Genomic DNA, 144,179 nt, shown 5'->3' on the forward strand with positions numbered 1-144,179 from the left:
TTCAAGGCATACAGGCGCCTCATAGAGGAAGCCCTAGCCTGAGTGTTTGTGTCTAAGCTATGGGCGAGGGGGACCAAGGGAACAATTGCGTCGGACGTACCAGCAGGTGGGGCCTCGCAGCGGGGCGGGGGGCCCCAAACTCGTGGCCGTGCTGAGTCTGGGGACATCGAAGCACTTACCTGGCTCCGTACACCCACCATAGGACCAGTCCGGAATGGGGGAGGAGGGAAATCGTCCTCGCGGCCTGTCGCAACCGTCCTGGCGTGGGTGCAATTGTGCCACAGCTGGGCACACGGGGGTGGGGGGCCTGCCCCTGGAGCGCCATTCCTACCATAAAGATGCGGTGCTCGGTGGTCATGATAACGATGGCTGTGGACACCGAATGTGTGACCCAGGAAGTGAGGAAACTGCTCTTTTCTTGAAAATGTGGGTACCGCAGCCCTTTGGGCATGTGGCAAAATCATAAGAAAAGGAAAACAAGGATTCTCCTCCCGGCCCTCCACCGGGGGATGGAGTGGTCTGTTTACCAGCTCCAGGTCTGTAGCGGGTCTCCGTCTCCCTGGGTTGCCCATCTCAGGGGCGCTTAGAAGCCTTCCTCGGGTTCTTAGCAGTGGTCCGTGAGACGGGTGGCATCTACTTCCTGCGGCTGGCTCCACACTGGTGTTGCTGCCGCAGGGGGACACCCTTGGCGACGAGCAGACGAGGTGCGGGATCTTGATCTGTGCCACGGCAGGACTTGCTGGATAGCCTCTGTCTGCTTCTTAACCGTTGAGAACTGCTGGGAAAAGTCCTCGACGGTGTCGCCGAATAGGCTGTACCTTGTCAGCCTCCATCATCTTGACCAGGTTGAGCCAAAGGTGGCACTTCTGGACCACCAGGGTGGACATTGCCTGCCCAAGAGACTGCGCCATGACATTTGTCTCCCGAAGGGCGAGATGGGTCGCCGAGTGCAGCTCCTGCATCAATCCCAGGTCAGAACTACCCTTGTGCAGTTCTCTCAGCGCCTTGGCTTGGTGCACTTGCAGGAGAACCATGGCATGCAGGGTGGAGGTGGCCTGTCCAGCGGCACCATAAGCCTTAGTCGCCAGTGACGACGTAAGCCTACAGGCCCTGGATGGGAGTCTCGGACGGTTCCGCCAGGTGGCGGCGTTTTGCGGGCACAAGTGCACCGCAACCGCCTTATCCACCTGGGGAATCGCCAAGTACCCCCTTGCAGCCCCACCGTCGAGGGTAGTGAGAGTGGAGGAGTCCATAAATCGGGTCCGGGCAGTGAAAGGTGCCCGCCACAATCTCATGAGCTCATCATGCACCTCCGGGAAAAAAGGAACCAGGGCGGGGAGCGGTGCAGCCTTGAGCGGCGCTCTGAGCCCAGGAACCAATCGTCGAGCCGTGAGGGTTCAGGGGGGAGTGGAGGGTTCCACTACAGCCTGACGCTCACAGCCGCCCGAGCAAGCATGGCCACCAGCTCCGCGTCAGCCTGTGACTGGGTGACCGCATCTGAGGGTGGGAGTCCAGTCGAGTCCTCAGCATCAGACTGGACGAGCCCGCTCTCCGATGCTGCGATCGAGAGCTCATCCACTTCGTGAGCGCCGAATGAGATCGCGAAATTGCCATGAGACGAGCCGGCGGTCTCATCCCAGAACTCGACCGGGGCAAACGAGCGTGCTGGGGAATGGGAGGTCCGTTGGGGGTTTCCCGGCGGAGAAGCTCCCATTGAGGTCTCCAAATCGCCCCCAGTGCTAACCGACATGGCCTCAAACCCGTAGGTAGAAGGACCACGGTGGGGAGCCGCTGGGGTGGCTTTCCCTCTGAGGGAGGAAAGCCGCGACCGCAACGTTGCCATGGTCACGTTCTCGCAGTGAGGACATGACCCGTCCATGAACTCCGTCTCCGCGTGGGCAGCGCCCAAGCTCGTGGCCTTCGGAAGCGGAGAGATAATGACCGCAACCAGGAATTAAACACAAACGGAAAGGCATCTTTAAAAAGACTCTCTCCGTGAGTGCCATTCTTTTAGAAGGGAAATATACTCTTTTAGAGGAAGAATATACTCTTTTAGGCTGCTGAAGCGCCCAGGGGCATTCTCTGCACTCCACCGGTGCAAGAGGGGGAGAAGCCGCTGTAATGCGCCGTAAATCCAAAAGCTTTATAGAGGTGAATGGATCAGCAGAGTAATTCAGCTCGCTGAACACAACCGCTCAGCTCCGAAGAGAAAATCTGAATGAGTGGTTGCAAGCCAGCTCCTTTTATACCCGTATGTCCGGGGGAGTGGCATGCAAATTCCACTCGCCAACTCCCATTGGCCATTTCTCAAAAATCAGAGGTGTTTGGGGCTCCCAAGGGCGACTCCAAGTGTCACTACACCAACACAACGTCAAGTGAGTGACAGATAGGGAACTATTGTCAAAGCTTTTTGTCTGTTCCCCCCTTTAATTAATTTTACATGTAAACACAAAAGGAGAGTCTGAGTCACCATTCACTTTCATTATATATTTTTTCCATACAATGAATGTGAATGGTGGCTGTGGCAGTCACCTAACTTATGCTTTTGTTTTCTGTTGAAGAACTAAAGTCATATGGGTTTGGAGCAACATTAGGATGAATTTTTATTTATTTTGGGGTAAATTATTCCTTTAACCAGATGCTATTGAAGTCTGTTTTGTGTTCTGTGTATTCAGTGTTTGAAACAAAGGCTGTAGAATGTAAAGTGGCAGTAGAGGAAAAAATCCAAGAAGAATTCAAGGAATCCATCAAAACTTGACACAAACTACTCCTGGAGTTCGCTAGCTCGCTAGTTCAAATCCCAGGGCGTGCTGAGTGACTCCAGCCAGGTCTCCTAAGCAACCAAATTGGCCCGGTTGCTAGGGAGGGTAGAGTCACATGGGGTAAACTCCTCGTGGTCACTATAATGTGGTTCGTTCTCGGTGGGGTGCGTGGTGAGTTGAGCGTGGTTGCCGCGGTGGATGGCGTGAAGCCTCCACATGCGCTATGTTTCCGTGGCAACACGCTCAACAAGCTATGTGATAAGATGTGCGGGTTGATGGTCTCAGATGCGGAGGCAACTGGGATTCATCCTCCGCCACCCGGACTGAGGCGAATCACTACGTGACCACGAGGATTAAAAGCACATTGGGAATTGGGCATTCCGAATTGGGAGAAAAAAGAAAATAAATAAATAAATAAAAAACTTGACACAAACTAATAAAGTATGTCCTGCATAGCAAGTTATTTGTATTTTTTCATAAGGCAATCATTCCAACATTTCCAATTAAAAGAACATGATGATATGATATCATTTAATAGTTGCATGATTGTTTGTGATGAGCATGTTATTTATTATGAAGACGAATTTCAGCCATAGGTTATAAATTATATGGTAAAACACAATTGATCTTTTCCTCAATCGCTGTCTAAAAGGGAAAATAATTAGCCCAGTCTTCCTCAGCCCAGGAATGGCAATAATTTTTGAGCAAATACAAATTTTGATTATCACTTGATTGCTTTAATTGGGTGTGAATCAAACACCGACTAGAAAGGCTTGGGGAAAAGAGCTGGCAATTAGGCTACAGACTCATGATGAGGAAGAGGGCACAATTGTCGGAAACTGTCAGAGCGTAAAATGGTGTAGAATTTCTAGGGACAGTAACAGGCCAGGCATTATGTTTCCTGCTAGCCGCTTATTGCCACGTTCTGTGGTAGTGTGAAGGCTATAGAATGCCCACCATGTGCATGGCTTTTGTTCAGTGTCAGGTCTAATGTTACACCTATGAGTGATGTGGCCTTTTCCTGGAAGACAGCCACAAACTCAGCTAGCAAGATTCACTCTCCCCTTCCATTACATGCATTCTTATCCAAATATAATATGCTTCTGCACACCGCATCTGAAATATTACCATTCGTTTGTTTGTATTCAGAGATCTTGCATAAGGATGATGCGTATTGTATTGTGCTACTTATCAGAAAGCCAGTCAACACAAATGAGCGTATGCACCCTGACTGTTCCAGGCAATGGTAACAAACATGCATGGACACAGCTAATGTGAATGTGACAGCTGACATTCCATGTTGGAAATGTTATGTAAGTGTGCTGATGCAGACACAGCGAGTGTTTATGCATTTGCACGTGTGGGTATGCATGTTGCCTTGAGTTGAGTGGTGTGGAAGTGAAGACAGGAAGCTCGCAGATTGTTCCGGATCCTCTGGCAAGTTCACCCCATTTTACAGACAGCCATGATGGGTGCCCGTCTATAAATATCAGCACCCTTGTACTTATTAACACCCTGTGGCTGTCCACAGAGTCCACAGACACTGACCTTCAAGGCACAATGCAAACTCACAAAGACAAATCTGTCTCTTCCCATATCAGTTTCTGCAGTTTACAGTAAATAAAGTAGCCCACAGAGAAAAGGGTGATCTATAATTAAAGTAGTATGGTCACCTGTGCCCTACTACTGTACTTGTTGACTCTTGTCCTCTAGCCACTGGTGCCTCCTTCCCTGAAGTCAAACAATGGCTGAAGATAAGACTGGGACTAATTAACACCTAGTTTATTTTGGTGCACTGGTGTGGACAAGTGAATTAGTGTAACGAAGAAGGACTGCATCTGCATTCAAGTGTTATCGTGGATGTGAGGGTGTTTACATTAGCGCATGTGAGTGTATGTGTGTGACCCCTGGATAGTGTGCAGGGTAGCGCAGAGCTATTTTGTGTGCAGGGTGTGAGCTCAGGCACATTGTCTTCCTTCAGTGGGAGTTTGGCTACTGTGTCTGGAGCATATCCAAGGGTCTAGTAATTGTTCCATGCAGCATCCATTTTAAATATTTAAAGAGTGCCTTACATGAATGACTGGTGGATCAGGTGTCAAAAACAAGTTCATAGGCCCTTGCTGCAGAAAATGTCCCATAATGCAAAACCCTTTGTCCTTGGACTCAGGCCTCAGACAGGGACTGAACAGACACATGGTGAGGGAGTTGTTAGACACATGCTACATCAACTTTCAGGATTCTCTCACACACACAGATGGAGATGAGAGTCTCAGAAGTGAAGCAGGATGAGAGCTAATATAATAAAGATGTGTCAAGACAGCTCAGTTGAAGGGGAGTTAGCAGACGGGTGATCAGATTACTAAAATGATTCATTGAAGAATACACACACACAGAAGAAACATAAAAATGGACTTCTTTGTTTTTTATTTAATATATTATGTTTTGCTTTTTTAATTTTCAACATTGCACATAAGTTCATTTCCATCACATCTCATATTGCTGCCTACAAAATGATATGCATGTAGAAAAATCCAGAAGATTGATGAATTTACCCCCAAACAAAAAGAAAATGAAAGAAATTATATAGGGTTTCCAATATACAAAAAAAAAATTAAAAAAAAGTAAATAAATAAATAACACAAATACATCTTTAATCAGGATGCAAGTTTAAAGAAAAACAAAGCATCATGCAGAAAGAAAGGGCAAGCACATCCAAAACTCACAACATCGGGTTATTTATTTACTTCTTTCAGGGGGATGATTCTATACACTTTCCTGCAGTCTGGATTGTTCATTGTAAGAATACAGACTCACCAAGAGCTCACCAATCTCCCTCTGCATGTTTGTTAGGAGGCACAACAGATGACCCAACACACACCAACACACCTCTCATCGATGGGACTTCTGAACTGGATATATATATTAGCGGATATATTCGATACTTATTTCTGATTTATCTTTTTATGGATTTGTAGAAAACTTTGTCCTTGCGTGTGATTGTTCCTTTAGCCACCTGTAGCGTACGGCAGTGTATGACTGACGCAATAAGTAATCTGATCTGGTAACTGAAAGAGATCTTTTCCAGTCAGCAATGTTCTCCCGCGGTTTCATTACTATATGGGTAAGTAGCCAAGCGTTACACGGGTAACTCTGTCCATTACGACACTTTACAAAAGTGAAAAATGCCTAATTATGCTTCAAAAGAATTTATCTAAGCTCACTGAAATCCATTAACAATGTGCAGACAACTGCGGTCACATTATAGTCCATGCTATAATTAAAGCCACGACAAAACTGTGTTTATACGTTACATCAAATATCACATTGGTGAACTAAGTTTATTTTTATTTTTTTCAGGTACTCTATGATTGCTATTTTTTAAGATGCATTTCAATGGCTCCTTTTAGTTTTGACTGAATGTCTCTCACACAGTGGCTTTATCTGACTGTTTTCCAATCAGACAGCAGAATTCTTAATAGTAATGTGGTATGTTGTATCGAATAAGTAAGCTTTTAGAGATCTCTAATTTGCATTATGTTCTCCTGTGTACATTAAACAGCAACAGTTAGCAAACTATTTGAACGAGTATACTTAGATGTGAACAAGATAAACATTACATCAAATCATTGAGAGGATGTGCTGATATGGTTCATCTCATTTAGCAGGTAATTCTCCTTTTTCACAGGCTAAAGCTCCCTCTTTCTCCAAACTCAGCTGACCAGTCAGCACTGGAAGAGCATCTCCATGGAAACAAAGTCTCCTCACGTTTGGCTGATAATTCTTGGCTGTTGACTCAGTGTATAAAGAAAGAGAACTGCGCATCACACCGTGGATGTTAAGGAATGCTTGTTCTTCAGTGTAAACCATTCCGATTGCACAGAGCAACGTGTCATATTGACATCATAATATTACTTGTTATATACATATTAAAGCCATATGCAGATCTACAACATGTGACGTGAAGCAATGCTCCATGTTCAGATGCTTCATGGTGCTGATTTGCCTGATGATCTTATGTTCAGTTTATGAAAAGTACTTAGCAAGTGGTCCTCTGCTAAAGAGACCAGTCAACTAACACACACGCTAAAAAGAGAGAGAGAGCTGAGGAGAGAGTCTGCGACTGGCAGGATCGGCTTCCACGATTTTCACAAAAACCATTACGAATCAGAAGAACAAGAGAAAACAGGGCCTGGGACTCAGAAGGCTAACAGTCAAAAAAGTAGATCTGCCTAAAATGACGCGTGACCTTGAGGACACAATAAAATAGACATCTGCTTATGTACATACATCGTGTTTCATGTGCATCTAGTTTTACTAGGTCTAATTCTCTTCAAAAAATAAAGGTCCAAACATAGAACATAGATTTTTAGGGTTCGACTTTGGTTATATATTATTCAAGGCTAGATTTAAAAAAATAGATAGTACACTTCCATAGAACTTTGCATACAGATTACTTGAATGTATATCCATGACAACAGAGCAGCTGGTTCGTTCTATACATTGTTCATGTTTATATTCTATAAGTTCATATAGACCACAAATCTTTTATCCTTTATTAAAATTCTGGCATGTCTATTCAGACTATATTCCAACAGGTAAAGATACAGGAGAAAGATAGAGACAGACAGAGAGAGAAAGAGAAGAAAACAGTGTGCATAAGCCCCGGTCTGCATGCTTGGTTGCATGTCAGATAGGCAGGGAAGGGGAAAAAAAGACAGAGGCAGAGTGTTAGTGAAAGAAAAAGGGAGTACAGTGGGGCAGTCATTTCAGAGAGAGTATCGAATCTTTCAGTTGTGTCTCCTTGTGTTTTTTTCACCACCATTGTCTCACAGAAAGACTATTAGTTAACTGGGAATATGACTTGCAGATCTGTTTATATGTGGCTTTATTGTCATGCTGTCGGTGTGTGGCACTATAATTTGCAGTCTTCTGTTGGGGGGCACCATTTACAGAGAGTTTTGCGGAAGGGGGAATTGAACTGCATTACCAAAATTCCCAGTTCACAACAGCTTAGTACTGTGATACACTTTCGGAGTGCTGCAGTGCTCACTGTTATTCCTATTGCAATTAACTGACTTTTAATCTTTATAAACCAAACTCTGTAGAGGTTGGCCAAATCTGGGCATCGCCGATATTTAATGTGGATACACCAGGCGCACACAACTGCAGAGAGCAGCAGACCCATTTCGTCATCTGAGCATCGGGCATCAGTCCAGTACTGCACCGAATTACATGAACATCAACCAGCTGTCCAGCGAGTCTGATGGTACCCATAATTCACCCCCCTCTGCTCTGTCATTAATCTGCACCTTGAAGACCAACAAAAAAGCAAACATATACTGTAGGTCCATTTTACATGACTATTACTAATGTTTAACTCCTCTGGGTGTTACAAAACTTTCAGGATTTTGATGACAAGGATACAGCTAACGATTCTTAATTATTCAGCCTGATCTCATGAAAATTACGTGCCCGTGTCTACGTACACTATATTGCCAAAAGTATTCGCTCATCTGCCTTTAGACGCGTATGAATTTAAGTGACATCCCATTCTTAATCCATAGGGTTTAATATGACGTCGGCCCACCCTTTGCAGCTATAACAGCTTCAACTCTTCTGGGAAGGCTTTCCACAAGGTTTAGGAGTGTGTTTATGGGAATTTTTGACCATTCTTCCAGAAGCGCATTTGTGAGGTCAGACACTGATGTTGGACGAGAAGGCCTGGCTCGCAGTCTTCGCTCTAATTCATCCCAAAGGTGCTCTATCAGGTTGAGGTCAGGACTCTGTGCAGGCCAGTCAAGTTCTTCCACACCAAACTCGCTCATCCATGTCTTTATGGACCTTGCTTTGTGCACTGGTGCGCAGTCATGTTGGAACAGGAAGGGGCCATCCCCAAACTGTTCCCACTAAGTTGGGAGCATGGAATTGTCCAAAATCTCTTGGTATGCTGAAGCATTCAGAGTTCCTTTCACTGGAACTAAGGGGCCAAGCCCAGCTCCTGAAAAACAACCCCACACCATAATCCCCCCTCCACCAAACTTCACAGTTGGCACAATGCAGTCAGACAAGTACCGTTCTCCTGGCAACCGCCAAACCCAGACTCGTCCATCAGATTGCCAGATGGAGAAGCGTGATTCATCACTCCAGAGAACGCGTCTCCACTGCTCTAGAGTCCACTGGCGGCGTGCTTTACACCACTGCATCCGACGCTTTGCATTGCACTTGGTGATGTATGGCTTGGATGCAGCTGCTCGGCCATGGAAACCCATTCCATGAGGCTCTCTACACACTGTTCTTGAGCTAATCTGAAGGCCACATGAACTTTGGAGGTCTGTAGCGATTGACTCTGCAGAAAGTTGGCGACCTCTGCGAGCTATGCGCCTCAGCATCTGCTGACCCCGCTCTGTCATTTTACGTGGCCTACCACTTTGTGGCTGAGTTGCTGTCATTCCCAATCGCTTCCACTTTGTTATAATACCACTGACAGTTGACTGTGGAATATTTAGTAGCGAGGAAATTTCACGACTGGACTTGTTGCACAGGTGGCATCCTATCACAGCACCACGCTGGAATTCACTGAGCTCCTGAGAGCGGCCCATTCTTTCACAAATGTTTGTAGAAGCAGTCTGCATGCCTAGGTGCTTCATTTTATACACCTGTGGCCATGGAAGTGATTGGAACATCTGAATTCAATTATTTGGATGGGTGAGCGAATACTTTTGGCAATATAGTGTATTTGCAAAATGACATTAATGTGATAAAAACAAATGTGATACGAAAAAAGCAATTCCTGAAGCAACCATGGCGCGTTTCTCAAAATTGCACCGGTGGTTTCTACAATCTATTAGGCATACGATGCTTTTGGAAAACAGTGCCCAGTTAATTTTTTATGGCGCTGCTATGATACTTTTGTCTCATGTGTCGACTCCCATGCTTTTCTGGACTTGCACCCAGAAGAGCGAATGCAACACTCTATCAGTTGAGATACCGTGCAACTTGAGTGTGTTTGAAAAGACTTGTAAATGTAGTTGTTTATTTAATGCAAAAGTTAAAATGTATCACCTTACAAATCTTTGATCTATAGACCTTATTCATAGAAGCGCATATTTGATTTCTGACGTGAATGAAAACGAGGCTGTGAGGGAAAGACCTACAGTCTCTTCAATGCATTGCGTAAAGTTGTATGCAGCTCCTAAATCACTAATTTTCCAACTTTAGAGTTTTTCATCTACCAAAATTTCTTAGAATTAAGTTTTTTTTCTTTTCAATGTTTTGTCAGTGGAACGATCCAAAACACTAAACAACACTATAACCCATTAAAGAGTCTATCCCTCACAGCCTCGTTGTCATTCCCGTAAAAATTAAAGATGGCGCTACTGTGAATAAGGTCATTGTTATAGCGCTTGTAGTGTTCATTTCATCAGGAAATTGGTTGTACTGGTGAAACTGGAATAGGTACAATAAGCAACATAAAAATAAATTTGCAAAAATGTAGGAATAGTAACGTGATTGTATGAGACCAGGTTTTGAATAGTATAGATTTGAGGTCTTGCAAAAAAAATGAGTTTGGCGATGAGGGGGATGTGATTTTGACCCTGCATTCGTACTGTAAATGTGTGACCACAGAAGGGCGTCCAAACTGACATCATTAAACACTGCAGCTGAATTTCTCAGTTCCAGCTGGCAGTCTTTTGGTTTAGGAAATAAAAAAGGACAAAACTAAATGGAAGAGGCTGCCACAGACAGACAGTAGACTTTCCCTTTACTTATATTTAACACCTTTCACCAGGCCTACCGAACAAAAACAAGTGGCAATTTTACACCCAAACAAATATTTCTCTATTATAAGAAAATATTCACATCTGTTTCTTGCAAGACACTGATTCACTCGTAAAGAGGAAAATTAAAACATGTCAAGCTTTTTTTAAGAGGTCTCCTGCTGCAGGTTCCTCTACATAGAGATGTAGTGTACTGTGTCTTTAAGGCATTTATTAGGGCGGGTCTAAAACAGTTATTGACACCTGGCTTGACGATGGACTTCCTGTCTTACGGCTCGTTGAAGAGGCTGCAGTGTCCATTTTCATCTGATGTCCAGCCGTAACTTCAATGACACCTGTGGCAACAGGTCCGTCCCATCCACTGACTGTCAGTTGTGGCTATTCCTCTTTGTAGGAGTCCAAAGGCTGATGGGAAAGTCTCTCATAGACAAGACTCACAACACTGCAAGCAAACAGAGAAGGAAACAACAGTTTTAGATTACTGACATAAAAACACTTTTTATGATATAAATTGTCTGTCATCAGATTTTATTTGGTTTCTAATTCAACAACTCTACGCCCACCATCTCTCCACCCCCAAGAATCATCCGCCTGGCATGGTATCAAATTAAAGTAAGCTATGTAATTACAGAGTAACTATCGGGTAGTTGACTTTACATTTACAATGAGGTGCAGTGCCAAGTGGCACACATGGTTGCAGAAGCTTCCTCTGTCTTGCACATGAAACCAGATGGTTTTCAACTATCAAGAACAATAAGATACAGCTAATAACAGTTGGTTTTTGCTCATATCATGCAATAGATTTTCCCTTAAACACATAAGCAAACTTGTATATTAACACATTTAAACAGTACAAGAAAAACACCTTCTGGAATGAGAGCACAGTAGCCAGCTTTTTTTTTTTTTGTTGACAAAAACAATTGTTAAACCTTGTTTGGTTCCACTTTATATTAGGTGTCTTTAACTACTATGTACTAACATTCAAATACATCCAATTCAATGTACTTATCGTGTAACTACACACTGTTCTGCAAAATTCTCACAAGATTCACATTTGCTGCTACTGAGGTTGAGGTATGGGTAGGGTTAAGGTTGGGGGTTTAGGATAAGGGATGTGGTAGTGTTAGGTTTAGTATTAGGGGTAAGGTTAACACAGATGTACTTAAATGCAGCTACTTTAAATGTTAGTACAATGCAACAACACATATGTACATAATAAGTACATTGTATCAAATGCTTAAGTACATAGTAATTAAAGACACCTAATATAAAGTGGGTCCCATTGGTTTTAAGCCAACTGAGTATGAGTAGAGCTTGAGCAGTAAGAAATTGCAGTGCACCTTTAACTGAAGGGATCCAGTAGAACATCTTCAATCACCTTTAAAACAGCCTTATTTCAAAGCTTATGTCACTGCAAGAATGGCCACAATCAGCAACAGTTAGATTTCAGTGCATACTATAATGCCTGTTATGTCAGAAGACACAAGAGAAAGGGTCATTGTCATGCTGCTGGTGGCCATGCCATGTACCAATTTGCCAAACATTTTGGAGTAAGCTGCTGTACTATGAACATTCAAAATGACTACAGAGAAGATTTGTGCAGGCCAGCAGACAAGAATAGCGGCAGAAGCCTCTGCCTGCCAACGGCCTGCATCTTTGTCAGGAAGAAACAGGAAAACATCCCACAAATTATGTTTCTCATTGGCATTAAGCAGTCACACAAGACACTGAAGAACTCTAAAATTACTATTAATAATGTTCACAGTCACTAATGTTAATCTGTTTCAATTATTCTATTTTTTTATTCCTGCAAATATTTAAAATTCGTTTAGACAAATGTTGTCTTTCATTTTTCCATCTTTATATAAACAGTGAAGACTTTTGTTAAATACAGCTGAAATGAAGCAGCTAAAATGATGTAAATTGTCTTTGATCGATTTATTTAGTTAATCAAAATCTTAAGAAAAGTAAAGTGTTCTCATTTTCATAACATAAATTCTATGTAAGCAGAGGGAATGAGAAAATCAACAGAAGGAATGAGAAAATCGACAAATATTTGTTGTCAGATGACTCCCTGGGTGCGTCCCAAACCTCACACTTCTGCACTATTCTACGGCATTTTGTAGTGTAAGTAGTGCGAGTGGTATGTTTACTCTGAAAATGCAGCAAAAAGAAGTGTACTTTAAGTACCCGGATGATGCACTTTTTTAACCGTCAAAACAGAGTGTGGAATGTTCGACACTTAATGCACACAGCGCACACGGCTTGCCGTACATAGCGGAAGGGGCTGCGCTGCTGGTCTGACAAAACAGTTGTAAATAATGAAGAATGTAGCAGCTGGCGAAGCTTCAGTGGAGACAGCACCTTACAAATGTGAGCTGAATGCTTTACCATCACCTCAAGCTGTGTGAATATGTGCGTTGTTTAAGATACAAGTTGAACTGAGGTTGGCTAAGATGCTAAAGCTAGCGGCAATACATCACGTGCATTTGAACCGTCACTTCTGTCAGATGTTAAATGGCAATGCTTCTGTGTTGTAAAAACTTGTTAAATGTTCCATTTGGGACGATACTACACTTTGAAAATTCATACACTACATGGCTGAGTGCATAGTATATTTTGTAAGTTCATAATGTATGGTGTGTCGTTTGGGACAAGGTCTACCCTTGAAAAAAATGTAATTAAAATAATTTCTGGTTGTATTCAAGTCAAAAATATTATTTAACATCACTAATCAGATAGATCAGGTAAAAGAAATAGCTTCTTAAAGTAGTATAATACTTGCCATTTTTTACAGTGTAATGTGATAGTCAGCTCACATTTTACGACCCGGTATTCACAAGCTATTGCAATTAAGTTAAAAAGAAGTGACTTTTTACACAAATTATTTTGATAATAAAATATTTCAATAACCTTAATGGATTTTAAGACACAAAAAAAATAAAAAAATAATAATAATTCAGAAGCCACAAAAATTAGATTGGTAATAACATTTAGCATGAGGCTTTGCTTAGTACCTTCCCTTACATTTCAGTTGTTGCTTGAAAGAGCTATTTCTACCTGATTGAAACTATAAAAACTAATTTTGTCAGTGTAAACTAATGTAGTCAGGTTTAAATAACCTAAAACAAGAAATTGTTGCATTAACTTTACTGAGTTACTTTGAACTAAAATACAATTTCCAATACAGCTCAATAGAGCTAGGTATAGATGCATTCGACGCATGCGCACTACGACTTTCATACTCCACCAGACCTGTAGAGGGCAGTGCAGAGTCGTGTCATCTATAGGAGCTCTGCTCTGAAGTAAACACAAAGAAAAATGTTGCGATGGAAGGCATACTGGGATAGCAACTTCGCATTTTAACCTTAGGAGAGAGCTTAACGGTCAAGTAGAGTGTTGCGACAGTAGTGATAGCAGAAACTAAGTTTTCTTAAACTTCGAGTCAATTGAACCAATTGCTTTGGAAAATTATTTGTTGTTTCGAAGCGCTCAACACCGCACGCTGAGGACATCTGCTGGTCACAGGCATGTAAATGCAATCAGAAGACTTGAGTCAAAAGCAGATACAATGATACAATGTATTGGAAATTATTTACTGCCTTGTATTTGTCAAATATTTTTCATGGTTGTCTACAATATCCTGGAATAAACAGATCTGAATATTTGTAGAATATGTAGACCTTCATATATAAGTTTTTATAATTACTGTTTTATAATTATTTTAAATACCAAACTATTTATTTTATACTGTAAAACAAAAGTTTGTTGTATAAAGTAATTTTACAAATATTTATGCTTTGTCAGATTGTGCAATAAACATTTGAAAGTGAAACGGTATGGTAATAAGTTACACTCAGACAACGTGGGACTCAAACTCACGCATCGAGTGCCTTAGACTAATTGACAAACATGTTACGTAACAGTTTTAGAATGATTTTGGGTGTACTAAATAAAAAATAAGAAAGTGAAAGCGCATTATCATGTACAATAGTAGAAAACTGTTTCGAAACAGTATGACGTAACAAAGTCTCGTTTGCTGAATTCACGTGACTTTTTGATACGTGCTCTGAAGCATTGGTTTGAAACAAATGTTTCGTAAGGTTTCGAAGCTTCCTGAAGCTTGTTTTGAAAGTGCCCATCACTACATGACAGTAAGGGCACTTACACACTAGAGAAAGCCCCAAAGGAGCGTTGAATGCATGGGACTGTGAAAGGTCCATTTGAAATAGCGTGCACAATATAGGGTAGAGGTAGTCACGGATGGAGGTGGCTATTTAAAATATATCTTTTTGACAATGTACCAGTAAACACTGAAACTCTTCTCCAGGCACTCTCTCCACAACTACTATCTTTTTAGCCTGACAGAGAAAGATAATAGAGGACAGGGAATTAATACACCATATGTTTGTGTTTGTCCGCTATGTTTTTTGATTTCACAGTGCAGCTAGTCCCGCCTCTCCGAGATTCTCATTGGTCAACGAATGCCTATACCAGAGTGTGTTGCAGCAAAAGTTGAAATGTTCACAACTTTTAGTAACATGACGGAGTATCACTATCAGAAACCCTTGCGTTTTCCCTGTCCTGTCAGGATCCTGCCACTTCTGTTGACTTTGTTTATAGTTTTTGTGGCTGGATCCTGACACTCATTTGTGTCTCCCTTGTTGAGTGCACATGGATTTGTTGGTTTTTCTTTGCCATGTGCACTTGTGTCAATTCAGTCTAGAGAGAAACCCCACCCCCTCATTTGTCTTGCTATCAGTTTATCAGTTACACCTGCCTTCCCTTGTTACCCTCCTTATTTGCTTCCCTATTTATTTCCCCTGTTGTGCTCTGTCCTGTGCTGGTTTATTCCTCTTGTCTTGTTTCCTGGTTGGTGGTACTAGTTTGGTTTCTTCTCTCAGTGTTTCCCTCTTAAGGGTAATTTCATTCCTCTGCTGTGTTTGGTTAAGACTAGGCCTTTTGTGTTAGATACCCAGTTTTTGTGTTTTATTTTCTCCCTTGTAAAGGTTTTTTTGTTTATATGACTGTCTGCATCTGGGTTCATTCACATATCGTGACATGTCTGTCCTTCTGATGCACCATCCCCTTTGAAATCAATGCATTCGTAGCTTTCTCTGATGCAGCATTCACTCTAGTGTGTAGGCACCCTTAGTCCCATTTGCAGATACCATACAAATGAATGGGGAGAGCTTGTTTTCAACCTTCCTGTTGCAGCCTACAGAAGAAAAGTGTTCAATGGGTGCATGAACTTACATTAAAGTGAAAATGTGATTTGACCTGAATAAATAAATTAACTTACATTCAGGTCAAATCACATTTTCACCTTAAGAAATTAACTTACATTAAAGTGAAAATGTGATTCGAGCTTCGAAGACATATCAGGTTATACATCAAATTTCAAATGTGATTTTACAGGGCAAATCAAGTTATATCTACTGAAAGTTATACCTTAGTTAAATTCAGTTATATTCAGTATCTGAAACACTGTCTTTAATTCCACAAAACCAGTTAATTTAGATGTTACCACATGAAGTACATTTTCTAAGGTGAACTGACAAAATGTTTTTTGTTTTTTTTTTCAGTGTAGATTTTTTGGAGTAGTGTTCTTTTGAGTATTGTAATTTTGGGTGTGATGGGTTAATTTCCACCAAAGACAGTCTAAATGTTTAATCTTCTTGAAGTGCCTGGGTTGTTTTTTTCTCTCCTCATAATTCTCTTGCCGTTGGATTTCTAATAAACACTAAAGTAATAAACAAACACTGATAAACACTGGCACGCTGTTGAGCTGGCAAGACTTCAAATGCGTCAGATCTGTTTCTATGCTGAAAAAAGCCAAACACATAAAAACAGCCAATCATTTGGTCTAATCAAACCAGAATATTATGCGTCGACTTGTGCCCCTGGAAACAAGCTTACCATTCACAACCCCTGACTAACATACACATTCTGCTCCCTTTCTTTCTCTCTTTCTCTTTGCTGCTTTCCTTTTTCCTCTCTCTTGGCTACCAAACGACATTCATATTTTCCTGGCACAGGAGAGGTCAAAACATGACTGAATAAGGAATTCTCCAGTAATTGAGGCCAATTTTCCTTTTTCTGAGACATTTCATTCCGTAGCTAATTCTAGCCTACCTGAATAAAGTGTTTTTTTATGTTGTTAACAGTGATCCAAAAGCAACCCCAAATCATATGAACTCTGGCAAATTTGAAGTAGTACTACTCAGATGTGCTGTACAGTCAGGAAGATGGTTATCAATGACATTAAAGGTCACGGTAAGAGAGAGAACAAATAATGATTTGAAAAGAATAATGATTAGGGTACAACTTGTCTAAAGGTAAAAGGCACTTTTGATTTTATTTTCTCTCAAAACATTAAATATCAACAAAAACTACCAAAGCACTTTCCTATAGTCACTACACAAAATATGTATTGTTTAAAAGCTTAGAAGCTGTACTTTACAATGCATGTAGGCACTATGACCAAAACTGAAAAGTGAGTAATAGCTAAGTACATGCCTTTTTACATACATGTTACATGTATGTTTGTATGTGTTGCTTATAAGCCGCATTTTCATACATAAATTCATGAAAAATAAACAGAACATAAAACATCACATCCCATTACTTAGAGGAGGGGATTTCCATTAAAAAATCCCACACACAAAGTAATCGGATGTATAGATCATTAGATAATACACACGAAGCTCAATGTGCACACAGCACATGTGATATCTGGCAAAAACACGTTAGCTTTCTTGGATCAGATGACATCATTGGAAATAATGTAGTATGTTGTCCAGCATCATGGAATGCTAAACCAAATGTATTAAGATTCAGTTCGCTGCAACCAGAGGTGGAAGTCATCCAAATATGGGCAGAGATTATTGTTCCCTCTAATTAAATATGGTCACAAGGAGATGGCGCCAAGTACATGACACAGACTCAACAATGGCTCAAATGACACAGAATGGAACTGAATGAGATCTTAAATTAGTTTTTATGTACAATTATTATGTTTTATTTGTTTGGAGTGGCTTTTGGACAATTGCAGACATTTTTGGACACTAGGATAAATAATTTTTGTAATGCTATACCTTTGATTGCTTTGTCATATCAACACACAATTTTTCTCAGTTACAGCTGACATGATTGAGAACAAAACAAAAACGTTTTTGGAGTTTTGGTGCTACCTTATTTACACCCTGAGATATATAATGTCAGATAATAAAAATAAGAAAAAAAGCAAATTTTTGGCTCCAGTTTTATTGTGATTTTTCAGCAGTTTCTTAGGTTGAGAGTCTCATAATTTATCATAATATATATTATTAAAAAATTTGAAAAGTTTCTTTGAAATGATACCAAACAATTGACCCTCTTTGTTGTTGTTGTTGTTTTTGTAGAGTTATAAGCCTTTAAATTTGGTCATGCCAGTGAAACAGGAAATCTTTAAAAATACCTTCAGAGCTTCAATAACTGTCAAATAAGTGAAAGGATAGTATTTGAGGTAAAAAGTCCCATTTGTGCAGAGGTTAAAGGCCCCCATAAAACAAACTGTTTTTTTTTTAAGTGGGGGGAATAGATTTGTTATGAATAGTTTTCAAAGTGAGCTCACATTAACCAATCCAATCACAATGTAGATACATTTGCTTATAGAATACTTGATGTTATGAAATGCCAAATGTAATTGAAATTAACATGATAAGCAACAATAAGCATTATTTTAAGTTGCTACTCAAAAAAGGCTTTTTATTGTCTCAAAAGTATTTGCAAATCTCCTATAACTATTACCCCTATATCTACACTAAAGTATATCACTATAACCCTCATGTGCCCTCTCCCCATCACCTTTTTTAAACTGAATTTTACTCAAAACAAATTTTGTTATTATTTCTTTTCACATAAATAATTTTGCTCCATCAATATTTAATAAAAATAATCTTGATACACTGTGCGACCAGAAACAGCAAATTAGCTTTTTTACAATAATGACTTTTCACACATCACATCCTTCACTAAAATGAAATAAATTTATCTAATTTTTATCTAGAACATTGTAACAATAACTATTATTAACACAAATTAGTAAAAGAAAGGAGTATCACATTTCTAGAGAGACCTGTAGCTAAGAGCTGCATGTAGAATGAGGTTTTTCCACCAAAAATACTTTATTCCAAATATTCACAACAAGAGCATCATACAGAGCCAGACAATACAAAATGCCCACAGCAAACATCCATATCATTTATCATTGCTGATCTATCCTGAGCAATATATCTCTCTTTGGCTTGTTCGAATGCCTACGGTACATAGATGCTGCTGCTGCTGCTGTTGTTTTTTTCTGTCTTTCTCTCTCTTCTTATCCCTCTTTCCCTGTCTCTTGGCTGCCGTCCCTGTAGCCGGCAGAGCATGTTAGTATGTGACAGAGTGTAGCGCTGGCACCCTCGGCATGCTGATTTAAGGGGGGGTTGCACAATAGAGGCACATGTGCCTGATGTGCCTCTGAGTCATCTGACTCTATGACAGACCGTCAGTGTGAATTAGCAGCATCGCGCTCGAGGGGGCGGGGGCTATGAAACATCATTAAAGCAAAGACGTCCTCCGCCCCCTCAAAACAAGGCACAAATACAACCACACGCAACTGACGCATCTACACAGAATGTTTCTTCTATACAGAATGCTTCTTAACAAGAGCACAGGAGTGAGAATCCATCACTGATGACGTCAGTGGTACATCAGGGTTTTTTTTTTTTTTTTGAGACACTAAGACTGCAACACAAGATGCTATGCTCTGTCAAACAATTATTGATTTTTAATCAGAGGAAGTTTCATGTCTTCTTTATGGACAGTATTTACAATTACAGATCATTTTCTTGACTTATATCCATCCCAGGTATCACTTATTCTTGCTAATTTTGAATGAAGAAGCTTGACTTGACAACAGATAATACATTGGTTCACACTGTCACGTAAAATACGACATGTAAGGTTGTTCCCCTATGAACTTACACTGTAGAACCAGTGATGCGACACAGGACTTTGTGTTAAGCTCTTAAAACCTTTCCACTAATTCAGTTGCCCAGTGAAGCATGACCTTGAATATTAGTGTGCATTTTACAGGCTAAAAATGAGACTGAAGTACACATACACCTGTCATGTCAAACACACACTGACTTGCTGCTTTACATTTAAAAATAGGCAAAACAATAATTTAGTTGAACAATCAAAGACATCAGAAAAGAGGTAATGGATACATTATTATGAAAGGTTAATCAGAGTCAGGACCACAAACACAAATAGCTCTCAATTCAAGAATGCCATATTGTATGACAACTAAAGCACAAACCAAAGTGAATAAATGTAGCTGTTATAACTGGTTATCTGATACTGTTCCCTTCTGCCAGCCATGTTATTTCAGGGAAAAAAAACAGCACATTACCCAAATGGATGGGCAACCAATTTTGTGACACTGCATGGACGTTTTGGCTTACACAGGGTACAGGGTTTTTAAACTCCATTTTTAGGCGATGCTTCTGGCAGTGTTAACAAACACATTCTTGTAGCAGCATGGTGACTAAAAAGGGCAACGTTTGAAATGACATTAGAAAAGCCTTAGTGGTGTTGCTCTGAGGCAGTGTTATTAATAGATTTAAATTAGGAGACTAATAAAAATGGATAAAGTCTAACTGATTTAATTGTACACTCTCCCTCAAGCATTGAAATGATAAAATGTACAAACAGATGTGTGCATGAAATTAACATAAACACTTGAGAGTTATGTGTCCAAATAAGGACATCACTGTCTGACTAGTTTCTCCGTAAAATTATGTTTCAATTGAAACATCAAGCTTCAGTTATTTCAGTACTCTCTCTTGGCACTGGACTCAAGTTATATTACCTGAATATAAATTTCAAAACAGAATTAGACTGTTTTAATTTAGTATACATACTTGTAACCTGCTATGTGGTTTGCATTCACCTTAATGTTGTTGTTTTTGTGGGTTGGGAATATTCTATTTGGAAACATCTTATGTAGCCATCTGTGAATGAGAATAGCACATGAGAGCTTTTTTTATTTTTATTTTTATGCTTAAAAACTGTTCAATGTCCAAGTAAATTTTCCATATTCCAAGTGAAAACTAATTTGCCCAGATCAAAGTACATATATTTTGCCAACACATTTTTGTCAAAAACATGTCAATTGTTTAGATAAAATATAAGTCTACTTGTTGAGACTTTTTTTTTCTCAAAATAATGATTGTGGGGTAAACTGAGCCAGGTGCTTGTAAGTATGGCCACTTACCTCCTACATTATTTTAATCCTCTGTTTATATACAACAGTCAGCCATAATCGCAAAATAAATTCCGACAGGAAGACTGTAGATAAACCCCAGATGATACCGCTTATTACATGGCTGCTTACCAAACAAATGATTAAATAGACATTAAATAATGATCTGAGTTGAAATGACATTTATATTTGATAAGAAAGATACTGCCGAGTCCACGGAGTCTCCAGAAACAGCTGAATGTTTGTCGGAATTCTGTTAGTGTTCTGCTCATTACTGCTCATTATCCCGCTTATTCCGCAACTTCTTGCCAAATAAGTAAATAAATGGACATTAAATATTGAAATTCTTGTTATTAGCTTATGTGTAGAGATCAGGGAGTGATCCGATAAATAGGAAAGATGACTTGCAATGCCCGGATGACCGAAGAAATATCACTTTATCCTCGGATGTATGGTCATTATTCAGAAACATCAGACAGCTAGATGGCGCAATTGGACAGAATTAAGTATTCCAGAGAGCCATGTAATAAAAATATATATTTGATGTATTTGTTTTATCTGTCTTATTACTCCTTGCGTAGAGGACAACTTGATGGGTACATATGATGAGGAATCAAATTTTCCTTGCTCTTTTGAGGTAAAAGAGCTTGATATACTACGAAAACATACCTTGACTTATAAAACTTAAAACCCCAGTACAAAAAATGCATTTATTAAAGCTAAGCTGCAAAAACGACTTGCTCTGTACATCAGCAGTTTTGTTACACCACAGATAAAAACGGCAACACATGACCGGCCAAATTAACACTCAATGACACCGATTAGGAGATCAGAAACTTGACCCGTCCAGTCACTGTGAGGTAATATGGAGAAAGCAGAATAGACACCATTATTCCTACAAACCAGAAGAACTCAACTGTGCTGTTCCTGGATGTGTGTAGCACCTGTTGCTCTGTGTATCTTTCTGAAGAGTCCAAACATTTAGACAAATCAGCTGAACCTTACTTTAAACAAGGTCTCAATTTGTTTCAGTCTACAGTATGTTAGCAGTGGCATGGATTTTTAGTGATCCAGTAACAATGTAATGGAGACTTTACAAAGAGGCTGCCATTAAAGGATAGGAGATTTAAACATTTTATTAGACATAAGAGCAAACCTGCAGCCAGTGAATGAGCACTGTGATTGATGCTGTTGTTCATTTCACATGCAAAATGGGTGGACATTTAATCCTAAATGCCAGAGCGAGGGTGGAAAATGGTCATCAAAAACTAAAAGATGACTCGTTTCACCTAAAAAAAAAAAAGAAAAAAAGACTGTACTAGCATTGCAAGTGGACCTCAGTGTCGTGTATTTTGTTGATTCATGTCTTTTATTTTGAAAAGTTTAGTTCCTGTTCCCTTGTCATGTGATTTCATTGGTTTATGTTCCCCCATGTCCATGTATTTAAGCCCTCATGTTCACCATTGTCCATTGTCAAGTATTGAATGTGAATGTTGATGTAAGGTTGGTTCAAGTCAAGTCTCACTTATAGTCAAGTCATGTTATGTCAAGTCCATGTTTTGTTCACGTTTTTTAGTTAGGGTTTTTGGATTACTGCACTTTGTAAATAAACTGCACTTGGGTTCTCTCAACACTTCGTTATTGTCATCATCATTGCCAGCAGACAGCGTTACAGAATACTTGACCGAACTATGAACTCAGCAGTTCGACTCATACAGCTACATCAGGGGAATCGTCCCCTGGAGGAGTACGTAGAGGACTTTTGCGCTCTGGCAAGCCAGGTGGATTTTAATGTGGTCGCCCTCAAGGACATTTTTAGGGTGGGGTTAAGTGAGCTGATCTCCTCCTTGATGCCTGGTGGTCGTAGTTCCCTCAGCCTGGCTCAATATATCGACCTCGCCCTACAGATCATTGGTTCCACGTTCACTGTGGGGGAGGCGGATGCCGAGCCAGAGTTCCACGATATGGCCACCACCGAGCCAGAGTTCCACGACATGGCCGCCGCTGAGCCAGAGTTCCACGACATGGCCACCGCCGAGCCAGAGTTCCACGTCATGGCCGCCAAACCAGAGTTCCTAGTCATGGTCGCTGAGCTAGCGCCATCTTTTGCCCCGAATCATCACCTCGACGCCGACATCATGTCACGTCACCGCAACGCCTCAGCCTGCTCCATGCCACATCACCGCAACGCCTCAGCCTGCTCCATGCCACGTCACCGCAATGCCTCAGCCTGCTCCATGCCACGTCACAGCAACGCCTCAGCCTGCTCCACGCCACGTCACAGCAACACCTCAGCCTGCTCCACGCTTCGTCACAGCCACACCTGAGCAGTTGGACCTGGAGATGGTTCCCACCCTTATTCCCACCCTTAGTTCTCTTGAGCAGGCAAGGGGAACTTTCGGCCCTCCGACACCGCCTGGACCCTCCGAGCCCTGGACTTTGCCTTGGCCTGTCGTTCCCTCGAAATTCTCTTGGCTCCACTGCGGTCCTTCAGACTGTCGGCTTTGCCGGTGTCCCTCGTCCCTCTGGCTCCTCCTTGGTCTGTCGGTCACCTGGCTCCGCTTTGGCTCTCCGATCCTTTGGCTGCGCCTCGTCCCTCCGATCTGTCAGCTCCACTGGGGACCTCCTTCCCTACGGCTCCACCTTGGTCCTCAGTCCCACTGGCTCCACCTCAGTCTTCCGATCCCCCAGCTCCGCCTTGCACCTCTGAGCCTCCAGTACCGCCTTGGTCCTCCCTGCCATCGGCTCCACCCTGGCCCTTCGAGTCTTCGGCTACTCTCCAGGCACCAAATTCCATAGCTTCACCCCTCGAGCCTCTCACGGCTCTGCCTTCCATGGCTCCACCCCTCGAGCCTCTCATGGCTCCACACCCCACGGACTCTGCCCTGGTCACATGCCCCACGCCTCAAGACACCCCCCCCCCAGCTCCATAAAGAACTTTGAATTTATGTCATGTTTTACGTGTTTTGTTTATGTGTTGGGGCGTCGGGAGCCGCCCCTTAGTGGGGGGGATATGTCATGTCTATTTTGTTGATTCATGTCTTTTATTTTGAAAAGTTTAGTTCCTGTTCCCTTGTCATGTGATTTCATGTTTTCCCTCCATGTTCATGTGTCATGTTTTCATTGGTTTATTGTTTAATTAGCTTGTTATCAGTTCTGTTTGTTCACTGGTTTATGTTCCCCCATGTCCATGTATTTAAGTCCTCATGTTCACCATTGTCGTTTGTCAAATATTGAATGTAACTTTGTAGTCAAGCCATAGTCAAGTCCATGTTCATGGTTTATGTTTCACATTAGTAGTTAGGGTTATTGGTTATCACATTTGTAAATAAACTGCACTTGGGTTCTTCATCTTCACGTCATCGTCTTTGTCATCATCATTGCCAGCAGCCAGCACGTTACACTCAGGGACAATACAAATTAAAAAAATGATGTATGATATGAACTGGCACATCTTACCCCACTCTCTCTTACTTGCATTAGAGGTCATGCGATCATATGATTGATATCCACCAAGACAGGGCCAGTAGTGACTGCATTTGTAGACTTGTGTCAGTGGCAACATTCTTTCACAAAGTTTATCGCGTGTCTGAAAGAAAAATCAATGAAAGTCATCGGTCCTGGATGATCTATGACACAGCTATTGCATGGTATATAATAATTACCAGTGAATCCATAACATTATGATACCTCTTTATTTGTGAAAATGTCTATATAACCAAAGTCTTAAATATGAAGTGTTTTGATGTACACCTCTTTATGTCTGTGATTTAGTCGGATGCCAATATGTCTCATAATTCAGAGCCACAAGTGATCAAAGGAGGGACATAAGTGTGCCATTTGCAATGCTGCTTCTCTTCACCTGAGAGGAGATTTATTGTTTGCTTTCAGCCTCATCAATCAAACAGACATATCTGAAACAGAAATGATATCAGCAGTCATCCCTGTGCCAGTTTTCATACGCAAGATTTATGCTGCCAATGACCTTCATCCCTATTAGAGGGAGACAGATCTAATGCCTCAGACGGCCTTTCCCCAATGTCAATTATGTCTTGCTGTACAGCAATGAGAAACTCGTCTGGTCTTCAAGCATGGAGGTACAATGTAAGACTATGGAAGACATACGATGTCACAGACCTTGTACTTCTGCAGACACCTTGAACAGAGCAGTTGAACAGAACAGACAATACCATAGAAGCCCTACTCTGTCTGATATTTTTTAACTGTTTATGTTTTTCCCATATGTAGAGAGATTACATTTTAACTTTAAAAGTCCAATTAATGCTATATATGGGAAATCTTCGATACTTGCCATTTTGTGGATATTTTTCTTAAAATCCTTCAATAGACAAACGGCAAGAACCATCCTCCAACTGCATCCAGAAGTAATTTACTGAGAAGCACGATGGCAATTTAGTCAGATTTAAACTCTCCAGTTCATAGGTCATACTGTCAGGGATCAACCCTGTGGCCTTGTGATAGTGGTGCAGATCCATTACGCTCCCACTGCCTCAAAGTTTGAACAGGAAATTTTGAATATAAAATGTATTATATTTATTAGATATATTCAGTTGCTTCACTTTTTTTACTGGCACAAAAAGCCCACTCGGCTGTGCCCTAGTAAAACTTTTAATGATAAATCCTAATCATGCTTACAGGGATTTAATGTGAAGAAAAAGTTAAAAAATAAAGTTTTAAAGTGTTCTCGAAAACAGACTGAGAAAGAGACATACGTAAGTAAGAATTTGGAGAGATTTCAAGTGTGGTACAGTGAAATAATTCAAATGACATTGTTCATTTGATCCTGTGACTAGATCGCAAGACAACTCTTTTTCATTTTGTGAGAGAAGAATAAAAATAAATAAATAAAAAAAAACCTTAACACAGCTTGGTAAAAGAGCTCTTGGCATAGACATTTTTTTTTATGTCACATTAAAAATGCCAAGCATTACAATATTTTACTGAACAATGGCATGGTAATTTACCCAAAAATGTAAAAAATCTCTCATCATCCCAGATGTGCATGATTTTCTTTCTTCTGCTGAACACAAACAAAGATTTTTAGAAGAATATTTCAGCTCTGTAGGTCCTCACAATGCAAGTGAATGGGTACCAACATTTTGAAGCTCCAAAAGCAGATAAAGGCAGCATAAACGTAATCTATATGACTACAGTGGTTAAATCTATATCTTCAGAAGCGATATGATAGGTGTGGGTTAGAAAAGGATCAATATTTAAGCCCTTTTTTATTATCAGTCTCCACTTTCACTTTCACATTCTTTCACACTTTGAAAGTGAAAGTGGATATTTATGAGCATTTAAAGAGATAGTTCACCCAAAAAATAAATTCAGTAATTATTTGTACTGTACATCATCATGACCGACCGTGCGCATTCATGAGAGTTCAAGAGAGCAGCGGTTCAGACAGCCCCTGCTGGTGAGATGGGGTGTTCAAGCAAGAACTCGCTTTGTTTTGTTATAACCAGAACACCACACAGATATTAACATGAGACAACACAACACAGCTGCACACAAACTGAGAGACGAGTTTGCAAAACATATCTGAAAAGTTTAAAGTCAAATTGGAGACGTATTTCTATGCCCAGCCATATTTGTATGAACCGGAGTGTTCTGAAATCAAATTGAGAGAGATTGAAAACACACACATACACACTCAGAAACTACAGTCAGTCAGAGAGTACAGGAGACCACAGTGTTTTAGAGGTTTCGTTTACCCAAAGTGAACCGAAAGAATCTAGAAAGTCGGAGGAAGCCAGTATGTCTGTCACGTCTTCTTCATTTTGAACTGGTGTGTGTGTGTGTGTGTGTGTGTGTGACAAAACTACTACTGAAGATAGCAAGACCTCAGCAAAACAGTTGGTAGGTGTGGCACCCTGAGCCAAAACCAAGTTGATTTTAACTGGCTAGTGAGATGCTGGCTTCAATAAAGTGGTCGACTGATATATCGCTGAGGCAGATAAATTAACCAATATTCTGAATTTTTTAAATATATGTAGATACATTTTCGATTAGTTTCCCAAGCCTCGAGGGCACCGAGAATCGCCTGCTTACATGTGAAGGAGCCGTCTGAGTCATGTAAATGACCAATCACAGATTTTTTCATGTTACGTGCCATAGTTTTACCATAATAAAAGATCGCTGTACAATAATCGTCTCATTTTCTGTCCTGCGTATCAGACAGATGTGCAGGAGCTCATGACGTTTAAAGTGCTCGAATGTTTCATTCTCTCTCTTTCTGCTCTCGCCCCATCTCTTTCCTCTCAAGAGTTCCCAGTAACTTTTAACTGTCTTGTCTAATCATATAAAGGCAAATATGAATAAAACTTCTATCATATACCATCTGCAAATATGCAGATACCTTGTTTAAACAGATGTATCTCACGTACCTCACAAAACTTGAGTTAATCCAATGTTGTCTTTAAGCATGTTTGCAATGTTCTTCCTCTGAAGTGCGTATTCTAACAGCCTGGATCAAAACTCTGTTCCTCTGACTAACGAATGTTGCATGATGGTCAGTCGTGGCACTCCAAGTAGGCGATCCAGGCTGAGTAAACTGAAAGCTGTCAGGAGATTGCTGCTCTCTGGGTCCGCACTAGCGCATGAGAACAACTTCAAAGTTGTTTCATGTGCGCTAAAAGTAAATGTCAGATTCACTAGGGATAGGCATTTTGTTCATTTTGTCTACTCGAGCAATCGAAGTGTGTGTGTGGGGGGTGGGCACATAGACATGTACATACTGTATATATACAGACAGACATCTTTGTCTGATGCATTGCATCTCACATATTCATTAATATAGGCTATATAGTCCAGTGCTCGAATTGAGGGGGGGCTGGGGGGATCCGGGACCCCCCATAAGAAGTAAAAAATAGACTTAGGGGGGTCCCCAATATATTTACATTTTAGTAAAAATAATAATGACAAATCTGATTAAATTAATGCAGTGGATACGGTAAATTTCGTGAATTAATTATTTACAATAATTTATATTAAGTTTGTTTATAGGCTAGTTGTCATGTCTCTTTAAAATGTAAACACCCCGCCCCACATCTAAAGACCGCTAAGCGCATGACATCGTTGACATGACTGCTTGCTTGGCACCGCTCCAGTGAAGCTAACTTTAGCTAAAAAATGGAGAATAATAAACCGGGAAGAGAAAGCTTCTTACTGACTTTTTTGAGGGGTAATTTTCTCTCTCTCTACATCTTTCTACTACGTCTATCCACTCCATGTCGGGGCTTTTGTATTCCTTGCATAAATTGGAAACATTTAGGCTTACTAATTTTTCATTATTAATAGGCCTGGTTCTACAGGGGTGCTAGAGATCGTGATGAAGATGAGTGACAGCTTTTTAGTGATCATAAAGGGAGCGCTCGTTGTGCACTTTCTATGCTATATATAATCCATTCAGAATTTGTATAAAACCTTTTTGGATGCTGCTAAGAGGAGGACCAACGGCCATGTACATGCTGCAAAGTTTCGGGAATTACATCCGCATGTGGGATTCACTCTTGAAATAGCAATGATTGACATATTGATAACCATAGCATTTGTTTGAGTCTGGAAGCCATCTGATTATTTTCAACTTTTTTTGAGACATTTCAATGTATTTTGAAGTCACATGCTTTTACGGGTCTTCAAGTGCCTTATATGTAGTACCCTGGTATATTTGCCATAGTTGCACTTTTGGGTCTGCTGCTTTGTCACCCTCTAAATCCAGTATTACTTGGAGTAAGCCATTTAAAAGAAGAATATTAGCTTATCTCTCTTTGTTATATAACATTGGACTGAATATTTATATATTTTTTTATTCTTTCTCAACACAAAAGCCTGTTCTTTTATGTAAGTCTGTTTTTAATAAACAGTATATAGTTATGCATATTATGATCAAATAAATATATTGTATATTTTGTATAAATTGTATATTGCGAGGGACCCACCATAAAACTGATGTAGTCTGTTCCAAAAAGTACAAAAAATGGCATAATCAAAATTCAATGCCTCATATTTTGTCTTTATGTAAAGACTCACTGACCAACTCAATGAAAGAATGCTCAGAAAGTGCATCTTTCTTACCGTAATTATCTCAATAAGCACGCACAACTGTTTTTGTCGCAGCTGGCTGAACCGTGTATTTACGAACCGCTCTTGGCTTAACCAGAGATGCTATAACTACAGTGTTTTTAATACACCGTGTTAAGTTGAAAATAGTTTTGAAAACCCTGCGTTCTGTTCTATTCAGCTGCTTCATCTAGCAGTTTGAAGGGAAAAACTCATCCGGTATGTGTGTGGGCAGGTTTAAGTGGTTTAAAAGGACTTTTTTTTTAGATTACAAACTGGTAATTACAAGGGTATTATGCTATAAATGTGGTTTATGAGGACATTTCTAGTGTCCTCATAATTCAAATCGCTTAAAAAAAAACCATACTAAACGATGTTTTATTGAAAATGTAAAAATGCAGAATGTTTTTTGTGAGGGTGAGGTTTAGAGGATAGAATCTATAGTTCATACAGTATAAAAATCATGTCTATGGAGAGTCCTCATAATGATAGCTGCACCAACATGTGTGTGTGTGTGTGTGTGTGTGTATGTGTGTGTGTATGTATGTGTTGAGCGCTGTTTCTGCTCAGGACAGAAGGTCACGGTGCACTGTATTGGAGCTTATTGCTATGATGATTCAGACCACATGGTACCGCCAGAAATCATGACAATCGAATTCAAAATTCAAAATAAGATGCCTCTTTGACACATTTGTGTATAATTGTCACAAAATTTTGGATTTAGTGAAAAGTCACGTCAGGCATGATCATTACCGATCGTCGTTTTTATGATCGATCATTGCTGTCACTTCCGAGTTCTCGAGTACTCAAGTACTCGTTTCCATCCCTAATATTCACTGTGCACTGAACAGTATGTACAAGTTGTTTGATTCGGTCTTTTGTGGGAAAATGAGATTGCTAATGTGCACATGTCATCCGTGGGAGCTGGACTACTGTGTGCACTGTTGTTATTTCCTTCTTCCTAATATATTAACAATATTAACAATTATAACAATATAGTAACAATTTAACACACTTTATGTGCAAATAAATCAATAAAATTGGATGACTAAATAGAAACCAGAAGAAACATCTACCATTTTTAAAACACATTTATTTATTTTTTTTAAGATTTTTTACTTTTTTTTTTACAAAGTTGTGTGAAATTTTTAGAAAATATGCTAAATAAAAGTGAATATATATATATATATACACTACCGGTCAAAAGTTTTGAAACACTTGACTGAAATGTTTCACATGATCTTAAAAATCTTTTGATCTGAAGGTGTATGCTTAAATGTTTGGAGTTAGTTTTGTAGACAAAAATATAATTGTGCCACCATATTAATTTATTTCATTACAAAACTAAAATTTAATTAAAAAAAAAAAGTTTTTGAAATTGATGACTTAATAATAAAGAAAAGCAGCCAATAAGTGCCCAACATAGATGGGAACTCCTTCAATACTGTTTAGAAAGCATTCCAGGGTGATACCTCAAGAAGTTGGTTGAGAAAATGTCAAGAGTACATGTCTGCAAATTCTACGCAAAGGGTGACTCCTTTGAAGATGCTAAAATATAACACAGTTTTGATTTATTTAGGATTTTGTTTAGTCACAACATAATTCCAATAGATCCATTTATGTTATTCCATAGTTTTGATGACTTTACTATTATTCTAAAATGTGAAGGAAAACAATTTATAATAAAGAATAAGTGTTTCAAAACTTTTGGCCGGTAGTGTATATATATATATATTTAGCAATTTTATGTATATGTTTTTTATTATATTAAATTGTGTGATACATCTGTATTTTATTGGCCTATCAGCCACCCTGCTCTCCATATATCACCATCGGAATTAAAAAACTTGTTTGATCGCTACTTCAGTATACTGTTATAAGAAAGATTTTGGATCAGTAAAGTTCACAGCAGATGGGGCTACCCGGCGCAATGCCACAAATAGAAACCAAGCGATCAGCAGAATGTCCTGTCGCTCGTCACGACTAATTAACATAGAAAAGATTCGCAGGTAAAAAATTGCCAGGATTTTACAAGATTTAACAATAATTTCTTTCAATAAAATACTGTTTTCAATGTTTGTACTGTAAAATCAATGCAGGCTAGGTCATTTTCTGTCACAACACAACAAATTCTGTGAAAAAAGACATTTGATAGTGCACTGCATTATGGGAAAATTCTTGAAGTGATAGGACCTTATATTATTTATTTCTAATTAAATTTCTCCCAGTTGGTGAAATTGAGTTTAAGAACACAATTTATTGTACTGTGATGTATGAAGAAAATATTCAATTTAGTGGTTGACTTTATGTCGGCCCATGATGTATATAAACTACATCATATGATACATTTGAAAGTAATGAAATATTATTATTTTAAATGAACAATGAGGAAGGGATGTTTGCAAAGCTAGGTTATAATATTGTTGGTTTTATCACCCATTAACTTTTTATCATGAGTTGTCAATCAAGCACACAAGATATCAACACTCAGCATACAACATACACTTAACAAACAATAACCTAGTTTCCATGCACTTTTCGTGCTGTTTTGTTATCGACAAAGTGAAAATGCGTAAAAAAAAAAATTTGTTGCAAAATTTACCATCTTCTGCTTGTTTCCATTCAAATGGCCTTTTATCGATAAAAATGGTGTGTGTGACGACTTTATGCTTAAAGAAAAACTCTTTGTCGCATAAGTTTTGGTTTATCGCAAAAGAAATCTGCACTTAAGCCGTTTCCATACAGAAATGTGTGTATATTGCTAATTGTGTACCCCTTGCCTTCCAGATGTCCCTAATTTTTTTCCCCCAAAGTCTTTGTGAAATGGGAAGAGTATTAAGACAATTCATTGAAATTAGCCAACTTACTATAATTTTAATTTCACAAATAAATGCAATCAGAAGAGGAGGAATTCCAATCAAACGGGAGCAGTTGCCCTTCTGATAGGACTGTAATATTGGTCCTGATGTTGTGCCTATAGCAGGTTGACACCGGTTCCGACCAGAAAGGGAATCATCATGGCCCTGTTCAAGCTGGCAACCTGCACCAAGTAGTGGGGGAAACTTTCAGTCTTAGTATAAGGACCATCCATTGATGTGTATACACCGATCAGCCACAACATTTAACCACCTGCCTAATATTGTGTACGTCCTCTTGTGCCGCCTAAACAGCGCCAACCCGCATCTCAGAATAGCATTCTGAGATGCTAATCTTCTCATCACAATTGTACAGAGCGGTTATCTGAGTTACCGTAGACTTTGTCAGTTCGAAACAGTCTGGCCATTCTCTGTTGGCCTGTCTCATCAACAAGGCATTTCCGTTCACAGAACTGCCACTGGATGTTTTTTTTGTTTGTTTGTTTTGGCACCATTCGGAGTAAATTCTAGAGACTGTTGTGCATGAAAATCCCAGAAGATCAGCAGTTACAGGAATACTCAAACCAGCCCGTCTGGCACCAACAATCATGCCACAGTCCAAATCACTGAGATCACATTTTTTCCCCATTCTGATGGTTGATGTGAACATTACCTGAAGCTCCTGACCCATATCTGCATGATTTTATGCACTGCACTGCTGACACTCGATTGGCTGATTAGATAATAGCATGGATGATTGTTGGTGCCAGACGGGCTGGTTTGAGTATTTCTGTAACTGCTGATCTCCTGGCATTTTCACACATAATAGTCTCTAAAATTTACGAATGGTGCCAGAAACAAAAAACATTCAGTGAGTGACAGTTCTGCGGATGGAAATGCCTTGTTGATGAGAGAGGTTAACAGAGAAAGGCCAGACTGGTCCGAACTGACAAAGTCTACGGTAACTCAGATAACCACGCTGTACAATTGTGGTGAGAAGAATATAATCTCAGAATGCTTTTCTGAGATGCGGGTTGGTGCTGTTTTGGCGGCACGAGGGGGACCTACACAATATTAGGCAGGTGATTTTAATGTTGTGGCTGATCGGTGAATGCTGTGTGCACAGCTATTAAAGAAAAAATTATGCGGTGTAATATCAGGGTTTAAATATATGATTTCAATAGGCTTTTTAGAACAATCATCTAAAATGAAGCATTGCCATCACAACTGCATTATGTCCTGCATATTTGTCCAGCAACTTTTAATGACCAACTGAAATTGATTGTCATCTAAAATTAATTTTAGCATCATAATGCAATTTACATTTTCTGAAGAAGGTCAGCAAATGTGATCCAAGGTAAAGACGGTTAGATTTAAAATATTTAAAAATTGTACAATGTTCAAAAGCTAGTTTTCTCTACACTCCGCATTGGACAAATATTTCTGATAGTTTATATTCTTGAAAAAAGTATATAGGCCTAACAATATTATTTTTTCGTTTGGCAATACATTTTTTTAATTTAATGCTTTATTTGCTTGGTAATTTATTTAATTTAATACAGGGAATTGTGCTGGCATTTTTTCAAAAGTAAACTAAACAATAATTTAATAGAATTGGGCTATTTGTTAATATTCCAAAAAAGCACACTGATGCTTTTCTCCTAGTATTGTGTATTTATTTTTAATTTAAAACATCTTTGTGAACAGAAATTATATGTTTTTTGTACTGTAGGATAATTCCATGACTGCCGTATATTATTTTGAATGGTATGGAAAAGCAACTTTAATAAATATACGGATGGCTACCGCAACTAAATTAATCGCAAGAGTGGCCATTCATTTGTTCTCCGTGCACTTGTCGATGACAGGTGCATGATACGAGATATTTGTGTTGGCACTCCTGGAAGTGTCATGACACAGATGTGTTTGCAACATTGGTTCTGTGCAGGTATACCGTTAAGACCAATCCAAAACAGTGCGAGTAATGCTTCACATACAATAAACTGGCTTTCAAGGATGTATAACTTGTCGTCATGATTAACACAGGCTAACAATTGGGATAAATTCTGTTATGTGAGACTACATTTTTGTGTTAATGCCAATTTTCTCAACAAAAAGTGTTTCCAAACCAGTTTTTCAGGACATTTGAAGTATCGACACAGAGTTTATGCGGTAGAGTTAAACGGAAAAATATTTTGTTTATTTTATTTTTTTCTTAAATAATACTTGTGAAATTTTAGCGATAATTTGCGTTTCCATCAGCTATATCGGTAAACTTTTTGATGCACTACATCTTTTGTTGCAAAAAACCCTTGGATGGAAAGTTATTGTAGATTAAAAAAAATACAGATGATCACTGTGGTTCTACAACGCAGCATTGCTAAATTACAGTAATTTATTGTCCTTCACTGTGAAGTCACAGTTTACAGTTGTCTTTTATTTATGAGAAATTGTAGAAATACTACTGTAAAATATATTGTGAAAGTCATGCAACTATTAGCCAGGAATTTACTATAAACTCACACAATATGTTTTTACAGTGTACCTTTTATCACGTGTCGTGTCGCATCTGGTTAGGACACTGTGGGGCAGATTCACTAAAGAGTTGCGCCACTTTTGCGCGTGGTATTTCAGCGCAAATACCTGCGTCTTATTCACTAATCACCCGCAATCACGTTTAGTGAGCACAATCAGCGCTGAAATTGCACAAAATGTCATTGTCATTCCTTTCAGCACAAACAGTAAATTAGGCTCATTAAAGATTGTTTCATTCACAAAACTCCTTACAATTTGCCTTGCGCAATTTACATCGCGCTATTACTGCTAAATGAAAGTAGGCGGTAAAATTGATTTTATTTTCAACTGATCAGTCCAGCGGTAATTAATCAAATACTCATCAAGTGATGTTGAACAGCATTATAACCTGGCATATATCCTGATGCACGGTGTCATCAAGCGCACATTCTGCATGTTTAAGAGAAGATCCAGGTGTCTGGATCAAATTGAAGCTGTTCAGGGTGGGTCAAATACAGTGGTTTGCGGCTTCCTTGGCTATACTGTGCTCAGAATTGGACCACAAGATCAGAATTGCGCATGCAAATTGTGTTCAGCAGCGATTTTGTTGGCACGATTGCGCTGTTGCCTAATCTGCATATTTCCTTTAGTGAATTGGGCACTAAACGAGTGCAGCTAGCACGTGCACACAAACGGTGCTTTTAGCGGTGCAATTCATTCTTAGTGACTCTGCCCCTGTGTGACTGTAGCTGCCTCAGCCTCCTCCATCTTTCTCAGTTTGATTTCTGAATACTCAGGTTCAAACAAATAAGACTGGGCATAGAAATGCATCTTCGACTTCAAACTTTTCAGATATGTTTTGTAAGTTCGGTTCTCTGGTTTGTGTGCAGCTGTGTTGTGTTTTCTGTTGTTAATATCTCTGTGGTGGTCCTGTTGTAGTAATCAAAGCGAGTTCTTGCTTAAACGCCCCATCTCGCGAGAAGGGACTGCGTGAACCGCTGCTCTCATGCACTCTCATGAACGTGCACAGGAGATCACAGTTTGTTAAACCTTATGGTATGCCATCAGAACAAGGCATGAGTCGCACAGAATAATTTATTAGACTGAATTATTCTTTTGCTTCCTTTTGAAGCTTGAAGAGTTGGTCACCATCCACTGCAATTGTATGACATTAGTGAAATATTTTTGGTGTGTACCAAAAAAGAAAGTCATATTACTTTAGAACAACTTAAGGGTGAATAAATAATGACTGAATTTTCATTTCTGGGTGAACTATCCCTTTAAGTTTGCCATGAATAGTGTGCCATTAATTTTGGCATTAATATTAATGTTTCTAGAGAAGCCTCTAAGTAATGAAACTTGCAGTATCAATGAATGATGACTGCACCATGTTATTTGGGGTTTAAAATCACTGAAACAATAGACTATTATTGGATGTTGATAAATTGTCAGCTTGGGATTTTAAGCCTGATGGTCACTTTGATCAGAAAGTGAAGGTGAGTTGGAGGTCTTGATGGAGTTTTTATCAGCAACAAGTATCTTCATGGCACTGTTGCCCAATGCATGCTGAAAACACCTTCTCACAACCCTTGATTCCCTTCATCCAGCCTCTGCATAACACCTGCACACAGCCATGTACTTATTTGTGATTCAGCAGTCACTGCCTTTGATATTACCTCACAAAGTGAATTTAAAAGCCATTGATTTTTCTCCTTCTGCCCTAGCAGCCTATGATTCAGCTGTCAGTGTCTAAGCATCACAGTCTTTGGACTTAAAATGCTTTTTCTGCCTACTCCAAACACAAACACAAGAATACAGTATGCATGCACACAAAAATAAACATGCAAACATGTATACACATACACAAATCAATACTACTTTAACTGACCTGATCTGTTGCAAGAATATTCAGTTATGAGGTATGCACTGAGGCATAGCGTAATGCATTTCGTGTTTGGTTATTGCAATTTGTGACAGATGAATGAATACTCTAAGGGCTCATGCTGCCATTTACATCAGCAGTCATGCTAATAAAAATGAATTAAACGACAGTGGTTAGATCACATGTAGCTGCATTCATTGTGGCTACAGAGAAAGGAACATACATAAATTGAATGTTTAAGTCTTTTTTTAAGCTATTTGACTAACTATGCATTAAATGAAAGAAAGATAAATAGACCAAATAAAGAGGTAAAAACTCTTTTATTCTTAGACAACACAGCAATATAGCATGTATATTAGCATTCACAAATGTCCTGGACTCTATTGCCTCCTTGGTGCTCACAATGCCATTTAGCTTATTATCTAGCAGCAATGTCACTTTTACAGAGCATCAACACAATGTAACAAAATGTCTTCCTTAACAATGTTATGTATTCTCCTTACTGACCATAAAATCCACTTTAGGCCACATTATATAAAGCCTGCTTCATCTATACTGGTATTCGAAGCATAAGAGTATTTCTAGAGTGAGCCAATGTCCCTTTCACAAGCTCACAAAAAGCACTTCAGTCTACTGCCATTTTTTAGCTTCATCTAAATAATATCAGAATAGCTGGGTGGTGGGAGACACAAGCAAGATGGAGAGTGCAATGTCACCAATTACAGAGCGAGCATTTGTGAGAAAAATCTACACAAGTATTTACCAGAAAGTCAAGATTTAAGAAAAGACAAACCTAGCGGTGTCTAAGAGTGAATTAGCTTAATTTAGCTTTAAGTGTAAAAGCAGAAACTCATATCAAATGAGTGAAGAATCTAGTCAAAATAGGGCTGTCAAGATCATTAAATTTTATCCGACGATTAATTGTCATACAAACAATAATAAACAATAAAATGTATGGATTCCCTTTAAGCCTTTGTTAACAAATATTGCAGTAGGGTAAAATGACATAAATAGTATTATAAAACAAACAGATAGTTCTGATCCTGGATTTTGATTGGTCAATAACCATGCTTTATTCACAATGAAGCACAACTATGACCTCTTCAAACTTTTTGTGTCACTGCGCAGCACCCATAGCTGACAGTCATTCTTGATGCAAAGTTCTGTTTATTCTTTACTGTCAGGGACTATTTCTCCTACTGGAAGGATGGCATTTAATGATTTTACTTTAAAAAAAAATAGCTTTTAAAGAACATTTGTGTCCTTAATAGTTTTATTAAGTGGTAAACATTTTATAAAAGCAATAAGGCAATTGAGGCTGTGCCCTGAACATGGTCAGATTTGAGGGAGTTGCAGCTGTGACCATGTATATTCACAATAAAGCGCAGCCTCTCATACCTTACTTCTTAAATATTTAAATATTAAAATCCACTTTAAGTTAAGTTCAATTTCCATTCAAGCTGTTGCCAAGCTGAACATTATATTATCTGGAACACTGGAATATTATTATGCAATAGCATTAATTTATCATTTTACGTAAATGAAGACCATTGAGTTTCTCTGTGTTTTAACAATAATTTTGTTTTAGATATTCCTTATTCTGAAAACAACCTCAAAAGAAATGGAGTAAAGGCCCAGGTATACTTCATTCTTCCGGATCGGCTCGCACCTGGTCGACTGCTTTGCCTTTGTGAGTATACTCTTCTCTCAGTGAGCGAATATGAACGCGTTTGAAGCATGCCCACTACAACCTCTTTGAGCAACACGCAATGCCAAGGACCGTGTGCATGGGTCAAGAAAATCTAGGCGGTGCGTGGTCAAGCTGCGTGGCTGTGCTGATGACGCAATTTGCATCACACATACTGTGACACATCACACCATGATGCTCCATAGGCTTTTACACTTCATGCGTCCTTAAGGGTCGTTGAGTCTGAGTTCATTTGTAGTGCTTGCATAACGCACTACTGCACCGGAAAGAGAGACGTAAAAATGTGCATTTCATCACACTTCTAGTATACTGACCTGTTTCAGTGATGCCACTTTTCCTCGCAGCAGCCATATTTGTAACTATCAGCGGGGGATGTCAGTGAATGGAAAAACAGACATGAAACGCTATTAAGAAAGACATTAAAAAAATTGCTTTTGATTCATGCTAAGTCTCAGGAAAAGTAAATAAAGGTCTGAAGTCAGCACAAATATTTCCAAATTTGACTTTCGCTGACATTTAAATATATTATATCCACAGTTCATCTCCGTGTGCTGGAGAGTCTGATGTATGACCAGCGAGTGCACACGCCTACTGGTACACAGGATTAGGAGGGTTACTTTTGAAATGTATTCCACTACAGATTACAGAATACATGCTGTAAAATGTAATTTGTAACATATTCCGTTAGATTACTCAAGGTCTGTAATGTATTCTAAATACTTTGGATTACTTCTTCAGCACTGGTAGATTTTTTCACTTGTTTTGACTATAAAAACTCTGCCAGTACAGTAAGACAAAATACACATGTTAAAAATACATTCTCTGAAAAACCCAAATATCTTATGCAGTGTTGTTTCTAAAACAAGATAAATCAAATTTATTTTTTGATATTTTTACAGGAAAACAAAACAAAAATTACTATCAAGAATACGATTTTTGCCCTAATATCAAAGGTCTTACTAGAAAAAAAGAAATTATGATCCAACGTGAATTTTCTTGATAATAAAATATGATCGTGCCTGGTAACGTGCATGTAAAATGACTAGAAATAGCATTTTAGCTTAGCGTAAAGCTGACAATTTACACAAACTTTATTTATATTTCTTCTGCACCAAACTTACTTCAAACGTACTTCTCTGTCTGCTCGTATGAATGTAACACATCATAAGAAAGTGTTTCACCGCTGTTCAAATGCACTCTGGATTGCATCATTTATATGTATAAATGTTTTCCATCTGAAAGGACTAAATATTAAATGAAACAAATGACAATAAAATGCAAAGTAATCTCTTCAGTAATCAAAATACTTTTTGAATGTAACTGTATTCTAATTACCAATTATTTAAATTGTAACTGTAGTGGAATACAGAATACATTTAAATATGTATTCCCGTTACATGTACTCCGTTACTCCCCAACCCTGCCGGTACATCACCGTAAACATCTCTCATTAAAAATTTACAAATGTTTTCGTGTTGTTTTCTGGTCTGATTTCCTCACAATATCACAAAATGTCTGTGTGAATGTAAGAGCTTTTAGCTAATGAAGAAAACACAGAAAGCAACTGAGGAGAGTTTTACTTTTGGAGCATATGTAATTTAAAAGATATTTTAGTTATAGGTTAATTAAAAATATACCGTATTTTTCATATCAACTTGCTAATGTCTTTACATTTTATTCTGGTGGCGTGAATAAAGTCTGTGCTTCATAATCTTATGTTGTGTTGTTAATTGACTAACATTAGTATATACACATTAAATTTAAACTGTATATTGAAATTATAGTGCTTTTTTATTTAGTGTGTTACAATTATCACACACCTTTATACAGTCAGGGTGTTATGAATTTAGCATCCTCCTATGAGCATTTCCAGTTAAATTGTATCCAACTTGATTATGTTATAAATTTAAGCGACACGTGTATAGATAACTGTCTGAATCATTGAACAAAACCAACAAGTGTTCTATCCCTGCTCTCCCCTTTCATCGCTGCTTCACTTGTGCAATTAAACTGACACTTGAAAGATGTAACTTTACTGAAAGAAAAGTAACATTTTGGCTCTGGTAATTAAACAGCAGTATCACTTTTACAAGATATATTAACAGAAACAAAATTTTCACAGACCTTTTCTGCATTGTGCAGTGCAGAAGGTATTTATAATTTTGGTCACAAACATGGTGGTGAGGCCATACAGTGACGTCACATGAAAGAGGTCAATACTTCAATCTCCCTAATTTGGTTGATCACAAAAAAAATTCCCTAATTTGGATAGTAACATGAAATTGGAATTTAAGGTGCACTATGATCGCAGTTACCCCAAATAGCCTAATCACGACTGGTGAAGTCAGAATATACAGTCACAGTCACACACACACATACACACACACACCGTGTCACTGTGGTTAACTGTGCTAAACTGAGGCGAGAAGGTTTGCATCATTTAAGAAACAGGGAGAAACTTGTCAAAATCCCTGTGGAAAGAGGGCAGCTGCTGCCATGATGAGCTGTGCTTGGGGATCTTGCCTTCTTCTCCAGTAGTAAGGAGCAGGAAAGCACTTATGTGCTCCACATGTTGCATACAACAAAGCCTGGGGGACCGGCAGAGATATCCTCTCTCTCTCTCTCTCTCTCTCTCTCTCTCTCACTCACACACACACACACACACACACACACACACGTTACTCTGGAGCTAGTATACCACAATATAGATAACTAAGGTTTCCATGGCAACATGAACATTTCCACCCCCCACTGAAATATGCCACAGGACAAAGAAAGAAAGTAATCTAAATATACAGAGGCTTGTACAGAGAGAGAGAGAGAGAGAGAGAGAGAGAGAGAGCTGTTCTGTTCCTGCAGACATAACAGCAAGGGGGAAGTCAATCATCTTGCTAGGCCTCATCTGATCTGTCTGCCTCTGTCTAAGAGCAGGGAATTAAGAAGTTTTATTTGAAATAAAATGCAAAGTTTGCAAACACATTTGGCCAGATTGAATACATCTGCTCAGAATAATATATAACACATCCATATTCTAATACATATAATCCAGCAACAATTTAAAAAATGAATTAAAAACTGTCATAATTTACTCACCCACACCCAACATTTAGCATGGAACTCAAAAGGAGTTATTTATAGCAAAATGTCCAAATTAATTATTTCCAAACAATGAAAGCAAATGGTGACCACGTGTGCAAGATTTTCAATGAATAACAACTGAAATTTCATTCTGTTCCCCACACAAAGCTATGATATCGCTTCAGAAGATATGGAATATAGTAAATGAGTTGCTTTTATGGTGTTTGTTTTTTTTTCCACCATCCACTTTTTTTTACTATGGAAGAAAGCAGCGTTAACATTCTTCAAAACTTCTTTTATGTTCCGCAGAACAAAGAAAGTCATACCGGTTTGGAATGAGAGTGAGTACATTTCCATTTTTTGATGAACTGTCATTTTTCACATTTGTTTTAATCGAGAACTATTACTTTGTTCCTGTTGGTGAGAAACACGCCTTTACAGTTGAACTTACAATAGGAAGAATAAAAAAAAAAAAATTCAATATAAAAGTCATGGGAAATGATTGTGTGTCACCTTTTTTTTACAGACACTGTGTATAACTTATCATAACTTATATTCATCACTATCATATATCCATGTCACATTACTTTTCCTGTGCCTCAGCCATTATGTGTGTAAAACCATATATTGTAAGGTAAAATGTGGTTCAAAACTATATTTCTAAATAGTATTTGAGGACAGCATCACCAAAGCAGCAAATACTGTATGTTTTATAATCATTTATTATTGTTATAAGAAAACATTCTATTGCTGCTAAAGCACATTTAGGTCCCTCTATTGGTTCCCTTACAAACAAATCTGCACTAAACGTTTGGTCAACAACAGAATTTGGAAATTAAGAAAATAAAAAAGCTCTCGCGAGGAATGTCACGGATACAGTACCCCTTTCCCCATCACAACAGTACTATATATATAATATTAGTAATTTAAAAAAAAAAAAAAAAAAAAAAACATTAGTTTACCTTTATAATAACAGCAGAGTGGCTATCCCCATAGAAAGACAGGAAGTTCTGGCTAATTCAAGAGCCCTAAACTGCTGTTTCGCAGCCTGCTCTCTGGGGGCAACATGACAAGCCAATTAAAGCAGAGGAAACCCATCAAGATAAACATGCAAACCAGAAGAAATATCACAACAATAAAGATTTCCTTGTTCACCACAGAGGGGAAATGGATATACAGAGCACAAGGATCAATTATTTTTAAGTTTTCCAAAGATACTTCTAAAGTATTTACTCTCAGAATTAATCATCTGAGGTTGATATATCTATATCATAAGAACCATAGAATATATGCAGGAAATGATGACACTTGTTAAAATAATGAATTGGGGTTGTTTGTGCAGCATATTGCATTTACAGCTCAGCAGTTTCCATGCTGTATTTCCAAGTGTGTGAACATCAGAAGGTCACTGACTCCCACTTGGCTTTCTGTCTGCCTATAACCACCAAACAGAGCAGGAATTACATCAGGGCATAGCAAGTCCCGTGTGTAATTAATTTCTCCTGATGAAAGTGTGTACTGTGTGGGATTGGAGACTGGCTATAATGCAGGGCAAGGCCACAGTACCTCCCCAGGACATGACAATGTCACATCTTGACAGATGGTGTCATTTTGAGGGGATGGATGGTGGAATAACTTGACAAGAAAAGTGAAGATTGAAGTATTTTTTTCCAAAATGAATCATTTCAATTTTAGGCAGTTGGGAAATTAGTATTTACATTAAAAACGTAACTGATAACTAGTGGCGTGACGATTCATACACTTTCTTGATGCATCTATTAAAATCTGCATCAATCTCGAAATATGACATCCAAATAAGGAATCGTTTGTGTTATATTCCAAGTAGCCTGTGCATTCAGGAAATGTAAAAAAAAAAAAACAAAAAACATTTCAAGATACTTTTGGTGCAATAAACAGTGTAAAGTAGTTTGTCACTGACCACGTTCACATGCAGAGCAATACACTGATAATGAACAAAAATCAGCTTATTCAAAAAATCTGACAATGTAAGAAAACTGCATTTACATGAGACTTGAATCCATCTCTTTCTGACATCAAAACGTCAGATGAGGAAAGTCGTTTAAGGCGTTTACATGACCACATATGTTGTCAGCTTCTGAAGCATAATCGTTGTAAGCTTGTGCATTTAACACGATCATTTTTCTTTCAAGAATCATAAAATACATCAGGGGCAGCTATAAATGCATTTTAAATAGTTACTGAATCAAATCCAATTAACGATCCATTAAAATATGAGGTACAGAGAAAAAGACACTGAAATCATTCCAGTTCCAGAAATCTTCTCACACATGCCAAGTCCAATTCTTATGATTTTTTAAATAATGTTATGTATGCCAGAAAGTTGTTCATCAGTGATTGCTATCCATTTTTGCTCATTTATTTTCTTGTTTAAAACCGACATTCTGAAACATGTTTTCGAGCTTGTTTCGGTAAAATAAAAGACAACACAAGTAACCATCGATCACTGAGGGCAACACAACATTAAAAGGATAGGTCACCCAAAAATGATCATTTACTCACCCTCGTGCCATCCCAGATGTGTACGACTTTTTTCTTCTGCAGAACACAAACAAAGATTTTTAGAATATTTCAGCTCTGTAGATTCATACAGTGCAAGTAAATGGTGGCCAGACATTTGAAGCTCCATAAATCACATGAAGACAACATAAAAGTACTCCATATGATTCCAGTGGTTTAATCCATATCTTCAGAAGCAATATGATAGTTGTGGTTGAGAAACAAATCAATATTTAAGTCTTTTTTTTACTATTAATCTCCACTTTCACTTTTACATCTGAAAGTGAAAGTGGAGATTTAGAGTAAAAAAGGACTTAAAAATTGATCTGAAGATATGGATTTAACCACTGGATTCATATGGATTACTTTTATGCTGACTTTATGTGCTTTTTGGAGCTTCAAAATGTTGGTAACCATTCACTTGCTTTGTATGGAACTCGGTATGGGCTGAGATATTCTTCTAAAAATCTTTGTTTGTGTTCAGCAGAAGAAAGAAAGTCATACACATCTGGGATGGCATGAGGGTGAGTAAATGATTAGAGAATTTTCATATTTGGGTGAACTATTCCTTTAAGTAACAGTCTGTATAGTAGAAATATCTTTTGAAACAGAAATGCAGCTGTTTCGTATCCAATGAAAATGTTTTGTTTTCACTGCACTAATGAATGAAGTTGTCATAAGAATACACAAACATACTACCAACTCTTTTCCAAATGGCTTCAAGACTTCTTAGGATGAGGGGGCACTTGCTCCACTTCATGTTAGACATAAATTAAAATGACAGTGATGTGCTGACCTCTGCTAAGGTTGTGAAGTTTGCGTGCATCCCATCTTGGGTCTCTCATCATAGGGGTCAGTCCTATTAGTCCAGACAATGCTCCCTGACCCTCTGGGCTTAAGCCATCAGCTAAGAGAAACACAACCCAACAAGACAGGACTGCTCAGCAACACACACATACTGACCTCCACTGCCCTGCCCAGGAGTGTCAGCCCCTAAAGGGAAGTGTTTGTATGTGTGTGTGTGTGTGTGTGTGTGTGTGTGTGTGTCTGTGTGTGTGTGTGTGTGTGTGTGTGTGTGTGTGTGTGTGTGTGTGTGTGTGTGTGTGTGTGTGCAGGGAGGTGCAATGAGATGCTGACACCAAAAGAACAGAGCTTTAATCTTCCTTATGGAATATGAAAGGGAGAACAGGACTGTGAATGGTTGTCTTCCACGCACACAGGTGCAAATTCACCCTGTCTGTAAACCAGGAAAATATGGGTGTATAAAACTTGAGAATGAAATAATCAAGCACTAAATCTTTCCTTGAATCAGCTCTTACTAAATGCTGTCATTTCCTGCAGGACTCTTTGAAAGTGAAACACACTGCATGGACACTGGTCCTAGTAAGCCCTGTGGTCCTAAAGATCCTTCCAGTTTCAACCCCTCTTAGTATGCACATGTACCTTAATGTCATGAAGACGTTACACATTGCTCTACACAGAACAGGAACAAAAAATAATGTTATTTTGAATGCTGCATCTCACCACCTATGCTTAGGGTTGCACAATGCACTTTTGACACCAACAAGATTTAGACCTAGAGGACAACACTTAACAGCAGATGTAGATTGAAAATCAGCCATTTATAGGGTTGCAAACCGAAAACTGTTTCTTATTCAGAACCAGTTCCTTTATATACACTATATTGCCAAAAGTATTCGCTCACCCATCCAAATAATTGAATTCAGGTGTTCCAATCACTTCCATGGCCACAGGTGTATAAAATGAAGCACCTAGGCATGCAGACTGCTTCTACAAACATTTGTGAAAGAATGGGCCGCTCTCAGGAGCTCAGTGAATTCCAGCGTGGTACTGTGATAGGATGCCACCTATGCAACAAGTCCATTCGTGAAATTTCCTCGCTACTAAATATTCCACAGTCAACTGTCAGTGGTATTATAACAAAGTGGAAGCGATTGGGAATGACAGCAACTCAGCCATGAAGTGGTAGGCCACGTAAAATGACAGAGCGGGGTCAGCGAATGCTGAGGCACATAGAGCGCAGAGGTTGCCAACTTTCTGCAGAGTCAATCGCTACAGACCTCCAAAGTTCATGTGGCCTTCAGATTAGCTCAAGAACAGTGCGTAGAGAGCTTCATGGAATGGGTTTCCATGGCCGAGCAGCTGCATCCAAGCCATACATCACCAAGTGCAATGCAAAGCGTCGGATGCAGTGGTGTAAAGCACGCCGCCACTGGACTCTAGAGCAGTGGAGACGCGTTCCCTGGAGTGACGAATCACGCTTCTCCATCTGGCAATCTGATGGACGAGTCTGGGTTTGGCAGTTGCCAGGAGAACGGTACTTGTCTGACTGCATTGTGCCAACTGTGAAGTTTGGTGGAGGGAGGATTATGGTGTGGGGTTGTTTTTCAGGAGCTGGGCTTGGCCCCTTAGTTCCAGTGAAAGGAACTCTGAATGCTTCAGCATACCAAGAGATTTTGAACAATTACATGCTCCCAACTATGTGGGAACAGTTTGGGGATGGCCCCTTCCTGTTCCAACATGACTGCGCACCAGTGCACAAAGCAAGGTCCATAAAGACATGGATGAGCGTTTTTGGTGTGGAAGAACTTGACTGGCCTGCACAGAGTCCTGTCCTCAACCTGACAGAGCACCTTTGGGATGAATTAGAGCGAAGACTGCGAGCCAGGCCTTCTCGTCCAACATCAGTGTCTGACCTCACAAATGCGCTTCTGGAAGAATGGTCAAAAATTCCCATAAACACACTCCTAAACCTTGTGGAAAGCCTTCCCAGAAGAGTTGAAGCTGTTATAGCTGCAAAGGGTGGGCCGACGTCATATTAAACCCTATGGATTAAGAATGGGATGTCACTTAAGTTCATATGCGTCTAAAGGCAGATGAGCGAATACTTTTGGCAATATAGTGTGTATATATATATATATATATATATATATATATATATATATATATATATATATATATATATCGGAACTAAATGATTTTCATGACTTTTGGTTCCATTACGATGCAGATGGGACACCATACTAAAATAGGCCTACATTAACAGTATTGGCTGCACTACCATTCAGTGTCACTGCAACACCGCTAATTAATCAGTAAAACTAAATCATCAGCACAAAACATACAGTGCAATCGCTTTTGCCTGATTCCCGAACTAATGACTCTTAAGACTTACGGTTGAGCGCTCAGCCTTTCAAAGTATACTCTTTTGGCTGCAAGTGCATACGAACACGTTCCACGCATGCACACTACGACAGCTTTATGATACTCATGGGCTGACATGTCGAGAAAAACTGGGCCTCATGCAGACAGTCCGCTCAGACTCTGCTGATGATGAAATTTGTGTCACGCATACTGAGCACGAGCCAATCCGGAACACGGAAAACTGAAGTATACTTTGGCTTTTATAAGTCAGTTCTTTAGAATTTATTTCACAAAATATACAACGATACCTCCTGAATGTAAGACTCATATGAAGGCCCAGACAGAATCTGCAGACTTTTTTTGCATTTTCTGTGCTGATTTTGAGGGAAAATGTACAGAATTCTGGGGAAGGGATTTAAACATAGTAAAATAAACATAGCTGAGAGGACTATACTTTTATTGGTAGCTGAAAGCATAACCGAATTCAAATGTGAAATCAGTCTCTCTCTTTATAATTAATTCTCCAAGCAAGTATGGTTGCAATAGGCTATATTTTATGTAAGAATTGTAGATAACTTTCATAACAGTATAGTTTTACCAAGGCACGGCGGCCCCTTTATGCACACTATAGCAGAAGGGGAAAACCACTGGCTTACCATTTATCAAGCACTGAAACTTTGCTTGATGCAGAACAATCTGGAATCAGGTGTAACAGTATAACAGTCACATAAAGTCCTCTTTGCAGCCTGAACTTCTTCAGAACATCACATTTTTGTGACACCTGTGCTAAAAACAAGCTAGACAAAGTCCAATGAATGAAACAGAATGCAGGGTTATCGAGAAGTTCTTTTTAACTTGACACTGTGTGTAAAAAATGTGGCTGTCCTGTGGGAGACGCTGTTGAAACAGTGAAACACTGTGCAACGCTCAAAGACGTTCGTCCAGCAAGTGTTACATAGGAAAACAATGGAAAAACAGCGCAGATGTGCACGTCTGTGAGTGAGATCATGTGCGTGAAACAAGTAAGGTAGGCCTATTTATTTTTTCATTTATTACAAATATGAACCCGAAGTTATACTTGAAAACCTGACCCAAACCCATTCTGTCGGGCCAGGATCAGGTTGCAGGCCTCTAAACAGCAAGTCATTCATTCTGTCATTTCCAACTCTAAATTAACCAAGAATTGTTACTGTGCTTGTGAGACTTAAATCAGAGTAATTAAAGATACACATTATAAGTTTTGCTGTAATTAGTGATATTTTATAAACATTTATCAGTTCATAAATATCTTAATTCAGAAGTCCTTCTACTCAGAAAATGAGGGGATTATGAGTGAAAAATCTGCCATGAGAACTCTGTTTATAATCTATAGTGCTGTTTATTTTTCTATCATCCAATAAGCCCCATGTATGAGTGGGTATGGCAATCAAGCCAAGCTCAGAGTAGTACATCTATACTTGTGTGTCATACTACACACATCATGCACAGCAGCTAATTAATGCTCTGAGTGGAGTGATGCTGATTGCTTTCAGCTGGACTAATGCCACATTATTCTGGTTCTCCACACAGCTCAAATACCAGTCTCGATATTAACAGAGAGTCAGCATGAAGGGAATGATTGTTGTTACACTGATTTATCAATATGTCAAAATGTCCTTTGTAGTCATGGGTGATTGATATTAGGAAATCTAGTCTAATATCCATTTACTGTGGCATTGAGCCTGATATTTCTGAAGGTAGTGTGGGTAAAGGCTTTTATTGATTTATAGCACATAATAAACACTCTCACAGACACTTGTGTGCACACACATATGGTCCTGCACTGTAAACAAATAGCATGCATTGTGAACTGTACAGTTCAATGATCTCACATGAATTACTTTCTATTTTTTCCATCTCTGACACACATGTGGTTTTATGAGTTCCACTACACAGAAGTGAGGTAGGCTGCCACAAATAGATCGGTAGGGTAAAATTGCACCCTGGAGTACTTTTACAATGACTGCAAGAAATGGAGAAAAAATCATATGAGACAAAGACCTTACCAAAGACAGCAGAGAAAGAAGGCAAGGAACAGATAAGAGCAGAGGAAGACAGGTTGTGCAAAAGATGCCAAAAAATAAAGTGTTAGAGGTAAGCTGTACTTTTCTTTTAGATTGGTAGCCATTTTACAAACACAACTCCTGGGCTACAGAACAACACAGACTGTTTCCTGTTGGCCCATAGACTCAGCTATTGGACTCAAGGAATCATTATCAACAACATTTAGGCCAAGAGCAACTTAAATGTGCTATACACACCAGCAAACAAAACAAAACAAAAAAAAACAAACAAACAAAAAATAAGGTTTATGGCCAGTTCAACGTTTTTATAAATGTTCAGTAAACCAAATAACTAGCTCTGTGATGGATTGCTGCAATCCAATATGACCTACACTAAATTAAAATGAAGACACAGAGTTACAGTAACACCTCTCCATAGGCCATGCAACATTACCGCGTAAATGAATGCTTAATAGCCTGTGTTATCATGTGAATATGAGTGTCTGTGTACGTATATATGCAAAAGTACAACATGACTCAGCAAGCGGGATCCATACATCTTATAGACTATCAATAAAAACAATCTATAATAAAAATGAATATAATTCTACATTCTAACAGAAAAGTTAAGATTAAATACAAACCCTACTCACTCCTTCTCTGTAGTGGAATGGGATGATCAATAGCTACCATAACATTGCAAATAAAGACTGACGAGGCATGTAACAAAAACGATTGTTGTGCAAAAAAATAAATAAATCTAAATCAGATGCACTATCTATAAAAAAAAAATATTATCTTTCTCTAATGTGTACATGTGTACAGGGTTGGGAGGGTTACCTCTGAAATGTATTCCACTACAGATTACAGAATACATGCTGTAAAATGTAATTTGTAATGTATTCTGTTAGATTACTCAAGGTCAGTAATGTATTCTAAATACTTTGGATTTCTTCTTCAGCACTGGTAGATTTTTTCACTTGTTTTGACTATAAAAACTTTGCCAGTACAGTAAGACAAAATACACATGTTAAAAATACATTCTCTGAAAAATCGAAATATCTTATGCAGTGTTGTTTCTAAAACAAGATAAATCTAATTGATCTTGTTTTAAGGATTTTAAGATATTTTTACAGGAAAACAATACAAAAATTATTATCAAGAATACAATTTTTGCCCTAATATCAAAGGTCTTTCTAGAAAAAAAGAATCCAACGTGAATTTTCTTGATAAAAAAATATGATCGTGCCTGGTAACATGTGCATGTAAAATGACTAGAAATAGCATTTTAGCTTAGCGTAAAGCTGACAGTTTACACAAGGTTTATTTCGATTTCATCTGCTCCAAACTTACTTCAAACTTACTTCTCTGTCTGCTCGTATGAATGTAACACATCATAAGTGTTTCACCGCTGTTCAAATGCACTCTGGATTGCATCATTTATATGTATAAATGTTTTCCATCTGAAAGGACTAAATATTAAATTAAACAAATGACAATAAAATGCAAAGTAATCTCTTCAGTAATCAAAATACTTTTTGAATGTAACTGTATTCTAATTACCAATGACTTAAATTGTAACTGTAGTGGAATACAGTTACTTAAATTTTGTATTTTAAAATATGTAATCCCATTACATGTATTCCGTTACTCCCCAACTCTGTGTGTGTATGTTTATGTATGTATAATATGCATTATCCTTTTAATTAAATCTGTTTTGCATTATTCTCACAGTTTACAATAGACTGATAAACAAAAAGATAAACTTATGTTACCCAAATGTAAGGTGCTTTAACATGTTGAATTTCTAGTTTTTTAGTTTTAGATTTAAGCTATAAGCACGCACTAATTAATGAAGAAAGCAATAGTATAGGCTACTTTAAATATTTCTGTTTAATAAAAGGAGAAGCACATTATCTCAGCGATCTAATTTCATTATGTACCTCCTTATCAGTAATGCATCTACTACAAGCTGTAAGAGGATCACTTCAGAAAAGTTACACTGTATTCTGACAGTCAAGTTAGATTTCACATGACTCACATATTTTGTGGTTTTGCTTAAGCCTAGTTTACTGAGGTGACACAACAGACAGCTGATAAATGTTAGTTGTCTATTAGGCTACTTTTTAATCAGCAATTTAAGGATACTTTCTTGTAACAGCCCTAGTCGATACACATTCAGAAACCCAAGGCACTTTTTTCTGGTAATTAAATATTCTATGGTCATATCTTATCCAAGTACTAGTTTGCCAAGTAAAGGTGCTGTGAGAGATGATCATGCTCAGGGAGGTCATAATTATCTGTCTGTAGTGTGTGCTAAGAGTATGTCTTATTAATGACAAAATAACGGTTTACTGGAATGGTAATTATCTTGTCTATGATAAAACGATAACAGCCATATTAAGACATCAGAAAATGAAGCTCTAAACACGTAATGTGCTCTGAGAATTTTTTGGATTCCAAGGGAACACAGCATGGTTGGAGTTCTCTTTGACAATACAACAAAGTCCCTTGTTGCTAAGCAATTTGTGGTATTGCTGATATACCATTATGAGATAAGAAAACGAGAAGTAAGCTTTTGAGATCGAAAACATGGAAAGGTTGTGTGTAGCACCTGTTTCTAGTCCTGACAGACAACAAATGCAGATGTGTATACATCTGGATGCCATGTAAAAATGAACGTGAATAATGATAGCATGATTGCTGTGTAACTAAACAATTTCCTTAAGAACGCTTACCTCTCACAATGAACTGCGCATGCCCAGTGGTCATCGTGCACTCCAGGAGGACTAGAATTCGCTGTGGAACGCAGGTACTCTTGTGCATGAAGTCCACCAAACCAGCGAGTTCATGTTTCCATCAGTGCTGTTTGGCTGTACATTTTATAAAGGGATGCATTGTCATTTTGGTAAAGGGACGAAGAACAATTAATTGCATGAAGCATTCCCTTGAAATATACTCCCATAACAGTAGCAGTGGCCAAACTGATCCTTCAAGCCATGGTGTCATCGATTCTGTTAGACAAGGTGTTTATTTTGTGAGACAGTTGTGAAACCGGTATTTTGGCCACAGCATACCAGAAAGTGACATTTATGCTCAGAGAGAATGAATCCTTGATCGCATGATGAATGAGTTATAGTGTTTGCTAATGAACTAAAGAATGCAGTGTACCGTTTCACAAAAAATAATATCGATATTTTCTTTCTTCTTTAATACTCACAACAGGGACTGACTAAAATTACATTTCATCCACCCTGGACAATGCACAAATAACTAGACAGGAGTGGGCTAAAAGGGTTTTTACCAGAGTGTACTACGTACTAAATACTGGCATGCTGACACATTTGTTTACCATAATGGGATTTTAGATATCATTGCCTTGCGCAACATGCTGCTCTCCAATTAATACAAATGGTACGTTCGAATAATTAGTTAGTATGGGACACATTCGCTTAATTGTTCTTGACAACAAAGGTTTCAGCGTGTATTTGCTATATATAATTTCAAATTAATAACGCAATTTATATTATTATCATTATTATTATTATCTCTCTCTGGCTCAATGTTACATCTATTTCTTTTATCTGGGAGACTATAACAGAACTGATGATAGTGCAAACGATTTAAACGTTATTGCATAATAGCATTAGATAAGAACTCTTCTCTTTTTTCCTACAATTACTGACAAATGTAACTCATAAAGTGCTTATGCAAATTCCTTTTTGTTGCCTTCTTTGTTGTTCAGTTCTGTCAACAGAACAGGTGGGGCGATATAGACACCTCTCCACGTCACGTAAAGCTGGTGATTTTTGTGTCGCCTGTCACTTGATTACAGGATAGCTATGTTTCTCTACAAAAGTAGCCACATTGCAAAAATGCTTCAGCTTAGGTCCGGAACTGCATGAGAGTGAATGCGAGTGTCTCTGTGTGTGTTTGCGCACGCGCGTCTATGTCTTCAAGTTGTGCATGTGTGCTGTTGACTGATTTATTTGTGCAGTCACACGAAAACCTCACGAGAAGGTTACCATTTTCTATAATCATACATCTGTCTGTAGTGTTCGTGAATGTGAACTGTTTTTCCCGCCTATGTCAGTACCGTTCCCTCTATTTGGGCTCTGTGTGTCAGCACCGCATAGAGATTCTGTCACGCCTTCCTCCATCTCCATATACTCGGCCGCCTTGTCACCCAAAGAGGATCCCGATGGGGACCCTTTGCATTTTCTGAGGAAATCCGGAAAATACGGGCAACCCGGCGGGGGTTGCTCGACAACGGGCGTTTGGTCCTCGTTATCAGTCTCCCGGTGGTAGAAGTAGTTAAAGTTGGATACGATGACGGGGACTGGAAGAGCAATGGTCAGGACACCTGCTATTGCGCACAACGAGCCCACTATTTTTCCTCCGACCGTTATGGGCTTCATGTCCCCGTAACCCACCGTGGTCATAGTCACTACAGCCCACCAAAAAGCGTCTGGGATGCTCGTGAACTGTGACGTGGGTTCATCCGCCTCGGCGAAGTACACGGCGCTGGAGAACAGGATGACACCGATGACGAGGAAGAAGATGAGCAGCGCCAGTTCTCGCATGCTCGCGCGCAAAGTGTGTCCGAGGATCTGGAGACCTTTGGAGTGTCGAGACAGTTTGAAGATCCTAAACACTCTGACAAGTCGTATTATTCTCAGGATCGCAAAGCTCATTGCCTGTTGCCCGTTGCCTTGCGGTTGTTGTTGTTGCGCGAGTTCTGTGCCGAGAGTTATGAAATAAGGCAAAATTGAGACAATGTCTATGGTGTTCATGAGGTTTTTGAAGAAAGCAGCTTTGCTGGGGCTCGCGAAAAAACGGACAATGATCTCAAACGAGAACCAAATGATGCACACCGTCTCAACGATGAAAAAGGGGTCGTTGAACGGCGTAAATCCGTTGTCGGCGTGTGTGGAATTTTTACCTGGGCTATGGAATTCTTTGTCGTCCCTGAATTCTGGCAATGTCTCCAAACAAAATATGACGATGGATATGACGATAACCAACACTGACACGACCGCAATCCCTCTGGCTGGACTGGAACTCTCCGGATACTCGAACAAGAGCCAAATTTGACGTTTGAACTCGTCCTCGGGTAGCGGTTTCTCTTCCTCTTTCACAAAGCCCTCATCTTCGCGAAACTTCAGCATTGCCTCTTCCCCAAGTTCATAGAACTTCACTTCCTCGGAAAATATGTCAAACGGCACATTGGCGGGTCTCTTTAACCGGCCCCCTGACTGATAGTAGTATAGAATGGCGTCGAAGCTTGGTCGATTCCTGTCAAAAAAGTATTCGTTGCGCAGCGGGTCGAAGTACCTGATTCGTTTCTCAGGGTCTCCCAGAAGAGTGTCCGGAAACTGCGCGAGAGTCTTCAGCTGAGTTTCAAACTTCAAGCCCGACACGTTGATGACAACTCTCTCGCAGCAGCCGTACTCACTGTAAACATTTTCATATCCTGACTGAGGATGTCGGTCCGTTAAGGAAACTGTCTCTTCATCGTCCACGTTACAGAGAAAACTCGACCTCTTGCTTCCCCTGTCCTCCTCTTCCTCCTCGCCCTCGGCCTCTTCCTCCTCTATCATGATGTCCTCCTCGGATCCTAGGAGCGCCAACTCTGAGTGGCGTAGATCCCCGCCGAGTGCCGCGCGGTTCCGTCTCCAGCGCGCGACGCCTCGTTGCTTTTTTCGCTCTCTGGGAAGGTGCTGTGGTGACTCGTGCTGTTGCTGTTGTTGCTGCTGTTGGGAGGAGGAGGAGGAGGGGCGCGAGGCGGTACCGGCGCTACTGTTGTTGGCATTCGTTGAAGAGGCGTTGCGACTATGATGCGGGAGGTTGTGGGGATTGCCACAGCACCCACCTCCCTCTCCAACCGTTACGGCTTCAGCCGCCGCCGCGCGAGTCTGTCTCTCCCTCTCGCGCTCTCTGGCGCGAGTTTGGGCATATCCGTAGGGCAGGTGGGTGTTGCAACCCCCACTGTCCGCGCCCACCATGGCAAATTCCATCTTCTCAAACTATGATACGTTTCAGAATGATGGAATTGAAAACTATCAGCAATGGGCTGAAGAAGACCGCCTCAGTGCATTAAAGTTCATCAATGCACTTGACTGGCACACTTATTGGCTGTAGATCAAACTCACAACATGCACAAAGTGTTTAGTGTTCAAGCGTATGCTTTTCAGGTCTTTCAGTGCACTTTTAGCCTACTTATTGTAATTGGACTTCATGGCTATGGTGAAACACCGTTTCTGGTGACATCATTGGGTAAATGTGCCCACGAGCTCTAGAATCCATGTGCTCAGCGGGCGCGCATTGTCGTTACGTTATCCATAAGGAAACTGAATACATGGGAACTTAACGGCTCTATCCGTTGTCAGAGGTGCTCCGTCGCCGTAGAGACTTTATTCGCCGATCAAATCACCGGTTCCCATCTTCACTGTGAGGGAGGGAAGGGTGTCGGTTTGTTCCATCCTCTGCCCCTTTAGTGGCTGTGAATGAATCACTAAATCCGTCTGACACCAGCAACAGCTGCAAAGAAAAGGATAAAAGACGGCTTATAAAACAACTGACATCCCCAACCAGACTGTGATTGATATGAATATATCAACATAAAAAACATTTTAAATGCAAAGTAATCAAGAACAAAGACATAAGCCAATACTCTGGTGCTACATAATAATAATAATAATAATAATAATAATAATAATAATAATAATAAATTACATCCTTATTGTTACAGGCCAGCCAAGCAAGAAGCAGGAAACAGCGCGTGATATTACAGATCCAAAATCCCTTGACAATTAATTATAAACATTCGTCGCACGCAATTGATCAGCCCTCTTATGCACTCCACCTTCCACCATTCGAGACACTTACATGGAAAACATAAAGAAATGTCGTCTCAGCTTCCACCCATACAAAGATGGGTGAGGATGTAAATCCCAGGTTTGTCAAAAAATCCCTCTTGCTCTGGGTATCCAGATATTCCTCGACGAAGCCAAACACAAAACATGACACCTCGCCAGTCAGGTGTGATAGCATTCGAGGGATGACAATTTTAGCCACGGCTCGCCGCTGGGTCTTTATTCAACAGGATCTCTTATCACCTGCCCATCTCCCCCTCCCCAAAAAGCATGCACCGCTGCATTAAGCCTAGACTCACACTCACCAAAAAGCAGGTGCTGTTGTCGAAAGCATGCTGTCGCGTGCCTTGATAAATCAAACGAGCAGCGTCACAATCGAAATGTATCAAAGTTTTACAATGTCATGTGAAAATAGCCTTAGGAAAGTATGCGCAGCGCGCATCTGTCTGCCGCTCAGTCTCGCCCGTTGACCATTGTGCTCGTGTTATTGGGGAACTGCGCTCCGCCGCGATAGGCACGTTTGTGCAGCTCGGAAAGACCTTGATCGCCACCCAGTGGCTACAGCAGGTTACTGCGCGCACACACTGGTGTGCTGCAGTTCTCAAACTTCAACAGCTCCTTCTGCATCTGTTGACAGCATGCTCATCGCAACTGTCTAGCTACCCGAGGGACTGCTGCAGATTACGAACGGCTTTTGCTTCCAACCAGTCGGCCATAAAGGAATACACACTGTCAGTCACACTTTGTGTGGGAAACATAAAGAAAAACGCAGAAATATATTATTGTGATATTATTAAGATTTTATTGTTTCATGAGTCTTCTGCATTTCACTCTAAGATCCGTTAGACACTGTTAAAAAGTAAGCATTTTTACAAAGCCTATAAATAAAAGATTAACCTTCTTTTGCTTAACACTCATTCATACAGACAGGTAGCGTTGTAAAACTGCAAAATAAATAAATAAATAAATAAATAAATACGACAATAATCACGTTAATTGCCGCTTCTTTTATGACTTAAAGATTATTTAAACATCGAAATTATTCAAAATATTTAAACATCGAAATTCGTCTTCCGGTTTTGTGCACGCTTTAAACCGATATGATATTTCTATCAAAGCAAAATGCAAATGTTTACGCCCACTACGCCACCTGCCTGCTTCTGCGGCACATCATTTTGTAATGGAGAGCTTTATGAAACCAGATGCATCAGCAGCATGCTGTTTAAGCCATAGAACCTTCGTAATTATCACCTGGGTATGCAAACTCTGTACCTTGCAAGACATAAACCCTTTTAAACAAAAACGTATATAGGCTACTGAGTCTCACATACTCTGTTTTTGGGGAAGATGTATATTATCAGAATGATTGAACTGATTTATCCGTTGGTCTTTCTTGATTAACCCATTAGTCATTAGAGACCCTAGCTATGTCATAAAAGTGTTGGTCTCCTATAACAGGATATCTATTTATTGTTTTATAACAAGACAAAATAGTACTATATTCATAAAGATGGCTACTATATCACATTGATTTTCTGTGACAATGGTGAATTATCAGTATTAAATATGCATGTACACATACATATTATACTATGCTATTTGTTACTCAAGGTGGCGCTGATGTGTCAGTGATTGACTTGATTTACATTTGACATTGTTATTTGATGAAGAAACAACATGGAAGTAAACCATAGCAAGTACAACACATGAACAGTATGATATGACTATTGTCATTTGGGTGTTCTACTGAAATTATGTTAGTTGTGCATTAATATAGACTCAATAAGCGCCTGAGAAAATACTTATTTGTAGCTTATGTGTATCTTATACGTTATGTGTAGTTCAATGTGTGTTTGACAGCCATGAAATTTCAGTGTGATAGTAATGAATCCTATTCTAGATTTGTCCTGTGCATTTTCCCTTTGATATATGAAAAATAAAACATAAAAATGTATAAAAATATATTTTATTCTATTATATTCGAATTGTCTTGAAAATAATTCAAAAATTTTACACTATCTGTGCATTTTGTAGATCAATTTGTGATAGATATATGTGCCGGTTCTCCAAGGGCGTAGCAGCCACGAGGGAAGTGGGGGACACGTCCCCCACACTCTTTAAAAAGGTAATTTGTCCCCTGCACTTTTTCAAGCTAAACCCATACTGAATCCAAATGGTGTATTTGTATACAGCGTTTTGTTACTTTGGCCTTATTGAGTGACCATCCATCCAATCACAGGCGAGTTTCATGAGCCGAAACATCCCTTACGTAATAGGCCGTCAACATGGCTCCGTTCATTTGAGTTGCTTTCAATTATGCACATTCATCCATGTTTTTTATCGGCATTGATGTTGATCTAAATTAATAGAGATGAGGAACACACAAACGAGAGTTATTATCGGCATATCGTTCTTGATTGGCAGCATTACGTGAAATGCACTGCAGAAAAAAGGACAAGCCTTCTTTTAAGCACACATTGTAAGTGTCAGAGTCTTCATTAAGATATTTTTTTACATTATGCCTGTGAGGTAAAAGTTTGATTGGTTCTTTTTGCCAATTTGATCAGATTACTAGATCTGTGTTAAATAAATAAAGCTATTTTTAATATCAGCTCCTGTTTTTTAACTAAAAAAATGACTGCTATGCCCCTGCGGGACTCTAAAGACCTGAATATGTAATGTGAAATGAGTGTTATGTGAAATTCCCATGCATTTAAGGATTAAAGATTAAAGATTGCACTGACCAACATTTACTGTCTTGATTAACATCTTAAATATTTTGTAGACTATTATTATTCCATTACCCTACTTTAAAGAGCTGTAAAATGTGTTAGGTTATTTTGTTCTATGCTTATGTTTTTGTTTATTTTTGCTCATGATAAACCCGCAGGTGAAACATTGGAAAGTACTATACAGAATAAAAGGGGGCAGTACTGCTGAAGAACTCAGTTAGGAGCCATCATATGACAATTCAGACGTTCTGTCTGAAGTTTGTATAGTCATTTGATATTAGAAACTTAACTGCATGAGCCATACATTTATTTATCCATTCGTGTATTCAGTTACCATGCAGCAAAAAGAACAAAACAAAAGCCTATAAAAAGCCAGAAATGAAGTTCCAATAAGAACAAACACCTATAGCACTTAATTAAGAATGTTCTTGTAATATGGAATAGAGAAATTCAGGTTTACATAGTGGGCATATTTGTATATTTTCCTCCATTTAATCAAGGCAGATTTTGAAAAGGTTTGTTTCAAAAGGGTTATTTTACTATTGGATGGCAACTACACAGGAGTATATGGCTGAGTTTTATGTTTAGAGTTCAAATCTGATTGTATTATCAAGGTTGTGGGTGTACAATTGGATAATGCCTCATAGTTGCATTGTAGACCAGTAAGAGGTTTTAAATTTGATTCTGATACCAACGGGAAGCAAATATCGAGACCTGGGTAAATGTTAGAATTACTCATTACTCATAGATAAATCACAAGTCAGGCAGCAGAATTTTAGATGTACTGATGGGAGCGATAAGGCAGATATAAAAAAAGCCTAATGGGGATGGGGCAGCTGTCGCAGCGTGATAAATGAAGGGCAGTGAGACATCTTGGACAACTTCCAAGATTTGTACACATAAGAAGTCAATGACTGCATGACCTTCAAAAGAGATGGAAAGAGACTGGGGGCGGACACGACTGAGAGAAAGAGGAGCTCAGTCTTGTCAAGGTTGAGCTGCAGTGGATAAGCTGAGATGTCGAAGAGCCAGAGAAGGCCCAAAAAGGGGCGGGAGCACCAAACCGCCAGCAAAGACATATACACTTCCACCCTAACCCTAACTGTTGGTAGAAATGCCGCCCCCTTTTGGAGTGTGCTCAACTGGAGTAACTCCGCCCCTTCTGGAGTTTTCCTGTCCTCTTTTGGAGTTTCCGCCCCAGTTTGGAGATCTCCGGGCTGCAGCAATACCTTGGAGAGCCAGGCTAAGATCCATAATGATCCTATATCTTTAGTATCTTTGAAAGAAACTGGACATGGACACCAAGATGAAAATGCAGAACACTGTAGAAACCTTCAAACAGATGCTGAAATTAAAGCTAGAATTATTGTTTTACAGAGGAGAATTTCAGAGACTCATACCAAAAAAGAATTTAGACAGAAATCATTTAGAAGTGTTAAAATGACGGGTATTTTTTCCTCTTCTTGTATGTGTGTGTGTGAGTGTGTGTGTGTGTGTTTAGTTTCAAATTAACATATTCATATGCAAAATGAATTTTAAGGCACCAGTTCAGTATGGCCATTACATTTTGGTATTTTCATGCCTGCAAGTGCTAACTCTCGGAATAACGTGGAAATTGTGTGTGCAAAGCGCTAATGGGCAGGGTCAAGTGCAATTTATTTCTGAGGTTCCATTCCCTGTCAAGCACTAGCGATATAAACAAAGACAGCATATTCATAAGATGTTGGTAGTGTAAAATGGCTGCCTGTACACTGAGAAAAATTATTTTATGGTGAAGTAAATATAGCAGAAATGATTAAGTACTCTCTACATAGAATAAGTTAAAGCATGAACATAAAAATATAAAGTAAATTCTACATTCAAACATATAAAAAGTAATGCTCTACCTTAAAATAAGTAAATATTATTTGACTGATAGATATATTTATCTGAATGTGTCATCATGCATCAGTCCTAAAGTTGAAAACGTTGTCATATGTATTTGCTTATTTGAGTAAATTTCACTGGTAAAAATAAGTAAATTTGACTAAACTTTTTGAAGCTGGTGTTCCCAGCATGCACTTGGCTTGAATAACTTGCTTGGTTTCACTGTTTGCAAGTTTTTTTACACTGTTTTTTATTAACGATTTTGTTGTTAAGTTTGGTAACTTCTTGTTTTGTACAGTCTTAAGTTTATTTTCTACTCAAAATTATCTGTTCATGATGAAAACTATTATCTGTTGATTGTCTCCTTCATCTGTTTTGAGCACCAAGTGGTGAGGTCTGCATGCTCATCTTGTGTTTTTCACTCTAATCAATGTTATGGCTTGAGGTTAAATAGATTTAACACCATTTACTAAGAAAAACTTTGTGCAAAAACTTGCGAAATAAAAATTAAGTAAATCTTACTAGTAATGTTTTTAGTGTATGCAATAAATTAGAAGAATTACGTTCTTTTATGCATAAACTGCATCCTTATTGAATGACAGGTATGTTTCTATGACAATGACATGCTCTTTTTATTCTCCTCAGGACTTGGAGGTATGCTCCATTAAATTATAGAGAATGTAAGTATTATTATATTGATCAATTGACACACAAATAATGGCTAGTATAAACAGTGATTGTATCGACCCTCCAAGTTAGCTTTTTTTTTCTTTTTTTTTTTAAAGCTTTAGCTTTCACGCACTTTTCTTCTACTGGTTGATTTTGCTTTCAGAATTAAATTAATTTATTGAAACATAAAAAAACTTAAATTACACTTAAAATGAAATTAAAATATAGTCAAAATAATGAAGTGGTCAAAATGTTTTATGTAACCACCTCCCCAAATCCAAACATTTTACCCTCTCCAACTTCTTTTACCGGCCCCTTTTGCAGTGACGTAAACATCACTCTATGACAACAGGTGAAAAAATACCAATACAAATTTGATTAAAAAAATGCAATTATAAATATAAACATAATAATAATAATAATAATAATAATAAAATAAATAAAAAAACACCATGACCTCTAGAAAGTTTAGAACAAATCTCATACATTTTTGTTTCATAAAATGGCTACAACAGTGACATAATTTGATGTTCCACTATATTTTAAGAGTTTGGACATGAACTTTATTACTACCTGCTGGTGGAATCTCTAAACTGCAAATGCAGGAACTGAATTTAGACTTCAGCAGAATTTAGTGCTGAGAATAAAGTTGCTTCTGAAATGTCTCTGCACAATGAGCTATTTCTGAGCAAAATAGCAAATTGCATTTTGCACCACTTTATTTACATACAATACAGCCATAGATTGTGCGCATACACCCACAGTAGCACAAACACTCCCACCCACGGCCACTTGCGCTGGCACAAACATTACGCTTAAAATTAGCACTCTCACGAAAATTAGATAAGACGTTATGCACGGTTGTTGTGCACAGTCGTTGCGCATTGAGCTGCGCCTAATGCTGTTATGAAAGTAAAGCCCAATATGTTACCTACTTAATTTTCAGTCTCATTCTGAGTACTTTCTGAAAATTAAAATCATTAAACATTTTAATTCCCATGAGCAATGTTTCTGTAAAGAAGACATTGCTGGTTCAGTGATGTATAGTCATGTCAGGTAGGGGGATGTTGCTAGAATGTCACAATAATGTCTCTTAACTCATCTCAGTCTCAACATCATTTTCAAATATTAATATTAAAATGACAATAGTTCCAGTCCTTTGAGAAAAATATATTACTGCACCATTTAACACATTATTGTCAATTATAAAATGGATAGTTCCGCTCCTGGATTCTGATTGGCCAATAGCTGTGCTTTATTCATGATAATGCACAGTGAAGAATTGTATGTATTTTTAATGATCTGTCATCAGATTTTTTTACATTGTGGCTGTGCCTCAGATATAATCAACTGAATCTTTGTCTGTGATGGTGTGAACAAAAGGGGCCATAAACTCAAACAACAATTGAACAAAGAACCATTTGATGGGTTCCCCCCTAGGAGGAATATATGGGGATATCCTGTGTGTCTTGTGTATTGGAGATATCCTGTATGTCTTGTTTACTGGGGGCCTTCCAAGGAGGTCCTAACATTTTGTTGTAACATTGTGCACATTTGTTTTTCAGGCATAAAGTTCTGCCACACAGACAGAACTTTAGGTTAAGATTCAGAGGAGCTATGCTAAGCTATGTAATTCAGTCTCTGACTATGTAAGTCAATCTTAAATGTGTTTGCTGCTTGTTCTTGATTAACCAACTTTTTATATGTGCAATTCTATCAAGTGTCTGTCTAATCTACATTATGTAAATTATCAATTGCTCTGTCAGAAATGTGAAAAGTGAGCAATGATGTAATATAAATCTGCTGGATCTGTTCTGTTACCCCTGGTAGGGTTTATTTGCTGCTCTTCCTGCTCCATCTCCATGGCTGCATTGGTGGGCGTGGAGTTTCCCCGGAACAGAACCATACCGCCAAACGCGATAAATCTACAAGCCAATAAAGTATGAATGAAAGCCAATGAATGAATTCAATTATTCAAGTTAGTATTCATTTGACGGAAGTGGTCCTGACTGAAGTAATTTTATTATATAGTAACCATTTTATAACAGCATCAAGGCACTCAAGGCTGTGCCATATTGTAAATTACAGCACAACCTCTCGTACCTTATTGCTTAATTAGGATATGGTTTGATGCCTGTTATAACACTTTGCATACAGGAATTACCTCCATCTGTTTCGAGAAAAGTAGGAGATGTTTGTTGTAAGTTTCCAAAAGTAATGCAGGTAAAAAAAAAACTGAACAGATGCAGAGAGTTTAGTTTTAAGAATTTTAAATGAACAGACAAAATTCTTCAATATAACCTGTTTAGCAAATCATTGCATTCAACGGAAAAATGTCCCTTGTTGAATTAATAACCAGACATGTGTGGTTCTTCAAGAGAAGACATCTGGAACTGTTGTATTCATTCTCGAAACCGTGTTCCTGAGACAAGCAAGTTCCAGCATATTTCAATCCAAACAACTGTGCTGCAGATTACTGACCTTGAAAACCAGAGCAGCAGTGATGGCCTTTACATGGATCCTGTTCTGTCTAAGTCTCTCCCAGACTGAATGCCATGGCCACAGGGCTTTAGAGATTTGTGCCACCTCCACAGAAGCAAATGCAGTAGTATGATAAGACATGGCTGCTTTCAACCAGAGGTGGGCGTCAAGTCTGACATGAGGGTATAAGTGCCCTTGTGTATGGAGGAGAAATGATTTTGTCTCAGTAAAACTCCAGCAGGTATGACTGATGTGAACTCCTTTTACAGTTTAGTTTGGCCATTTTGACATAGTTCTGTGTCCAGTAGTTACAGTTGCTATGCCCAAACCTAATCTTTATAGACCAGTTTGTCAGGTTTTATCTTTTCATGTCAAAAGGTCATTCAGGCAATCTGGATTTGGTTATGCTTTCAATTGTGATTTTCTGTTGAAAAACAGTGAAGAATAAGGCATTATCTATCTTTGTTTGTAATCCCAAGAAGAACATGGCATGTGGTCGTAATACTTTTAGTTTTATAATCTCTATTTCAGTACTTGTATTTAATTAGCTGAACACTTTTGCAATGATTCACAGATCAGGATGCGTTTCGTTGTTATGGCGATGCTGTTGCCAGTGCTAATGAGGGCAGGATCAGAATGCAGGTCCAGCTGTCGACTTACCAATATCTCCATTACTGTCGAAAGTGAGGAATGTGGCAGCTGCATCACAATTGACACCACTGCATGTGCTGGGCTCTGCATAACTCAGGTAATCTAATACAATGTTCTTGTAACCTTTGATGTGTATACACTTTTTATATATGTAAATGATTTTAAAGGTGCACTCAGTAACGTTTTTGTTAACTGCTGCTAAACTTTTTAACAGAAATAAATTAATATTATTTGGGGAAAATATATTTAGAATTATGTACACTCACATGAGATCAAGACTGTGGTCATACTGTACCAGTTTTAGATAAAAATCTGCTTTATTTTACATATGGTGCTGAGCTATTACTATCCCTAATTACTAACTATTATTAATTTTAATAATCCCTTGTAATTTGACATTTTCACCTGTGGAAGTCAGTCATGACTGCAAATAGCACAGTTCTACAATAGCATCTTTAAATGAGAACTTCTGTTTTTGCATGATGCTGCATCTACACTGCTAGGTCAGTTTAACACACACACACACATTTTTTTTACTGAATTCACCTTTTAAATTTTTCTATGTACTGAACTGGATTGGAACAGCAGTGCAGAGCTCTACAGTATTTTCTTATTAAGTGGTAAGTTGTAAGACATGTATACCTCCTTTCACACCTCATAAAAGGGATCTTTTTATATTTGGCATGTTGGCAGGAAAGAGTTTACCGTAGCCCATTGTTGCAGCACTACCAGAACACCTGTAACTTCAGAGAATGGACCTACGAGACCTATGAGTTCAAAGGCTGCCCTGTTGGGGTTGACTCAGTTTTCACCTACCCTGTGGCCCTCAGCTGTGAGTGCAGCAAGTGTAACACTGATATCACAGATTGTGGAGTTCTCAGCCAGCAGACAACCAGCTGTAATGCACTTTAAAACCTGAGACCCTGCTCTGTTCGCATGTTAAAACCCTTGGTAAAAATTTTAACAAACAATTTTCAATGACAAGTAATGGCTTTTCATGACAAATAATGTCTTATAAATTGCAGAATGGAATAAAACAACTATATGAAAACTAATGAACAAGTGTATTGATTATTTGTAATATACCACTTTATTTAACATACCATAACACATTACAGCCAATATTTTATTTGTTTCAGATTATGTTGGGGCTCAAAGCTCCCAATAGGTTTTATTCAGTTATCACAGGAATCTTCTGTTGGTCCTGCTCTCAATTATCTAATCAGGTACAAATTGCACCATTAAAATGGCTCATACATAGCATAAGCAGAGTCTATTTCCATTGATAAACCATCTGTTCCCAATTGCTATTCACACAAACTCAAATTAAATTGTTCTACTTGTGAAATTAGTGTATTTTTACTAGAGTTTATAATTGTACTTCGGAGACTAACTGTAAAAAATTCTCTGTGAGGATGCATTGAGTCTGACATGCTGAGCAAATTCACTAAAACAGACTCCATTAACAATCAAATTAGGAGTGAATCAACATGAATATCAAAGAGTTTTCAGGCAAAGGAGCAATTTTCTACATACAAAGAGACATGAATTATAGCACACCACAGAGACCCTTTAATGATGTCTGATAATAAAAATAATTAGCTGATTGAAACTCACCCTCATGTTGTTCCAAACCCGTAAGACATCCGTTCATTGAACACAAAAGATGTTAGCAGAAAGTAGGTCTCAGTCACCATTCACTATCTTTAGCTTGGTTTCCATCCATGTATTTTTATGCGCATTATGGGATTTTGCATAAAAACTGCTGGATGGAAACAAATCTCCAAAATGCGCATCAAAAATGTATATGTTCACTTGAGGTGGATAAATTTTTTATTCGATAAGAAGAAATGCGCATAAACTCCTATTGAATTGATTAGGAATACAAGATGCGCATCAAAAACGCCATGTGACTGAATATTTGGTCCAAAACTGGACTAGCCAGTGCACCAATCCTGGCATCTAAAATGTCACTCTGGTAATTCTGAAATATTGGTGTCCTGAAAATCCAAGAGTTTGCAGACAAAAATAAGTCGAAACACAAACTTGAACTGTACTGAGAGCAGGTTTATTGACACTTTTGAAAAATATAAAATAGATCCACACGGCAAAGTCATAAGGACGGAGAAACGTGCACATATTGCGCTCCCAAAACTGTATGACGCACTGTTGCTCCCAGATAAAGTTATTTACAGTGTTTTGTCCATGTGCTATAAAACGTGAGTATTTAATAAATTAAAAAAAAGTACAATTTCCCCAAATGTGTTGAATGTTTTGTTCTGTTGAACACATGGGATGGAAACGCGGCTTTATTCACACTTTGTTCTTGCGATACTCTGATTTTTCGCATATATTAAAATCAGAAATTGAAACCATTGTATTGAAAAAAGATGCAATGAAAGTGAATGGTGACTGAGGCTAACATTCTGCTTAACATCTCCTTTTGTGTTCAACGGAAAAAGTCTGATGGGTTGGAACAACACGAGGGTAAGTCAATGATAACAGAATTTTCATTTTTCAGTGATGGCTTTAAAGGTGCTGTAAGCGATTTTAGCCATCCAGGAACTTCCACCAGATTTAGACTTTGAATTAAACACGCTCCCTCCTTCCAAAACCCTGCACTCCAAAGACACGCACGAACACAGACAAACCTACCCTGTGTACGAAATCACATACTGTCACAGTATATACTGTATTTGATGAGTGACACTTCTCAGCCACTAAAACAGTACGTTTTTTAAAATAATAATAATCAAGGGACATGATTATTGACCCGAGACCGGAATATATGACCTAATAACAACAGCCATGAAAATAATCAAGAAACAATTTTCTTATATATCACTTACAGTTGAAAAGAGCCATCCAACTCGCAGTTCACCACTGTTCTTTTAAATTCAGTGTTTTGAACGTAACGTCTCCTCAGCTCACAAGGGATTATGGGATTGTAAAGAGTCCAGGCGATGCGCTCTTCAGTATCTCAAAACAGTAGTTCATCCGGGTATTTCTGGTTTACAGTTTTATGAATATGGAGGATTCTGTGATACTACTCCATTGGCATACTCTATAGTAGGAGAGACAGTATAGATTTTCGGACGCAGCTCTGGAGACCATTGTCGATGGAGGGGTGAGCGTTCCCCTGAGTGTTTCATTGTCCGACCTGTGACCATTGGTATCTGCATGTTTCGAAAAATTATCAAAACTGCTACCTTTGAATTATTTTATAATACATTATCACTGCACTAAGGCCACATCCACACTAATCTGTTTATGTTTGAAAACTCAGTTGTCAATTTCCTAATGTCATGGTTTTCGAAAGTATGCGGTTATGGAAACAGTTTTTAGAAAGTCTCGATTTTCAGTGAATTGAACTGCTGTTCCAGTGTGGATGAGAGACATAAACTTAGGAAAGCCAATGCGTTTGGTATTAGTGTGAACATGGCCAAAGCCAACTTTTTTGTTGTTTGTGCATGCTTTTATTGTGCAGCTGCAGGGGCAAACCGGGACTATGACAGACTGTTCTTCATCTTGACATTCCAGGCTCCTAGGGCTGCTACACAAGGTGGAGTGTCCTTAATGCACACACTAAGACAAATGGGCCAGACAGAAAGACATCTTAGAAAATATCTAATAGATGATTTCACCAAACAAACACTAAAATGCCCTGCAACAAACTAAAGAGGTTTCCTGATTTCATCATAGCATGCCTGCACAATGCATGGTTTTCTGAGTAAAACAAAGTGTTTCAAAGGACCAATCTGATTCCTGGATCGTTATCGGCTCTGATACTGACGGTTTTAACCCCGTTGGGTACTGGTCTGACACCGTCAAGCTCCAAAAATGGCATGGAACCATTAAAGCACCATTAAAGTAGTCCATATGACTCATGCATTTTATTTAAAGTCTCTTGTAGACATATGATGGTTTTTGTGAATTACAAAAGACTGTGTTTAATAAATATTGTCTGCATGCGCAGCGCACTTCACTGAATGAGTACTGCTGTGGTCACACACACATAGCACGTGCGAGGCTCATGATATGCTGCTGTTTTCAGTTCTCAGAGCGGCGTGTAATATGAGAGCCCAGATACAAGTAGAAAAAAAAAATGTGGAAAGAGAACTATCTTCTTTTCTAGTGAAGACTTTCACTGGAATTACTGTTAATTTTGCTGCTGCATTATCCAGTAGAGAACAATAAAGATAGGCTGTTATGTAGATGGAGGTTTCTGTTTCTTTTCATATAAAGTACTCCCAATCAGTTATACACAGTGAGGTACAGATATTATAGGGGAATACAGCTTGACCCATTAGTGACCAGAATAAACAAAAGTGTTGCGTTTCAATCAGATGAAAGTTTTCCAAAGACAAAGTTCTCCACATTTCCAAAGGCAAAAGAGAAACAGAAAATGAGCTGAGGATCTAGCCTCTAACTAAATTAGACTACTGAAACAACAGTAATTATAGGCATATGCAAATTAATTGACATAATCTCTTACAAGTACAGAGTTCTGATAGGTGAATAGAACAGATAATTCTAGAAATGTCCAAACATGGTGTTCTGTTCAGCTGTGTGAATGCAATCAAAGTTTATAATTTAAAACACTAAGTCAAGCTGGTCAGCTGATAGGGGTCAGAGGTGAATCATGAATCAAGAGGCTCTTCTCCTTTTAGATACCTTTGGAGCTCAATTCCTTTGGCTCATGCAATCAAACGACTCTTTAAAACTCCAATCCTTGCAATGACATCATTACACCGAACAAAACCGAGGGCTACCTTTCCCTCAAGGTTGAGGCAGACCTCAGTGGAACACAGGCCTTATCCAGCTTGAACAAACATGACAAAAGAACAAGACCAAATGCAACAGAACAAAGTTAGACTAAAATATATTTTAGATTGAATTTGTGTCAGTAAATACATTTGGTACAGTAGTGAGTAGTGACCTAAAACTTACACTAAAACTCTTGCTTAATTTGATCAATTATTGATGGATTAACTACAACTCGCATGCATATTTGTTCTCTAGGAGCCAGGCTAAATGAGAAACCACTGTTACTGCATTCCTGACATTGGTCAGACCCTCAGAGACCAAATACATAAATGACATGTAACATTCATAATCATACACATAACCTGAATAAATGCACATGGATAGAAGACTTTACCTTTTGATTATAACAATTGCTAGTAAATGTATTCAATAAGCCAAAGAGACAGGGGTCACCCACCCCTTCAATATTCTACACAGATTGAAAAAAGAACACTGGTATCTTATCAGCCAATACAGAGTTCAGGTATCAAATTTTCATGAGAAAATATAGCATTGTGTATCCCGAACAACATGTCTATACAGGTTTTGTATGTTATTCAGGCATTTTACAAACATGTAGCTTCCAGTAGCTACATATTCCCAAATATTTACAGCATTCAAAATGGGGTTAAGAGATCATCATTGTAAACCTCTGAATCAGCACTGTGCACCCTGGTTTGATTTATGTTCTGCTTTTATTTTTGTAAGTGTAAAAGCAAATTTCAAACAATGACATTTAGACTACAGCATGACAATTATCCTGGAATAATTAAACAATGAATACAGCTATGTATTAGTGATAGCATGGAAATATAGCAACAAGCATTTCAAAAACATTCGACAACAATAAAAAATAAACAATATACCAATACAACTGTATACTTCTGTGATGTCCATACACAAAGCCAGTGCCAGTCCTCTATTCTCAGTTACAGAAGTAGTGTCGTCTTTTCTGTCTCCCAGCAGGTTAGCTAATTAGCAAACTTGTTGCGAATGATCTCACCGCCCTCTACTTCCACCTGCTCATATAGCCATTTCCGGTCACACCTGCACTCCACACCGCACTTCCGTGAGCCGCACTCGGGACACGGGTAGAAGCAGCCCATACAGTCTACATCCAGACAGTCGCAAAGATCCCTCCCACATGAGATCAGCAGGCCTTTGCTGTCATACACCTTACTCTTGATAGTCAGGGTCTGTCTGTTGAGACACGAATTGTAGTAAATAAATGGGATTACGTTAATTGATAATCTGTTCATTGCAATGCTTAAGAAGCCATATAATAAATGCTTGACTATCTGGGTTTTTCTGCCATTACATAATGCTTTATGCTAGTGCAACTATTAAAACACAATTATTGCAATTTAGAGGCGGAGAAAAAAATCTTTATGTCAGAGTATTTTACCTCACGATACTGTACTGGATTTTCAAATGCCAAGAATCTTAATGGGAATCTACGTAATCAGTAATTTTCTGTTGAACTTTCAGTGGTAAGACAAAAAGTCCCTATGCAAATTTCGTGTTAAGTTTGGTGAACTTTAACACAAATTTGCATCGTTAAACAGATGCAAGTTGCTTGGGTCGGCAATGACCTTTGTGTGGGTAGGTGCTTTGTACATAGCATATTCTCATCCCACCACGCCTTCATCACCTAAGGAATTTCACCATGCATGGGTGACTGTGACCCAAGCCTTTAGGTCAACATCCTTTATTTTCTGGTTTTTTTTTACTAATACATCAGGCTAGCTAGACATTTAAACCTTATGCACTGTTCGTTCAATTTGGACCAAAATTTATATTGTTTCTTCAATAAAAGAAACATTTCCTTTAACTGACGGATACGAGACTTGGTAACTTTTCGCCCATTTGATATCTGAGCATACACAAAGAAATTTGAGTTGATTTGATTTGTCTAAGTGGTAGAAAAAAAAAAAAACTGTTCCCGGTCAAAAGTGACCGCCATAAGAAATTAACGGGAAGCACTAAAAATCACAGAATGTTTTTCATTATTTATTATATAAAATCTAAAAAACAGCCACAATGCAAAAAAAAAAAAAAAAACAGACATACATGAAGGGGTGAGACTACCAAACATCAAGATTGCAAAACACAAACACACAAAACTGAACTGGTCAGACTATAAAACAGAATTAGTGAGACCATAACACATCTACAATGCTGAACGAACGAACGCACACACACGTTACAACCAGGGATAAATTAGGTTATTACTTGTTATTCTACTCATTTCAGGTATGCAAAAATGGACAAAAATAACCTCAAACAAATCAAACAAAATGCTAAACTTTGACAAAGTAGTCTTTGATAATGTTTAAATATATATCTAAATGTAGAACGTGTGACTAAATCTAGAAATCATCTCTTCAAACATGGATGAATAAGTAGATTTCAGTAGCCATCTAGTGTTTATACATGTAATTTCATCTGGTTTGTATTATTATTATTTATTTTTTTTTTTTTAAATGGAGCACACAGTTTGATTCTTGAGACTTTAAGCTTTCAAATGGTATATCATTTATGAGAATTGGTTCAGTATTTGAGAAAATTCCTAAGTAAAAAAACAAAAACAAAAAAAAGTAAATTTTCAAGCTCATATAGCTAATAAATTAGTAAATAAAATAAAAAAGGTCTAAATCCACTTTTGACTGGGAACAACTGGAACGTGATTTATTTATTAACAGCGCATAAGGGTTAAGAATATTAGGGCAGCGACATAAACTGAGGGGGCATATTAAAATGGGGGAGGAGGTCAACTACAAAACGTAGAAGTTTTTAATTAAACCATATAGAATGGTGACAATTAAAATGTGCTGGGTGAGCTACTCAGAAATGTACAGTTGTGCTGAAAAGTTTGCATACCCTTGAAGAATTGGTAATATACAGGTGCATCTCAATAAATTAGAATGTCGTGGAAAAGTTCATTTATTTCAGTAATCCAACTCAAACTGTGAAACTCATGTATTAAATAAATTCAATGCACACACACTGAAGTAGTTTAAGTCTTTGGTTCTTTTAATTGTGATGATTTTGGCTCACATTTAACAAAAACCCACCAATTCACTATCTCAAAAAATTAGAATATGGTGACATGCCAATCAGCTAATCAACTCAAAACACCTGCAAAGGTTTCCTGAGCCTTCAAAATGGTCTCTCAGTTTGGTTCACTAGGCTACACAATCATGGGGAAGACTGCTGATCTGACAGTTGTCCAGAAGACAATCATTGACACCCTTCACAAGGAGGGTAAGCCACAAACATTCATTGCCAAAGAAGCTGGCTGTTCACAGAGTGCTGTATCCAAGCATGTTAACAGAAAGTTGAGTGGAAGGAAAAAGTGTGGAAGAAAAAGATGCACAACCAACCAAGAGAACCGCAGCCTTATGATTGTCAAGCAAAATCGATTCAAGAATTTGGGTGAACTTCACAAGGAATGGACTGAGGCTGGGGTCAAGGCATCAAGAGCCACCACACACAGACACTACAGTTGTCGTATTCCTCTTGTTAAGCCACTCCTGAACCACAGACAACGTCAGAGGCGTCTTACCTGGGCTAAGGAGAAGAAGAACTGGACTGTTGCCCAGTGGTCCAAAGTCCTCTTTTCAGATGAGAGCAAGTTTTGTATTTCATTTGGAAACCAAGGTCCTAGAGTCTGGAGGAAGGGTGGAGAAGCTCATAGCCCAAGTTGCTTGAAGTCCAGTGTTAAGTTTCCACAGTCTGTGATGATTTGAGGTGCAATGTCATCTGCTGGTGTTGGTCCATTGTGTTTTTTGAAAACCAAAGTCACTGCACCCGTTTACCAAGAAATTTTGGAGCACTTCATGCTTCCTTCTGCTGACCAGCTTTTTAAAGATGCTGATTTCATTTTCCAGCAGGATTTGGCACCTGCCCACACTGCCAAAAGCACCAAAAGTTGGTTAAATGACCATGGTGTTGGTGTGCTTGACTAGCCAGCAAACTCACCAGACCTGAACCCCATAGAGAATCTATGGGGTATTGTCAAGAGGAAAATGAGAAACAAGAGACCAAAAAATGCAGATGAGCTGAAGGCCACTGTCAAAGAAACCTGGGCTTCCATACCACCTCAGCAGTGCCACAAACCGATCACCTCCATGCCACGCCGAATTGAGGCAGTAATTAAAGCAAAAGGAGCCCCTACCAAGTATTGAGTACATATACAGTAAATGAACATACTTTCCAGAAGGCCAACAATTCACTAAAAATGTTTTTTTATTGGTCTTATGATGTATTCTAATTTTTTGAGATAGTGAATTGGTGGGTTTTTGTTAAATGTGAGCCAAAATCATCACAATTAAAAGAACCAAAGACTTAAGCTACTTCAGTCTGTGTGCATTGAATTTATTTAATACACGAGTTTCACAATTTGAGTTGAATTACTGAAATAAATGAACTTTTCCACGACATTCTAATTTATTGAGATGCACCTGTATGTACCATTTTTAAAGAAAACATAAGTGAGCAGGCAAAACACATTTCTTTTATTTCTTATGGGATTCATATTCAACTGTAGGTTATAACAGAATGGTACAATCATAAAACAAAACATGGCAACAATGAAAAAAAATGAAATGACCCCTGTTCAAAAGTCTGCATACCCTTAGTTCTTAATACTGTGTATTGCTCCCTTTAGCATCAATGACAGTGTGCAGTCTTTTGTTATAGTTGTCTATGAGGCCCCAAATTCTTGCAGGTGGTGTAACTGCCCATTGTCTTGGCAAAATGCCTCCAGGTCATGCAAAGTCTTTAGTCGTCTTGCATGAACCGCACGTTTGAGATCTCCCCAGAGTGGCTCGATGATATTAAGGTCAGGAGACTGTAATGGCCACTCCAGAACCTCCACCTTTTTCTGCTGTAACCACTGGAAGGTCAACTTGGCCTTGTGCTTAGGGTCATTGTTGTGCTGGAAAGTCCAAGAGCATTCCATGCGCAGCTTTCGTGCAGAAGAATGCAAATTGTCTGCCAGTATTTTCTGATAACGTTGCATTCATCTTGCCATCAATTTTCACGAGATTCCCCGTGCCTTTAGAGCTCACACACCCCCAAAACAGCAGTGAGCCACCACCATGCTTCACAGTGGGGATAGTATTCTTTTCACTATAAGTCTTGTTGACCCCTCTCCAAACATAGCGCTTATGGTTGTGACCATAAAGCTCTATTTTGGTCTTGTCACTCCAAATTACAGTGTGCCAGAAGCTGTGAGGTGTGTCGAGGTGTTGTCAGGCATATTGTAACCGGGCTTTTTTGTGGCATTGGCGCAGTAAAGGCTTCTTTCTGGCAACTCGACCATGCAGCTCATTTTTGTTGAAGTATCGTCGTATTGTGCTCCTTGAAACAACCACACCATCTTTTTCCAGAGCAGCCAGTATTTCTCCTGAGGTTACCTGTGGGTTTTTCTTTGTATGCCAAACAATTCTTCTGGCAGTTGTGGCTGAAATCTTTCTTGGTCTACCTGAACTTGGCTTGGTATCAAGAGATCCCCGAATTTTCCACTTCTTAATAAGTGATTGAACAGTACTGACTGGCATTTTCAAGGCTTTGGATATCTTTTTATATCCTTTTCCATCTTTATAAAGTTCCATTACCTTGTTACGCAGGTCTTTTGACAGTTCTTTTCTGCTCCCCATGGCTCAGTATCTAGCCTGCTCAGTGCATCCAAGTGAGAGCTAACAAACTCATTGACTAATTATACACAAACACTAATTGCAATTTAAAAACCCACAGGTGTGGGAAATTAACCTTTAACCTGTTAATGTGCATGGCCCCCCTCCCAGAATTGATGTCACTTTGCTTAAATTAGTTCACATATACTATATTCTAGTAAAAAAAAAAAAAAAAAAAGTTGACATATTATAAAGATGTATAATTTGTCAACATTACGAACAATTTTGAACAGCACACTATATGGTAAATGTGAACTCATTTAAGCAAAGTAAAGTCAAACCCATGGGTGGAGTCAGAGCATCAACAGGTTAATTGCCATTTAAACCTGTGTGTGTCACCTTGTGTGTCTGTAACAAGCCAAACATTCAAGGGTATGTAAACTTTTGATCAGGGCCATTTGGATGATTTCTGTTATCATTATGATTTAAAAAGGAGCCAAACAACTAGGTGAAATAAATGGCTTCATATGATCACTATCCTTAAATAAAAGATGATCGGTCATATTTTCAAAATCAATGCCAAAATTTCACAATTTCTGCCAGGGTATGCAAACTTTTGAGCACAACTGTATCTGAAGTACCAACTACTCTACAGGAAGAAAATGCGAAGCCAAAACTGATAATCTGAAAGCTACTAGAGAAAACAAAGTCCACTACAAGCTACATTACTAAAGTACTTAGCTTCATTTAATCTTCAAATTATTTATAAATATGAAATACTAAACATTATCAGCTGCAATTTGATCTAATGCTTGTATATTAAAAAAACAAATTAAATCTCAAAAAGAGGTACAATGAGGTGGTACATGATTGTTATATCATGGTAATTTGATAGATAAATACCTTGGTAAAAAGGTACAAAGAATACTTTAGTACTACCACGATACATGTAACTTTGACTACTTGTTCGTATATTGTTTTAGTTTAAATGTCTTTTCCTGCAATACAGAGCTCTTCAAAAGCTGCACATGCAGTGGTTGATCTTAATACAGACTTTCTTCTTCACTGGCAAATGAAAAGATACACTGTTGGTTTCAGTTGTTTGAAGGTAAATATTTCACATCCAGCGCTATTTTTGTTCTCTGAAGTAGCCCATCATTAGTCACTGTTGAAATGATTCAGCACGTGAGTCAGTTGTCCAAATGATTGAAACTGAACCGCGGATGAAAGGCAATTTTGCTCACCCGTTTGAAGAATTCATTGAAAAGAACTAACTGAAATGAGTGATTCAAATGAATAGGACAGCTCTAAACAAATGACAGTATACCGAATAGACCAGTGGTTCTCAACCAGGGGATCGGGACCCACTAGGGGGCCTCAGCACACTTCCAGGGGGGCCTCAACAGCTCTTAAAATTATTTAAAATATGATAGATTATTATAATTTTTATAATTCAACTTACTGAAAATGCTAAAAATGTAATAACTCCCTTCAACAGCTTGCTTTTTATGAAGAATATACAGTTCTAGACATTTCTGGACTCACAAGTTAAGGAAATATCTTATAATAGATATATCTTATAATATAAATATCTAATAGCCTACATGGGGGCCCTTTGAATATTTTCTCAGACAATTGTGGGCCTTGGAGTCAAAAAGGTTGAGAACCACTGGGATAGACTACGTGCTGAACGTTTATTGACTTGCAAGTAATATTTATAAATCCATTTTTGCTATTGGCAAGCTTATCACACTTCTTCTACTGGACTATAGAGCCACAATTATAGCAATCATAATTTTGAATCGCAATACATTAACAAAGAATAACAATATAACCATACAATCCAGACATTGATATAATATCGTATCACCAGGTCCCTGCTGATCCCTACCCCTAATACAACTGCAATTCAATTAAAAACATTAATTTTATCATGACTTAATGAGATAAGAATAAAGTCGGCGTCACACTAGCAGACTCGAAACGACTTGATTTTGGCAGAGAGTGTCATATCTTGTTGTCTTCAGTCGGAGGTATGACACACTTGCCAATTAAGAATGGTGAATGGGAGACAGACATACCTACTCAACCCAACTCTCTTTCTCTGATTCCCCATCACATGGAGCTTGCCGAAATAACAACAGGAGAACCGCGTGAGCATAAACAATGGTAAGAGTGATTTAGGATGCAATTCATGGAGTAACTTTACCTTGTGAAAGTGTGTGATTGTGTACAGTGCATTCAGAATGTATTCAGACCCCTTCGTTTTTCCACAATTTGTTATGTTACCAGGGGGGTAATTGGTATTTTGAAGAAAATAATTTCTTATTATTTAATAAAAAAAAAAAAATAAAAATAAAAAAAGAGATTTGATTCATAACACGGAACTTTTAACTTTAAAGGCTGAAATACACCGGGCACTCTTATTTTGACATGTTTGGCTTCACTTCTTCTAGCTGTTCATTCAAAAAGATAAGGGAAATAAAATGTGCACTCATACAATAATCTACAATGTATTACAATTTAAACAATTAAAAGTAAAAACTTTTATATATTTCATCAACACTATATCATCATCAACAACTGATCATTATTGATCGTTTGTCATAAATTTCCAATATGGCTTAATGATTGCGAACTGCTCTGCAACAGCTGAAAACACTCACAAGCCCCCACGTGCTTGAAGAAAATACAACAGTGCCACAATCTCTCTCTGAAGGACGCAGCGCATGCATTTATTTAAATCGTATTCTTTTGAAGTTTGATAATCACATTAGGTCATATCACGATTCCTGTCTTTCCGCCCCCAAATTTAAGACCTCTTTAAATAATAAGACTTTTGTTGTATCATTTAAGACTTTTTATGACCTTACATTTTGAAAAAATTAATTTAAGACATTTTAAGGATCCACGGGAACCCTGACTTAGTCCCTGCCGCTGAAAAACACCCCCACAGCATGATGGTACCACCACCGTGCTTGGGATGATGTTGCGCAGGTGCTGAGCGGTGCCTGGTTTCCTCCAGTCATGACACTTGGAATTGAGGCCAAACAGTTCAATCTTCATTTCATCAGACCAGAGAATCTTGTTTCTCACAGTCTGAGAGTCCTTTAGGTGCTTTTTTGCTAATTCCAGGCTTTCATGTGTGTTGCACTGAGGAGAGGCTTCTGTCTGGCCTCTCTGCTGTAAAGCCCAGATCGGTGGAGTGTTGCAGTGATGGTTGTCCTTCTGCAAGTTTCTCCCATCTCCACACATGATCTCTGGAGCTCAACCAGAGTGACCATCAGGTTCTTGGTCACCTCTCTTATCAAGGCCTTTCTCCCCCGATTGCCATTTGGCCCAGCGGCCAGCTCTAGGAAGAGTCCAGGTTGTTCCAAACTTCTTCCATTTAAGAATTATGGAGCCCACTGTGCTCTTGAGAACCTTCAATGCAGCCAGAATTTATTTGTAGCCTTCGCCAGATCTGTGCCTCGACACAATCCTGCCTCTGAGCTGTGCAGGCAGTTCCTCTGAACTCATGGCTTGGTCTTTGCTCTGACATGCATTTTCAGCTGTGACACCTTATATAGACAGGTGTATGCCTTTCCAAATCATGGACTCCATGGATTGGACTCCAATCAAAATGTAGAAACATCTCAAAGATGCTAGAGAGAAATGGGATGCAACTGAGCTAAATTTCAAGTGTCAGAGCAAAGGGTCTGTATACTTAGGTCAATATGAAATTTCAGTGTTTTCTTTTTTATTAATTTGCAAACAGGGTTCGTACAGATGTTTCAAAGTTATATTCAAGGACTTCAAGCACATTTTTATTTGTTTAAGGACTATGCTCGAGATGTCATTAAAACTAATTCTTTATTTGTTCATTTTAAATAAAAATATTTTATTCATTCAGTTAATTTATCTTTATAAAACAACACTTATTACAAGTACAACATATCTCAATGAGCATCTTTAACTACATATTCTCAGTAACAATTCTTGGTTCATTCATGACGAAATTGATGCGCAATTGTAGTGTGCTCCCTTAAAACGTACTTCGCTTTCTAACAAAGGTGAATAACTGGGTCCGTAAACAGTAGTCCATATGACTCGTGCTATGCTCCATGTTTTCTAAAGTCACACAACAGATTTTTGTGAGGAACTGATGAAATTGCAAATGGGTCGTTCTGTTGACATTTTTATTCATAAAAATGTTGTTGTTCTCTCTTTTATTATTTAATTTTGTTTCACGAATGAAGCAAGTTAACACTGATGAGGGTTAAATGGGTTACAACACCACATTTTGAGGGTTCAATGGGGTAAAACACCAAATATTTTTGTGCAAAAATATTAGTTTAAATGTGAATTAATAACTTTTTAACATGCTGGAAAAAAAAAAAACACTATATGCATATTTAAGCAGCCTCTGAACTTTGACCTTAAAAATCAGTTTCCACATCTTTTTATATTTAAAGTTTTAACATTGATAACACCAATGCCATGAAATTATTTAAATGATTAATCATTTTGTTTTGCTTTTTTGTAAATTTGTTTGGCCTTGCACTATTGCTTGTATTAAAAATAAGTACAAAATAAATACATAAATCACTTTGCATGTTATAGAAGTGGTGTACCAGATGAAGGGGACAAGGATTCTTTCAGGCAATTGACAATTTCAAATATATTTTCTAAAAAAATTTACAAAACAGAGTCAAGCCATTTCATATCATTAAAGGTTATAGAATGATACCTTTTAATTTTTTTCCCCGCTATTTGTAAGCTTTTTCATGATCAAAAATGTCAAGGGACATGTTTGTCAACATATTTTGATATTCACCCAAATGTTGTCAGAAATAGCCTATTTTTTGAGACACAAAGATGTCTTTACACAAGGGGGTGCTAAACGGCTCACAAAACTGTATCCTCCATTGATATGCATTCAAATCTCAGAATGTTTTACATCTCATATAATTTTCACACTCTGGAGAGTAATTTTTAATTAAAACCGATAGTTGCAAGGATTCATACTTGTTAAATCTGCCACAGCAGTATCTACAAAATATATTTTTTTAAATCCTCCAGTAACAATTGATTGTGATCGGCCCATTCTGAACAGCGCTGCCAAAAGTAACAGGTGCCACGTGACAGCACCGTCTATGCGCTGCCTGCTTCAGCTGTGGTGTGTCATGTTTTTCCGAAAATAAATACATTTCATTTATTAAATGATTTCTTTTGATTTTATATAATTCAAGAACTTTTTAAGCACCTCTTGGTAAAAATGGCTATTTTCAAGGGTTTTCCAGGACTTAAATTTGAAAAAGCCAAATTCAAGTACTTCAAGCACCTTGTGCAATGTTATCAAAAATCTGGTTTTGATTTGTCATTATGGGGTATGGAGTGCAGATTAATGTGAAAAAAAAAAAAAAAAAAAAAGCATTTTAGCATACAGCTGCAACATATCAAAATGAGAAAAAAAAAAGCATCTGAATACTTTCTGAATGCTGTGATTAAAGGATTTATGTTCAATTAAAACAGACTGTTGTGCCTCCGATTTCTCATGTAATTAGTCATTTTAGTGTAGGAGAAAAACGCAGGAAAACGCTTGGTGACAGAATCACTATGCATTACAATCTGCATTTGTGTTGATATGCAGCTGAGTGCAATCACAGATGAAAATGTTTAGATAAGCTTGACGTCTTGTCAGTTTTTCAGTAAAAGAAGCTCATTGGTGACTTGAGAACACAAGAGCCAGCCTTGGCGACAGAACGATGTTTTCTGTCATGTTGGATCCTTTTTTCCCAGTAGCTGTAACCATTAACTCAGCAGGGAGTCCTGACAGTCAAGTGATTAACAACCTCCCGCTGGCAGACGCCAATACGTTTTGCCTTTCACCTACTGACCAGCGATTATGTAAATAAAACGCACACCTGAAAATCACTGGGAAGATCGGCAATGTGTGGCCCTGGCTTAAAGGGATAGTTCACCCAAAAATGAAAATTCTCTCATCATTTACTCACCCTCATGCTATCACAGTTGTGTATGACTTTATTTCTTCAGCTGAACACATTTGAAGAAAAATAGAGAAATATCTTAGCTCAGTAGGTCCTTATAATGCAAGTGTATGGTAATCTGACTTTTGAAGCTCCAAAAAGAACAGACAGTCAGCATAAACATCATCCAAACGACTCCACTGGTTAAATGAATGTCTTTCTAAAGTGAAACGATCGCTTTTGGTGCAAAAAAGATCAATATTTAATAAATCATCACTTCTGGTCAGAAGCGGTACGCTTGTGTGGCATAATCGCATTGGCATGTTCACGCGAGAACAGATGCACATGCGACACACCCTGAAGAGCAGCACTGTTTACAACAGAGTAGGAGGAATGCTGTACAGAAGCTTGGTTTAGATCTGTATTTGTATCTGTGTTTACTCACAATGGTGCGCTCGTGCTCATCCTGCATGTCACAAACATGAGAAAAACATGCCGACACGAATACTTCACACGAGAGACCGCGTGAACACCGCCCTCTTGTGAATGCGTATACTGTTGCTGACTGGAAGTGATGATTTATAGTTAAAAAGTGAAAAAGCAATTGTTTCGCTTTAGAAGGTATTAACCAGTGGAGTCGTTTGGATGACGTTTATGCAGATTGTTTGTGATTTTTTTTGGAGCTTCAAAAGGTCAGCTCAACATCCACTTGCATTTTAAGAAGATATTTTTCTTCAAATGTGTTATGCTGAAGAAAGAAAGTCGTACACATCTGGGATGGCATGAGGGTGAGTAAATGATGAGAATTTTAATTTTTGGATGAATTATCCTTTTAAGGTGAGTAAATCTAGATGGTCAAGTATACCTGTCACCTGATGTGAGCTTTGCCCCTCCACGTCTCCGGTCATTTGTGCTTCTGCCCTGAAATAAAGAAAAAAAATCTTATATTATTTAAAATATAAAAAGTGGGCAGCTTGAGTCATTTTGAAATGGCACAAATGATTCTGGGAAGCAATGATATGAAAATCAACACAGATTTGCATCAATTCAGAATCAGTGCATCCAAAGATTAGACACTACTTTTGGCCAAGCAGACAAGAGGGAAAATATGAATTGGTTTAATATAGTCTATGACAAAACAGGTACTCCGCATTCACAGTGCTTACTAAAAACTCTATATAAATATGAACAAGTCGTTATTTTTATTTGTAAAATGCTTATCACAACACACTCTTTTCAAAGCAGCTTTACAGAAAATGATACTGTAGTATCTTTAATGTCTTAAAGTCCCCATTGAGCGGTTTCACTGAAAACCTTTGTGCCCAAATGTATTTGTCTTTAGGTCCCAGTGAGGAAACCAAAAGCGACTGTAGCAAGGAATGAAAATCTTCATACAATGTTAGTTTGTGGAGAGAAGAAAAAAAGCCTTTTAGGTCTCCTCTGGCTATACTGAATGGCCTTGTGCCAATATTAGTTAGCTATCTGTAATACATGTCATTTATCAATTGAGTAAACTGAGTAGATTATTTGGTAGGCTAAGTTTAGATCTAAAGGATACTGACTGAACTGTAATATTACTGATTAAGTGCCTCTGAAGCCCATCCCGAATTGACTGCAAGGGTGCAGGAAGATGCAGTGTCCTTTGCTGTTTAAGGATTTTGATGGCAGTTATTAATATTTTATTATAAATGTATTATTAATAGTAGCTGTAATTAAATTTTATTATTTATATAATTATTTTTGTATTTATTGTCTGTGTATTCCACTTAAAGAGAATGAAGTGATGCAACCAGTAGCCCGTGAAATGTCACTTGGTGTTCGAATGGATTGCAATTGAAAGTTTAGTTTATTTTCTCTGGAGTCTAGCCTAAGAACATCAGTATATTCACATACAAAAATCTACAGCAAAGCAAGACTTTCTTAAGCAAAGTCTTTTCTCCATGAGACTAAACACCAACAGAAGTGTGAAATGAGATGTAGTGATAAAGACATGCAGAGAAGTTAAAACAGACTAACCTAAATGTTAGCAATTGCGAATTAAGCAATGTATGCGTTACCTTCAGGCTGGAGTCTCTTATTGGTTGTCTTCTGTCCTTTGCCATTTGTTTGGCTCTATCAGCATGCGCACTAAACCGAATGGATTCATTTGCATCCTTCGCCACTATTCCTCCTCGATTTTTCCGTAACTCAATCTTGAGGCAAGGAAATAAACATACATGAGTCAAACTGCCTTTTAGAAGTTCTTATATATATTTTTAATATACTATATTGCTGTGTTGGATGCCAAGATTTTCAAGTGCAAGAACACACTTTTGAACCGTCTCCTCCAGAATTTGTGAAAATAGTAGGCACAGCATCCTCTCTGAGAAACAGTTTTCCATTATAGTCACGAAAGCAGTCAGTCTGGAAATGCTCAGAGCACAAACAAGAGTTCTGAGTGGGAACAAAATTCTTCCTCCCGAGGCTTCGTACCCATTGCTCAGCCAGCTGAGGTTTGCTGATTGGAAACCTGAAGAAGAAAGACAGCAGAGAAGGCTACAACCCCATTAGTCACTGCAACATGCATTAACTTTTCAGGAAAATTGGTTTATTTTTGTTTGAGCATTGTTTGGTTACAGCAATGGTGTGAAGTCAGACACTTTGCAAATCCAGAATATTACAGGTTCAATACAGTAATCGAGGATACAGTGAGTCACTTACAATGGGAGTAAATGGGGCCAATTTTAGGAGGATTTAAAGGCAGAAATGTGAAGCTTATGATTTTATAAAAGCACTTACATTAATTCTTCTGTTAAAACTTGTTTATAATTTGAGCTGTAAAAGTTCTGTCTTTTTATACAGTCATTTTTAGAGTTCACAGCTTTACGTCGTCAAGGCAACAAAATTGTAAAATTAAATATAACTTTACACAGAAAAATGTAAGTGTTTTTTTCACACTAAAATCATGTTAACACATATCGTTTATGTTTTGTGGTTATACTTTTGAAACAGTGAGTATTTTAACGCAGACAAATTGGCCCCATTAACCTCCATTGTAAGTGCCTCACTGGACAAGTCGACTTTTTTTTTTTTTTTTTGCAATTAACATTATGCCAAACATGCTGTCGATTGAGCCCTTTTATTGAACACGGAATATTCCTTTAGTTTGCCATAGCAAACTCGGACCAAGCAAATCAATGATTGTGGTAACCGATTAATCAATCAATTATTTGATATTAATATCTGGACATGTTACGGTGTTTTTGGCTTTACATCTGGGACTATGACCAATTGACTAGACTTTAAATATTAAGGAAGAAAGAGCACAGACAAACACGACGCAAAGAGTGAGGAGGGAAAGTCGTCAAAATCCTAAAGTAGCATTTATAGTGCATTACGTGACATTAACGACAAGCCCAAAATTAATCGGAACACCACTTCTGCCAGTGTATGAGCATATATACACAAGTTGTGCCCATGTAAATAATGCAAAGCACAACACCATGCTCACGTGTTTCTCTGGAACAAATAACTGCACCGTTCATTCTTACCTGTAGAATCGGATCTCTGACCCTTTAACAAAGCGGTTGGAGCAATCAGTTGCTGAACAGGAAATAGGCATGGTTCAATATGATTAAAACGTGAACTAAAGAAGCCTGTACTTCTTCTTCTTCTCTTCGTTTTTTGGCGGGTTGCAAACAAATTTTAAAGGTGCATACCGCCACCTACTGTACAAGAGTGTGTATCACCATGTCACTTAGCTCATATTCTATTATTCAGTCTTGTGCTTTTTAAAAAGGTAAAAAGTGCCCTCCTGATCTCTCTTATCCCTTCTTCCTCCCCTTCTAAAGAAGCCTGTTACTGTTCCGCGGGAAACAAAGTCATTTTCTTTTTTTTTTTTTTTTTTTTTACAAAGAATACCGGATTGTTATCCGCGCATGCGCTGTTGATAAATTTGTTTTTGTTTTTTTTTGAACTCATTGATACAATTATAGTAGCAGCAAAGAGTAAAAATAAAGAAAGAAAAAACAATAACAAATAATAATAATTAACCAAATAAAACCAGGGGATAACTTAAAATGAATTAACAAGAGAAAAGGTTTCAAGTATTCTATACATTCGTTTTGCCTTTTTATTTCTTGTATCTTTTAGAGTTTCAATATAATGCATCAGTTCAGTTTTAAATGGTATGATGTTAGGTTTATTGTTTGCCCATTTTTGTTTGTGTATATGGTATTTTCCATATATAATTAACAGATTTATCACCACATTTTGTTCCAAACTCTTATTCTTAAATAATAAAAATATATCTTTACCAGTTAGTCGAATCTTTAATTTTGTGTGTTTAAGTATTAAATATTCAATATCAATCCAAAAAAGTTGGGTAAACACACATTCAAAGAATAAGTGTTTTATGGATTCTTCCTCTAAGTTACAAAAAACACATGTAGTCTCCGTGTCTCTAAAAAATATTGAGACTACTTGTCTCACTGGGTAAATTAAATGAATAATTGTATATGTGACTTCTTTAACTTTATTGGTGAGACAGTATTTACTAGGTAACTTTCAGACCTTTTTCCATTCAATATGATTATACAATGAATTCCAATATGGTTTGCACTTAGGTAACGATGTATTTCTGCATATTGTTTTTATAAATAAGTTGTTAAATTTTTTATCTAAAATCTCCACACCATTAATGCTTATCTGAGTATTATATACAGAAATACATTCAGAGGATATATCACCCGATAAGAGTTGAATAAGGCCACCAGGAATGGCATCAAAAACTATTGCAAACTCTTTAGCAGTCACTGGAATCTTATAGTAATTAAGGAATTGACAATAATTAAAAAGTTGTCCATTACTCTTAAATAACTGTCTCACCAGTATAATACCGTTATCATACCAGTTTCTAAAAAATAAAGATTTGTTTTTAAACACAATATTCTTGTTATTCCATATTACAGATTTGTGTGGAGAGAAGTTATGTTTATAAATGAGCATCCATAACAAAAAAGCCTGTCTATGAAAACAAGATAGCTTCATCGGAACCTTGTTTACATCAAAATTACATCTCAAAAAAAAATTCCAAACCTCTCAACTTTCCAAAAATCAGGTCAGGGATGATGTTCCATATTTTGTCTTTAAAGCATAAATAATTATTTATCCATTTATTCTTAAATACGCAATTAGCAGTATTAAAATCAAGTACATTCAGACCACATTCTTCAACTGGATTGCATAGAATCGTCTTTTTTAAATAGTGCGGTCTGTTCTTCCAGATGAAATTAAACAAAACAGTATCTACTTCTTTTATGACTGATTGTGGAACGTCTAATGCAAGAGCTGTTTATAATAATATTCTACCTTTCAATGATAGATCTCTCATTAACCATGAAATTAATTTTTGTTTAATTTTCCCAATAATTGGTGTAAAATTCAAATTATTGCTCTCCTTCTGATCTTTACAGATCTTGATACCTAAATAATCTACCACCTTCTTCACTGATGCGCTGTTGCTAAAATTAAAATCACCACTCCAGCGGCCAGTGACGACACCACACAGCATTGAGATTACCGATGAAATTAAGTTTTTGTTTAGTATCTATGGGATCACGCAGCATTTTACATGTAAACTGGTGTGATTGGTTCATAATTTGATAAGAAAATTAGCATGTATTTGTCGTTTTCTTGAGGAAACGTGATATAAAAAAAGACATTTGATGTTTTATTTTGAAACAAGAGGCGTAACCGGAAGTAGTCAGACATTTTTTAACGGAATCCTATGGCGTCATTTTTATATCACCAGAACTTGAATTTGAAAAAGTCTCTGAATTCATGATCTTGAAAAAAGACTGAGTGTAATTTAATTTTATCGAAAAATGTTGCTGTTAATTTTTCCAATTTGAAAATATTTTGTGTGAATTCACCTAAAAAAATTCAGGGTTTCAGGTCGTGAAATTCAGGTCTCAATATTCAGGTTGTTGAAAGTGGGTTGAAAAATTCAGGTGGCAAAATATGAGGATGACATCTGGGAATGCAAGGAAAAGCAAACGAGCGTCGATGTAATCCATCTCTCCTCTCTCTCTCTCTCTCTCTCTCTCTCTCTCTCTCTCTGACAATCGATGGAAACAGCTCAAAAGTCATTTTAAATGAATTAATGAATATATACAGTATATAGTAGTAAATATATATAGCCTACATTTTTAATAATGTGCAAAACGTCTTTTGGCAATTCACATTGAACGAATCTGCTGAAAAGGCCATTCAAATTAACACGATCCCCAGTTGATCCATGACACCGGCCAATCTCAGCGGTACATCACAGTAAACATCTCTCATTCAGAAGTTTCAAATGTTTTTGTGTTGTTTTGTGGTCTGATTAATTACAAAACGTCTGTGATGATCACATCTGTATGAATGTAAGAGCTGCTTTTAACTGGTGAAGAACACACGAAAAGCGAAAACAACCAAGGCAGTGTTTATGACTAATGTTTACATTGTAGTCTGGCGGTGTGAATAAAGTCTGTGCTGCTTCTGCTTCTTCTTCTTCTTTAGGTTTTATGGCGGGTTGCGAACCAACTTAATAGGTGCATACCACCACCTTCTGTGATGGAGAGTGAAGATAATGAAATCTATATTTCTCCCTATTCCCTATAACCTATATTTTAATCCACTGCTCCTAATAAATCTCATTATTGCATTCATTTGTTTCCCCGCATTTGGACCATCATTTAAGATATTGCTTATTATGAATTCTTGACTTCCTAAGGTTTGTAATTCTTCCTTAAGACTCATCCTTTCTCTTTCATGTGCAGGACATACCATAAACATATGCTCTGCTGCCTCCTCTATTGCACAAACCTCACATAAACCTGTATTATGTTTCCCTATGATGTGAAATGTATAGTTAAGATTTGAATGCCCTGTTCTTAGATGTGTGAATATAACGCATTCCAATCTACTTATGTTATGAATGATTTTTACTATTTGTAATGCTCCTTTGTACCTTCTGATAATGTCTTTCTGTTTGACATGAATCCCAATAAGTCTGCCTTTTCCTGTTGCATGCTTCCAATATCAAATGTTTCCCTTCTGATCTGCTAAGTGAAATAGTTATACTTTTTTATATTCATTTATATGAATATATATATATATATATATATATATATATATATATATATATATATATATATATATATATTGTCTATTGTGTATTCTATATATATTTTCTTTTCTTTTCAATATTTATTTTTTATTCAATTTTTAATTATTTTTTAAAAGTCTTGTTGCTGTTTTGTATTGTGTACTGGAAGCTCCTGTCACCATGACAAATTCCTTGTATGTGTAAGCATACTTGGCAATAAAGCTCATTCTGATTCTGATTTTTGTATTAACTCCATCCCTTTTTTCCTTAACTCTTTCATGTAGCTTTAAATCAGTTTCAGGTTGTGTGAATAACCAAGGTGGTATCAGAGGTATTGCAACTATTGGAGCAAATTACTTTGTATCTAGACTATTTTCATTAACCCATTTCTTTATTATTTAATAATTTTAATAATTATAATTATCACACATTAGCACATATACAGTGAAATTCTTTTTCCCAGCTAAGCTGCAGTCAGAGTGCAGAGTCAGCCATGATACAGCATACCTGGAGCAGATAGGCTCAAGGGCCCAACAGTGGCATCTTGGCAGTACTGGGGATTGAACTCCTGACCTTCTAATCAGCAACCCAGAGTCTTAACTGCATGAGCCACCACTGCTGCCACCACTGGCATTTCTGATGTTTCCACCTGTAATGCTGCAATTGGTATAGTTTTAACTGCTCCTAAAATGAGTCTTAATGCTTTAGCTTGGATTATATCTAGTTTCTTTAGCATAGTTGCAGACGCAGATTCATATACAATACAACCATAGTCTACTACTTATCGCATAAGTCCAACATATATACCCTTAAATGATTGTTTGTCTGCACCTCAGTCTTGTCCTGCAACCCCTCTCATTACGTTTAATACTTTACTAAATTTCTTTATGATATAATCTATATGATCTTTCCAAGTTAACTTTTCATCAAACCACATTCCCAGATATTTAAACTTAGATACTTTTCCTAATGATGTCCCATATAATTTAAGTTGTTTGTTCTCTTTCATTTTCTTCTTTGTAAACATCTGATAACATGTTTTGGATATTGAAAATTTTAACCCCCATTCTATAGACCTTTTTTCAACTATCCCTATTGCATCTTGAATCCTCTTGATATTAAAGGATATATTCCTCCCCCTTTTCCACATTATTCCATCATCCGCGTATAAAGCCATGTTAATTCCTGATGACACTCCTTCAAATATTTCATTAATCATAGTATTAAATAATATAGGGCTTATCACACTTCCCTGAGGTGTTCCGTTCTCCACTCTTACAGTATGAAACAATTCATTACCTACTTGATCTTGGATTGTTCTTTCAAATAAAAAACTTAAAACCAATTATAGATTATTCGCTCTATTCCAATTTTCTTCAATTTTAATAATAAACCTTCTTTCCGCATCATGTCGTATGCCTTCTCAATACCAAAATAAACTGCCACTAACCCCTCTTTCATTGTTATTGCTTTCTTAACATCTGTTTCCAATTTTATTAATGCATCCAATGTTGATCTACCTTTTCTAAAACCATTTTGATAAGGCACTGACAATTCCTTACTCTCCAACACATATTACAGCCTATTTACAATCATTTTCTCCATCAATTTACATAGGTTAGATGTAAGTGCTATTGATCTATAATTCCCAGCTATTGATACATCTTTCCCCGGCTTAGCTATCGGAATTATTATGGCATGTTTCCATCTTGGCAGCCTCCCTTCTACCCATATCTTATTAAATAAGTCCAGTACTGCTTTAAGTATTATGTTTTCTACATATTTTAGCATAATATAACATACCAAATCTTTTCCTGGTGCTGTTTGTTTAATTTGATATAATACTCTTTTAAGTTCCCATATTTCAAATGCAACGTCTATTGCTCCTCTCCCATCAGGTTATTTTATTATACATATATTGATGTTGCTGCAAAATTTCTTGTCTTTTCCTTCTATAATTCTCATCTAGATTTTCTTTACTATGTGCCTTCTGAAATGTTTTAACTAATAGTTCTGCCTTGTCTTTTTCTGTAATAGCTATTCTTCCTTCTCCTGTTAATATCGGTATATTTCTGGTTTTATATATCCAAATCATTTTCTTTATCATACCCCATACCTCACCCAATCCTGTTTCTTTACCTATAGAAGAACAATATCAATATATATATAATATAAATAACAATCTCTTTTTTGCCTGTTTCTGGTGTCAGTGTTCTTTTTAATATTCTAAATGCCTTATTTCTTTTTTTAATTGCATTGGAACAATCGCCATTCCACCATGGAACAACTTTCTCCCTTCTTTTTCCTTTCCCTGTAGGGATTGATTCTTCTGCTGCTCTGCTTAATATTGAGCTTAATTTCTCTGTACACTCATCAATGTCATCTTCCATTCCATAATTCATCAATTCTGTCTTACATATGCTATTATATATCCCCCAATCTGCTTTCTCAAATTTCCATCTTTGTTGTTTTGCTACTACACTCCTTTGCATTTCTAATCCTATTGTGCAGGTTACTGGATAATGATCACAACCAATTGTTGAGTGATCTAGTATTTCCCATTGACATTTTACTGCTATTATTGCTGTTACTATTGTTAGATCTTTACATGACTTAATTGAATCTCTGATATTGAACCTTGTTCCACTCCCATCATTTAAGCACACCAATAAATTCTCCTCCATATATTCTTCCACCACTATGCCATTTTTATTTGTGCTTAAACTTCCCCATGAAACACTGTGTGCATTAAAATCACCACACCATATCACCATACCTTCTTCTTTACTCCAAATTTTGCTTAATTCTATTAAGGATAGCTGTTCACATGGATTGTAGTAGTTTATTATTGTTACTTTTCCTAACTGTGTCCATACCTCCACCTTAGTACCTTCATATGGTGTTTCTATATTTACCTCCCTATAAGCCACCCCATTCTTTATAAACGTTGCACACCCCCCACCTTTTGTTTCTGTTCTATCTTTTCTCACGGATAAGTACCCTGGAATAACAAAGTTTAATCGCGGTTTAAGCCATGTTTCTTGGATACATATAACGTCTGGAGGATTTGTTAATTTATGTACTAATCTTTTGAACTCTTGGCCATTCGTGATCAGACTTCTGGCATTCCATTGTACTATCCTGAATGTCATATTATTTGTTTAACCTTTGCTTGTTTGGTAATTCAGTTTAAGCATCTCAGTGCAGGTTTTATGTATGGACGTACTGAATAGCTCACATATCCAATTTTTACATTTTCTGGTAGTATTTTACCATTCACTACTATCATCACTGCTGTACTCGCTTCTCTTTTCCCATTTCTATTTGATGTCAATCTTTTCACATCTGTTACCTTTTCATTTGTTATCTGATTTTTTTAGTACCTCATCTGTTAATGATACTGGAACCCCAGTTATCACCCCTTTAATACCATTCATTTCACCTGGTATATGGCATTTCAATTCTATTCCCCATAATTCCTTTTTTTGATAGCCACCTCTTGTTGTTTTTTGTTCAAACAAAACACAAGCACCTGATTGTTAGTTATCTTGCTGATTTAATGTTTCCTACTGCTTTTTTGAATACTTTTGTTAGCCGCATAGGATTACTCATTTCACCCCGTTGCAAATATTAATATAACTTTGTACTCATCCTCCATCCTCATCGTTTTACTCCTTCTACGATTTCCTCGGAATCTGATCCTCTGTCTTTCCGTTTTTGCGATATTTGCCCTACCTGAGGCCACTCTTCGCTATTCGCGTCTTCAACATCCTCCTCTCTATCTACATTACTTCATTCATTTTCTTCATTCACATCACAGTCGTCGCCAGACCCACCGCGGCGTCTTTCTTTCACTATCTTTCTCCACACGCTTGTCTTTTTCGACTCCAAGTCTGTGCTTCAAAATCTTATGTGTTGTTTATTGACCAACATTAGTATATACACATAAAAAAATATACTGTAAATTGACATTATAGTACTTTTATTATTATCATTATAATGTGTTACAATCATGATAGTCTTGGTGTAATGAACTTATATACATGAATGAACATATGAACATATATACTGTATTTGATATACAGATAACTGAAATGTCTAAATAAAGCAGAAACATATAAGTGTTATATATCTGTTCTCCCCCTTCATCGCTGCTTGACTTGGGTGAAATTAAGGCATGTCACCTGAAAGATAAAACTTTAATTATTTTTTATTTTTATTTTTTTTAAATGCTGGCTCTGCTAAGTAAACAGCAGTAACACTTTCAAGATTTATTAATGGAAGCAAAGAATGTGATGGCTTTTGTCACATCCTGCGCAGCACACTGTCTGAAAGTGAATTGAATTTTGGTCACAAAGGCAGCGTGATCATACAGTGATGTCACTTGTAACAGGTCAATATGCTCATGCATTACCGTGAATTATTATTATTATTTTGGTATATGCACGAATTGAGTGTATAGGAAATTAATATAATAATACCTGATTAATAATAGTTGGAAATGACAAAGAATACTTTATAGGCCTCTGTATTATTATTATTATGTTTGTGTGTGTGTGTGTGTGTGTGTGTGTGTGTGTGTGTGTGTGTGTGTGTGTGTGTGTGTGTGATTGTTAATACTTAAAAGAAAATGTGAGGAAGAAAAAGACTGACATTTAAGGTTAAATGACTCCTGTAATGATCACTTTTGATCTTTCACGCATGCATTACATGCAAAACAAAGGAAACTATAATGGAATACTGCTGTCTAATTTTAGTAAAGGGGTACAATGCAAATGCACATATTAGAGAACACTTCTGTAAAGTATATAGATGGAGCCCAGATTTGTATTATCATGAAGGTAACGTGGTCTGTCTGAAAATAAACATAACTTATAAGAGACTGACAAATCATCAGTAGTCTACATATATAATACATATGAGTTTAAACTATCCAGAATTTTGATAAACATTTTAAAAAGCGAAATGGCATGCTAACTCAAGCAATCTAGACTGGTAATGTAAACAATTAGGAACAGAATGCGTGTTACACATTCGAAGTTCACTATATTTTCATTAAGCACTAGTACAAATGTGCAAGTGAAATATAATTATAATAATTATCAAACAGCAAAGACATGCAACACACACTTAGAAAACAGGTAAAGGCAGCTGTTGTTTCAGTCAGCCAAAGGTCTGTATTATTTCACTTATTTACAGTAACAACAAGAGGTAGCTATATACCCGATTCATATTACCTTGATGATTGAACACACTGTTGTTCTCTGAAGGCAGAGAAATTATATATATATATATATATATATATATATATATATATATATATATATATATATATATAAAATGTTCAACCATTTTTGATATCATAACCATTTAACAGATGTATAGAAATATATCTTTTTATTTTATTTTTTTATTATTTAATACTTATCGACTACAAATGTATTTATTTATTTATTTTTTTGCAGACTTGCAGTTAAAAGAGGTAGTTTGATTATTCGTTTCCACTGGTAAATGTCATTTGCCCATATCATTATGAAATAAGGTTCTTGATGAAACTTGCAGTTAGGTGAAGGATCCAATTTACTGATTAAGTTGATATTTTCTTCAAAAATGAAAAATTATAATAAGTAGGCCTATCCCTAAAGTATACCTTTTTGTGTTTCACAGTGTTGTTGTCACAGTTGTTTAAAATAAAATTTTTGAGCTGTTTCCATCGCATTGCGATTGTCCGAGAGAGATGGATTACATCGACGCTCGTTTGCTCTTCCTTGCATTCCCGGATGTCATCCTCATATTTTGCCACATGGATTTTTCAACCCACTTTCAACAACCTGAATATTGAGACCTGGCGTCCGTTCTTTGTACCTCGTTTATTACATCCGAGATGACATCATCGTGCTAATCATGATCTGGCTAATTAGGTTCTTTGAACACACCTGTTGTTTATGATTAGTATCGCTGGACTGAGTTGTCGGGGATAATTGCGCGTTCATGCGTTGGTTTAAAAGGGGATATGTATCGATAGTAGAAACCTTGATCAGCACCGCTGCTATTGGCTGCTCACCATGGCCAAAGAGCGCGTCCAGTTTTTCTCCGCAACAGAGCAAGAGCTATTGCTGGAAGGTTATGCGGAATTTGAAGGTTTAATTAAAATGCCAGGGAACACCTCAAAGTCTGCAAAAGCCAGGAGAGAGGACTGGAAAAAAGTAGCAGACAAATTAAATGCGTAAGTGGTGACCATGTTAGATGTTTTTATCACTTATTACAGTATATATTTTTGTATTTTAATAATTACTTTGTTTATCATCTTTAATGTCAGAGCCACCACGGGACCCACTAGAACATGGGAACTAGTAAAAGTGAAATACAAGAATATTCTACAAAATGGTAATCTTTACTACTTTTCTTAGTCTCTTAAAAAGACCCTGTTAAATGATGTTTGTTTATAATCGCAACCAAGAAAGGCTGGGGGGAATAAAAAAAAAAAAACAGGTGGTGGTCCTGCACCCCCACGTTATACCCCAGCAGAAGAGCTGGCCCTTGGGCTGAATGTGAACTGACCCATTGTGGAGGGCATCCCTGGGGGCAGCTCTTCCTTAGACCCACATCCAGGGACCAGTAGCAGCAACACCTTCATTACTGGTAAATGAGCTTTCAGTTCTCTTAGTACACTGTAAAATAAATTTATTGCTGCATTAAATTAAGTATAATCCAAATGGCTGTTACAGTCATTTCAGCTATGTTAAATCTTGATTAGTGATGAATTGCTTTAACTTAAAGTGAACTATTAACTAACTTATTTAAGAGTTAATGTAAAAATATGTTGCCATGAGTTAATCACATTTTTTTACAGTGGTTCATTGTAATGACATTGTGTTTTCCCCTTTTTGTGCAGTTTTACATAGTACACCAACACTTTTACCTGTTCCCAAGCAAGTGCTGGCTGAAGCATGTGCAGTAAGTGGACTTTTTTAACTTTTACATCAAAAGGGAAGAAAGTGCAACACTTTAATGCCCATTTGTTTCCATTGCACAGGACAGTGAAGAAACCCTCTCAGATGACTGTCCTTTGGAGGAAGTACCTGTAAGTGCATAAATAGCTTGACTTCTATATAATCATGTACCTATTATTTCTGACTGCAATATGAGTTACAGGAGTCCACATCCACAGAGTCTGCACAGAGAAGCAATACAGAGGTAGGAGGTGTTGTACTTTTCCTTATTTTTTTGCATGAGGCATGCATTCATTGTTTTGTCCACAAATGGCACAGCGTGACATCCGTTCCCTATATAAATGGAGTCTTCAACACAAAATGGAGTATTTTTCCCTGAAAGAACAAATTAAGGGGAGAAATAGAACTTGACCACTTAAAAAAATAAACTGGCACTAGAGATAGAGCTGCTTCAAAAGGAACTTCAGAGTAAGTGCCAATACACCATTTCACACAGTACTATTGTTGACCTTGCATAACAATGTCTCTTATTGCAGGCAAAAGATGACTGATTACTTTTCTTTACAAAGAATGATTGAAATAAAGCTCTCAAGGGACTAAGCGTATTTGTCTTGTCTTTTATTAAACTTATCAAAAATGGTGTTCCACAATTCTGTCTCGTGCAGCTGTGCCACTAGGTTGGTCCAAGTGCACTGGCTGGAGGTGATCATCGGGCTGCACCTCCACCACAGGGGTCCTCTCCTTTCTGATGGTGGCAATGTTGTGTAATACAGCACATGCAATAATAATGTCGCAGGCCCTGTCAGGTATAACCCTCAGACTTTTCAGACACTGAAATCTTCCCTTTAGTTGCCCAAAGGTCATTTCAATGCATGCCCTTGTTCTGGCTAGAGCTGCATTGTAACGGGTTTGTGGTCCGGGGTTTGGGTCAGGGAATGGCATCATAAAATACTGCCTGCAGGCATAGCCCCTGTGTCCAAGCAGGGTCCCGTCATAATCACCTGTATAATGGAAAAATGCAGTTCTGTTAGGCCCAGCATAAGTGTATGTAATACAGTGACCATGACATCTATATTTTCCCTTACCACGTTCAAATGTGCATAAATGTGACTCTCTGAAAATTTGCGTCATGCACTGATCCAGGCCATTTTGCTTCCACATTTGTGATTATGGCACATAGTCTCACTGTGTGTGTGTGTGTGTGTAACTAATCTGGAATATTAAGAATCCTAATAGTAATTTACCTGCACATTTACACTGAACCCCCTTTCGGTTCACAAAATCCCCTTCATTGGGGCCTTGATGGGTATGTGTGTGCAGTCTATGGCACCAATCACATTAGGGAAGCCTGGGGGACACAAGTCATACTTACTGGCATGGTCATGATTGTATGATCTTCATTAACAATTTTTAATGTACCTGCAATGGTGAAAAAATTCTGTTTTACAACCTGGGGTGTTAAGTGGCTTGGAAATACCACAAAAACCCCTAAAAACTGCTTGAGTGCCAGGTAAACTTTGCGAATGGCACAACAGACAGCACTTTTCACCAAGTTCTCTGCATCTCCAACAGTGTAAAGGAAAGTGCCACTCGCAAAGAATCTCAGGACAATGCACACCGTTTGTGCTGTGGTTAAAGCCCGACTCCCGAGTCGAACATTTAATATGTGGTTCCAACAAATTAATGATGTAAATGACACCCTCACGAGAAAACCGATATCTCAAAAGTATAGTATCGCGCTGTGCTAAAGGATCCTGTCTATCCCGCAATACGCGATTAATTCGAAAAGCTCTGCGAATTATCCTTGCACCTTCCGCAACAGGTTGCTGTTGTAAAAACGGACAAGACATGGCTGTTACAGACTTCTCGTTTCACCTCAGTTTATAAAGCCACAATCTATTCTTGTTTACATGAACTAAGCCTGCTCCCGAGCAGGTTTAAACTTACGGACCTGTTGCTATGACAGCAAGTGCAGGATGAGCGTCGAAGAACCTAACAATCCAAGATCATGACAAATCGTCAATAATCAAATCCAGCTAAATGAGTTAGCGACGTATGAAGAACGGACCACTGAATTTCACGACCTGAAATCCACACCTTGAATAATAAAAACTTGAATTTCACAACCTGATTTTTTTGTTTAGGTTTAATCACACAAAATATTTTCAAATATTTCAAATGAACAGCAAAAATTTTCGATAACTAAATTACACCCAATCTTTTTTCAAGATCATGAATTTGGAGGCTTTTTCAAATTCAAGTTCTGATGTTATAAAAATGACGCCATAGTCAAGGCTGGAAACTGGCAGTGTGTGGGAGACAAATCTAAAATGTAGTCACCATGCAGGAGGCGCATGTCATTACAATTAAAAGTAAATCATGTATGTAACATTTTAAACATTCTTGTACACAAAATGTCTATTGTGGCATTGTGCCATCTCAAGCTGGGTCATTCTCAAAGACTTTTTTGACTTGCAAAATATTGAATTTTTCAATTCAGTTCAGTTTTCATCCATAAAAGCTGAGGGTAAATATTATTATTTTTTTTTAACATCTTGACATTATTTTTATTCACAAACGACAACTTGACTGTTGTTCTTTTATTATGTTATTTAATTTCATGAATGAAACCAGGATTGTAACACCAGTGACAAATTCTCCAAAAGGGTTAATCTTCTTAGATGTATGTGTAAATAGCAACGAAAAAACATACACCAATGATCAAACTAAAATCAATAAATCATACCATTAAATAAAACTTTTTCAATAAATATCTTTCACATGAACATTAAACAATGTAACATCAGTGTCATATTTAAATGAACCATGTGAAAAATTAATAACTTTTCCAACATGGTGGGGAAATCACTATGTGCACATTTGAGCTGCCTCTTCTTCCTCTGAACTTTGGCTTTGGAAGTTATTTTCCACAACTTTTTTATTTTCAAAATACAAGTATTTAACATTGATAACACCAATGACATGAAATCAAGGGGAAAATATTATTTTAAAATTATTTAAATGATTCATTGTTTGTTTTGCTTTTTTTTTGCACACTTGTTAGCCTTGCACTAATGCTTGACCTGAGGAAACAAAATTAGTAAAAAAATAAACATATAAATAATGTCTTAGAAGTGATGTACCAGATGAAGGAGCAAAGTTTTTTTTTAATTAGTAAAACAATATAGAGTCAAACCATTTCATAATACTTAATAAAAGGTTAGGTTATAAAATGAGGGTATTTTAAATGGGGTTCCTGGACTATTTAAAATACTTTTCATGACTGAAAAGTCACCACATTTCGATAATGACCCAGCTACATTAACATTTGATACAGAAAATTATTGAATATTTATATTAAAAGCATAAAAAGACAATTTCCCTCAACCTACCTAACAATGGTGGCGCTTGATCATGCTCTGCATGTTCCTCTGGGCTGTCTTGGAGGTCAAAGCTCAGTTGTGCAGACAACACTGTCCCAGATGTTCTGCTGGTGCTCTAAGCTTCTTTCCAAGCCCGTCTCTAAGCTGCCTGCATTGTCTGTATGCTTAAAGGTGTTTATTAGAAATAATTTAACTGTGATATTTGAACAAATGTACATTTTTCAATAATAATTTAAGTTGTTACTCTACAACCCCCCAAATTATTATTATTATTATTATTATTATTATTATTATTATTTTGGTTTTCTCCCCTTTTCTCCCCAATTTGGAATGCCCAATTCCCAATGTGCTTTATGTCCTCATGGTGGACAAGCTATCACACAGCTTGTTGAGCACGTTACCACGGAGACATAGCACATGTGGAGGCTTCACCCTATTCTCTCTATTCTCAGCTTCTATTGGCCTAGACATGGGAGGTATGTGGCAATGCAAAACTCTTGATATGGTTCACTGTCACGCCTTTATTCAGTTTTCTGCCACATGGCCTCCTAGTGGCTTCTCTCACTTGTTTTGAGAGATTACATTTTCTAGATGGTGGTTTGATGTGATTTCCACTTGCCTACTGAGACATCCACTGTGGTAGTTTTTAAAATGCTTGTTGACATAAAACAAAGTTACATCAAATTAATTCCTGAGTTTCTGTAAAAGTACCACAGAGAACTGTAACAGTGAAATGAGAGAACTGTTTAAAGCTCTGAATACGTTTACAAGGCATGGTATATTCTTAGACAGATGGCCCGCTTGAGCAAGGTGATATTGATGATCTCAGCAATGGGAAACTGGCATTAATTTGCCCATGGCATTACTTTGATTTCAGCCTTGAAATAGGTTCCTCTTCCTCTGGACTACAGGCAAGTTGTAAAAGTGATCTTTGTTCATATATAGGAACTGAAATGCCAGCATGCTTTATGTGTCATATACTGTATTATTGTCACTAGAACCAACTGGATGATGTCCGAGTACTGGATGCAAAGGTGTACATATACACTCAGAGCACACTGTCCCTTTGTCCCATCCCAGTGGCAAAACTAACCCACCAATTTGAGCAGTGACATATAACATATAAATATGAACATGAACTGTGAATATGACAGGTTGTGGTATACAATACATGGTTGTGATTTATTCCTTGTAGAGAATTTACCAGTGGAAATAAACTCAGCCTCTGAAAACACGCTTTGCATGTGGGCCACAAAAATCCTTCGTACACCCCAGACCCACAGGAAAAGGTTAGGAAATACCCTCTGATTCTTTCAAGTTCTGTTATGCTTGTTTCCTCTTAGGAGAGTCTTTCATATAGAACAGCACTAAAAGACTACATTGATTTATACTGAACCATATCAGTCACCACAGTGTCATTTTCTCAGACAATCTCTCATTGTGCATGCTCAGCACTCACTAAACAAAACAAATGATCTGCTTGTTCTTTTATTTTCTGTGAGGTTTCCTTGACCAGGATAGTGCAAGAGAAATGGAATAGTGGGACCATAACAGAGATTGGGGAGGCCAACCGATGAGATAACACATTTGGCTGCAGGCCTGAGATGGTTAACATACATCTGCTCAAATGAGGGACAGGCAAGAGAGGAAAATGCTGTGAAGGAAATTCCAGTCATATTTTTTTTATTATTCTAACTGTATAGTGAAAATGCTGATAAAATTGTTTGTGAAATTTTCATGTAAATGACTGTGTGAGTGTGAATGATGTAATTCTTGACTAAAATAGGTTTTTTTGTGCCAAGTCTATATCTTTTTCTTAGCTTGACTCGTGTTTTGCCACTATATTTAAAGGATTCCTTGAAAACCTTCCATGACTTGAAGTTACATTTCAAAGGTTTTTAAAGCCTCCATTCAACACAGAGGGAAGAAAGACAGCAGGGATGACAGAGGAGGTACAAGAACCACTGCATAATAAAACATAATTTTTGTTGCTTGACTGCTGTTTAATTTCATGCAGAGTTTGTAATGATCACACTCTTTACCAACAGTGGTATGTTCCTCTTGTCAAACCCTCCAGCATACATAAGACATCCTGACTGGACATATTTTTATTCTTAAAGAAATGCTTCTACTCTCCCATGAAGATCAAGAAAACAGGGACTCTGTTGGTGCGTTTATGTAAAGTAGCTCTCAGACTCACTGATCCACATATACATGGAGTGTTCCTTGAAAATAATTGTTAAAGAACAATAAATCAGCATAGATTTGTGTAAAGTGTACATGCATGATAAACACTAAGGGGGAAGAGATGCATATGTGTTGTCAGAGATAATTGTGCATTCTTTTTTACAGTAACTCTTATTTATTGGTTTTCTTTATAGTTTTGTGTGAATGAATTTTTTATGTTTAATCAATGATTCTTTAAAAATATTTTATTAAAATAATTTATAGTAGAAAATGTCTTTAAATTGTGTTAACTGACAGAGGGCGCTGAGATGCTACTTTGCATTTATTGGAGGTTCTTTCGTAAACAGTGATTTACACGGTTGAAAGTGGTTGTATCTTCACTAATGGTTTTGACCCATGAGCTAAGTTACATTTATGTTCTGAGTAGACAGTTTCTTATCAAGGCAACCTAAGTGCATTTTCATTGGTTATAAGTTTAAAAATGTTCCCACAGTTGTTAGGATTTGATTCTTGATATTTGTTGTATACCACAAGGTTGTATTTAAAGAATTGCAAGTCATTAGAGTGCTGAAAAATTACCCTGAAATTTGATACAGCTTGTGAAAAAATGGTTTATAGCAAACACACTGATCACCCTATACTGAGAATTAATGTTTATTTATCTAGTTTCTATGAAGATTTTTTTTTCTTGTGATTTTGAGAGAAACACAGTACAGAAATGGCAATCTTCCAGCTGTGTGTTTACTGCCCAGACGTGACAGAGTTTTCCGTGCTGCGTGAGCCTGTGTCATTGGTTTTCACTTCTGCTTTTTGTATTTTTGTGAAATTTTTTTCCGTCATGGTGCATGGTGGTGAAGTTCGCAAGAATCCCTACTAGAGAATTTGGTTTAGTCTCATTTTTATAATCTACGCACTTTGGTCATATATCATATTTTTCAGATATGCTTTAGCTTTTTTTTTAATTCGTCCTTCCCCCATGAGTATATACAGAAAACATATCCTGTGGCAAATATTGGAGAACAAAAGTTATTGAAAGGCTTAAAGGAATTTAACATTTACTTCATTAATGCAAAAGTTAATACTATAATTAAAAAGAATGGAAAACAAAATAATTGAGTTTCAAACAATAGAGTCAGTGTTCTAATAGTTTATGTCCAAATGAGTCAATTGCTCTTTTCATAGAGGAGAATGGTTCTCTCTTGTTTTCTCCAAGTCTTTTTCTCCCTCTGTCTTGCCTTAGCCATATGTTTACATGTAAAGCTTCCTTTCTGTGTGGCTCTTTCCAAGGACCTCTCCACTGAACTGGTAGGTAAGTTTTTTCTTGATTTTTTTGACCTCTCCTGTCTTGCCGTAGTTTCTCAGTGCCCTCGCCATCTTTTGGTAGGTCATCTTCTTGCGGTTTCCCTTCTGTATGCCCCAACGGTGAGCTAAAGCTTCTTTGTGCTTGGAAGAGAACTGGAATGTTCCTTTTTCTCTGTCCACCCACCAGATGCTGTCCTTCATGTCACCATTTCGCAGAAGGTCCAGCAGGAACTGATACAAGCGAATTTTCTTCTTGTTACCTTGAAAAACAAAGTAAAAGACATCAGCGTGTTCTGAACTTACTGGTAGGCTGTCTGCCTGTCTGTCTGTTTGTTTATCTATCTCTAAGTGGTACAGATGAGATATTTGATGTTTCCTCACCGTGTTCTCCCCCTGTTGTTGAAGTAATGAGATCTCTCATGCTCTCCTCATCAGACACCTCTAAAGGAGGACTGCGATTGCCAGGGTCATCATCATCCGAGCTGCGCTGGAGAGGAGAGGGCTGTACACTGTGAGGGTAACACACCAATGGCCGGGGCAAATATGTCATCTGTGAAGATATAAAATATTATCAGAGAGCACACACTCTTTAAAATAAAAGTTCCAATTAAAATACAGGACATTTTACAGCCCAGTGCCATAGGAAGTCCTTTTTAACCTTTATTGTTTTAAACATCTTGTATTGGTGAATTAAAAACCAGGAACCAATACACTGATCTGAAAAAGCAGCAAAAATATTTTCTTTATAAGAAGAGGGACTGAATATAAGGTGCTGCAAAGAACCATTGAAGAACATTTATTTTTAAGGGTGCATTTTTTTAAAAAAAATTTTGTGCTAAATTCACATGCTCAGTTGAGTGGCACAAAGTATGAGTTATAGATGAGGAAAGCATGTCTGTGCAATCAGGTGGTCTGAAATGTGTCATATGGAGATTTCAGGCTTGTTCAACAACATTAAAAAAGAGGAACTTTATAATTTCATATATTGTAGATATACCACAGTGCTGTGAAAATGCAACCTGTAGATTCTTATGCAATTATACATGCATTTTCCTTGCCAATGAGCTTTTTATCTTGTTAGTTATTTGCGGAAAGGACTTGGAAATAGATATATACACATGACAGTATGGAAAATGATAATTTGCTGAGTTAAAAAAACAACAAAGAGACAATACAAAGAGAGCAATTTTTTCCCCTCTATACTTTCATTTAAACCACTTGCCTCATTGTAAAAAAAATAAATAAAAAAAATGTAAAAAACCCAGTGTCAAAGATCAGCAACTTATAGTCTCGTGTGATGACAAACAGTGCTGGGGTGACAGTTTCTTGTGACATGACAGTTGCATGTAGTCTGATGACTGTACAAAGAAGAGCTCCTCAAAAACACATGATAGTCATACTGTGAATTGAAATTGGGCCTTTTATGTACAAGTCCATTAGCAAAAGTCATGTGTGATTCACATTAGTTTTTTTCTTTAGTGGTAACAGCAGGCATGTTCAGAACTGATCGCTTGAATGTAAAGCAAAGTTGTGAGTACATGGCCTTACTGTCTGCATTTGGAATGCAAGCTTTTGTCCATTTAGGTCCTTATAGTGAATATTGCGTACATTTCTGAAGTTCACACTTTAAAGAATTATACACATTTGCTCAGCCAAGGAAGCAGCATTGCTCTCCTCAAACAGTTATATTGTACATGCAATGCTTCTATGAAAAAAAAAAAAAAAACCTGTTATGTATGGGGTGGTGGTGTAAATTACTGGTCTATAAATGAACTGCTGTTAAATTCACAAGTAAACAATAGCTCTTCCTCAACAGCCCATTTTCAAGAATTTACCATGATAGTTTCCAAGACATAGCCAAAATACAATTGTTACTTTGGTTACTGTTACTAGAATAAGACTGTGGTAACCTTTGTTTTTTACAGTATTAACAAAAAATATAGTGATTGTAATATTTAGCTGCATGAGAACCTTATTTTATAAGGGGAAGAATGAAGTCAAGATTCACAGTGTTTATAGCTATACTGTAAAGTACATTCTGATATACTGCTATACTGTAAAGGATTCTGTCAGTTAAGCATTCAATTTAGTTTATTATCAAAACTGCTACAAACCCAGAGCTTCTATTTTAGCACAGAACCTTCCAATGAGACTGAGCCTATATGGCAGGCAGTTTATATATTATTCTGAGGTAGACAGGTCTCTCCTTCCTACAAGAAAAGGAAAAACTTTCTTTTCCATAGAGGTTGTTGTGGTTAGTGTCTGTCTTCGAGATGAGGTCCAACCAAAGCAGGGGAAATCAATCACTGTGTTGTTCTTAAGAGATCTGAAATCATCTCTCTCTGACAAGAGGGTCTCTGTGAATTTCTACCCACAGTGCAGTCCTTCTTAGAGCTCAAAGAGGAATGTACAATATGATGTGTATTCTGTTTTAGTTGATGCATCAGCAAAAACTACAGCAAAAGGACTCTATTGTCTTCTTTGGTCAAAGTTGGTGTAGGAAGTCTCTAAAAGGCAGCTACTTACAAATAAACTGCCTAAACACACTTTTTTGGTAATTTAATCTGATTAATTTTAGACGATGTATTGCAGGTTTTGATGAAAATCTATTTTTAAGTGTATTAAGTACCAATTTACAATCCTTTCATTAAACATTAGCAAAATGTAATATTAGATTGCAAGTACTTGATTTTTGTAATTGCTAAAAACAACAACAACAACAACAACAACAACAACAAAAACTCAAATCATTTGTACACACCGATCAGCCACAACATTAAAACCACCTGCCTAATATTGTGTAGGTCCCCCTCGTGCCGCCAAAACAGCGCCAACCCGCATGCTATTCTTCTCACCACAATTGTACAGAGCGGTTATCTGAGTTACCGTAGACTTTGTCAGTTCGAACCAGTCTGACCATTCTCTGTTGACCTTTCTCATCAACAAGGCTGCAGAACTGCCACTTACTGGATGTTTTTTGTTTTTGGCACCATTCTGTGTAAATTCTAGAGACTGTTGTGTGTGAAAATCCCAGGAGATCAGCAGTTACAGGAATTCTCAAACCAGCCCATCTGGCACCAACAATCATGCCATGCTCCAAATCACTGAGATCACATTTTTTCCCCCATTCTGATGGTTGACGTGAACATTAACTGAAGCTCCTGACCTGTATCTGCATGATTTTATGCAGTGCACTGCTGCCACATGATTGGCTGATTACATAATCACATGGATGTTTGTTGGTGCCAGACGGGCTGGTTTGAGTATTTCTGTAACTGCTGATCTCCTGGGATTTTCACACGGTCATGCGGGTTGGCGCTGTTTTGGCGGCACAAGGGGGACCTACACAATATTAGGCAGGTGGTTTTAATGTTTTGGCTGATCGGGGTATGTGTCTGTGTGTGTGTGCAAGTTCAGACTCTCTGTATTTGAGCTCTCACATTAGAGTGCATGTCTGTTTGTGTCACAATAAAGAGTGGTTTTGTTTGTGCAAGTGGGGATGTTCTGTGTAATGGCAGTTGATGAGTGTGCAGACTGCAGTTATGGTGACAGTGTTGAGCTTTGGTCAGGATAAGGCTTAGTTGAGCAATAGCGTGGGCACAGATGCATTCTACAGCCTGCATCTACACCCACGTGTCTCACAAAGTGCCAGATACTGTATATTAAACACATGAAACTTTATGTTCCTAATAGTAAGATTCCTACTTTAATAATTTCAAGCAGTATACATCAGAAAAATGTGCAGTATCCGTTTCCAAAGGTCTACTGCACTGTTTTAAAAATTGATTGTTATTATCAAAGATGCATGTCAGCAAAAAAATCACGAGCAATCATGTGAAGGCAAATTTGAAGCTATATGCAGACATTATGGGGACAAAGAAATAATCCTTAAAAACATACTAATGAAACTAATGTGAGTATTCTATAGCAGGTGTTTTATAGACATTTGAAAATGTTGTTAAATGGTCTCACCTGTGGAGGAGGCAAGGTGAGGTGATGCCCAGTCAGGCCTGGGTCAATGAAATGGCCAGGCTCGACATCTGTGAAGCGATGCGCATTCGATACATGTAGTGGCTGCACGCTCTGTAACTCTGTGAAATGGCTCTCTGGCAGGTTTTCAAAATCCACTGGATGGACATGATGTGAATTGTACTCCCATGTGTGATCTAGACAAAGACAGGAAAGTTGAAATGGATGGTCGACAGAAAGCATCTTTAACATCCAAAAGAAATATGACAATACGTCATGTGCTCTCTTTCTAAGCAGGTACAAGCAACAGCTAAATCTACCATGTCTGGTTATTCTGTCAATTCAGTTGTATGCAAGAAATTATTTTTTTTTATAACTTTGTCACTGTAACCACTGGGGCTTTGAGTATCACCCTGTTTCCTGTTCACACCACCATTTCCTTTGCACTTTTTGAATAGCCTTATACATTTTGTTTTTAGTGTCTCTGTATTTAATGGTTAGATCTCTAAATGAAATGTTTATATGTGTGTGATCAAACTGATCACACTGTTTTACCACATGGAATATTTAAAGCAATCTGCAGTATGTACTTGAGCACCAGTAATACATATGCGCTTTCTATTTAATTTCCATACATACTAATTGTATGCAATGCAATTCCACTAAAATTAGGTGCCAGGTGCTCAGATTCAGTTCAACCACACTGTAAAATCTAATTAGTTGACCTTACTCAGATTTTTTAAGGCAATCGTTTTGCATGCTTTTTTTTAAGTAAACATACTTATTTTGCTCAAGTAAACTGAACCTATTTTTTTTAAGTAACGTTAACTAGTTACAAGTAAACTTAACTTATCTGTGATTAAAGTATAATTGTGTGTTTTTTTTATATTTTTTTATTGGATTTTCTCCCCAATTTTGGCATGCCCAATTCCCAGTGCCCTCTTAAGTCCTCATGGTGGCATAGTTACTCGCCTCAATCCAGGTGGTAGAGGATGAATCTCATTTGCCTCCACATCTGAGACAGTCAATTCGTGCATCTTATCACGTGGCTTGTTGAGCGCGTTACCGCTGATACCTAGCGCATGTGGAGGCTCACGCTATTCTCCGCGGAATCCATGCACAACTCACCACGTGCCCCACTGAGAGCGAACCACATTATAGTGACCAAGAGGAGGTTAACCCAACATGACTCTACCCACCCTAGCAACCGTGCCAACTGGTTGCTTAGGAAGCCTGACTAGAGTCACTCAGCATGCCCTGGATTCGAACTTGCGACTCCAGGTGTGGTAGTCAGCGTCTTTACTTGCTGAGCTACCCAGGCCCCCAAAGTAGCATTGTTTATATTTAATTATTTAAATTGAGTTAGCACATCTTATATCTTATTATATTGGTGACTTCACACAAATCACAACTATCAGCCAGCTACAATAAAACAACAAGTCATAATTAAAACTATATAGGCCTACATTTTTTAACAAAAAATATTATTTTTCTACATAAGTTCCCTTGTTTTGAGCAAACACACTTAATTTATTCAAGCACAAGGGCTTATGGATATTCCACACAGCCGCAATTTTATAATTGATCATTTTAAATTATTAGTACTCGAAGCCAAAGGTCAAAGAACATAAATATTTGAGTTATGATTCCAAAATGTGACATTTCAAGTACTGTTTAATTAAGACAACTTAAATGTTTTTATTAATGACAGCTTTAGGGTTTAGAGAGTAACTTAATTAAAACTGGTTAGAATGGTAAAATTTAATATTAAGTTATAATTTTTTTTACAATTTGAGATAACATATTTACAGTGCATGTATTATGTTCACTGAGGAAACATATATAAGTATATTCCTCCACTGAACTGAAATAGTTGTTACATGAGTTTTTTGGAGTTCCAAAATGTTTTACTCTTCACTTCATCACTGCTTTAGAATGAAACTTGGTGTTGTTTACAGTTTCTTTATCATTTAATTTCTTCAAAAATGGGCATATAGCTCTCTGACAGCAGGGATGACTAATTAATACAAAGCTCACACCAATAGACACCATAAACTGTAACAAAAATGACTCTGACAGTGTGATACAGTAACATTATACAATCACCACCCTCAGCTTCAAAGACAGAAACTGTTGCTGTTGTTTAGCATTATGACAGATTCCATTTTAAGCACCTACACAGTCTGTGTTTTAAATTTGAGCTATATTGTCTAATTTTGGACAGGAGCCCTTGGGGATAATTGTTGTTCTACGTCTGTAGTTTTTTTGCCTGTCAGAACGAGGCATCTGTTTCCTGCTTTGTGGTAGGTCATTCGCCCGGTTCCACTCGCTCGCTCTCCTAACAGTACAGTCCCATCTGCCCTAGGTGTGATTTTGATCCGTTAGCTCACTATAACAAGATGGTGTCTACATGGGCCTCACTGGGTATTCTGATGCTGAAGTGTTTTGGAGGATCAGTCAGTAACTTCTTTGAAACAGATCATATGTAGGAAGACTTCTTTGTTTAATGAGGCCATTTGCTCAAAGCACTTTGTTTAATTGGTGCAGAAAGGGGGAAAGATAATAACCAAATATATATATATATATATATAAACTGTAGTTAATGAGCAATAAGTGATCAAATAACAGCTCACCATTTTGTCCGTCATCAATGATGTATTGATACTCCATTGGTGGCCGATACATGTCTGATTCAAACATTTCCTCTGTTTGCTGCTAAATGAATAGATGAAAGACAAAGGGTGACCAGTCTGAATGATTAAAGCCAACACAAAAATTAATTATACACTGAACCATATGGGAAAAGCCTCACATCTTTAGTTAAAACTGCCCAGTAATCTTTTTGAACAGACGGTGTCTGTGACATCCAGCCAGTCCAGGTTACTCTCTCTCTACTCTCTTCTTTCTACATAGAAATTATGATTGTTATACATTTCGGAGAACAACTGATTTTTTTCATTACACTATGATGTAAATGAAAGACGTAACAACATACTTTTCAATGTTAGCTGTGATCAATTAATGACATTCATTCATTAACATTCTGTCATTACAGTATCCAGTCCCAAATGAATTAACTAAATTATCAACATCATCCTCTTCACACAAATGTGAACATCAGTCAAACACATATCGGAATAACTGAATCTAAACAGAATGTCATTTTGAAGTAGATGGCTCAACCACGTCTAACTTTAAGTTTTATATTTCTAAAACTGACACACAATTTACAATTTAACTTCAAGATACAAAAGACTGACTGATGTCAAAACAATTTAACTCAATAAGATGTCCCTAACTAATATTAAAGAAAGATCCAGTTGTTCAGTCAGTGATTGTTACTGTATATCCACAATAATGAGTTCATTTAGCGCCTTTTGGCTCGTTGGCGGCAATTTAAAAAAAAATCGCATTGTTTGCATTTATGCATCTATTTACACCAGTAACATTATATTAAGACCATGAAGATGAGAAATAATACTCACAGGTGGGATGATGTACCCCTCCATTCTGTACGGATGCAGCATGGATTCCTCGCCGCCTGACACACGATCTGCAACTCTGATGCTTTCTCAATGGCTTTCAAAACTGTCCCCGTACCATTGCTCAACTCTGCTAAATTTCCTCTTACCAAATGAAACCAAACATCTAATGCACGCACCTTATCGAGTGGGGGCCTCACAGATCTCCAAAGGCCCCCAGTAGAAGCCAAACAGATATACACTGCAAAGGGTAAGCTTCCCTACTAGTGGCCGTAGCAAAAGGACAGAGGTTTCTGTTTGTTACTTCTTTATTTTGGGGTGTGTGGGTAAGTGTGTGTGTTTCCGCTCAAGGTTCCTGATTTTAGGGTAATGGCAGGTGGGGATTTTATCTTTTGCAGTTAGAATAGGCGTAAAGTGTCACCTCCCCCAATGGCCAATCAGAGACAGCTCAGCTGACCACTATTCTTTCTGCCCACCTGCATAGTGCTTGTCATTCTATACAAAGTCCTTAATGCAGGATGAACTACTATTTGGTACCAGTTTAGGAATTTGAAGCCAAAACTTTTCATTATATTAGTACTTTCCCAATTGTTTTCCTTAATTGACAACAAATTTGAAAGCTGTTCATCTTCGTAGAGAAAAGATTTCTGTTAATCTAGTAATTAAAAAGATAAAACAAAAAGGGAATAAAATACATACTGTATAGCAGGATACATTGCAATTAAAAAGAAGACAATGATGTTGTTTCACATAGGAATGGAAAGCTTCTTTATGTCCATGGAGACCCAATTTGCATAATATCAATGAACATATGACTGATCCACATTTTTACTAGGAAAGGTTTCTAGTTGGTCTTATGTTCACACCTTGGAGCCTGGGATTCAACCCCATCTTGGTTGCAGATGGAGGACTCTCTGACAGATAAGGTGGCTGATCATGTATCTCCTATCTGCCCACAACCTCCAGCTTAGATACATCAGTACATGCTGGGCAGGAGATGCAACATCCTGAATGACTATGATGAAAGAACCTTCTGTCTTTATCAAACATTCTGCTTGTCTCCAAGCTACTGTCTGCCACACTCTTAGATAGGCATGTAATTGGCAATGTCATGAAAATTAGTTACAAATGATGAAGTTTGATATAAATGACTGCTTTACAGTTTATTGTTTTGTTTGTTGTTCTCATTCAGTACAGTAAATAATTAATTCTTGCTTCTTATAAATGTTCTTTAATGAAATATGAATCAGACTTATGTTTGTAATTGCTGCATGGACAGGTATAATTAAATACTAACAGGTACAGTTTCTATTATATACAGTGAACACTTTGAAAACTTTAAACAGTGTGCAGTTACCTGAATACTTGTACTGAAATAACATTCAGCATAGGTGCTCATCTACTAAACCACATATCTCACTTACCTCAGAGTTAGGCTGCAGCAGGAAGATAAATATATAAACACTGGCGGACAAAAGTTTGGAATAATTTACAGATTTTGTTCTTATGGAAAGAAATTGGTACTTTTATTCACCAAAGTGGCATTCAGCTGATCACAATGTATAATCAGGACATTAATAACGTAAAAATTACTATTACAATTTGAAAAAAACAAAAATAATTCAGAACTTCTTAAACTACATCAGAGTTCTCATCAAAAAATCCTTCACGTGCAGCAATGGCAGTTTTGCAGATCTTTGGCATTCTAGCTGCCGTTTCCTGTAGCACTTGCCATAGATGTGGCTGTCTTGTCGGGCACTTCTCACACACCTTACAGTCTAGCTGATCCCACAAAAGCTCAGTGGGTTTAAGATCCATTACACTCTTTTCCAATTATCTGTTGTCCAATGTCTGTGTTTCTTTGCCCACTCTAACCTTTTCTTTTTGTTTTTCTGTTTCAAATGTGGCTTTTCTTTGCAATTCTTCCCATAAGGCCTGCACCCCTGAGTCTTCTCTTTACTGTTGTACATGAAACTGGTGTTAAGCAGGTAGAATTCAATGAAGCTGTCAGCTGAGGACATGTGAGGCATTTATTTCTCAAACTAGAGACTCTGATGTACTTCTCCTCTTGTTTAGTTGTACATCTGGCCTTCCACATCTCTTTCTGTCCTTGTTAGAGCCAGCTGTCCTTTGTCTTTGAAGACTGTAGTGTACACCTTTGTAAGAATACTTCAGTTTTTTGGCAGTTTCAAGCATTGTATAGCCTTCATTCCTTAAAACAATGATTGGCTGATGAGTTTCTAGAGAAAGCTGTTTCTTTTTTGTCATTTTTGACCTAATATTTACCTTGCCAATCTATTGCATACTGTGGCAACTCAAAAACAAACACAAAGACAATGTTAAGCTTAATTTAATGAAACAAATAGCTTTCAACTGTGTTTGATATAATAGCAAGTGATTGTCTGGTACCAAATTAGCAATTTAGCATGATTACTCAAGGATAAGTGTTGGAGTGATAGCTGCTGGACTAGATTTGACTTTTTTCAAATAGTGATAGTGCTGTTTTTTTTTACATCAGTAATGTCCTGACTATACTTTGTGATCAGTTGAATGACACTTTGGTGAATTTAAGTACCAATTTCCTTCCGAAACAGCAAAATCTGTACATTATTCCAAACTTTTGGCCACCAGTGTATATTTTAAATATAACAAGAGATTGCACTTATAGTGTCTGTCTCTGTATGTGCGTGTGTGCACAGTTCTATATCAGGGATATCTTTTAATAGCAAAAGATCATTTCGGGCCCTCTAAAACACACCAGAGTCAGGCAAACTGCATGATAAAAATCCCTTTGTGATAAAAATGTATGGAGTTTATTTATCATGATAACAGTATTTTCTGCCGAAATACCCTGGTCTCCACAGTTCCTGTTATTACAATAAAAACATGTTAACTTGGTAATATCCACTGCTATCAAAAAAAGAATGAAAGAAAAAAATAAGAAAGAAATTAAACAATAGAAAGATTTTGAAAGATACTTGCACTGTTTGAAGGAGATCCCACTTTTTTTTTTTTTTTTTTTGTACACTAGCAACAATAATTGTAGTTTCTATGTTATTTTAATGGAAACTGTGGTTACCATAGTATATTTTTGTAAGGGAGAGCCCATTATTACCCATCATTGCTGAGATCATCCTGTCAGCTTGCAGCCCAAAATCTTTTTTCATTAGCACTGAAAAAACTGGAGCTTTGAATGTTATGCTAAATCTGTGGAATGACAACCTGTAAGATCAGTACATATACAATCTATTATTAACACACAGACTCTTAAAGGGATAGTTCATCCAAAAACGAAAATTATCTTTTCATTTACTCACCCTCATGCCATCCCAGATGTGTATGCCTTTATTTATTCTGCTGAACACAAAGATTTTTAGAAGAATATCTCAGCTATGTAGGTCCATACAATGCAAGTGAATGATGACCAGAACTTTGAAGGTCCAAAATGCACATAAAGGCAGCATAAAAGTAATCCATATGACTCCAGTGGTTAAATCCATATCTTCAGAAGCAATATGATAAGTGTGGATGAGAAACAGATCCATATTTAAATTCTTTTTTACTGTAAATTCTCCTCCCTGCCCAGTAGGAGGCAATATGCACAAAGAATGCAAATCGGCAAAAACAAAAGAAGAATGTGAAAGTGAAAGTAGAGATTTAAAGTAAAAAAACAAAAACAAAAACAAAAACAAATATTGATCTGTTTCTCACCTACCATATCACTTCTGAAGATATGGATTTAACCGATGGAGTCTTTTGATTACTTTTATGCTGCCTTTATGTGCTTTTTGGACATTTAAAGTTCTGGCCACCATTCACTTCACTTCTATGGACCTACAGAGCTGAAATATTCTAAAAATCTTTGTTTGTGTTCAGCAGAAGAAAGAACGTCATACACATCTGGGATGGCATGAGCGTGTGTAAATGATGAGATCATTTTCATTTTTGGAGGAACTATCCCTTTAAGAACACAAACTAGAGTAAGCCATTTGATAGTTTCTAGTTGAACATTATAAGCAAAATTGATGAACAGATGCCATTTGAACAAAAACAGTTTGTGCTTTACTGTGCCAAAGACAAGAGTTGTGGCTTAGATGTCTTTGGCCAAGAATAATACGATTTTATGAAGTGCATTAAAACAGTCGGCCAAAGTATTTAAGTGACAATGAAAGACTGGTGCTTTTGAGATACAAAAACATTTCATATTCTTTTTTCTTCTTTTTAGCATGTGCTAAACTCTTTACTACACCTCTAAATAAAGAATTTATGTTTTTAACGGCTATTGTATTTGCTTAGTTTCACCACGATTCAAGCTGTCTAAACCACAGTTTACTGTGGCCCTGGTGCAACACGCAGCTGCATGCACACCCAGCTAAAACTGATGACTTTCGCTCTTTTCCTTATGTATTAATACACCATGCATGTAATACAGCTACCTCAGCACTCTATTTTCTCCAGCGTTATTTCAAGGGGTGCACATAATTATATGCATATGAGAGAAAATACCAATGATGGTGATCCCTGAATTATCATGATTTATGTCAAATCTTGAGTTTTTCCTTATCCAACAATCCTGATGTAAAATTTAAAGAAGCCAAAATCTCCAATAATCTGCAGGAAATGGGGTGTTTCAACCTCACAAACAATTTTGTTTTTTGTGGTTATTTTCAGCTCAATTTGTATGAAGTACCCACTGAACTCAGCTCTTTTCTGGGCTGCCAAAAGAACCCGGAAGTAGCGGAGCGGTGCAATTGTTTGTAAACAGTAACTTAATCTATTAACTATAGGCTCTTGATTTCATTTATCTACTCTTGTAGCTTGAAATAATCTGTCTCATGGCTGGTGGCTCTTCATTAGAGTTTGAGGCATTTGACTATGTTTAGCTCTAGAGCCCCATCCCACCCACACAGTCTTTCCTCATCAGCTCAACATCAGCTCCTTTAGCTCTTGCTTCATTCTGCCTGCCAGTCTTAGAATGGTGCAACTACAGGAAAGCTGTGAATGTGTTGCCTAAACCTGTACACTCTCCTTATTAGATTGAACAGCATAACCAACTGGTTGCAAGTAGGGCTGCCCCCGACCAAAGATTTTCCTAGTCTACTAGTAGTCGTTAGCTTAAGCCATTAGTCGACTAGTTGTCGCACGTTTATGATATTAATTTAATTACTTAAATATATATTTTTGGGGGGCCATCAGAAAAGGGTTTGAGTTCCAGGGCTGAGAAAGAATGTTATAAGTAACATTGCTAACACTGATCTACATTACAGAGAAGTACTAAACCATAATAATGAGCCTTTAAAATATAAAATTTACAAGTGCACGCATGAAGCGAGCCGCAGCGACACCGGCAAAAGCGGTAATGATTCGGAATGTGTCAGAAAAAACAGCAAGGAGACCGTCTGAACATTTTGTTAATTTATAGAGAGAAATGCACATTAAGTTAAACATGCAGTAAGTGAGGTACTAATTTAGCTTCTCCACTCCCCATGAATACTTGGATAAGCCTAATAGCACATATTTATCTAGGTTATCTAACGTTAGAGCAAGCGGCCATGCTAAGTGGCTAACGTTAGGCTACTTACATGTTTCAAATGATAAGCCATGTATGAGGTCGAAGAATGATAGGCGAACATTTGCCTGCAGAGTTTGCATGTCACCTTCTCGGGGTCATCCTTTACCCTCTTGAAATTATCCCACACTTTGGATTTCCAAAAGTGAAATGATCCCACACTTTGGACATAATTAAAGCATGGACCAACCATGTAAACGATCATGTCTGTCCATCACTGACTGCGTGACTTCGCCACTTCCTGTGGAGTTTTTTTTCTGCGACCAACCGACCAATCAAAACTTGACCGACCAAGACTCTTCTCATCGACTAACGTTTGGTCGACTATTAGGGGGCAGCCCTAGTTGCAAGTGTGGTGCTCATTTAAGAGTGCTAACATGGACTAGCTTGACTGTATGTCAAACTGTTATTAAAAGGATAAGTTACCTTAAAATGAAAATGTTATCATCATTTACTCACCCTCATGTTGTTCCAAACCTATTTGACTTTGTTTCTTCAGTGGAACACAAATGGAGATGTAAGGCAGCATGTTAGTCTCAGTCACTCTTTACTTTTATTGTATAGGAAAAAAATGCAACATTCTGCCTAACATCTCCTTTTGTGTTCCACTTAAGAAAGTCATACGGGTTTGGGGTAACATGAGGGTGAGTAAACAATGACAGAATTTTCATTTTCGGATGAACTATCCCTTTAATGATAATTTGAATGCATTTACAGTTTGCAATGTATGCTGGAATCATGGAAATGTTTAGACAAGGTCCAATTTCACTCCCTGTTACACTCCTGACTGAAAAAAAAAAAAAAAAAAACAGACAGAAAGTGAAATAAATTTCACTTTTTAATTTCACCTCTTGGCAGAAACATCTTACATCTTACAGCCATAGACATAGATTATGATCTATAAACATGATATCATTTATTTTGTATATTTACCACTGAACAGATCGGGCGACTGGTAAGTTCCTTAATTTTAAATGCAACAATGAAGCTTAGATATGAGTATCAAAGAATGGGGAACTGCGAAAGGCTTCTGAGATGTCAAACTGAGCACACTGTTATCAGTGGTGTATTATCAGTACCTGTTTTGGTTGATAATCTCACCATTTCTGTGGGTTTCTTTTAGACTGGTTGGCCTGTAAGGGCACTGAATGTCTGAATTCAAGAAAACCTGTTGTTTAAAACAACACCCTCACACAGACCCACACAAATAAAGCAACCTACTCTGGGAAAGAAAAAAAAGCAGAAGTAGGACGTTTCTTTCAGATTCGGTTCCTGTTAGAATGCAAGTGAATGGCTTGTAAGGACCCTAACTGAGGCTCAAGCCTTAACACCAAGCGCACACTGTCACTGAACGAAGTGGACATCTACACAGAAATATAGCTGCGTTACCTAGTTATGTTATTTACATATGCGTAATGTACAGTGCATAACACTTGGACATAGGTACATTGACAAGAGACATGCAGATGCCCCAAAGCCCACATTAACCTATCAATTTTGAAAATCTATTTAAAAAATATGCAATAATTAGTCAATTAATTAATTAATTTTTGCCCATTGCAGTTTAGGATTACAGGGTATTTCCTAGTAAATCACATAATTTTTATGTGTATTCACAGCTCAGGATTCACAGTGTAGCTGTATGAATCAAAACTTTCATATTTAATTCAAAAATCTGTACACAAATGTTAATCATTAGAGAGAAATGGAAATTTGAGAAATGCTTATGCGTTACTGTATATGTATACAACGAACACTTCATTGTTGTTTTAGTGTAAAAATGCAGGGATGAGGGTAATGTAATACAGAGTCATAAGTATGTTATGATGGTTGGGGTAAAAATGCAGAAATAATCAAATAGAGAACTAAATAGACAAATAAATTCATAAAAAGGCTATGACATTACACATTTAAGTGCTCTGTAATTATAAATAAAATGTTGCACCATGTTTATTTAGTTATTAAGGGCACAAGAATAAAACAGATTTTGCTGGGAAAAAAAGCAGATTTTTTAAAACCTTTTTTGAAAGCTTTAGTAGTGCAAAGTAGTGGAAAACACTGTGCTGTCATTTCATGTGTGCAGCACACTGTGGCCAGTTTTGTACCACGGGGTATTAATGGTGCTTTATTCACATATCTGTCTGCTATCCTACTACTATTCAGTACATTTATGCTTGTGTCATATCTTCTCATCTTGCATGTTAGTAACTATTCTGATGAAAATTAAGTAAAGAACACAGAGTTTTAATTTGATACTGTAACTTTTTAGTGTTAAAATACTTTCTTTTATCCCAGCTTAATACACAGAGACAACTAGAAGTAAGAAACTCTGTGGCGCTATAAAAAGTCCTGTGATTGTTTTGAACAACCCACTTAGACCCGCCCCAACAACATTACTCAATCAATGGCGTGATTTGGGGGCGGGACTATCTAACTGTTGACTATCAAAACTGCAATGAAAAGAGCAATGAACTGCAATTCAGTTTGGTGGTGCTAGTGTCGCAGAAATTACAAAATTCTTTCTTGTATCCCAGCTTAATATGCCGACTCAACTGTAAGTAAGCCATTTGTAGTTCACCTAAAATTTCACCTAAAAGTGTAACACTGTAGCTCTGTGGCACTAACAAAACATTCCTCTGTCTGTTTGAGCGGCCCGTCCCGAGTCTGTCTGACACAACAACACTCGGTCGACCAATTGTGTGAGTTTGGGGCAGGCCTATTAGTTTGAACTATCAATGGAGGATAAGGTGGAGTTTTAAGGAATTTGTTTGAAAACAGTGATAAACTTTACAATTTTGTTTGATCACGCTAGTAGAAGTTTAATACTGACACACATCAGTATTAAAAGGTTATTAAACAATACAAAAAGTTTTAGGTTTTTGTGGGGACAATTATCACGTGCAATAAAATGCAAGCAGCATGACAGCGTATTGGTAGCCCAATGAAAATGCACCTACCAGACTTGTCAATACAGGATTAGTAGAGAAAGTCAAAAATTTGCACAGATAATAGCTGTTACTAGAATTCGGTTTCCAGGGATAGGCAGTATTTCAGATACATGTATTTGAAATATGTATTTGAAATACAAAATACTATTTTGTACTTTGTGTTTTAAGTATTTGAAAAAAATCAAATGTAATTTGTATCTAAATACATTTAAGTTTGGTATTTGTGTATTTTCAAAATACATGAAATAGTTTGTGCCAGTCAACCTCTTTATTAGGCTGCTGATTTCCTGTATCAACTAGTTCAGGCATGCCCCCCCAAACCCAACATTCATGCACGCGAGCTGCAGATGTCAGAGAGAACGGCTCCATCTAGCATTGGGTAAGCGAAATTTCTGCGTTCCTGCAAGGAAATATGGAGTAAGATACTGTGAGGATGTGATGGTCGATTCTAAACAAAAAACATAATAATTGCTGGCAACTGTTAATTAATTTCCATTAAAATATTAAGGTAGCTATGGTACTTCTCTCCAGCCAATGCAGTGCGTGTCATTAATGAGGAAATCAAAACCAGTCAGCAGCCAGCTAGTGAGCTAGTCTAACTATCTTTAGCGAGTTCACTAGCAATCGTTAGCTAGATTGCTAGCTAACAAGCTAAAATGGAACATCATTCAGAGTTGCCTTCAGTTAACATGAAGGGATAAAAGAGCACTGGCAAGGTGAAAATAGCGTTAGTACTAGCACTGGACATTAGCGCTAGCTAGTCAGTCTTGCTAACTAATCGGTTGTTGGTGTTAAGGTGGCGTCCCACTATCTGATTTTTCCAATGATTTTCAGATGTTAGCTTCATTAACATTAACCGGCCAGGCAGAAGGAGACAGAGCGTGCATTAGCGTCTCAGCGGGAGGTGTTAATCACTTGACTGTCGGGACTGCCTGCTGAGTTAATGGCTTCAAAAACGGAAAAAAACACATCCATTTTGTTTGAAAAAATCATTCTGTAACTGAGGTGGGGTCTTGTGCTCTGGTCAAGTGACCAATGAGCTTCTTCTTTTACTGAAGAACAGCAAAGACGACAAGCTGATGTAAATGTTTTAATTGCACTCAGATTCTGTCACCAAGCTTTTTTTCGAGCCACAACAGTCTGTTTTTATTGGATGCATTTCTTTACTGCATGTTGACATGCGTTCTACGACAAGCATTGATTGGATAAATAAACAATCGTGCACATTCACAAGGAAAAGTTACTCCATCTTCACAATCACTTCTTTTGTATTGTGGCAGAAAAGACATAGGTAGAGAGAGATCGAGCTCCGTGACTGTGAGAACAGGTACTTTTCAATGCAGAAATAATGCAAAAGCAACTAATGACAGATGAAAATAACCACAACATAAATTTTCCAGTTTTGGTCCATTTTAAAATATAACCTTGTGAAAGCCAGCCAAACCTGCATTTGGATGAGAAGCTCATTGCTCTTTGGAGTCAACAAATATGTTTGTATGACATATCAAATATGTCATATCATGAGAGTATTACATGAAAAACATTTCTGCTGCCCAGATCTTTGCACAACATGACTATAAATGTGTAACACCTTTTACATTTAATTCTTGGGTCTTATATTATTTTATAAAATGTAAACATAAGCTTATATAATACCTAATAGTGATACTTCATTGAATTGCCAATATTACATGTATTTTGTGTATTTTCAAGATACAAAATACTGTATTTTATTTTGATAAAACATTTTCCACAAAGTATTTTCTATTTATTTTGATACATTTAAACTGAAGTATTTTGTATTTTTTATTTTAAATACATTTTTATGTGTTTGTGCCCATCACTGTCTGTTTCTTATAAAACATACATTTTGGTTGGAAGGTTCAGTGCTAATTTCTACCCTTACGAAAATTAACCATGGTGTGGAGGCAGGGGTGTGATTGAGCACCGATCTGTGGAGAATGAGGTCTGGGAAAGCTAGTGGTTAAAAATTTACACCTGTGCTAACACCAGTTTGTATTTCCAGTGAGCTGTCACATGAAGATAAAAGGGGAGGAGATGGCAGCAGAGAGGAAGAGAGAGCCAAGCTTCAAGCTGTGTGTGTGTGTGTGTAAATTAAATGTGAAAAGCTAAGTTTTGTGTTAAATAAAAGACTGTAGTCTTGGAATGAAGTACACGTCTCCCTCTTCCTCATTCTCTTGAACGAAGGGATTTGTTACAGTGGTGCCGAAACCCAGGATTGAGGAAGATCGCCGTCATGGAGTCCTCGCCGCTGGCCGAGATCGTCAAAACCCTCGCTGGTTTCCACCAGATGCCTCATCAGGCCCTCCTGGAGCTGCGGTCAGAACAGGAACAACAGTTCCAGACCCTGATGCAAGCCCAGGTGGAGGACCGACAGGTGATCCAGAGCTTGTTGCCACAGGGGGGCACTCCAGCAGTGACCCTGACCACTCTTGCTGTGCCTCAGATCACGCTGGTGAAAATGGGACCACAGTACAACCCCGAAGCCTTCATAGAACTTTTCAAGCATGCCGCGGAAGGGTCGGGGTGGTCCCGTGCGCAGTGGGCGGTCCATCTGTTGCCGCTGTTGTCAGGGGAGGCTAAGCTTGCGGCACAAGAGCTACCTGTTGCGAGTCTGCTGGAGTACTCAGACCTGAACCCTCACCCATCCGCTGATTTTGGGTACGAATTGGCCAGCATTTCAGACATTATTAAGAGGAATGTATACGTATGGATCCTGCAATAGGGTAATCCGGTGTGGAATTTGTGCAGCACTGGCTGGGCCGCCAATGTCAGCTCCAAGTCTAGCTCCACCCCTCCTGCCCTCTGGGAAATTCCCATGGGGGATTTCCCACTGGAGCAGACAAGAGATGAGTTTCTCAGGCACGCCTTTGACCAAGTGAGAGTAATTAATGTTCAAAAGCTTCAGCCTGGTGTTGCGCTCTCCTATCCCTACATTTTAATTATTAAAGATAGGTTGTATCAAGTGACACAGGATGCTCAATTAAAAGCAGATACAACCCAGTTGTTAATTCCGAAAAGCTGCCGGGAATTGGTTTTCCACACGGCTCATAATCCAAAGGCGGGACATTTAGGGCAAGATAAGACACCGAACCATCTCATGGCCCGTTTTTATTTATTAGTTGGTGAATCCACCGGCCACTCCAAAAGCACCATTGCGCCCTTTTCCATTGATCGTGGTCCCCTTTGAAAGAATTAGCATGGACCTTGTTGGTCCATTAGAACAGACAGCAATGGGGCATCACTTTGTAGTAGTCTTAGTGGATTATACAACACGATACCCTGAAGCAGTGCCCCTGCACAACATTTCAGCATGCAGTGTTGCGGAGGCACTCTTCAAAATTATCTCCCGAGTTGGGATCCCGAAAGAGATCCTAACTGATCAGGGCACCTCGTTTATGTCACATACACTCTGCAAACTTTATGAACTACTGGGGATGAAGTCGCTCCACACCAGCGTTTAGCATCCTCAGATGGATGGTCTGGTTGAGCGATTTAATCTGACCCTTTAAAATGTGGTTCGGAAGTTCATACACAAAGACACGCGAAATTGGGATAAGTGGCTAGAACCCTGTTATTTGCAGTACTAGAGGTCCCACAAACCTCCACGGGGTATTCCCCATTTGAATTACTTAACGGACACAAGCCTCGAGGCATCCTAGATGTTCTGAGGGAAAATTGGAAGGAGGGACCTTCAGAGAGTAAGAACGAAATTCAATACATTCTGGACCTGAGAGCAAAACTCCACACACTGGGTCAACTAACAGAGGAGAATTTGCTCCAGGCCCAGGAACGGCAATCCCGGCTGTATAACAGGGGCACTCAGCTATGGGAATTCTCACAGGGAGATAAGTTCCTTGTGTTATCACCCACATTGAGCTCTAAATTGTTAGCCAAGTGGCAAGGGCCTTTTGAGGTCACACTATGAGGTAAAACGAACAGATAGAGGTGGAGCACGGCAAATTTACCACATGAATCTCATAAAACTGTGGAGAGAGGTGGTACCTGTGGCTTTGGTGACGGTTGTCCCAGAGAGGGCAGAGTTAGTTCCAGAGGTGGAATCAAAAACCGCCCATCAAACCACCCCAGTTCCCTGTGGAAGCCATTTCTCACCGTCCCAAATCAATGAGGTTGCCAGGTTGCAAAAGGAGATTTCCGATGTGTTTTTGTCTCTATATGGTCGTACGAGCCTCATAGAACACCACATTGAGACGACTCCAGGAGTAGTGGTACGTTCCCACCCCTATCGGTTACCGGAACACAAGTAAAAAGTGGTCCGGGAAGAACTCATGGCTATGCTCGATATAGGTGTGATCGAGGAGTCCCACAGTGACTGGGCCAGCCCGGTGGTTTTAGTACCAAAATCTGAAGGGACGGTCCAGTTTTGAGTGGACTATAGAAAAGTTAACACGGTGTCTAAATTTGAAGCGTACCCAATGCCTCGCACTGACAAACTGCTCGATCGGTTAGGTGCGGCTTGCGGATTCGACACTGGATTTAACGAAGGGATATTGGCAGATCCCCTTGACTCCCATGTTCTGAGTAAAAACTGCCTTTTTCACTCCGTTTGGCTTACATCAATTTGTTACCCTTCCGTTCGGTTTGTTTGGGGCCCCAGCTACATTTCAGCGGCTCATGGACAAAATTCTCCGCCCGCACGCTGCGTATGTCACTGCCTAACTACATGCAGATGATGTTATTATTTATAGCAATGATTGGCAGTGGCACATCCAGCATCTGAGACCCATCCTGAGATCACTGAGATGTGTGGGAGTCACAGCGAATCCGAGAAAATGTGCAATTGGACGGGTGGAAGTACGGTATCTGGGTTTCCATTTGGGTCATGGACAAGTGCGTCCCCAAATTGATAAAACAGCAGCTATTGCGGCTTGTCCGAGACCCAAGACCAAAAAGGAGGTGAGACAGTTCCTGGGGCTGGCTATTATCATAGGTTTGTACCTAAATATTCGGATCACCAGCCCGCTGACTGATCTCACTAAAAAGGGAACACCAGACCCTGTCCAGTGGACGGAGCCATGCCAACAGGCGTTTACATAAGTGAAAGCTGCACTCTGTGGCGGACCACTATTGCATTCCCTGACTTCTCTCTCCCTTTTTTGTTACAGAAGGTCACGTTGGACAGGGGGTTGGGGGCTGTATTATCCCAGGTAGTGGAGGGTGAGGAGTACTCCGTGCTATACATTAGTCGGATGTACAGCACGACAGAGAAAGAGTGCCTGGCCATCAAATGGGCGGTCCTCACTCTCTGGTACTACCTGCTTGGGAGGGCCTTCACCCTCTGTTCGGATCACGCCCCACTCCAATGGCTCCACCGCATGAAGAATACCAATGTGCAGATCACTCGTTGGTATCTGGCACTTTAGCCCTTTAAATTGGAGGTGGTCCACAGGCTGGGGGCGCAGATGGCTATGGCTGATTTTCGGTAGCAGGCGGTGGGGGTATGTGGAGGTGGGGGTGTGATCGAGCACTGATCTGTGGAGAGTGAGAGATTCATAGGTTAATTTTCTCAAAAATTGTAAACAAAAAGGTAACACTTTATTTTAATGTGTCCTTGTTACACATATTACATTTATTTACTATAGTAATAACAGTCAATTATGCATAATTACAAGCAACTAACCCTAAACCAAACCCTAAACCTATAGTAAGTACATGTTGTTAATTAGTAATAATCAGTAATTACTTGTGTAATTACACTGTAACAAGGACACATTAAAATAAAGTGTAACCAACAAAAACTGCGGCACTATAAAAATTCCTGTGTTTGTTTTGAGTGACCTGCTTAGACACGTCCCAACAACATTACTTACTGGCGTAAAGTTGGGGGCAGGACTATCTGACTGTTTGAACAACTTCAGACGAGGGGCGTATTCAGAAAACTGTTTTGAAAACATTGTTTATTTTTGCAATTCCGTTCAGTGGCACTAGTGTAGCAGAAATTACATACTTCAACTTATTCCGGGGATTATTCCAGGTTCAATACAAGTTAAGCTCAATCAACAGCATGTGTGGCATAATATTAATTACCACAATTATTTTTTGGGACTTGACCCTTCTGTTCTTTAAAAAACTAAAATCTGGGTTCCAGTGAGGCATTTAAAATGGCAGTGAATGGGGCCAATCCTTAAATGTTAAAATACTCACTGTTTCAAATGTATAGCCACAAGACATAAACAATATGTGTGTTACCATAATTATAGTGTGATAAAATTGCTTACTAACCTTTTCTGTGTAAAGTTATAGCCAATTTCACAACTTCGTTGCCATGATGATGTAATGTCAATAAATCCTGTACCCCTAAAACTACTGTAAAAATTATGATTTAAACAATTTAAATTTAAAGCTCAAATAATACATGAGTTTTAACACAAGAATTAATGTTAGTTTTTTAAAATAAAATTATAAGATTCTCATTTCTGCCTTTAAACCCTCCAAAAATTGGCCCCATTCACTTCGATTGTAAGTGCCTCACTGTCACTTCGATTTTTGATTTTTTTTAAAGAAAAGGACAGATGATCGAAATAATGTTTTGTGGTAATCAACATTATACCACAAATGCTGTCGATTGAGCTCAGAATATTCCTTTAACCCCTCTGTTTTGTCAGAAAATTTCTAACAACTTTTCTGACCTGGTAATACAGTAAATATACAGCACACCTCCCTTTTTATTATAAACATTGACATATACCTATTTTTCCCCACACTGAATACAAGCTTTTATAGTAAAATTTCATCTGGTAAGAGCATCACCTATATAAGTGGTGGTACTACTCTTTTATATTAAATATACAATACACATTTCATTTTGAGTGAAAACATTTTTATAATTGGAATTGAAATGATTTATATTCTAAAAGATTTCTTATTTCAGAATATAAATGTCCGTTCTGCAGATAAATAATGAGAGAAAAATCCCATAGATCTCCATTGAAAACATGCTCATTCATATCTAATGATCAGAATGTCATAGAGATTTGGGGATGGTCTCTTTTAACTTGGGCCATAAGCAACCATCTAGCAACCATTTAGCAATGCCCTAGTAACATCCTAAAACACACTGACATTACAAAAATATAAACAAGTTTCATAAAAATGTAATAAAATAATTTTTCACTTATGCATTTTTGTGGAGAGTCCAAAGGCAATTTTAACCAAATACAAGATTCAACTAAATTTTTACACTGTTCACATTTTAACCTTTGTTTTTCACTTAAACAGGTAAAAAATGACCAGAAAATTAAAGGAGGGTTAATAAGCTTTCCAAGTGTTTATCCTCAGTCACCTCTGCATATATTTCCTAATGAGAAATTACATTACCATTATTGGCAAATGAGACTAACAAATACTTTTTTTTATGGTCCATTTCTAATTTTGTTTACAATGGTGACCACTAGCATCATACAGAATACCTGTTTATTCAAAATCCTGCAACATGAAAAAGAAAAGGTTGACAAGGCCAGGATGACCCTAAATACTGTCTACAACAAGGCAGGCCAACATACTCTGCTCTGTGCTCATGACCACACAGTCTATTAAGAAAAACAGGAAACACTGTGGTGGATTGCAAAAGAACATGTTGCAGCGCTCTTGTTAAATAATGACCTGCACTGGCTAAAGTTTCACCAGACTGATGTCCACATGCTCAAGGTGACATCAAGGACCTCTATCCGTATCTGTTGTGAGATCATAGAGACCGTCAGGACAAACAATATGGCAAAAACTTTAAAGACAAGAACTTGGTGGTTCATTAATAGTATTAAGCTGTTACATTTTCCACCACCCTGCTATTTTTCACCTTAATGATCAGCTGCATTTACAGAATTTGATTAAAAATATGGAAGATTGAAATATTACCACCCATTCATGAACACTTAAATGTCTTATTAAGGTCATAGAGAAAATGTTTTGAGTCTTGTTTCATTAATATACCCAAATAAAAATGATCAAATATTAAAAGGTCAAAACCATGAAAAACATGTACAGAAACAGAGCCTCCAAAAATAATTTTCATGTGTGTAATATATTACTGTTTCCACCATTATATACAGTATCGAATTTTGCATAAGTAACACATCCTATCCCCCTGTATGATGCTCATTTTGACCTTTCCACACCCAAAAAACATAGATGTCCTTCTAATCACAACAAATTTTGGCTATTAATTCATTATTTATATTTCTGTAGAATTATCTTTTACATCTTTTAAATCACAGAATTCTTTGGGGAACTTGAAACTTCCCTTATTCTGCCATGTAGTCTAGCACTTTGAGAGTTCTTCTCCAGATTTTTTCACATATTCATTTTCTCTTTCCTACTGCCACAAAGTGAGAACTTTAAATATTTAAGGGAGCCTCAACCTCCCTGAACTCGAATCACTAAACTGAAAAAAGTTGTTGCAAACTGCCTATGCCATACAGAATCTCAGATCTCTAAAAATCTTTCTTGAAAATGGAGCACCTTTTGGGAATGTAAAAGGTTTCTAACTGCATGAAGTGGACCTGCCACAGAGCGGCCTTTATTTCCTGTCTGCTAGTAAGACGAGATTTTGGTGGCCTTCTCATCTTTCACAATGAGCAGGCTTCAGAGTGAGCCAGCAGAGGAACATCCAACCTCTCACTTCTTATTCCCAATTCCTCATTTCCCTCTTAACTTTGACTGCTGAACACAAGATCCACCAGCAGCTTCTAGTCAATGAGTAGTCTTTTGACCCAGCACTTTTTCAATCTACTAATGTGATGCCGCATGACCGTAGGGTGAATTGTATATATTTTTAAAGTGTAAAAACATTCTCTTGAAACGCGCACAGAGCTGCAGGAGTGCAACTGACTGGCTAATGGAACTGGCAAGACAGACAGTCCGACTAAGTTGATCCACCAATCTGAACGTTCATTTCAGACGCAACTGGATATTTGCTATCCAATAATATTTTCAGTTTCAGTCAAGGAGCTGGACATTTCCAGCGTCTGATGCACAAGCATCCCTGGAGTAACCATAATTTGCACTGTAAATATATTTCCCTGCTATATATATATATATATAAACTGGCGGCCAGAAGTTATTGTTATGGAATAATATACAGATTTTGCTCTTATGGAAAGAAATTGGTACTTTAATCACCAAAGTGGCATTCAACTGATCACAATGTATAGTCAGGACATTAATAATGTGAAAAATTACTATTACAATTTGAAAAAAAAAATTCAGAACTTCTTAAACTACTTCAAAGAGTTCTCATCAAAAAATCCTTCATGTGCAGCAATGACAGCTTTGCAGATTCTTGGCATTCTAGCTGTCAGTTTGTCCAGATACTCAGGTGACATTTCACCCCTTGTCGGGCACTTCTCATGCACCTTACAATCTAGCTGATCCCACAAAAGCTCAATGGGTTTAAGATCCATAACACTCATTTCCAATTATCTGTTGTCCAATGTCTGTGTTTCTTTGCCCACTCTAACCTTTTCTTTTTGTATTTCTGTTTCAAAGTGTCTTTTTCTTTGCAATTTTTCCCATAAGGCCTGCACCCCTGAGTCTTCTCTTTACTGTTATACATGAAACTGGTGTTGAGCAGGTAGAATTCAATGAAGCTGTCAGCTGAGGACATGTGAGGCATCTATTTCTCAAACTAGAGACTCTGATGTACTTATCCTCTTGTTTAGTTGTACATCTGGCCTTCCACATCTCTTTCTGTCCTTGTTAGAGCCAGTTGCCTTTGTCTTTGGAGACTTTCGTGTACACCTTTGTATGAGATCTTCAGTTTTTTTTTTTTTTTTTGGCAATTTCAAGCATTGTATAACTCAAAATAATGATTGACTGACGAGTTTCTAGAAAAAGCAGCTTTTTTTTTTGTTGCCATTTTTTACCTAATATTGACCTTAAGACATGCCAGTCTATTGCATACTGTGGCAACTCAACAAACACAAAGACAATGTTAAGCTTTTAACGAACCAATTAGCTTTCAACTGTGTTTGATATAATTGCAAGTGATTTTCTAGTACCAAATTAGCAATTTAGCATGATTACTCAAGGATAAGGTGTTGGAGTGATGGCTGCTGGAAATGGGGCATGTCTAGATTTGATCAAAAATTATTTTTTTCAAATAGTGATGGTGCTGTTTTTTACATCAGTAATGTCCTGACTATATTTTGTGATCAGTTGAATGCAACTTTGGTGAATTAAAGTACCAATTTCCTTCCAAATTTTGGCCACCAGTGTATATATTTCAATTTAACTTATGCAATTAAACTTTGTGAAAATACTGCATGCCACTGCACCCCTGCTAGTTTTTGATGCTTTTTTTTTTTTTTTTTTTTTTTTGCCTTTTACTGCTGTCAGAGGTGCCTTTTTCTCATGATATCAAATAATTTCAATTTATATTTCTAAGTAGGAAAACAATTTCACTATACACAGAAATACACATAATAGTACACAAATAAAACAAATAACCATTAATTTTTATGTTGGCTATATATGGTAATACAAGACAATGTGTTAACGTCTTTACTACACAACAACATTACTACACTCATATTAGCTACAATGCTTAACAGTTTATTGCATATTATGAAAGAGTTTATTAGTTAGAGTAATAATAAAGTATTAACAATTTTATAGTAGCCTAAAAAAAGGAACATTAATGACACCTATTAATTTAAATACATATTTAACATCAAGTTACCATACCATTGTTCTTAGTAGAGTACTCTACACCATGCCAGCAAGAAACTTACCCTGATATGCATTTTGTAAGTTTATGGGGGACTATAATTACAAGCCTTTTTTTTTCTTTTTTTTTTTTTTTATGGAAAAAATGTATATAAATATAAATGAATTTTAGAGATTTGGTGCATCTGTTTTTATAAAAAAATGTATGGGGGGTCTTTCATAAATTCACAGTATGCCCACCTCTTCATACACTACTACATCACTAGTTTTGTCATTTGAGTGAATTACCTATCAAAAAATAGAAGCACATTTATGAAATAGCAACTAAATCTATTGAGATGTGAATGATGAATAAGATATAATATAATATGCAATATACAAAACTTCAAAATCACAGGACTTAATGACTACAGACATGTCGCTCTCACGTCTGTGGTCATGAATTTGTTTGAGAGACTGGTTTTGGCCTACCTGAAGGACATCACCGGACCCCTGCTGGACCCCCTTTAGTTTGTTTACCAAGCAAACAGGTCCATGGATGATGCTGTCAATATGGGAATGCATTATATCCTGCAACACCTCGACAGACCTGGGACTTATGCAAGGATCCTATTTGTGGACTTCAGTTCAGCCTCCAATACCATCATGCTTGATCTTCTCTCAACCAAACTGACCCAATTCTCCGTGCCTACCCCAATCTGTTGTTGGAACAACAGCTTTCTGACAGATAGGCAGCAGCTAGTGAGACTGGGGAAACTCACATCCGGGACCCTCACTATTAGCACTGGTGCTCCTCAGGGATGCGTTCTCTCTCCACTGCTCTTCTCCCTGTACACGAATGACTGCACTGCAAAAGACCCCTCTGTCAAGCTCTTGAAGTCTGCAGATGACACCACGGTCATCGGCCTCATCCGCGATGGTGACGAGTCTGCATACAGACGGGAGGCTGATCAGAAATCAGAAATCCCCCCGCACTCCATCACCCCCTAACCATCTTGAACAGCACTGTGGCAGCAGTGGTGTCATTCAGGTTCCTGGGCCCTTCCATCTTTCAGGACCTGAAGTGGGACACCCACATAGACTACATTGTTAAGAAGGCTCAACAGAGGTTGTACTTCCTTTGCTAGCTGAGGAAGTTCATCCTGCCACAGGAGCTGCTGACACAGTTCTACTCGGCCTTCACTGAGTCTGTCCTGTGTACATCTATAACTGTCTGGTTTGGTTCAGCCACCAAATCAGACAAAAGGAAACTACAACGGACAATCAGGACTGCTGAGAAGATTTGTCAGAGTTTTTTGCTTTAATGTTTTATTTTGGCCACTAGAGGCCCTCATTGTGTTTCATTTCAGTTTCCCGCCATTTTATCATGTGTTATTGTTTTCACCTGTGCCTCGTTCTGGACTGTGTATTTAAGTTGATCACTTCCTTTGTTTCTTTGCTTGGTTATTGATGTTCCTAGCTAGTTACTGCCGTAAGTCTGCTCTAGTTCCAAGTATTAAACTTTGTAAGCCTTTTTGTTTGTTCTTTCCCCGTGTTTATTTTTTGCTGTTTTTTGATGTCTTTTTCCTGAGTTTTTTGGAGATTATTTTTTCCTCCTTTCGGAACCTTTTCTGGACTACAGATTTTTCTGTTTTTTGTGATTGTCAGTAAGAAATTGCTTTTGTACTCTTTTGCTATTTTTGTTAATAAACTCTTCTGAGTTCTTTTAAGAGCGCGTCTGACTATTGGGTTCAACTCCCTTCTGTGGCTCAGTGGTAGAAATTAAGACTCTTGCGCCAGAGACCCAAGTTTGATTCCTGGCTCTGACAGAATAACCAAGCCATATTATGAACCCAGAGATGCCTAACGCTCAAGAACTCCTGGCCACAATTGCTCAGCAGGAGTCCACAATCCAACGCCATGAGTCAGCACTAGTCCAGCAGGAGACTGTGATGGCTAAACACTCACAAGTGCTGTCGGATCTCATGATTTCTGTTCGTCAGATCCTGGACCGGCTGCCCTCTACCTCAGCTACTGCTTCTATTGCTGCCTCGGTACCCCTTCCGGATTCTCGAGTACTCTCTCCTCTGATTGAACCTTGCCTACCTCCACCACAACATTTCTCAGGTGATCCCAGTGCATGTGATGGGTTCCTGACTTAGTGCTCTCTCACATTTGAATTACAACCATCTTCCTTCCCCTCAGATCGGGCCAAGATCGCATATGTTATTTCCCTCCTTTCTGGCAAGGCTCTTTCTTGGGCAACAGTGGATTGGAAGGCATAGGCACCCTTCTGTTCAAGTTATTCTGTGTTTGAAAAGGAGTTCAAGCGAGTCTTTGACCACCCCCTCAGTGGCCGGCAAGCCTCTAAGAGACTTCTCACCCTCCGACAAGGTAATGGCAGCGTGGCTGAATATGCCATACAGTTTCGGACAGTTGCAGCAGGGAGCGGCTGGAACGACGAGGCCCTCATGGTGTGCTTCCTGAATGGTCTGTCTGAGGCAATAAAGGATGATATGGCTACCAGAGAACCTGCTTGTGATCTCGAGACCCTCATGGATCAAGCAATCCGGCTGGATAATCGCCTGAGAGAGAGAAGCCTGAACCGGCCATCTGTTTCCACATTGTCTGCCAGTCCAGCACTTACTCCAATGCTACCAGTCCCCCACGAGTCCTCGGAACCCATGCAATTGAGAAGGACAAGGCTTTCCCCATCAGAACGAGACCGTCGCATGAGAGAGCGCTGTTGTCTATATTGTGGAGTGTATGGTCATTTTCGCTCTGCCTGCCCCGAGCTTTCGGGAAATGCCCAGTCCCATACAGGCAAGGAAGGACTGTAACGGGAGTTACACGCACAGCTTCACCTTCCAACTCTGGATTGTTCCTTCCCATCACACTCACTTGGGGAGATCAAAAACACCAACTACCGGCATTGATTGACTCTGGTGCTGCCGGGAATTTCATGGATTTCATGGAACCAATTTGTGTTTGTCTACTTTGCCAAAAGTCTCCAGATTCCTATTAATTCCCTTCCTGCTCCCCTAACTGCTACAGCCTTGGATGGAAGACCGTTAGCTCCAGGGAAAATAACCCACCTCACCTCTCTCCTTGGTCTCGTCACTTACCAGCACCAGGAGAGAATGTGCTTTCACCTTATACAGACTCCAGAGTTTCCTATTATCCTCGGTCACCCCTGGCTCCTCCAGCACACCCCACACTTTGACTGGTCCACTGGCGCTGTTCTCAGTTGGGGTCCCACCTGTCAGACTACATGCTTGGCCCAGAATTCCCCTGATCTTGTTCTCGAGTCCCAAGAAACCCTAGATCTGTCTCAAGTCCCTGCTCAGTACCACCACCTCAAAGCAGTGTTCAGCAAAAGGAAGGCCACCTCCTTACCTCCTCATCGCCCCTATGATTGCGCCATTGAGCTGCTCCCAGGAACCTGCCCCCCCCAGAGGTCGTGTATTCTCTTTATCTCCCCCCGAACGAACTGCTATGGACAAATACATTAACGAATCCCTTGCAGCAGGTATCATCCAACCATCCACTTCCCCTGCTGGAGCTGGATTCTTTTTTGTTGGGAAGAAGGATGGCGGACTCCGGCCATGTATTGATTACAGGGGCCTTAATAAGATCACTATTCGAAACTGCTATCCCTTGCCATTAATGACCACTGCTTTCGAAATTCTGCAAGAAGCCTCCATCTTCACTAAGCTTGACTTGCACAATGCTTACCATCTCGTGCGCATCAGGCAAGCAGATGAATGGAAGACCGCCTTCAACATGCCCACTGGGCACTATGGATATTTGGTTATGCCCTTCGGTCTCACCAATGCTCCTGCAGTATTTCAAGCTCTCATTAATGATGTTCTCAGAGACATGCTCAACCAATTTGTGTTTGTCTACTTGGACGATATCCTCATCTTCTCGAGTTCCCTCCAAGAACATGTAAAACACGTCAGTAAGGTTCTCAGACGTCTTCATGATAACCATCTTCATGTTAAACCTGAGAAATGCGAGTTCCATGTGACCAAAGTTCAGTTCCTGGGGTTCATTATCAAGCCTGGCCAGGTAAAAATGGACCCTCAAAAGGTTCAAGCAGTTGTGGATTGGCCCTCCCCCTCGTCGGTAAAGGAAGTACAGCGTTTCCTTGGTTTCGCCAATTTTTATCGCAAGTTCATCCGGAACTTCAGTACTGTGGCGGCTCCTTTATCTGCCCTCACCAAGGGGAACACAACCAGCTTTAATTGGGGACATGAAGCAGAGTTGGCCTTCAGCAAACTCAAAAGCCATTTTACCTCTGCACCTATTCTCATTCTCCCTAACCCAGATAAACCCTTCATCGTGGAGGTCGATGCTTCGGACGTAGGGGTTGGAGCTGTGCTGTCCCAAAGAGGGGAGGACAACAAGTTGCATCCATGTGCATTCCTTTCCCACTGCCTTACACCGACTGAGACGAACTATCATGTAGGGGATCGAGAGTTACTGGCAGTTAAGCTAGCGCTTGAAGAGTGGAGGCATTGGCTTGAGGGGGCCAAACACCCATTCCAAGTATTCACGGACCACAAAAATCTGGAATACATTCAGCAGGCAAAGCGACTCAACCCCCGCCAGGCACATTGGTCCTTATTCTTCAACCGTTTCCAGTTCATCTTATCCTACCGCCCCGGCTCTAAAAACCTAAAACCTGATGCTTTGTCCCGAGTATATGTAAACACTCCTCAGGAAGATTCTATTGCATCAATTATCCCCAGTTCCAAGATAATAGCTCCTATCAGGTGGGATCTGGAAAATACTGTAAAACAAGCCCAAGCCCGAGAACCTGAACCAGGAGGGGGGCCAACCCACTGCCTGTTTGTCCCTAAAGCTGTCCGCTCCCAGATCCTCCAGTGGGGACACTCCTCTCGTCTCACTTGTCATCCTGGTACCTCTCGCACTCTTGAATTCCTCCAAAGACGATTTTGGTGGCCAACTATCAAGGAGGATATGACAACATTTGTAAACGCATGTCCCACGTGCAACCAAAATACGGTCCCTCACCGCTCTCCACAGGGGCTATTGCATCCTCTCTCCATACCTCATAGACCTTGGTCTCATCTTTCTATGGATTTTATCACTGGACTTCCACTATCATGAGGCAACACCACTATCATGGTCATAGTTGATAGATTCTCCAAGGCCGCCCGATTTATTCCTCTGCCCAAACTACCCAGCGCTAAAGAAACTGCTGAATTGGTTATAAACCACGTCTTCCGAGTCTTTGGCATCCCACAAGACATCGTCTCTGATCGAGGACCCCAATTCTCCTCCCGATTCTGGCGGGCATTTTGTCAATCTCTGGGGGCTACAGTGAGTCTATCTTCTGGGTTCCACCCGGAGTTCAATGGGCAAACGGAGAGGCTTAACCAAGATCTTGAGACTACACTGAGGTGTATGGCAGCTAACAACCCGTCCTCTTGGTCTTCCTTCGTCATGTGGGCAGAATACGCTCACAATACCCTTCGCTCCTCAGCTACAGGCATGTCCCCTTTCGAGTGCCAGTTGGGATACACCCCTCCTCTATTCCCTGAGCAAGAAGTGGAGGTTGCAGTTCCCTCTGCCCAACAGTTCGTTAAACGTTGCCGCCAGACATGGAAAAAAAGCCCGACTCAAGCTCTTGAAGGTCTCTCAGCAGTATCAGCATCAGGCCAATCGTAAACGCAGACCTGCCCCCACTCTGCGCCCCGGCCAAAGAGTCTGGCTCTCCACCAAGAACATTCCCTTGCGTGTGGAATCCCATAAACTTTCCCAGAGGTTCATTGTCCCCTTCAGGATTGCCAGGAAAGTAAACCCAGTTACTTACAGTTTATATTTGCCTAGGTCTTTGAAGATAAATCCCACTTTTCATGTCTCACTGTTAAAACCTGTTTTGTCTTCTCCTTTTCTTGTGACAGGTAAACCTCCCCCTCCTTGTATCATTGGTAGCCAGCCAGCTTACACAGTCCACAGAATACTGGATGCCCGTCGAGTACGTGGGTCCCGGCAGTATCTTGTGGACTGGGAAGGATATGGCCCTGAGGAGCGCTCCTGGGTTCCTGCCAAGGACATCTTGGACCCCAAACTAATTCAAGAATTTCATGCTCGCAAGTCCAGTCGTCCAGGAGGGAACGTCAGGAGTCGTTCCTAGAGGGAGGGGTCCTGTCAGAGTTTTTTGCTTTAATGTTTTATTTTGGCCACTAGAGGCCCTCATTGTGTTTCATTTCAGTTTCCCGCCATTTTATCATGTGTTATTGTTTTCACCTGTGCCTCGTTCTGGACTGTGTATTTAAGTTGATCACTTCCTTTGTTTCTTTGCTTGGTTATTGATGTTCCTAGCCAGTTACTGCTGTAAGTCTGCTCTAGTTCCAAGTACTAAACTTTGTACATTTTTTGTTTGTTCTTTCCCCGTGTTTATTTTTTGCTGTTTTTTGATGTCTTTTTCCTGAGTTTTTTGGAGATTATTTTTTCCTCCTTTCGGAACCTTTTCTGGACTAAAGATTTTTCTGTTTTTTGTGATTGTCAGTAAGAAACTGCTTTTGTACTCTTTTGCTATTTTTGTTAATAAACTCTTCTGAATTCTTTTAAGAGCGCGTCTGACTATTGGGTTCAACTCACTTCTGTGGCTCAGTGGTAGAAATTAAGACTCTTGCGCCAGAAACCCAAGTTCGATTCCCGGCTCTGACAAGATTATTGGTGCCCCCCTGCCCACCCTCCAAGACTTGTAGGTCTCCAGAGTGAAGAAACGTGCAGGTAGAATCACTCTGGACCCCACCCACTCCCTCTTTGAACTGTTGCCCTCTGGCTGGCGCTACACTGAACAGTTTTTACCCTCAGGCCATTTTACTCATGAAGAATTAAACTGACTCAGGACTCCCCCATAGTGCAATAATTACTGTAAATACATATCTCATGTACACATGTAAATTCACATATTTAATTCAATGACTGTACATACCCCTACCTTGCACATACATTACACTTGCACATGTACATACGGCATTCTGTTATACAGTGGCATGCAAAAGTTTGGGCACCCCTGATCAAAATTTCTGTTGCTGTGAATAGCTAAGCGAGCAAAAGATGGCCTGATTTCCAAAAGGCATAAAGTTAAAGATGACACATTTCTTTAATATTTTTAAGCAATTTTACTTTTTTATTCCCATCTTTTACAGTTTCAAAAAAACAAAAAAGGAAAAGGGCCCGAAGCAAAAGTTTGGGCACCCTGCATGGTCAGTATTTATTAACACCCCCTTTGGCAAGTATCACAGCCTGTAAACACTTTTTGTGGCCAGCTAAGAGTCTTTCAATTCTTGTTTGGGGGATTTTCACCTATTCTTCCTTGCAAAAGGCTTATAGTTCTGTGATTCTTGGGCCGTCTTGCATGCACTGCTCTTTTGAGGTCTATCCACAGATTTTTGATGTTTAGGTCGGGGGACTGTGAGGGCTATGGCAAAACCTTCAGCTTGCACCTCTTGAGGTCATCCATTGTGGATTTTGAGGTTTGTTTAGGATTGTTATACTGTAGTAGAAGCCATCCTCTTTTCATCTTCAGCTTTTTATAGATGGTGTGATGTTTGCTTCCAGAATTTGCTGATATTTAATTTAATCCATTCTTCCTTCTACCAGTGAAATGTTCCCCATGCCGCTAGCTGCAACACAAGCCCAAAGCATGATTGATCCACCCCTGTGCTTAACAGTTGGAGAGGTGTTCTTTTCATGAAATTCTGCACTCTTTTTTTCTCCAAGCATACCTTTGCTCATTGCGGCCAAAAAGTTAGATTTTAACTTCATCAGCCCACAGGACTTGTTTCCAGAATGCATCAGGCTTGTTTAGATGTTCATTGGCAAACATCTGACACTGAATTTAGTGGTGAGGACACAGGAAAGGTTTTCTTCTCATGAAAAATAATACACTTATCTTGCTTAAAATGTTGAAAAGAATGTTTCATCTTTAACTTTATGCCTTTTGGAGATCAATTCATCTTCTACTCACCAACTATTCACAGCAACAGAAATTTTGGTCAGGGGTGCCCAAACTTTTGCATGCCACTGTATGTCCTATTATTTCTATGTCTATTTATACTCCTTGTTTTATATTCTGTGTCTCACTGTAATGTTCTGTGTGCACTTGTTTCTCTTATCACCAAAAAAAATTCCTTGTGAACATGAGAACACTTGACAATAAAGCTCATTCTGATTCTGATAGATGAATAATGTGAGAACAGAGAATTCTAGAACTCACAAGAACTGTGCTAAAGAAAAGTCTAAATACTTACCTGTTTGCAATGTTGTTTTTGCAGTGGTGGAGCATTAACCAATCACAGATAAGTCCATTGCTCTATTTCTGTGTATAATTTTGTAAAAATTTGAATAACAGGTTTGTTTTTCATGATGCTAAAAGGGCCAATGTGCAGTTGAATTAAATACAATTTTAATTTACTGAAGTAGAACAGAGCAATAAAGTAATTCAGTAACAAAATGCTTGTTTTGGATATGTAGCCAAAATAAAGAATATGGCATGCAGATGCCCCAGGCAAAATAAGTATAATATGTAAATTCTATATATCGAAATTAATCGCAATCACAATATTTCAGGAAATAAGAATATACACTCACTGTGCACTTTATTTGGAACACCTGTACACCTACTTATTCATGCTATTATCTAATCAGCCAGTCATGTGGCAGCAGTGCAATTAAAACAATCATGCAGATATGGGTCAGGAGCTTCAGTTAATGTTCACATCAACCATCAGAATGGGGAAAAATGTCATCTCAGTGATTTTGATCGTGGCATGATTGTTGGTGCCAGATGGCTGGTATGAGTATTTCTGTAACTACTGATCTTCTGGGATTTTCATGCACAACAGACTCTAGAGTTTACTCAGTATGGTGCCAAAAACAAAAAACATCCAGTGATTGGCAGTTCTGCGGACAGAATCACCTGTTGATGAGAGAGGTCAACGGAGAATGGCCAGACTGTTTCAAGCTGACAGAAAGGCTACAGTAACTCAAATATCCACTCTGTACAATTGTAGTGAGCAGAATAGCATCTCAGTATGAACAACACGTTGAACCTTGAGGTGGATGGGCTACAACAGCAGAAGACCATGACTGGAACATTATTAGGACCATAGTGTTCCTAATAAAGTGCTCAGAGAGTATATATTCTACAAATGATTTGGGACTACCTTTGTTTTATCATCAGAATCTTCAGTTTAATCAGTCCTGTTTAGATCTCAGAGAGTTTGGGTATGATCAATATTTTACAGTGACCTTTTTGCTGTTTTATATATATATATATATATATATATATATATAAATCTTTGGCTCAACATAAAAGGTCTAGAGGTTAAAAAATAATAAACTGTAGTTGTTGTGGTAATAGAGGGATTCAAACACATTGGATGTACAAAGTCTGTTTTTCTAATTATTCTCTGTTCATTCTCTAGATTTTATCTCTGTGGTTTCGGTGTACAAAATTAACCACATCAAACAGTAAGGCGTGTTTGAATTCATGTGAGTGCATTTTTTTTTGGTGGTTTTAAAGTCAGTGCTTGTTGCGGAGGAGGTGGTTGACCTTAGGCTGGCTGCATGTTTTCATCTTAACACAGCACACTTCCTGTAAGGTACAACACTTCCTTCCAGGCTCCAGCGCAAGTGGTCACATCTGCACTAACAGACACCTAGACCAACACACCAGTCAATGGCCACTGTAGGCTGTGATCAAAAAGAGAGTGACCTCAGAAAACATTAGACACAGATACACTAACCTGGATTATTGTATGACACATTTTGTTGTTGTTTATCACTCCATAAGCACCTGAGTTCAGAGAGCCCTGTAAGAATAGAGTACAGATTGACACTATTAGAGAAAATATAAAAGTTGAAATTATAGTACAGGTGTAGTTCAATGATGCCAGAGCCCCATCTCTGGTAATGGGCTTAATACATTAATATATATGTTTGTTTACACCAACAAAAGTAATTTTAAGGGTTCAATCAGGTAGAAATAGCTCCTTAAGGTGACAATTGTAGGTTACCACTTTTTACAGTGTGGAGAGTGAAATGGGACATGACCAGATTGTATAAAACACATGTGTACTCTGCTTACATTAAGGACCGCTGCATTGAGTCCATTTAAACCCTCCTATTGTCTTGGGGTCATTCATAAAGAATAGATTATAAATACAGCATAGTTTTTGGTACTGGAACCAAATGTTGTGACTTTGTCAAGACTATCAAAATCAACAAAATAATAATAATAAAAAAATATTTTTGTATATAATTGTTTAAGAGAAATAACAATTTAAAACAAACTGTTCCTTACATTGTCTTCACAGGTCAATTTGACACATATGGGAAGAACCAGTTGTACCCTTTCACCTTCTGAATCTCTGGATGTTATACAGTTTTAAGTAGTTATTTGTACATCTATGAATCAAACTTGACATAAAACTATTTCAATTATCTCAGATTTAGCTCCTAGCCCCATTCTGTTCTCTGGCTTCCCCACCTGACTCACAGGGTACTGCATCTTTCCCACAAACTGTATACTTTCCTCTCAAACGGGGTTTGTGCACATGCACATGTCCACACAAACAAGCACACACAGAAAGAGTATTTTTTTAATTTTTTTTACAGTTTTAAACAGGTAATATGTTAGTAAATAAGTTTAAAATCATGATTTTATATGATAAGGTACAATGGGGCTAAAGGCCCCCCAATTGTAAAAGACAGATTTAATATGATTTTCTTCTAACACATTAGATGGCAGAAAGAACTATTACAGCACCTTCCTAAACCCCTGTAACACTGCAACAAATTGTTTGGCATTAGTGGAAAGGAATGGATTTGTTGCAGTGGATGTGCAAAGTGGGTCCATTTTGACTGCTGGAAAAGGCAATAGAGATTCATTTGTAAAATAGTCATGTACTAAAATTGTAACTAAAATGTACACTGTTGATTTTCTACAAGCAGAATAAATCAGAAATTGTTGTAATATAGTGACAATATTATAAAATGCCAAAAGTGATTGAAATAAATGTGAATTGAGACTTTCTTGGCCAATGATTGCCAAGTTTTTTTTTTTTTTTTTTTTAATTAGTAAAAAAATCTTTAAAAATTATGTTACTCCATTAATATTCAGTGTGTGTATATATATATATATATATATATATAATCTTTTCCCTATCGTTACACACTTTGGGACCACAGTAAAACAGATTTTTGTTAATGGGGTCTTTAGTGCTGTTGCACACTGATCAAGAATTTATGCATTTTAAATGGTTTTCAATACTGGTCAAAAATAACCCAAAGGAAAAAAGGAGGGTGCAGTTTCTTAAGACAATAGGAGGGTTAATGCTTGATAAGACATTGATGCTAGTTACACAAACTGAATCTATGATTGATGCAAAATCAAGACAAAGAAACTAAACAAGTGACTGTAAAAGTAGGTTAGCATAACGGGTTAACACATATACAAGATAAAACAGTCAGGAAGTAAGGGGATGGCTCTGCTACAGATGCATTCGCAAATGACCAGTCAAGCCTTGCAAAGAACAGCAAATTTAAAATTTGTGTGAAAATAGGACATGACATGACTTTGAATGAGATAATAGTACTAGAAATAACTTAGCTGTCTGTTAAAACAAGGTTCTTCTTTAAAAGAAAAACACTACACTGCTACTGCAACAACAGCTACTGTACAGACCTGTACAAGTAATGCTAACAGCCCACTAACCAACTCAAAACAACTCAATAACAATAGGGGATGTAAGGGACGCAGTGGCGGTTCTAGCTTGTATGGCGCCCTGTGCGCAACCCGCTTCAACACGCCCTCAAAGTTGTGTGGGTGCCGCCCTGGGCAACTGAAGGGACGTAACACCTACTAGGGCTGGGCGATTAATTGAAGTTTATTTTCAATTACGATTTTGACTTCCAACGATTATGAAAAAAAGATAATCACGATAAAACGATTATTGTGCCACATTCCATTTTGAAATTCAACACACAAATGTTATATCTTCAAAGCATCCTTTATTAAAGTTCAAATAATAAGGAAGCAGGTTATGAAAATAAACTCCGAAACTGGCATTTCTCTGTGCGGTCAGCGCCACGTCTATGAGTTGCGTGAAGTGACCGGGGAAGAGATTGAATCTTCTCCCGGCTGATGCACACTCTGGCACGGGGACGCTCATCACTCGCACACGTTTGCTGCAGCTAGATTATAACGTGATGGCTCATGACATAGTGAATCATAATATATGTGTCACGTTCACTGTGTGTATCTTATCATGAAGAAAATCGTCAATACGCAGCTCTATTAAGAAGAGAACATTTGTTTTTTGTGAGTTAAAGATGGATCGAGGTGAACATAAAAGTGAGAGAGTCTTAGCCCATTATATACTGGAACAAAATACGTTTTTGATTAGTTTTTTTGGCTTGTTTTCCAAAATAATATCTAAAATTTCTTTAAAACAATGTACATTTACTTTAGGAGCTATAATGGAGGAGAAACAATTGTTATCGGAAAATGTTGAATACAACATTTAATCAGGGCTCGACACTAACGCTTGTCCGGGATTTTTGAAGGGGCAAGTGAAAGAGAATTTTACTTGCCCGACCGGACAAGCAGACTGATTAAAACGTCGATAACGAAAAAATAACCGGCTATATTTGTGATAGGCTAGGCCTGTGTCACTTATTGGAAAGTTCATATACTTATTCTGCTGTTGAAATTAATCCAGAGCACGTAATTTTAAAATAGACCTTTTTCACGGACTGCGATGACACGTTTCCGCCTTATTTAGCAGCGTAAATCTCGCAATTTGTTTTATATTATAAATTTTTTTACAAATTGAGTGTAAATTTATAACATTATTCTTATTGTTATATTACCCTGGAATTAGTTTTAAAAAATGAATTTCTATTTCAGCTGCTGAGAGAGTGACAGAAAATTTGGCATCTTCACCCATTTTAATCCACCGCTCTCTATTTTTTTCCTCTTCTGAAAAGTCACTCAAACATAATAGTGGATTTTTTTCTTTTGGTCTTGGAGCAAATGGGTAAGTAAAAATAATATTTGCTGTGATCTCCCATTCACTGCTGTCAAAGTTTACCCTGCAAATGTTTTCTTCCGCGTTTCAAAACCCTGAGTGTGAAAAAGGTCTATTCACTACTGATCTAGTAACTGCTGCAAACTGTTTGATTGACAGGTGGCGTATGTGTGTGTGCTGAACATGCGCATGTGTTCCAAAAATTCTGAACGGTCAAATACATTTCAAAATTCCACCAAAATGCCTGTCTTTGTGAGGTATTCATGTAAATACAGAGAGTGATGTCTAAAGTGAATGTAAACAGTGGAGAAAAAAGCGGATTTGCGTTAAAATGTCGGACTTGTAAGTGTAAATGTAAGCTAACAGACCTGCAGCCGTCTAGTGTGTCATTATAATAATCAAACAACCATAACAAGAAAATGAGAACACACTCACTGCTCTTGACTGGGTAACTTTAGTAGCTTTAAAAAGTATTAATGTGTTATAATCATACAGTAAAGACCTGTAGTAGTTTTATGTTGCATTTCATTCTGAATGTTTAGTTGAATACTTGATAGCTTACTGCTGTTAAAAACTTTTAAAGCTGTTAAAAAAGAACAGAATTTTCTTAATTTTTATTTTTTGTTCTATTATTTTTAAACGATTTCTATTCATTGCTGTTTTTTTTTATTTATTTTTTTTATTTTTTTTATTACTGACTGTTTACTAGTCTTGAATAATTACTTAAGAACTTGAAAACATTCTTCCATAATTAACATTAGTTTGTGTCATTATGCGTTTTGGTTTTGAAGCTGGTATTGAGAATTGTCAAATATCACGACCGACTACTGAAATTTTGGTATTGTGATAATGTATAGCCTTTATTGTACATGGTAGATCTTGCTGCAATAACATGATGAAGAAGTAGATATCATTCCATAGAAGTGTGAGCACCCCTGCTGTAAATGATGACGATGGAGGCTTTTCTTTATTTGACTACCATACGTAACATAAAATAATTATCATATGACAATAGCCTCCTCCCCTACCCAGTGCAGTTTATATTTCAAGTTCAAGGAAATCCACTGTTAAAAAGACAAGTTTTTTTTTAAATGTTCAATAAATGCATGATGTTTCCAAAGTCAATGAGTAAACATGTTAAATAATCGTGACCTCAATATTGACCAAAATAATCGTGATTATGATTTTTGCCAAAATCAAGCAGCCCTAACACCTACTCATACACTGTTTTTGCTCTAATCTTCACCACTCCTCACTTGTCGGTCTGTCACACTCACCGATTAAGAATGGAGGAGGGGTGATCAATCAAATGAATGCCTGACATCTCATTGATTCTCTGTCAAGTACAATCTCACAATGCTCCACTATGGCAAGAAATCAAAATAAGAACAGGAACTGCTGCAAATTTTGCAAACGTAAGAGAAAAAGTGATAAAAAGATTTGCGTTCAATAAACACAGTTCGGTCTCCAATTTCTTACTTTATTATAGTCAAGTAAGTTTAGGTAACCCCAGAAAAAAGCTATGTTACACAATCACTATAGATCACCATCATCATTCTGTTGTATTGTTTGCAATAAGTGCCGTTTTCAGAGGAAAAACATTGGACCAAATCAGACCAGGACAATGGCTTGTCAGTTCTTCAGCATAAATTAGAGGTACTGTAAGAAGGAGCTAATTTATTTATTGACTGCCACTCAGAAATTCTAACCAGTTGGTTGCTCTTACATCTGTTCTTACAGGCCATGAAGAAAGTCGGTAAGACTATTAACTCAGCAGGGAGTCGGTGGGACTGTTAATGCTCAGCCAAATGAAGATAGCAGAAGGTTTACTACTTTCACAACACAAGACAACTTATTCAGGTACTGCAGAGTGTGAACATGCTGTAGCTTCACCCCAGTAGCATTTTACAGGACAATAACTACAATCCTGTTTAGATGATGCCCAGTGCTATCTAGATTACTTTATGATTTATGGAACATCACCTGAACAATGAGCAATGCAAGATGTGCTTTGTTTAATAGGTTTGAAACTTAAATGTCAATTCCACTAGACAAGTCTGAGCTTCCTGGGCTATAGAATCTCTCCTAAAGGTGTAAGCCTAGATGTTTCAACTGCTTTTTTCATAAAGGAATCAACCATCCTGGCCTACAGATTGCCAGCTAATCTAGAAGGTCTTCTTATTTTGAAGACAATCCAAGAATGCTGATAACTGAGATGGGCCCCACTTGACCTCAAAATAATTTTCTGACTATCGCACACAGATAACAACTGATGCCCTCAATGTTTTATCCTAATGGAGAGATTGACTAATCTAAAAGTCAACATAAAATTAAAATTGACCCCAAAATTATTTGGACATTTAAGCCCACTTAAAATGTATGTCATTGCAACAGACAACAACACATCAAACCAAACAAATGATGCAAGACCTTTTCTCAGAACTATCTTTACCATTTTTACAATTACTTTCAACTGGTGCCATGGTCATTTTTAGTGGATGTATATTATGAAGTAGTTTCCCCTCATGTTCATACAGTTGTTGTAGCAAGGAAATAACGTGTTTTCATCACATTAACTATGGTTATGTTACACTAAGTTTGAAAACCAGACAGTGTCCAAATACTTTTCTTCTATTGTTTCATCATTTAAAGCCTATTTAACAAACTGAGATCAAATAAATGACACTTATTTTGATACTTTATCATCTAATGCAATGCCATTCATACCTGATGACAGATGACAGTGCATAAAGTGTTCAAATACTTTTGGGGGTCATTGTTCTTTGTTAATACACGTTCCGAAACAACTGTCCCTATCAGATGATGTTGCCAAGCCCTATTATTTTACAACCCCACCCCTTTAACCACCTGTCATACAGAGCCCACTTTCATGGTCCAATCAATTCTGATTAATAAAATCAAGTCCTGCCCTACACTTTGTCTTGTTTACTAAACTGTCCTTCAAAGTTTTACTTGCAAAAGTCTTAAGCACATTAGATGTTTCACAAAAACTTCTGCTTTAGTGTCTTAATTTCCAAACATTCCTTTTGCAAATAGAATAGAACAGAAGTAGAACAAGGAGTCCAGCAACAGATGGAATGGCCCCTACAGAGCA

The 144,179-nt window shown here is 38.2% G+C and overlaps 4 protein-coding genes across 9 annotated transcripts; 1 reads left to right on the top strand and 3 right to left on the bottom strand.

Moving 5' to 3' along the window:
* Positions 1–5,175: 5,175 nt before the first annotated feature.
* On the bottom strand, positions 5,176–55,057 carry LOC127454423 (potassium voltage-gated channel subfamily A member 1-like). 3 transcript variants are annotated; one of them, XM_051721627.1, is made up of 3 exons: positions 51,434–55,057; positions 24,291–24,420; positions 5,176–10,982 (listed from the first exon to the last, which is right to left on the bottom strand). In XM_051721627.1, exon 1 carries the CDS (start codon positions 54,710–54,712, stop codon positions 52,733–52,735), a length of 1,980 nt encoding a protein of 659 aa, XP_051577587.1. In that variant the 5' UTR covers positions 54,713–55,057; the 3' UTR covers positions 5,176–10,982; positions 24,291–24,420; positions 51,434–52,732. The 3 variants fall into 3 exon arrangements, with proteins under 3 accessions (XP_051577587.1, XP_051577580.1, XP_051577593.1); XM_051721620.1 differs by lacking the exon at positions 24,291–24,420; XM_051721633.1 differs by lacking the exons at positions 5,176–10,982; positions 24,291–24,420 and adding an exon at positions 24,722–24,745.
* An 8,841-nt stretch (positions 55,058–63,898) lies between these two features.
* Positions 63,899–64,881, top strand: LOC127449671 (gonadotropin subunit beta-1). Its single transcript, XM_051713233.1, has 2 exons — positions 63,899–64,066; positions 64,663–64,881. Exons 1-2 carry the CDS (start codon positions 63,899–63,901, stop codon positions 64,879–64,881), a joined length of 387 nt encoding a protein of 128 aa, XP_051569193.1.
* Positions 64,882–68,802: 3,921 nt separating this feature from the next.
* Positions 68,803–84,055, bottom strand: LOC127454443 (ARL14 effector protein-like). Its single transcript, XM_051721646.1, has 5 exons — positions 83,914–84,055; positions 82,694–82,892; positions 82,441–82,575; positions 81,249–81,304; positions 68,803–69,975 (listed from the first exon to the last, which is right to left on the bottom strand). Exons 1-5 carry the CDS (start codon positions 83,982–83,984, stop codon positions 69,747–69,749), a joined length of 690 nt encoding a protein of 229 aa, XP_051577606.1. The 5' UTR covers positions 83,985–84,055; the 3' UTR covers positions 68,803–69,746.
* A 15,886-nt stretch (positions 84,056–99,941) lies between these two features.
* LOC127455751 (transcription factor PU.1-like) lies at positions 99,942–109,121 on the bottom strand. 4 transcript variants are annotated; one of them, XM_051723871.1, is made up of 6 exons: positions 108,792–109,121; positions 108,119–108,211; positions 107,940–108,018; positions 105,310–105,503; positions 101,719–101,887; positions 99,942–101,597 (listed from the first exon to the last, which is right to left on the bottom strand). In XM_051723871.1, the coding sequence occupies exons 1-6, from the start codon at positions 108,831–108,833 to the stop codon at positions 101,284–101,286; spliced, it is 891 nt and encodes a 296-aa protein (XP_051579831.1). In that variant the 5' UTR covers positions 108,834–109,121; the 3' UTR covers positions 99,942–101,283. The 4 variants fall into 4 exon arrangements, with proteins under 4 accessions (XP_051579831.1, XP_051579821.1, XP_051579851.1 ...); XM_051723861.1 differs by having other exon boundaries at positions 107,940–108,021; positions 108,792–109,120; XM_051723891.1 differs by lacking the exon at positions 108,119–108,211 and having other exon boundaries at positions 108,792–109,118.
* Between the last annotated feature and the right edge of the window lie 35,058 nt (positions 109,122–144,179).

Source organism: Myxocyprinus asiaticus, chromosome 2 (genome assembly GCF_019703515.2).
Source record: "Myxocyprinus asiaticus isolate MX2 ecotype Aquarium Trade chromosome 2, UBuf_Myxa_2, whole genome shotgun sequence".
NCBI lineage: Eukaryota > Metazoa > Chordata > Actinopteri > Cypriniformes > Catostomidae > Myxocyprinus > Myxocyprinus asiaticus.

What these genes read in the sequence shown, in the direction of transcription:
- LOC127454423 (XM_051721620.1), bottom strand. Translation starts at nt 54,712, where the DNA reads ATGGAATTTGCCATGGTGGGCGCGGACAGTGGGGGTTGCAACACCCAC.
- LOC127449671 (XM_051713233.1), top strand. Translation starts at nt 63,899, where the DNA reads ATGCGTTTCGTTGTTATGGCGATGCTGTTGCCAGTGCTAATGAGGGCA. An exon ending in CTGGGCTCTGCATAACTCAG is followed by an intron (nt 64,067 to 64,662) that starts GTAATCTAATAC and finishes GCATGTTGGCAG; the next exon opens with GAAAGAGTTTACCGTAGCCC.
- LOC127454443 (XM_051721646.1), bottom strand. Translation starts at nt 83,984, where the DNA reads ATGCCTATTTCCTGTTCAGCAACTGATTGCTCCAACCGCTTTGTTAAA. An exon ending in TCAGAGATCCGATTCTACAG is followed by an intron (nt 82,893 to 83,913) that starts GTAAGAATGAAC and finishes TTTCTTCTTCAG; the next exon opens with GTTTCCAATCAGCAAACCTC. An exon ending in AAGCTCACATCAGGTGACAG is followed by an intron (nt 69,976 to 81,248) that starts GTATACTTGACC and finishes GTGTCTCAACAG; the next exon opens with ACAGACCCTGACTATCAAGA.
- LOC127455751 (XM_051723861.1), bottom strand. Translation starts at nt 108,833, where the DNA reads ATGCTGCATCCGTACAGAATGGAGGGGTACATCATCCCACCT. An exon ending in AGGGGTACATCATCCCACCT is followed by an intron (nt 108,212 to 108,791) that starts GTGAGTATTATT and finishes ATTTCTATGTAG; the next exon opens with AAAGAAGAGAGTAGAGAGAG. An exon ending in GGGCAGTTTTAACTAAAGAT is followed by an intron (nt 108,022 to 108,118) that starts GTGAGGCTTTTC and finishes CTATTCATTTAG; the next exon opens with CAGCAAACAGAGGAAATGTT.